The sequence below is a fragment of the Salvelinus namaycush genome, chromosome 14 (assembly GCF_016432855.1).
Source record: "Salvelinus namaycush isolate Seneca chromosome 14, SaNama_1.0, whole genome shotgun sequence".
In the NCBI taxonomy this organism is placed as follows: domain Eukaryota; kingdom Metazoa; phylum Chordata; class Actinopteri; order Salmoniformes; family Salmonidae; genus Salvelinus; species Salvelinus namaycush.
The window spans coordinates 5,824,651-5,968,829 of NC_052320.1; the positions used below are offsets into that span (position 1 = coordinate 5,824,651).

The 144,179-nt window shown below is 44.1% G+C and overlaps 2 protein-coding genes and 1 pseudogene across 4 annotated transcripts in view; 2 read left to right on the top strand and 1 right to left on the bottom strand.

The window, feature by feature from the left end:
• Positions 1-5,036: 5,036 nt before the first annotated feature.
• LOC120059572 (cilia- and flagella-associated protein 100-like) lies at positions 5,037-16,610 on the top strand. The gene is made up of 13 exons (XM_039008705.1): positions 5,037-5,093; positions 5,422-5,608; positions 8,054-8,118; positions 9,117-9,280; positions 9,473-9,553; positions 9,723-9,904; positions 10,008-10,101; positions 13,514-13,562; positions 13,660-13,811; positions 14,244-14,379; positions 14,620-14,822; positions 15,978-16,071; positions 16,497-16,610. The coding sequence occupies exons 1-13, from the start codon at positions 5,037-5,039 to the stop codon at positions 16,608-16,610; spliced, it is 1,578 nt and encodes a 525-aa protein (XP_038864633.1).
• A 6,927-nt stretch (positions 16,611-23,537) lies between these two features.
• Positions 23,538-100,861, bottom strand: LOC120059573 (annotated as a pseudogene).
• A 30,973-nt stretch (positions 100,862-131,834) lies between these two features.
• The window catches only part of LOC120059056 (LHFPL tetraspan subfamily member 4 protein-like), a 12,922-nt gene continuing 577 nt past the window's right edge, over positions 131,835-144,179 (top strand). Inside the window, exons 1-4 of one of the 3 annotated variants that reach the window (XM_039007834.1) lie at positions 131,835-132,920; positions 142,597-142,836; positions 143,605-143,633; positions 143,906-144,179. The exon at positions 143,906-144,179 is cut by the window's right edge and continues 577 nt beyond it. In XM_039007834.1, the coding sequence (XP_038863762.1) occupies positions 132,515-132,920; positions 142,597-142,836; positions 143,605-143,633; positions 143,906-143,965 (735 nt within the window). In that variant the 5' untranslated portion in view covers positions 131,835-132,514 and the 3' untranslated portion in view covers positions 143,966-144,179. The remainder of the gene's footprint in view (positions 132,921-142,596; positions 142,837-143,604; positions 143,634-143,905) is intronic. The other 2 variants (XM_039007835.1, XM_039007836.1) reach the window with 2 other exon arrangements.

Here is a 144,179-nt window from a genome sequence, read left to right on the forward strand (position 1 = left end):
ATCCTATCCCGCTGTTGCAAACACTTTTACCTCAATATTATATGTAGTAAATTGTATATATTTTTTATTGCTTTGTAAACATTTCACTGTAAACTAAGCATTTCACTGTAAACTAAGCATTTCACTGTAAGGTGTACCTGTTGTATTCGGCGCATGTGACAAATAACATTTGATTTGAGACCCAATTATCATTCAATAGGTAGCCAACATCCAATTTATTCATTGTAGACTACCTATGCCAGACAGGTTCACTGCCATCTATCGGATCGGTTGTTGTCGGGTTAGCTCACGTAGCTCTACATCTTGATCAATTGTGACGCTCCAGCCATGTCACGCCGATTGCCAAATCCGTAATCAAAATGTTTACATATATGGCAGGTCGCCGGTGAGATGTGTCATAATCAATACCCTACAGATAGCCTTAGTCTATGAAGACATTTTCTAAATAGTGTATTTAAAAAAAAGTAATTCTTGTTTATATGAGCATAGCTATAACAACAACTTCACAAAGTAAGGTAGGCTATCATTTTAAATAAATGATTTGCATTAGCCTATTTAAAGAAAAACGCCACAATTGAGGCATAGGATGACAGCCGAGCAGTAGAATATTTGCATAATTGGACTCGAACGATTAGAATCCATACTGGCCAATGTAATTGACTTTTCTTCATGGATGCTCAAGAAGAGATGTCTGTGAAGGATACCGCGGGAGCTGAGTCCCCGGACAGCATCGAAGACAGACCCCCAGCAATTTATAGTAAGTGAGAAAGCTGTCTACTGGGTTTGACGCTCAGTGTCACTGCAGTAGGCAATGTGCGCGATGACTGTAGAATACAATATAATCTAAAACCAGGGCAAATGCTGGTGAAGGGATTCTAGGGTGAAGAGAGGTCTAGATGGTGCAGTCCAACTCTCTTACCCCATTAGAACCCAAAATATAACTTTGTTTTACTCCAATGTTTGTAAACAATGCAATTGTAAACAAACAATGTGTACGGTAGGCCTACCTTCAAAACATGGTTAAAACCATCATTTCGATCAAATCAAATCAAATGTATTTATATAGTCCTTCTTACATCAGCTGATATATCAAAGTGCTGTACAGAAACCCAGCCTAAAACCCCAAACAGCAAGCAATGCAGGTGTAGAAGCACAGTGGCTAGGAAAAACTCCCTAGAAAGGCCAAAACCTATGAAGAAACCTAGAGAGGAACCAGGCTATGAGGGGTGGCCAGTCCTCTTCTGGCTGTGCCGGGTGAAGATTATAACAGAACATGGCCAAGATGTTCAAATGTTCATAAATGACCAGCATGGTCAAATAATAATAATCACAGTAGTTGTCGAGGGTGCAACAAGTCAGCACCTCAGGAGTAAATGTCAGTTGGCTTTTCATAGCCGATCATTGAGAGTATCTCTACCGCTCCTGCTGTCTCTAGAGAGTTGAAAACAGCAGGTCTGGGACAGGTAGCACGTCCGGTGAACAGGTCAGGGTTCCATAGCCGCAGGCAGAACAGTTGAAACTGGAGCAGCAGCACGGCCAGGTGGACTGGGGACAGCAAGGAGTCATCATGCCAGGTAGTCCTGAGGCATGGTCGTAGGGCTCAGGTCTTCCGAGAGAGAGAAAGAAAGAAAGAAAGAAAGAAAGAGAGAGAGAAAGAGAGAATTAGAGAAAGCATACTTAAATTCACACAGGACACCGGATAAGACAGGAGAAATACTCCAGATATAACAGACTGACCCTAGCCCCCCGACACATAAACCACTGCAGCATAAATACTGGAGGCTGAGACAGGAGGGGTCAGGAGACACTGTGGCCCCACCCGATGATACCCCCGGGCAGGGCCAAACAGGCATGATATAACCCCACCCACTTTGCCAAAGCACAGCCCCCACACCACTAGAGGGATATCTTCAACCACCAACTTACCATCCTGAAACAAGGCCGAGTATAGCCCACAAAGATCTCCGCCACGGCACAACCCAAGGGGGGGCGCCAACCTAGACAGGAAGACCACGTCAGTGACTCAACCCACTCAAGTGACGCACCCCTCCTAGGGACGGCATGGAAGAGCACCAGTAAGCCAGTGACTCAGCCCCTGTAATAGGGTTTGAGGCAGAGAATCCCAGTGGAGAGAGGGGAACCGGCCAGGCAGAGACAGCAAGGGCGGTTCGTTGCTCCAGAGCCTTTCCGTTCACCTTCACACTCCTGGGCCAGACTACACTCAATCATATGACCTACTGAAGAGATGAGTCTTCAGTAAAGACTTAAAGGTTGAGACCGAGTCTGCGTCTCTCACATGGCGTAGGCAGACCATTCCATAAAAATGGAGCTCTATAGGAGAAAGCCCTGCCTCCAACTGTTTGCTTAGAAATTCTAGGGACAATTAGGAGGCCTGCGTCTTGTGACCGTAGCGTACGTGTAGGTATGTACGGCAGGACCAAATTGTAAAGATAGGTAGGAGCAAGCTCATGTAATGCTTTTTAGGTTAGCAGTAAAACCTTGAAATCAGCCCTTGCCTTAACAGGAAGCCAGTGTAGGGAGGCTAGCACTGGAGTAATATGATCAAATTTTTTGGTTCTAGTCAGGATTCTAGCAGCCGTATATAGCACTAACTGAAGTGATCTCATGGATCTCTATGAACGTGGCTACATTTCTCCAGCACCATCCCTGGGCTTTTTACCCAAACAGTAGAGGGTGGCAGCTTTGTTATTGTTTACATTTCAGTTTGCACAAACAGGTAGGTACAATGGTAAGCTACTTTGTAACACTGAAATTACACTATTCCCTATGCTGCTATTGATCAACCAAAACCTCACTTACAGACACTCACACACACTTGTAGACTCATTACATGCTGCTACTCTTTATTCTTATTCTTATTATGATCTATCCCGATGTCTAGTCACTTTACCCTGCCTTCATGTACATATCTACCTCAAATACCTTATTATTATCTCTCCTGATGCCTAGTCACTTAACCCTGCCTTCATGTACATATCTACCTCAAATACCTTATTATTATCTCTCCTGATGCCTAGTCACTTTACCCTGCCTTCATGTACATATCTACCTCAAATACCTTATTATTATCTCTCCTGATGCCTAGTCACTTTACCCTGCCTTCATGTACATATCTACCTCAAATACCTTATTATTATCTCTCCTGATGCCTAGTCACTTAACCCTGCCTTCATGTACATATCTACCTCAAATACCTTATTATTATCTCTCCTGATGCCTAGTCACTTAACCCTGCCTTCATGTACATATCTACCTCAAATACCTTATTATTATCTATCCCGATGTCTAGTCACTTTACCCTGCCTTCATGTACATATCTACCTCAAATACCTTATTATTATCTATCCTGATGCCTAGTCACTTAACCCTGCCTTCATGTACATATCTACCTCAAATACCTTATTATTATCTCTCCTTATGCCTAGTCACTTAACCCTGCCTTCATGTACATATCTACCTCAAATACCTTATTATTATCTATCCTGATGCCTAGTCACTTAACCCTGCCTTCATGTACATATCTACCTCAAATACCTTATTATTATCTCTCCTGATGCCTAGTCACTTAACCCTGCCTTCATGTACATATCTACCTCAAATACCTTATTATTATCTATCCTGATGCCTAGTCACTTTACCCTGCCTTCATGTACATATCTACCTCAAATACCTTATTATTATCTATCCTGATGCCTAGTCACTTAACCCTGCCTTCATGTACATATCTACCTCAAATACCTTATTATTATCTCTCCTGATGCCTAGTCACTTAACCCTGCCTTCATGTACATATCTACCTCAAATACCTTATTATTATCTATCCTGATGCCTAGTCACTTTACCCTGCCTTCATGTACATATCTACCTCAAATACCTTATTATTATCTATCCTGATGCCTAGTCACTTTACCCTGCCTTCATGTACATATCTACCTCAAATACCTTATTATTATCTCTCCTGATGCCTAGTCACTTTACCCTGCCTTCATGTACATATCTACCTCAAATACCATATTATTATCTATCCTGATGCCTAGTCACTTTACCCTGCCTTCATGTACGTATCTACCTCAAACACCTGGTACCTCTGCACATTGATCTGGTACTGGTACTCCCTGTATGGAGCTCCACATTGATCTGGTACTGGTACTCCCTGTGTATAGCTCCACATTGATCTGGTACTGGTACTCCCTGTATATAGCTCCACATTGATCTGGTACTGGTACTCCCTGTATATAGCTCCACATTGATCTGGTACTGGTACTCCCTGTGTATAGCTCCACATTGATCTGGTACTGGTACCCCCTGTATATAGCTCCACATTGATCTGGTACTGGTACTCCCTGTGTATAGCTCCACATTGATCTGGTACTGGTACTCCCTGTATATAGCTCCACATTGATCTGGTACTGGTACTCCCTGTATATAACTCCACATTGATCTGGTACTGGTACTCCCTGTATATAGCTCCACATTGATCTGGTACTGGTACTCCCTGTATATAGCTCCACATTGATCTGGTACTGGTACTCCCTGTATATAGCTCCACATTGATCTGGTACTGGTACTCCCTGTGTATAGCTCCACATTGATCTGGTACTGTTACTCCCTGTGTATAGCTACACATTGATCTGGTACTGGTACTCCCTGTATATAGCTCCACATTGATCTGGTACTGGTACTCCCTGTGTATAGCTCCACATTGATCTGGTACTGGTACTCCCTGTATATAGCTTCATTTTTTGTGTATTTTATTGAATTCCTCATGTTACTATTTTATTTTAGCAAGAATTTCACGGTAAAGTCTACACCAGTTGTATTCGGCGCATGTGACAAATACAATTATTTTTGTTTCTAACCCCCACTGTAACCCCCATTCTAACCCCCACTATCTACAGAGAAACAGACAGCCTTCAGACTAGCAGGTCCTCTCATCTCCTGCAGTGACACCAAGCCTCCAGTCTCAGGTGACCTGACATCCTGGTGCATTAGTGTCTATAGACAACTAGAGATATATGGAGACGCAGCTCTCTGGTATTTACCTGGCAACAACCAGTGTTCAGTACGGTTGTGTAAAGTATGGAAATGTTTATGTATGTTTATGCAGAGAGACAGAGAGAAGTGAGGACAGCGAGGAGGAATCCCTTCAAACTCCCGGCAGACAACATCTTCCTCCTGAGAAACAAGGAAAATGAACAAAGGAAGCTGGTGAAGAAGCCATGTTGTGTCATCTGTAGTGTTTGAACATTCTCTGTTTGACTCCATCAGGGTTTCATTGCATTCATGATCCTTTTCCACTGTGACTGTGGACCTGACCATAATATTTGATCAAACTCTGATCCTCAGTGCCATCTTTCAACATGCCATCTTGACCATGCTCATTTGTGTGATGAACCATAGGAGCGCCAGCGACAGCAGACGCTGAAGGTCCATGAGAAGTCCACCTATGCTGGGAGGATACAAGCCAAGCAGGCTAACCTGAGGCAGGAGCTGAGACAGGGGCAGAATGAGGTGTACCCCACCTCCTGCAGCAAGGCTGTGTCCACCCTCAGGGATGATCCGGCATGGAGGAAAGCTGCCATCCTGAGTGAGTGCCCATCAGGCCTTTCATGACCACCAGAGCCATTTATTTAGAGAGTTCGACCAACTTTTAGAACAGAGGTCATGTTAGCACCTTTGAGCATTTCCATTCATTCCTCCATTCATTATCAGTATTTGCAATCTTGTACATAGCATTGTTTGAAATTTAGAACATTCTGTGAACTGCTATTGGTCAATATTGCCCATGGGGAGCTAACATGGCTGCCAAGGAATGTAGGAAATATAAATGCATCATAATGCAGAGACCTCAAAGTCCTAACTCTCTAATACATGGCTCTGATGACCAGTATATTATGATGCTTCTCTGGGTCTTTTTACTGTAGTCTCAGGGGGGTGAATCCTAACTTCCACTGAAGACAAATCTTCACTTATTCTCCAATTGACATCAGTGCATAACTAAGTGGAAGCTAGGATTATCCCCAGAGACATTGAGGATAAGTTGATAACTTGACAAGTTACTGAATCTGACTATTGACACATAATGAAATGATGTACGCTCTGTTGTTTTCCAAGACCAAATCAAATCATCAAATCAAATCAAGCTTTATTTATACAGCACATTTCAGAAAGCAACGCAATGTGCTTCACAGGAAAAACAAACAAAAAAACGATGAAAATAAAAACGGAACTATTTACTACACAGCAAACAGCAGAGGATAAAAAACAAAAGAATAACAATAAAAACGGAGAGATTAAAAAGCACCCTAAGGAAAAGCAAACCTAAAAAGATTTGTTTCAAGATCTCTTTTAAATATGTCCATAGTTTTGGCCCCCCTCGGGTTCTCTGGCAGCCTATTCCAGAGGCTGAGGGCATAATAACTAAAGGCTGTCTCTTCATGACTCTTGGTCCAAGGCTTTGGGATAGTTAAAAAGGCCAGTGCCAGAGGACCTGAGGAACCTACTGGGTACATAACTCAAAAGCATATCTGACATGCATTGAGGAGCACAATCGTGGATTAATTTAAAAGCCAAAATTAGAATCTTAAAACTAATTCTAAAACTCACAGGCAGCCAGTGCAGAGATCTTAAAACCGGTGTAATGTGAGCTCTCCGTCTGGTCTTGGTCAGTACCAGTGCTGCAGCATTCTGTATGTTTTGCAGTTGACCAATGGCTGTCTTGAGTAGACCAGACATGAGACCATTACAGTAGTCAAGCCTGCTTGTAATAAAAGCATGGATGAGTCTCTCTGTATCAGCCTGAGAGAGAAACGGACGCACATTTGCAATGTTTCTCAGGTGGTAAAAAACTATTTTGGTCACATTCCTAATGTGTGATTTGAAATTGAGTTCAGAATCTAAAATGACACCTAGGTTTTTTACCTGGTGTTTTATCTTTATTGCCAGTGAAGTAAAATGTGAAGCCAAATTCTCTCTCTGTGCTTTGGCTCCAACAATAAATACCCTGGTCTTGTCTTGATTTAGCTGGAGGAAGTTGTGAGCCATCCAAGTATTTAAATCACTAATACAGTCTAATAATTTATCTGTGGAACTAAAATCCTCTGGGGACACAGAAATGTAAAGTTGTGTATTGTCTGCATAACAATGAAAATCAATGCTGTGCTTTCTGATAACACTGCCAAGGGCTAACATATACAGTATAAACTGAACAGAGCCGGACCCAAAATCGAACCTTGTGGAACGCCACGTGATATATATTTTCTCGGAATTGTGTTCAGCAAGGGTGACAAAAAACTCTTGACTGGTAAAATAGGTCCTAAACCAATTTAGAATTTGAGCAGAGAGGCCAACCCACCTCTCCAGTCTGTCCAGAAGGACATCATGGTCAACAGTGTCGAATGCAGCACTTAAATCCAAGAGTACAAGGACAGAGAGCTGTTTGGCATCTGTGTTGGCTCTAAGATCATTTACCACTTTAACTAAGCCCGTCTGGCATTTCTAATTGCCTTATATATGCCAAGTTGCTCTCTCAGAATATCATAATGGATGTGCAACTTTGACTTTCTCCACTTCCATTCTGCCTTTCTGCAAATTTCTCTTTAATTGATACGTTTCCTCACTCAGGATTACTTAGCTATTGCTGTTTTCCAAGACAAAAAGTGTTTTGTGTTACTGTAGTGATGATGCTCCAGAGAGAACGTGTCCTCTCATATTGGAACTGGTCTCCTAATTCTAATCCTAACCATTTAGAGAAGAGAACAAAGACGGTCCTGTATCCAAAGTCAAAGGGATTTCATATGTATTCCCTCTCCTGTCTTTGCCTCAAAGTATTTGAGTTAGCATTAAAGCATTTGAGTTAGCATAAAAGCATTTGAGTTAGCGTTAAAGTATTTGAGTTAGCGTTAAAGTATTTGAGTTAGCGTTAAAGTATTTGAGTTAGCGTTAAAGTATTTGAGTTAGCGTTAAAGTATTTGAGTTAGCATAAAAGTTTGCTAAAGGACAGGCAGTAATCAATGAGAGTTTGTTCCCTCAGACTCCAATGACAGGGAGAATATTAGTGAGTACATCACTAAGAAGAGAGAGATGTTTCTCATTGAGGTAAGAAATGACATAATGCTTAGTACACCAAACCAGTCACTGTCCAGTTATGAATGATTACTGTCTCACACTCACAAAACCCAAAAGACACATCAATGCACTTACAGAAGTTAACATGGCATTATTGTTTTCACCACTGGAGTATATATTTTCTAATCCTTCAAACCACAAGGCTTCTTAGCTTCAGAGTTAATAACAACAACAAAAGCTGTTTAATACGTAAATCAGTTCAGAGATGAGGTAAGTGGAAAAACAGAAAGGCGCGATTGCTGTTATTGGTAACACAGCGCATGGCTTGGTTCAGCTTCGTGTGCGTCCCCTTTTTGCTTGAAGGCTCCGTTTATATTTGCCCAAAGTTTCCCTGAGCTAAGCTTGTCTGACCTATTACCCAAGCTCTGACAAAACCTGCATTGTTCCTTTAAAAACACACATTTTCGTCACTTAATTCTTTCCACAGCCTCATAAAAAGCAAAATAAGAAAAAAACAAAATAAGAAAAAAGGGTACAATTACATCAGGATGTGCTTGTTGTTGTCCAGTCCTAACCGTTTCAGAGAAAGTAAATCACTACATGAATATAAAAACACTGAGGCAGTAGCTTACTTGAAAGGCATCAATCCCCAGGTCTCGGGCTGCATGTCTAATAGGTCCCATGGCATCACATTTCACCCTCTTAAATCCCAGAGCCGCAGACATTTACATTTCCTGAGATTACTCACTCTCCAGACCGTACAAACCTCCAGTTACTTCCTTCACTGAGGAGTCTGTTTGCCTCAAGGGAGAGACAGCTCTTTAACTTATTACATGTACAGTATTAGCATATCACAGCATGGAGAACACGCAAATTATCTCTTTCCTGTTGTGTCTTTCCATTGCTATACCAACAAAACAATAAACACTCTGCGTCTCCGTTCTTACTTGGACCTGTTCTCTGTTTTGAACGCAGTCTCTCCTCTCCTTCCTTCCTGTGGTCACTGACCTTTAACCCTTTCTCCCCAGTACTCCCTGGCTGTGAAGAGGGAGGTGATTCACAAGCTGGCCGAGGTGGCCACCAAGGAAGAGAACAGGCTGCAGCAGGCGGAGACATTTCTGGACGAGGACACGGCCATGTTTGATGAGTTCCTCGAGGAGAATGACAAGAACTCAGTGGAGGCAATCAAAATGTACCAGACTACAGTCCACTGTCTCTACAAAACAGTTTTCATATTGTGTGATTTCACAGTGTTTGTTTTATGGGTATAATGATTATTACGAATAATAACAATGAGACACTTTTTTGAATGACTGAACCAACAGATGACTGTATTTCCCTCCATGTGCTTCCTTTAAATCATCATTCGTGTTGACTGTTGTAGTGCTGAACACGAGACCAAAGCCAAACTGGAGAAGGTTGCAAAGATCAAGAGGATCTCAGGCAAAATGGTGGCAGTGAAAAGGTAGTATGGCAGAGAGTAAAGGGTCCTATCTTTTACTATGTACTGTGCATGAGTTATGCATAAGTTGGCTTCTGGATGTGTGCCATGGTTTGTGGTGGGTGTAAGCTTTACAAATGTTATTGCGTACATGCAATTGAGCATGATGGCACATGTTCATACGTGTCCACAGTGACATCTCCAAGAACGAGGAGATCCTGAAGGAGTACACCCTGTACAATGGCTTCCTGCTGAAGCTGTCCCCTACAGAGTGGCAGGAGAGACAGCAGGCTCGCAGGGCCATGGTGGACAAGATCAAAGCTGCCATCAAGGAGAGGGAGGCTCAGCTAGCCGAGCCAGCCAAACCCGGCAGACGTATGTCAATTACAGTAGTTGTCACATCATATCACACCAGTCACATTTGACAGACTGTGATTATGGGTCTGGTTCATTAGAGATCTACGTTCTCTCTGTTCAGATAGAGAGAGTATGGCCAGGGACCTGCCTCCTGTATGTGACCCCAGGACTCCCCAGAGACAGAGTATGATGGGAACCAGAGAGAGCATCAAGCCGTGAGTGGAGCCCCAGTACAGGATCATTATTCCAGAGCAGGGCTCGCCAACCTTGTTCCTGGAGAGATACCTCCCTGTTCCCTACAACCCCAGTTGTAACTAACCTAATTCAGCTTGTCAACCAGCTAATTATTAGAATCAGGTGTGCTAGATTAGGGTTGGAGTGAAAACCTACAGAACAGTAGCTCTCCAGAAACAGGGTTGGAGTGAACCTAAAGGATGGTAGCTCTCCAGGAACAGGGTTGGACTGAACCTACTGGGCGGTAGCTCTCCAGGAACAGGGTTGGAGTGAACCTACAGGATGGTAGCTCTCCAGGAACAGGGTTGGACTGAACCTACTGGGCGGTAGCTCTCCAGGAACAGGGTTGGACTGAACCTACTGGGCGGTAGCTCTCCAGGAACAGGGTTGGACTGAACCTACTGGGCGGTAGCTCTCCAGGAACAGGGTTGGACTGAACCTACTGGGCGGTAGCTCTCCAGGAACAGGGTTGGAGAGCCCTGTTCAAGAGTGTTGTTGAGATGAGATGTCTCTGTTGCATCGTTTAACTGTATCCCCGTCACAGGAGGTTGGTGGCACCTTAATTGGGGAGGACGGGCTCGTGGGAATGGCTGGAGCGTAATAGGTCTAATGGTAACAAATACATCAAACACATGGCTTCCATATGTTTGATGCCATTCCATTAACTCTGTTCCAGCCATTATTATGAGCCATCCTCCACTCAGCAGCCTCCACTGATCCCTATGTCCTTATGTTTCTAACCAAGATGGCATAGCAGTCGGACGTGTGTTTTGTCTTGTCCCGTGTAAATATCGTTTTTCCTTGTTTTATTCCATATGTATTTCGTATATATTTTAATATCACTTTCCATCTACGGACTGAATAAATTCTCCTGCAACCCGCCTCACCCAATGTGGTAGGGATCTGCTATTTCTTTATACTTATGAACCGGAACCCCTATCAAAAGCTACAAGCTAGTAGTCAGTTAGCCATTGCTAGGCCCATCTGCTAGGCGCATCTCCCGGCTAGCCGAAGAGGCCCATCAGCCACTGCTTGGGCTACAATACATGGACCCCCGCCGACCCATCACGACTGGACTACCAACGTAATTCCGCCTGAGTTTTTTTTTCAACTGACTCCTCCGAAAGCGACGTCCCCTGTATGCCCACCCGCTAGCCTGCTAGCCGCAGCCCGCTAGCTGTCTAGAGCACATCGGACTGTTCGCTTAAGAGGCCCATCGTACAAATTCTTTGGCCACTATACCTATTTTGCCAATTGGCCTGGTTTACCACACGGAGTCCTATTGATCCGTCTGCCGACGTCACAGCACGAGGGGGCCACAACAGACTTTCTTCCGTCGCGACGTCCCTCAAAGGCCCTTCTGCTAGCCCCGGCCCGCTAGCTGCCTGCAGCCACTCACTGGACTCCTATGATCACTTGGCTACGCATGCCTCTCCCTAACGTCAATATGCCGTGTCCAATGCTGTTTTGTAGTAATTATTGCCTCATTTCACTGCAGAGCCTCTAGCCCTGCTCAATACGCCTTAGTTAACACTGTAGTTCCACCTCCCACACATGCGGTGACATCACCTGGTTTAAATTATATTTCTAGAGACAATATCTCTTTCATCGTCACTCTATGCACAGGTTTATCCCCACTGTATTCACATCCTACCATACCTTTGCCTGTACATTATGCCTTGAATCTATTCTACCGTGCCCAGAAATCTGCTCCTTTCACTCTCTGTTCTGAACGTACTAGACGGCCAGTTCTTTTAGCCTTTAGCCGTACCCTTATCCTACTCCTCCTCTGTTCCTCTGGTGATGTTAAGGTTAATCCAGGCCCTGCAGTGCTTAGCTCCACTCCCATTCCCCAGGCGCTCTCATTTGTTGACTTCTGTAACCGTAACAGCCTTGGTTTCATGCATGTTAACATTAGAAGCCTCCTCCCTAAGTTTGTTTTATTCACTGCCCTAGCACACTGCCAACCCGGATGTCCTAGCCGTGTCTGAATCCTGGTTTAGGAAGACCACCAAAAACCCTGAAATTTCCACCCCTAACTATAACATTTTCCGACAAGATAAAACTGCCAAAGGGGGCGGAGTTGCAATCTACTGCATGGATAGCCTGCAGAGTTCTGTCTTACTATCCAGGTCTGTGCCCAAACAATTTGAGCTTCTACTTTTAAAAATCCACCTCTCCAGAAACAAGTCTCTTACCGTTAACTAACCTTACCTCTTACCGTTAACTAACCTCCAGACAAGCTTCAATGCAACTCTCCTTCCGTGGCCTCCAACTGCTCTTAAATGCAAGCAAAACTAAATGCATGCTCTTCAACCGATCGCTGCCCACACCTACCCCCCCGTCCAGCATCACTACTCTGGATGGTTCGGACTTAGAATATGTGGAAAACTATAAATACCTAGGTGTCTGGTTAGACTGTAAACTCTCCTTCCAGACTCACATTAAGCATCTCCAATCCAAAATTAAATCTAGAATCGGCTTCCTATTTCGCAACAAAGCATCCTTCACTCATGCTGCCAAACATACCCTCGTAAAACTGACTATCCTCGACTTCGGCGATGTCATTTACAAAATAGCCTCCAACACTCTACTCAGCAAATTGGATGCAGTCTATCACAGTGCCATCCGTTTTGTAGCCAAAGCCCCATATACTGCCCACCACTGCGACCTGTATGCTCTCGTTGGCTGGCTCTCGCTTCATATCCGTCGCCAAACCCACTGGCTCCAGGTCATCTATAAGTCGTTGCTAGGTAAAGCCCTGCCTTATCTCAGATCACTGTTCACCATAGCAGCATCCACCCGCAGCACGCACTCCAGCAGGTATATTTCACTGGTCAATTTCAAAGCCAATTCCTCCTTTGGTCGCCTTTCCTTCCAGTTCTCTGCTGCCAATGACTGGAACAAACTGCAAAAATCCCTGAAGCTGGAGACTCATATCTCCCTCACTAGCTTTAAGCACCAGCTGTCAGAGCAGCTCACAGATCACTGCACCTGTACATAGCCAATCTGTAAATAGCCCATCCAACTACCTCATCACCATATTGCTATTTATTTTATTTATTTTGCTACTTGCACACTCATCTTCTGCACATCTATCACCCCAGTGTTTAATTTGCCATACTGTAATAATTTCGCCACTATGGCCTATTTATTGCCCCACCCCCCTTATCCTACCTCATTTGCACACACTGTATATAGACTTTCTCTATTGTATTATTGACTGTATGTTTGTTAATTCCATGTGTAACTCTGTGTTGTTGTTTGTGTCGAACTGCTTTGCTTTATCTTGGCCAGGTCGCAGTTGTAAATGAGAACTTGTTCTCAACTGGCCTACCTGGTTAAATAAAGGTGAAATAAAATATAAATAATAAAATGTTGGTTGTGTTTTAGGAAGGAGGTTACAGTACCGGTGGATGAGAGCAAACTGCCTGAATATGAGGTCAGATACGTTTTATGCTATATCATTCACCTGGTGTCAAAGTAGCCTTAACGTTGACCTAAGTAAAGGTTCACTGTGTGTATGTATTACCCCACAGGAGCCGGAGCTGTTCTTCACTGACCCTCAGCAGCTGTTGGACCTGCTGACAGACCTGGAGAAGCAGAACCTGACTCTGATCCAGAACTCCAGAGAGACAGAGGAGACCATGGAGGAGTTCAAACACACTATGGACAACACCCGCAACAAGATGTTAGAGAGCCCAGCAACTTTATGTCCTCACATCTACATAGTGGTTCTTCCTTTAAAATGTTGGATCTTATGCCACGATCGTTTGTGGTAGATGGTGGCAGATTGTGGTAAATTGCGTCATTCTGGCAACAATGTCTGACACAACGTATAACGTGCCATATCATTCTGCTGCACCCCGCAAGCTGTGCTGCAGTACGCCGCAACTTTTAAAGGAAGAACCATTGTAGTGGCGATAGTGATTGAACTACCTGTATTCAAACTGCCATTACCTCGGAGTAGCATAATCTGTTGGCGTTTATTAAAGACATTGTGCATTCTCCTGTTCATACAAGAACGATCTTCCAAGAACACCTGAAGGAGCATACTGTCAAGAATGCATGAATGCAAATCATTCAAAATTGGTCAAATGTTAAACATTGTGTGTGTATCCAGGGACCAGGAGACAGAGCAGTTGACCCAGCAGATTGACATAATTGCCCATGCCATCCAGAGAGAGAAGGACACTGCTGCTGAGCTGGAGCTCAAATCACGACTCTTCTCCCTTGGGAAATACATGGCAGAGGACCAGGTAAACATGAACTGTTCACAGACAGACAGACAGACAGACAGACAGCACACACAACTGCTTGCATTCATATGTATACACGCATACAGTACACAGAGTGAACCCTACTTGGGCAAAGTCACCATACAGGCCTAATCTAGGGCAAATGAGCTACAGTGGGAGTGTGAAGCAGTGAAGTTGAACTTGATCACCCTCACATGGCTCTTACACTGACTGACTGACTTCCATTATCCCTCTGTACAGGATATGATGCTGGAGGCCCTGGGCAGGAAAGTGGCTGAGGTGTACAGGAGCTATGCAGGGGAGAGTGGGGCCAACCTGACCACGCTGCAGATGCTGACCAACATCGAGGGCCACCTGGGGGAGTTGCTGGAGAAGGTGGAGCTGGTTCCCAAGGACCGCGTGCTCATGGCCGAGAGGGCCAAGGAGAAGGAGAGGAGACTCAGGTGGGTCATCAAGAGTACAGTCAGTTAGCTAACATATCAGTAGTCAGTCAGTCAGTTATCTAACATATCAGTAGTCAGTCAGTCAGTTAGTTAACATATCAGTAGTCAGTCAGTTAGCTGACATATCAGTAGTCAGTCAGTTAGCTAACATATCAGTCGTCAGTCAGTTAGTTAACATATCAGTAGTCAGTCAGTTAGTTAACATATCATTAGTCAGTCAGTCAGTTAGTTAACATATCATTAGTCAGTCAGTCAGTTAGTTAACATATCAGTAGTCAGTCAGTTAGCTAACATATCAGTAGTCAGTCAGTTAGCTAACATATACTACATTACAAAACGTATGTGGACACCTGCTCATCGAACATCTCATTCCAAAATCATGGGCATTAATATGGAACTGGTCCCCCCTTTGCTGCTATTCTGGGAAGGCTTTCCACTAGATGTTGGAACATTGTTGCGGGGACTTGCTTCCATTCAGCCACAAGAACATTAGTGAGGTCGGGCACTGATGTTGGGTGATTGGGCCTGGCTCACAGTCAACGTTCCAATTCATCCCGAAGTTGGTCGATGGTGTTGAGGTCAGGGCTCTGTGCAGGCCAGTCAAGTTCTTCCACACCAATCTCGGCAAAACATTTCTGTATGAACATTGCTTTGTGCACGGGAGCATTGTCATGCTGAAACAGGAAAGGGCTTTCCCCAAACTGTTGCCACAAAGTTGGAAGCACATATTTGTCTAGAATGTCATAGTATGCTGTAGCATTAAGATGTCCCTTCACTGGAACTAAGGGGCCCGAACCATGAAAAACAGCCTCAGACCATTATTCCTCCTCCACCAAACTTTACAGTTGGCACTATGCATTGGGGCAGGCAGCGTTCTCAAACCCAGATTAGTCCGTCGGACTTCCAGATGGTGAAGCGTGATGATTCATCACTCCAGAGAGTGCGTTTCCACTGCTCCAGAGTCATTGATGATCACGACGATCAAAGTTGCTTAGGTCACTAGTTTTGCCCATTCTAACGTTCAATTGAACAGTACCTGAATTCCTCGGTCCCTGTCTGCCTGCTTTAAATAACAATCCACGGCCACTTTATTCACTGTCTGTAGGAATGAATGGGGTGGTGTACCTAATAAACTGTATGTGTCTGTGTTTCCAGGCTAAGGGTGGAGAAGGTTCGTGTGCAGAAGATGCACCAAGAGGAGCGCCTGCGTAAAGCCCTGGAGAGAGCTCAGTCTGACACCAAGAGACCTGTGAATGAAACACACAACAATAAAAAAACACAACACACTCAATGTTGGTGACAGACAACACACTCAATGTTGGTGACAGACAACACACTAAATGTTGGTGACAGACAACACACTAAATGTTGGTGACAGACAACACACTCAATGTTGGTGACAGACAACACACTAAATGTTGGTGACAGACAACACACTCAATGTTGGTGACAGACAACACACTAAATGTTGGTGACAGACAACACACTAAATGTTGGTGACAGACAACACACTAAATGTTGGTCACAGACAACACACTAAATGTTGGTGACAGACAACACACTAAATGTTGGTGACAGACCTTACAAAAGAAAGCATCATACATGACAAGCCTTACCAGACAGATGTCAGTGTATAGACATACACAGACACTAATATGAATTTTGTGATTTCAGACGGGGAAGAAGCTGATGCCTCGCTCACTACCTCCGGTGACTGAGCAGTTAGTGAACAATGATGACGGAGACACTGACATGGAGAAGGAGAAGCAGCTCTACTTCTTCACCTGAACCCCTCCAGCCTAGACCATGGGCCCTGATGGATCTTCAGTAGTTGATGTGTTCTGTATGTTAATAATGTTAAATCCAAATTCAATTGTCGGTATGTGTAGATTATACTTTGGAGAGTTGATACTTTGCCAGTACATTTTCACTGCCACAAGATGGCATCAAGATCCCGAGATCAGGCGTATGTGTAGAGGCTAAGGAAGAAGACATCATGAATGGTCCTGTAAACTGAAAGTACAGACCTCCAGAAATACTGAACACAAATACTACCACACACTTTGGAACGCTGTTTTAAAGTGCTTTAATGTCACCTGATGCGTTCACATAAAGCTGAGTTGGGCCAGGATTCAATCCAAGACATATGTTATGGGCATTACAATCCAAGACATATGTTATGGGTATTACAATCCAAGACATATGTTATGGGCATTACAATCCAAGACATATGTTATGGGCATTACAATCCAAGACATATGTTATGGGCATTACAATCCATGACATATGTTATGGGCATTACAATCCATGACATATGTTATGGGCATTACAATCCAAGACATATGTTATGGGTATTACAATCCATGACATATGTTATGGGTATTACAATCCAAGACATATGTTATGGGTATTACAATCCATGACATATGTTATGGGTATTACAATCCAAGACATATGTTATGGGTATTACAATCCAAGACATATGTTATGGGTATTACAATCCAATACATATGTTATGGGTATTACAATCCATGACATATGTTATGGGTATTACAATCCAAGACATATGTTATGGGTATTACAATCCAAGACATATGTTATGGGTATTACAATCCAAGACATATGTTATGGGTATTACAATCCATGACATATGTTATGGGTATTACAATCCAAGACATATGTTATGGGTATTACAATCCAAGACATATGTTATGGGTATTACAATCCAAGACATATGTTATGGGTATTACAATCCATTACATATGTTATGGGTATTACAATCCAAGACATATGTTATGGGTATTACAATCCATGACATATGTTATGGGTATTACAATCCAAGACATATGTTATGGGTATTACAATCCATGACATATGTTATGGGTATTACAATCCATGACATATGTTATGGGTATTACAATCCAAGACATATGTTATGGGTATTACAATCCATGACATATGTTATGGGTATTACAATCCAAGACATATGTTATGGGTATTACAATCCAAGACATATGTTATGGGTATTACAATCCAATACATATGTTATGGGTATTACAATCCATGACATATGTTATGGGTATTACAATCCAAGACATATGTTATGGGTATTACAATCCAAGACATATGTTATGGGTATTACAATCCAAGACATATGTTATGGGTATTACAATCCAAGACATATGTTATGGGTATTACAATCCAAGACATATGTTATGGGTATTACAATCCATGACATATGTTATGGGTATTACAATCCAAGACATATGTTATGGGTATTACAATCCATGACATATGTTATAGACATTGTGGCTTTTAAAGGCAATTTCCGATTGAGCCGACATATGCAGCGTTGGATCTCTACGAACGTGGGAACATTGCCTTTAAAAACCCACAATGCCTAAAATCCCAAGATCGGTTTGAATCTCAGCCGTAGGTATCTGAAGACCACTGGAATGGGTCTCAAGGCATGCATACTGTGTGAATTTCAACATCTTAACCAGACCGCCAACTCACAGACATGATAGGTTTACAAAAAGGTTTATTTTATGTGCATTAATTTAGCATTTTACATGACTAAGGGCTCTCTTTTGATGGAGCTCCCTCCCATCTTCTGTAGCCTATAAATGTGTAATAATCGCTCAAATTAAATCAAGATTATTGAATCATATCCAATATGATAAACTAAAGTTATTCAAATGAGTTGGCTGTCCTTGGTTGAAATACATGAGTTGGCTGTCCTTGGTTGAAATACATGAGTTGGCTGTCCTTGGGTGAAATACATACCGGAAATGGATAAATGCACGATCCATTTGACACAAATAACAACGGATTACTATAGGTTTACCTTTACATTCATAGAAAAAGTAACCTTCTACTTCCTAGCATACTACTGTAACAAACTCGTCCTTTGATGTTCATATTTACAATGGATGGACATTCAAATCATATCCGTTGCATTATACATCTGCATAGAGAAACAACATAGTATTTACATGAATTGATCTATTCACACGTGTTGTTCTAAACACTAACTCAATCCCATGGCGTAAAACATTTAGCATTCTCTGTTTGAAGGAAATTAAGTTGATCAAAATGAGAATGTTAAGTAACACAAAGTGAAATGCATATTAAGATGTATATATTTTCAGCTGTAGTGGACAGTGACCCAACATCATCATCAAACACCAAGAACAAGGATTGTTTAGTATAAGTCACAGCATGCAAACTCTCCTCTTCACTGCACAAGACGAGGTATGATCAAGAGACGCACGACTAACTGTGGCACACACACATACGTCCCTAGCCACACTGACAAGACGTGGCTTTGCAAAGTGAGGGATTGTAAGGCCACACAACAGTCCACATATTCAGTTAACCAGTATAGCATGAGCCAGGGTCGACCCAACCTCACCTCACTGTACAGGAACCAGGGTCAACCTCACCTCACAGGAACCAGGGTCAACCTCACCTCACAGGAGCCAGGGTCAACCTAACCTTACCACCGTACAGGAGCCAGGGTCAACCCAACCTCACCTCACCGTACAGGAGCCAGGGTCAGCCTCACCTCACCGTACAGGAGCCAGGGTCAACCTAACCTTACCACCGTACAGGAGCCAGGGTCAACCTCACCTCACCGTACAGGAGCCAGGGTCAACCTCACCTCACCATACAGGAGCCAGGGTCAACCCAACCTCACCTCACCGTACAGGAGCCAGGGTCAACCTCACCTCACCGTACAGGAGCCAGGGTCAACCTAACCTTACCACCGTACAGGAGCCAGGGACAACCTAACCTCACCGTACAGGAGCCAGGGTCAACCTAACCTCACCATACAAGAGCCAGGGTCAACCTCACCTCACCGTACAGGAGCCAGGGTCAACCCAACCTCACCATACAGGAGCCAGGGTCAACCTAACCTTACCACCATACAGGAGCCAGGGTCAACCCAACCTCACCTCACTGTACAGGAACCAGGGTCAACCTCACCTCACAGGAACCAGGGTCAACCTCACCTCACAGGAGCCAGGGTCAACCTAACCTTACCACCGTACAGGAGCCAGGGTCAACCCAACCTCACCTCACCGTACAGGAGCCAGGGTCAGCCTCACCTCACCGTACAGGAGCCAGGGTCAACCTAACCTTACCACCGTACAGGAGCCAGGGTCAACCTCACCTCACCGTACAGGAGCCAGGGTCAACCTCACCTCACCATACAGGAGCCAGGGTCAACCCAACCTCACCTCACCGTACAGGAGCCAGGGTCAACCTCACCTCACCGTACAGGAGCCAGGGTCAACCTAACCTTACCACCGTACAGGAGCCAGGGACAACCTAACCTCACCGTACAGGAGCCAGGGTCAACCTAACCTCACCATACAAGAGCCAGGGTCAACCTCACCTCACCGTACAGGAGCCAGGGTCAACCCAACCTCACCATACAGGAGCCAGGGTCAACCTAACCTTACCACCATACAGGAGCCAGGGTCAACCCAACCTCACCTCACTGTACAGGAACCAGGGTCAACCTCACCTCACAGGAACCAGGGTCAACCTCACCTCACAGGAGCCAGGGTCAACCTAACCTTACCACCGTACAGGAGCCAGGGTCAACCCAACCTCACCTCACCGTACAGGAGCCAGGGTCAGCCTCACCTCACCGTACAGGAGCCAGGGTCAACCTAACCTTACCACCGTACAGGAGCCAGGGTCAACCTCACCTCACCGTACAGGAGCCAGGGTCAACCTCACCTCACCATACAGGAGCCAGGGTCAACCCAACCTCACCTCACCGTACAGGAGCCAGGGTCAACCTCACCTCACCGTACAGGAGCCAGGGTCAACCTAACCTTACCACCGTACAGGAGCCAGGGACAACCTAACCTCACCGTACAGGAGCCAGGGTCAACCTAACCTCACCATACAAGAGCCAGGGTCAACCTCACCTCACCGTACAGGAGCCAGGGTCAACCCAACCTCACCATACAGGAGCCAGGGTCAACCTAACCTTACCACCATACAGGAGCCAGGGTCAACCCAACCTCACCATACAGGAGCCAGGGTCAACCTAACCTCACCATACAGGAGCCAGGGTCAACCTCACCTCACCATACAGGAGCCAGGGTCAACCTCACCTCACCATACAGGAGCCAGGGTCAACCTCACCTCACCATACAGGAGCCAGGGTCAACCTCACCTCACCGTACAGGAGCCAGGGTCAACCTCACCTCACCGTACAGGAGCCAGGGTCAACCTCACCTCACCGTACAGGAGCCAGGGTCAACCTCACCTCACCGTACAGGAGCCAGGGTCAAACTCACCTCACCTCACCGTACAGGAGCCAGGGTCAACCTAACCTCACCTCACCATACAGGAGCCAGGGTCAACCTCACCTCACCATACAGGAGCCAGGGTCAACCTCACCTCACCATACAGGAGCCAGGGTCAACCCAACCTCACCTCACCGTACAGGAGCCAGGGTCAACCTCACCTCACCTCACAGGAGCCAGGGTCAACCTAACCTTACCACCGTACAGGAGCCAGGGTCAACCCAACCTCACCTCACCGTACAGGAGCCAGGGTCAGCCTCACCTCACCGTACAGGAGCCAGGGTCAACCTAACCTTACCACCGTACAGGAGCCAGGGTCAACCTCACCTCACCGTACAGGAGCCAGGGTCAACCTCACCTCACCATACAGGAGCCAGGGTCAACCCAACCTCACCTCACCGTACAGGAGCCAGGGTCAACCTCACCTCACCGTACAGGAGCCAGGGTCAACCTAACCTTACCACCGTACAGGAGCCAGGGACAACCTAACCTCACCGTACAGGAGCCAGGGTCAACCTAACCTCACCATACAAGAGCCAGGGTCAACCTCACCTCACCGTACAGGAGCCAGGGTCAACCCAACCTCACCATACAGGAGCCAGGGTCAACCTAACCTTACCACCATACAGGAGCCAGGGTCAACCCAACCTCACCTCACTGTACAGGAACCAGGGTCAACCTCACCTCACAGGAACCAGGGTCAACCTCACCTCACAGGAGCCAGGGTCAACCTAACCTTACCACCGTACAGGAGCCAGGGTCAACCCAACCTCACCTCACCGTACAGGAGCCAGGGTCAGCCTCACCTCACCGTACAGGAGCCAGGGTCAACCTAACCTTACCACCGTACAGGAGCCAGGGTCAACCTCACCTCACCGTACAGGAGCCAGGGTCAACCTCACCTCACCATACAGGAGCCAGGGTCAACCCAACCTCACCTCACCGTACAGGAGCCAGGGTCAACCTCACCTCACCGTACAGGAGCCAGGGTCAACCTAACCTTACCACCGTACAGGAGCCAGGGACAACCTAACCTCACCGTACAGGAGCCAGGGTCAACCTAACCTCACCATACAAGAGCCAGGGTCAACCTCACCTCACCGTACAGGAGCCAGGGTCAACCCAACCTCACCATACAGGAGCCAGGGTCAACCTAACCTTACCACCATACAGGAGCCAGGGTCAACCCAACCTCACCATACAGGAGCCAGGGTCAACCTAACCTCACCATACAGGAGCCAGGGTCAACCTCACCTCACCATACAGGAGCCAGGGTCAACCTCACCTCACCATACAGGAGCCAGGGTCAACCTCACCTCACCATACAGGAGCCAGGGTCAACCTCACCTCACCGTACAGGAGCCAGGGTCAACCTCACCTCACCGTACAGGAGCCAGGGTCAACCTCACCTCACCGTACAGGAGCCAGGGTCAACCTCACCTCACCGTACAGGAGCCAGGGTCAAACTCACCTCACCTCACCGTACAGGAGCCAGGGTCAACCTAACCTCACCTCACCATACAGGAGCCAGGGTCAACCTCACCTCACCATACAGGAGCCAGGGTCAACCTCACCTCACCATACAGGAGCCAGGGTCAACCCAACCTCACCTCACCGTACAGGAGCCAGGGTCAACCTCACCTCACCATACAGGAGCCAGGGTCAACCAAACCTCACCTCCCCGTACAGAAGCCAGGGTCAACCCAACCTTACCTCACCATACAGGAGCGTTATCAGCTCAACACATCTACCAGGAAATCATGTCAGTCTGTAGCATCCTCATACTGTTCCGAGCTCAGAGGAGCATCAATTAGCAGTGGCCGCTAGGTGGTAGAGCTGAGCCACTCTACAGAACAGTCAGTTGAAAACATTCTTGAATTATTGCTGTATCTTAGTGGTTAACTCAGTTTCCATTCCATCTGATACTGTGCAAATAACATTGAAAGTAGGATGTAGTGTTAACTCAACATTGGCAACGTCAAGTGCTGTGGTCAACTCCTACTGGTGTAAAAAATGCTTTGCTGTATACATTTTAGGTTGGTGAACATTTTGAGATGGGCATTCTAGTATCCTGCGAGTTTTTTCTGAGATGCTTTTTAATGATGTCACAAAAAGGAGATTTATTGACAGTGTATAATTGATTGTAATGCTTTGATGTCAGAATCAGAACCATAGAAACTATGATCAGAACTAAGCCTGGAGCTTCAGGTGGCAACAGGGTTGCTAGCCTGATTTCTCCAATGTATTATGACAACAAGAAATCCAGGAAATCTTTCCTCTCTCTTTCTCCTTTCATTTCTGACAAACACAAAAAAAAAAAACATCAACCAAACCGCTGGAGCCCTACTGTCACAGCCCTTAACCTCCCCTCCCTCCCTATCTCTCCTCAACCTCCCCCTACCTCCTCGGTCTCCCTCTCCTTCACTGCAGGAGGGCACTGAGACTGGCATTTCTGTTCCAGCAGGGTGTAATCTGCACCCAGCATCATCCCATGCTGGGCAGGATGGTCTGATAGACAGGGGGGTGAGAATGACTGGCGCTAACGAACATGTGACCTGGGCCCCATGCCAGCCGTGCCAACACTCTCCAGGGCCACATGTTCAGATGCCAAACGTTGCAGATAGAAATGCCTTGAATAGAGCCGACATGATTGCTTGTTTTACATGTCGGAAAGGCATGCTTGTTCTACATAACATATTTCTATCTGAACGTTCCAAAACGCTGCGTCCTGCTGAACCGACCCCTAGTTCATGACACAAGACCCGCTTCAGATCAATCATCAACAAAACAAACCCATAATACAGTTTGCCCAGGATAACCTCTTCATTCACCTCCCCAAAGACAGTCAACTGCACTCAAGTGTTTTGGTGCTTGGTTTTTATAAATCACTCTTTGAGTCATTTAGTTTCAGAAAATCAAATGAAAGGCAACAGAAAACACCCATTGTTGCATTATAACATGACACTCAGAGAGAGGGAGTGGATACAGTAATTGAAGATTTTGTGTGGAGGTGTGGGCTGAAAACAATATGTCAAGTTTGTTTACCAAATCAATCAATCAGCGATGATCATTGATTTAAGTTTGTTTACCAGTTCTCTCCAGTTGATGGCTAAGCTGCTTTGCATATACAGTGCCCTCAGAAATTATTTTTCCACATTTTGTTGTGTTACAAAGTGGGGTTAAAATTGATTTAATTGTAATTTTTTGTCAAAAATCTACACAAAATACTCTGTAATGTCAAAGCGGAAGAAAAAGCGAGCGAGCGGTTTGCTGATGAACAGAGGGCCTCATGATGGCGGTGGGGTTATTGTATGGGCAGGTATAAGCTACGGACAATGAACCCAATTGCATTTTATCAATGGCAATTGGAATACACAGAAATACCGTGACGAGATCCTGAGGCTCATTGTGAGGCCCATTTTTTTAAGGTATCTGTGACCAACTGTATTCTGTGTTACCATAGAAATCCATAGATTAGGGCCTAATTAATTTATTTCAATTGACTGATTTCCTCATTTGAACTGTAACTCAGTAAAATCTTTGAAATTGTTGCATGTTGCGTTTATATTTTTGTTCGGTATATTTTCTACATCAATAACTTTCACAGACTGTAACTCCTCCCTCTGCATATGCATGTGAACGTTCTAAGTGTACAGCATTGTGTTGATACATCATGGCATAGTCAGTTATATTTCTCCCTTCTCTTCAGAAGTGACGGTGCTTGTGGCTATTGCATTGGGTGCTCAATCTACCCACCCCTACGTGTTCAATGGCACAATGTATGAATACATTCATTCTATGTGTAGATATAAACTGTGTTAAGCATGCACAGTTGTAGGGGGAGGCGTCATCGACTTGCAATGAAATGGCAATGGCATAGGGTTTAAAGAGATGAGAGAGATGTCAAGTGTGTGTGTGTGAGCATCAAATATGTGTAGACCCAAAGGGGGGGGGGGGTGCTGTCCCACTACAGTGGGGGTGTCAGATGTGACGGTGGAGGTCGGGCAGGTCTGAGGAGGTGAGGGCGGGCCGGGGCTCGATGCCTCTGGTCTTCATGAACCCCAGCAGCTGCTCAGGGATCTCAGCCAGCACGTCCTTAGCCAGCCGGGCCATGCTCAGGACCTGGTTCCCCGAACGGTCCATGTAGTCCCGGAAAGGAACGAACTGTAGGGGGGTTGGGGGGGACGATGACAGGGACAGGACACACTGTAGTAGAGCACTGGAAGTCTTCCCTAACGTCTGGGAGAATAAACTTCTTGGTTCTTGTGAATAAATACATTACTGTATCAGAACTATTACAGCGTGGGGTTTTACTTGTGTCAAATATAACGTTAGTGCACATAGACTAAATGTTTAACATTTCTCGGTTGTCTGGCCACAACCTACCTGCACAATGTCTCTTTCAGCAAAGTGCCCCCTGAAGGACACTCTGACCTCATCACCATCTAGCTCCTCCATGGCTAGACAGAGAGGGGGGATAATAGAAAAACAAAGATAGGGAACACAAGTCAGTTTGACACGATACATGAGACGTTTTCAGACTAGCACTCCTGGGAACAGCTCAAGTTAAAACGTCTGCAGATACTAGAACGGGACTGTGAAGTGGTGCTAACAGTTATTTAAAACCAGACCACTGTTAAAGGACCGTCGACCCGTTGATACTGCGTGGCTCAGCCGGTGGAGCGTAACGCCAGGGTTGTGTGTTCGACTCCCATGGAGGACCAGTATGAATAAATATAAAAACGTATACACTCACTAAGTTGCTCTGGATAAGAGCGTCTGGATAAGACTAAAATGTAAAATGAATAGAAGGGTAATTCTAAAAGTCTTACAGAACATCTCATTGAGTCTGATACTGAGACAGATCAACCCTGTCATAAAGAAGCATTCATAACCGCACACAACTCCCAGATACACACAGGATCGGACAAATAAACCAGACAAGCCTTGAAGCACACAGACACACATTTTCTCAAAAAGCTACTGGTGAAGAGTTGCTCCAATGTGCTGCTAACAAGCAGTCTGACCGTGTGACCTGAGCAATTCTTGGCTGACTTCAATGCTTTCGATTGCCTAACCAAGGGGAACATTTAGCCAAATCGAGCGCAGATGATGCCTAGGGTTACGCCTCGCTGGGCTGGAACGGAGACTCCCCTCCCTCCCTTCGTTAAGGAGACATTGATCTGAAGAGGGCCAGGATACTTGACTCTGCAACACTGATTTTCTAAAGGAACCCTCAAAGGAGAAAAGCTCCTTATAAGTAATCCAATAACAGCTGACAGGAGAGTTTGCTCCTCTGTTCTACCTCTAGGGGCGCCATGCTCACCGTCAAACTCTGCAGGTCCGACCCCGATGATGATGATGGACATGGGGAGAGCAGCTGCCTGTAGGGAGAGAAAAAACTAATAGTTACAGACAGACAGTAGTAGGCTATGCTTGGTTTGCAGACAGCCGCAACTCAGAACAATGCACTGTCCGCAGATAAGATGAACTGTACTGTACTCACATTGACTACAGCCTCCTTGGTCTGCACCATGTCAGAGATAACTCCGTCTGTGATCATCAACAACACAAAATACTGAGAGCCATCCGTCACATCCTGCGCAGACCTGAGGGGAACACGCACGCACACACTGGAGAGTTCAAACTCAGGGAGGACTGTGTGCCTAAATGGGATTGAGAGTATGTGTGTTAACGTCAATTTATGTCATGGCAAATGTTTACAGCCTCTCAATAGAGACTAAACGAAGGACCGTTTTCCAGTGAGCCTTGACCCTTTGACCTCTGTCATTACCCAGCAGTCACCTCTCATCTCGGAACGAGAGGATCGACCCCCCCCCAAAATAAAAATACAAGAGAAAAATGTCACGTGGTAGTTTTTTCCCAAAACAATTTCATCAAGAGAGCCCAAGAGGCACTGCAAGAAATAAAATGAACAACAGAGAGACTAGATACATTTCAGGTCCAATCTGTTATTATGTTAGACAAGCTCCAAGACACGTGCTTCTACACCTGCATTGCTTGCTGTTTGGGGTTTTAGGCTGGGTTTCTGTACAGCACTTTGAGATATCAGCTGATGTAAGAAGGGCTAAATAATATGATGTGTCACAGGTGTCTGTCTGTAGGCTATCGACAATGTCCTCCCTGGATTTTCCTTCACCTGGTTTAGGCTCTCAAAATACACCCCTAATAAAAAGGTAATTAAAGTGTTCCACTTAACTGAGTGTAGCATGGATCCTTGTCTGAGACCTGGGCTGAATGAGGGCTTTACAGTGCTCTGACAAATCTAAGAGCCAGGTAGCAGTGCTGTAAGGGTCTAGGGATGAGACACAGGGGCTGTGACACAGGGCTGGTTATTACAGCACACAGAAGAAAAAACAAACCCCTTGCCTTTCTTGCACTTTTATATTGAACTTTTATTTAAACAGGGATTCAAAATCTCTTTTACAAGAGAGCCCTGTTACATTACAATAAAAACGGAATAATAAAACATACACACGTGTACAAAACATTATAATTCTGCACACAATTACAAAATAAACATATTTAAGCAATCACATTCAACTACATTGAGGTCCTACTTGTCTTTTCATACTAACTGTGGCTCAGTTGGTACAGCATGGGGCTTGCAATGCCAGGGTTGTGGGTTTGATTCCTACGGGGGACCAGTATTAAAATAAAAAGTATGAACATGTATGCACTCACTACTGTCGCTCTGTATAGGAGCGTCTGCTAAATTACTCAAATGTCAAAAATGTCTTGACTTTGCTGATAGCTGCTTTATTGAGGGGATTATTTATTTTACTGTGGACTCACCTAGCTATCTTAAAGCGTCAATCAGCAGTATAAATAACAACAAGGCATTATCCCTTCACCTGTTTGGTAAACAGCTGATGGATGGGGCTGGAGAAATGTAACCACTGTCAAATTCATAGACATATCTATGGATGGATGCAAGGACTGACCATCCATGACACAGTATAACTCAGGGGACTTCTGAGTAGCGCAGCGGTCTAAGGCGACGCATCAGAGTGCAAGAGGCGTCACTACAGTCCCTGGTTCAAATCCAGGCTGTTTCACATCTGGCCGTGATTGGGAGTCCCATAGAGCGGCGCACAACTGGCCCAGCGTCGTCCAGGTTTGGTCTGGGTAGGCCGTCATTGTAAATAAGAACGTGTTCTTAACTGACTTGTCTCCTTAAATAAAGGTTCAATAAATATAAGTTAGATCTAACCATATGTAACGGATGTGAAATGGCTAGCTAGTTACGCGCTAGTAGCGTTTCAATCAATTACGTCACTTGCTCTGAAACCTAGAAGTAGTGTTGCCCCTTGCTCTGCAAGGGCCGCGGTTTTTGTGGAGCGATGGGTAACGACGCTTCGTGGGCGACTGTTGTTGATGTGTGCAGAGGGTCCCTGGTTCGCGTCGGGGCGAGGGGACGGTCTAAAGTTATACTGTTACACATATATTCTTTGTTTACAAACATTGGAGTAAAACAAGCGTATATTTTGGGTTCTGATTGGGTTGAATAAAGTTCATGAGGCATTTATAAGTTATAATTTTCAAGAATCAATGGGTACAGATCATTAAAGGTCATGAACAATCAAAATCATGTTTTTCATGAAATTGGATGATATTTGAATGAAGGAAACCTAGATCAAAGTATGATGACCAAAGCATGAAAAATGACTGTTGCTTCTACATTGATCAAGTCTGGTTATCTCCCCCATGTCAAACACTTGGATTCATTATTAAGGGGACAAGGTGACATCACCTTACCTCTCATTTTAATACACCAACGGTAACATGATATTCTCTTATCTAATTTAAATAAGTATTGGCTTGTATAAAAAAAAAAATGATATCACTGACGCAAATGTCAATGTTTGAGTTGCTTTGTGTTTCACCAAATTAGCTTGAGATGATTTTACTGCAACACTGTTCACTGCATCCAAGTTGCTTGACATAGGCGTTTCAAAGAGCTGTCAGTCAAAGTGCTCATGAATGTAAGCTCCCCACCCTTTCAGCCTGGCTTTACAAATGTCCTGGTAGTTAGCCATGAGATAAAAAGTATTTTGCAGAATGACTGTTCAGAACCTTTCATTTCTAAGTCCAAAAATGGATTTAGCAACTGCTGATTGCCCCTTTAAGATGAATGCACTAGCTGTAAGTTACTCTGGTAAGTCAGAGCCAAATGACTAAAAGGTTAATTGTAATTAATCTGGTAAATTTACACATCTGCTAGAATGGCCTTCCAATGCCATGTCGTCTTCAATTTCCCATCACATGGTCAGTAACCCGAATGCAATTTTAAAAAAAATAATCTTAGCCAGAGCTCTCTTGAAATGACTGCTTCCACGACTTGAGAAGCACCAAAAACTTCTAAACCAGTTGTTTTGTTTATTCCCCCAAAAAGATCCCATAAAATGACTCCCTGCCTCCCTGTTTCAGAACTACCAGAAACTTCTTAATGACACTTGAGGAATCAAATGCTCTCAGCACACATGAAGACTACTCTGAGCAGAAGCTACAGAATAACATCACTAGTCTGAAAGACACATTCTTGAAACATTTCTCCAGACACCTCCACATTGTACTTTTGGTGCAGCAGTCTGCTAGAGGGAGAGCGAGAGCAGCAGTCTGCTAGTCAGAGAGGGAGAGCAGCAGTCTGCTAGTCAGAGAGGGAGAGCAGCAGTCTGCTAGTCAGAGAGGGAGAGCAGTAGTCTGCTAGTCAGAGAGGGAGAGCAGCAGTCTGCTAGTCAGAGAGGGAGAGCAGCGGTCTGCTAGTCAGAGAGGGAGAGCAGCAGTCTGCTAGTCAGAGAGGGAGAGCAGCAGTCTGCTAGTCAGAGAGGGAGAGCAGCAGTTTGCTAGAGGGAGAGCAGCGGTCTGCTAGTCAGAGAGGGAGAGCAGGGGTCTGCTAGTCAGAGAGGGAGAGCAGGGGTCTGCTAGTCAGAGAGGGAGAGCAGGGGTCTGCTAGTCAGAGAGGGAGAGCAGCAGTCTGCTAGTCAGAGAGGGAGAGCAGGGGTCTGCTAGTCAGAGAGGGAGAGCAGGGGTCTGCTAGTCAGAGAGGGAGAGCAGCAGTCTGCTAGTCAGAGAGGGAGAGCAGCAGTCTGCTAGTCAGAGAGGGAGAGCAGCAGTCTGCTAGAGGGAGAGCGAGAGCAGCAGTCTGCTAGAGAGGGAGAGCAGCAGTCTGCTAGTCAGAGAGGGAGAGCAGGGGTCTGCTAGTCAGAGAGGGAGAGCAGGGGTCTGCTAGTCAGAGAGGGAGAGCAGCAGTCTGCTAGTCAGAGAGGGAGAGCAGCGGTCTGCTAGTCAGAGAGGGAGAGCAGCAGTCTGCTAGAGGGAGAGCGAGAGCAGCAGTCTGCTAGAGAGGGAGAGCAGCAGTCTGCTAGAGAGGGAGAGCAGCAGTCTGCTAGAGAGGGAGAGCAGCAGTCTGCTAGTCAGAGAGGGAGAGCAGCAGTCTGCTAGTCAGAGAGGGAGAGCAGCAGTCTGCTAGAGAGGGAGAGCAGCAGTCTGCTAGTCAGAGAGGGAGAGCAGCAGTCTGCTAGTCAGAGAGGGAGAGCAGGGGTCTGCTAGTCAGAGAGGGAGAGCAGGGGTCTGCTAGTCAGAAAGGGAGAGCAGGGGTCTGCTAGTCAGAGAGGGAGAGCAGGGGTCTGCTAGTCAGAGAGGGAGAGCAGGGGTCTGCTAGTCAGAGAGGGAGAGCAGCAGTCTGCTAGAGAGGGAGAGCAGCAGTCTGCTAGAGAGGGAGAGCAGCAGTCTGCTAGTCAGAGAGGGAGAGCAGCGGTCTGCTAGTCAGAGAGGGAGAGCAGCGGTCTGCTAGTCAGAGAGGGAGAGCAGCGGTCTGCTAGTCAGAGAGGGAGAGCAGCGGTCTGCTAGTCAGAGAGGGAGAGCAGCGGTCTGCTAGTCAGAGAGGGAGAGCAGCAGTCTGCTAGTCAGAGAGGGAGAGCAGCAGTCTGCTACTCAGAGAGGGAGAGCAGCAGTCTGCTAGTCAGAGAGGGAGAGCAGGGGTCTGCTAGTCAGAGAGGGAGAGCAGGGGTCTGCTAGTCAGAGAGGGAGAGCAGCAGTCTGCTAGTCAGAGAGGGAGAGCAGCAGTCTGCTAGTCAGAGAGGGAGAGCAGCAGTCTGCTAGAGGGAGAGCAGCAGTCTGCTAGAGGGAGAGCGAGAGCAGCAGTCTGCTAGAGAGGGAGAGCAGGGGTCTGCTAGTCAGAGAGGGAGAGCAGCAGTCTGCTAGTCAGAGAGGGAGAGCAGCAGTCTGCTAGAGGGAGAGCGAGAGCAGCAGTCTGCTAGAGGGAGAGGGAGAGCAGCAGTCTGCTAGTCAGAGAGGGAGAGCAGCGGTCTGCTAGTCAGAGAGGGAGAGCAGCAGTCTGCTAGTCAGAGAGGGAGAGCAGCAGTCTGCTAGTCAGAGAGGGAGAGCAGCAGTCTGCTAGTCAGAGAGGGAGAGCAGCAGTCTGCTAGTCAGAGAGGGAGAGCAGCAGTCTGCTAGAGGGAGAGCAGCAGTCTGCTAGAGGGAGAGCAGCAGTCTGCTAGAGGGAGAGCAGCAGTCTGCTAGAGGGAGAGCAGCAGTCTGCTAGTCAGAGAGGGAGAGCAGCAGTCTGCTAGTCAGAGAGGGAGAGCAGCAGTCTGCTAGTCAGAGAGGGAGAGCAGCAGTCTGCTAGTCAGAGAGGGAGAGCAGCGGTCTGCTAGTCAGAGAGGGAGAGCAGCGGTCTGCTAGTCAGAGAGGGAGAACAGCGGTCTGCTAGTCAGAGAGGGAGAGCAGCGGTCTGCTCGTCAGAGAGGGAGAACAACAGTCTGCTAGAGGGAGAGCAGCAGTCTGCTAGTCAGAGAGGGAGAACAGCGGTCTGCTAGTCAGAGGGAGAGCAGCAGTCTGCTAGTCAGAGAGAGAGCAGCAGCAGTCTGCTAGTCAGAGAGGGAGAGCAGGGGTCTGCTAGTCAGAGAGGGAGAGCAGGGGTCTGCTAGTCAGAGAGGGAGAGCAGGGGTCTGCTAGTCAGAGAGGGAGAGCAGGGGTCTGCTAGTCAGAGAGGGAGAGCAGGGGTCTGCTAGTCAGAGAGGGAGAGCAGCAGTCTGCTAGAGGGAGAGCAGCAGTCTGCTAGAGAGGGAGAGCAGCAGTCTGCTAGTCAGAGAGGGAGAGCAGCAGTCTGCTAGTTAGAGAGGGAGAGCAGCAGTCTGCTCGTTAGAGAGGGAGAGCAGCAGTCTGCTCGTCAGAGAGGGAGAGCAGCAGTCTGCTCGTCAGAGAGGGAGAGCAGCAGTCTGCTAGTCAGAGAGGGAGAGCAGGGGTCTGCTAGTCAGAGAGGGAGAGCAGGGGTCTGCTAGTCAGAGAGGGAGAGCAGGGGTCTGCTAGTCAGAGAGGGAGAGCAGGGGTCTGCTAGTCAGAGAGGGAGAGCAGCAGTCTGCTAGAGGGAGAGCAGCAGTCTGCTAGAGAGGGAGAGCAGCAGTCTGCTAGTCAGAGAGGGAGAGCAGCAGTCTGCTAGTCAGAGAGGGAGAGCAGCGGTCTGCTAGTCAGAGAGGGAGAGCAGCGGTCTGCTAGTCAGAGAGGGAGAGCAGCAGTCTGCTAGTCAGAGAGGGAGAGCAGCAGTCTGCTAGTCAGAGAGGGAGAGCAGCAGTCTGCTAGTCAGAGAGGGAGAGCAGCAGTCTGCTAGTCAGAGAGGGAGAGCAGGGGTCTGCTAGTCAGAGAGGGAGAGCAGGGGTCTGCTAGTCAGAGAGGGAGAGCAGCAGTCTGCTAGTCAGAGAGGGAGAGCAGCAGTCTGCTAGAGGGAGAGCGAGAGCAGCAGTCTGCTAGAGAGGGAGAGCAGGGGTCTGCTAGTCAGAGAGGGAGAGCAGCAGTCTGCTAGTCAGAGAGGGAGAGCAGCAGTCTGCTAGAGGGAGAGGGAGAGCAGCAGTCTGCTAGAGGGAGAGCGAGAGCAGCAGTCTGCTAGAGGGAGAGCGAGAGCAGCAGTCTGCTAGAGGGAGAGCGAGAGCAGCAGTCTGCTAGTCAGAGAGGGAGAGCAGCAGTCTGCTAGTCAGAGAGGGAGAGCAGCAGTCTGCTAGTCAGAGAGGGAGAGCAGCAGTCTGCTAGTCAGAGAGGGAGAGCAGCAGTCTGCTAGTCAGAGAGGGAGAGCAGCAGTCTGCTAGTCAGAGAGGGAGAGCAGCAGTCTGCTAGTCAGAGAGGGAGAGCAGGGGTCTGCTAGTCAGAGAGGGAGAGCAGGGGTCTGCTAGTCAGAGAGGGAGAGCAGCAGTCTGCTAGTCAGAGAGGGAGAGCAGCAGTCTGCTAGAGGGAGAGCAGCAGTCTGCTAGAGGGAGAGCGAGAGCAGCAGTCTGCTAGAGAGGGAGAGCAGGGGTCTGCTAGTCAGAGAGGGAGAGCAGCAGTCTGCTAGTCAGAGAGGGAGAGCAGCAGTCTGCTAGAGGGAGAGCGAGAGCAGCAGTCTGCTAGAGGGAGAGCGAGAGCAGCAGTCTGCTAGTCAGAGAGGGAGAGCAGCAGTCTGCTAGTCAGAGAGGGAAAGCAGCAGTCTGCTAGTCAGAGAGGGAGAGCAGCAGTCTGCTAGTCAGAGAGGGAGAGCAGCAGTCTGCTAGTCAGAGAGGGAGAGCAGCAGTCTGCTAGTCAGAGAGGGAGAGCAGCAGTCTGCTAGAGGGAGAGCAGCAGTCTGCTAGTCAGAGAGGGAGAGCAGCAGTCTGCTAGTCAGAGAGGGAGAGCAGCAGTCTGCTAGTCAGAGAGGGAGAGCAGCAGTCTGCTAGTCAGAGAGGGAGAGCAGCAGTCTGCTAGTCAGAGAGGGAGAGCAGCGGTCTGCTAGTCAGAGAGGGAGAGCAGCGGTCTGCTCGTCAGAGAGGGAGAGCAGCGGTCTGCTAGTCAGAGAGGGAGAGCAGCGGTCTGCTCGTCAGAGAGGGAGAACAACAGTCTGCTAGAGGGAGAGCAGCAGTCTGCTAGTCAGAGAGGGAGAACAGCAGTCTGCTAGTCAGAGGGAGAGCAGCAGTCTGCTAGTCAGAGGGAGAGCAGCAGCAGTCTGCTCGTCAGAGAGGGAGAGCAGCAGTCTGCTCGTCAGAGAGGGAGAGCAGCAGTCTGCTCGTCAGAGAGGGAGAGCAGCAGTCTGCTAGTCAGAGAGGGAGAGCAGCAGCAGTCTGCTAGTCAGAGAGGGAGAGCAGCAGCAGTCTGCTAGTCAGAGAGGGAGAGCAGCAGTCTGCTAGAGGGAGAGCAGCAGTCTTGCGAGAGAGGGGAAAACATCAGGCTGCTAGGGAGAGCGGCAGTCTGCTAGTCAGAGAGGGAGAGCATTGTTGACTAGGGGTGAAAGAGTCTGGCACAGAACACAGCTTCTAGTACATGTGTAGTCTTGCAACTCCAGGGGATGTGTGTTTCTACTCTAGCATGTATGAATGTGCTGCTATGTGAACCATTAGGCAGCAGTGTTGCACCTTGCATTTATATCTAATGTATTCTGTATTGTCTCCTGAGATCATAATCAACATATATAGTGGGTCAGAGATCACCAGAGGTCTAGCCCATTGTAATCTCCTTACCGTGCCACCTGGTTGATGACTGGAGAGAAGTTGGTGGGTCCGTAGAGTTGGACCGTCCTGAGGCTCTGGAAGTACGCCTCCAGCACTCCCTCTATCCCCACACAGTTAGGGTTTTCATTGTCACCACTCTGCAAGGGACAGGAAGAGATGCATGTCACCATGTCAGCCTTCACATACTTCAAGACATTCAGTTATCAATAACGCTATGGTAAATTGTTTCACCGGTGATCCAAACCTCAACCATCAACCCACTTTTTACACATCCACTCCTTTCAAAGACAAGGCTCAGGAAAAGTAAGATCTAAATGTGCATTGTGGTAATAACAATAAAAAGTCAAGTGCCTGCCACAAAAAAAATGTGTAAATAATAAATAAGGTTCTATTTATAATTAATACTGGACGTTAATATTCCACTAGCCACTGGAGAGCGACCAGCCCTGTTCACGGAGCTCCTCTGCTTGTTGTTGTTGTTATTGTTGTTGTTTGGGAAGTAATTCTGCAGGTCAGAGCGAGACAGAAAGCTGTTGGCTTGACAACAGCAGCCAGCGGAACAGAGCCTGTGATTGGAGAGGCTCCTCAGGAGGAAGTGAGAGGATGCTGGGAGTCCCCCGCAGGGCTGGGAGATGAGCCGGCTGCTGAGCGCGAGTGGCCAGCTGTCACCAAGGCGATGAGGCTCGGCCCCTGCGCCACACCCTGTCCTCACTCAGGTCCTCTCTCAGCGAGCTGAGCGCTCTCACAGCTGCATTGAGACAATGTCTGGGCACGCTTACTGCTGGTTGTGGAAGATATCTGATCCTACAGACAGACACCCTCAGGGGTGACCTTGAGACGTTCACTTACAGTATATACACCGAACAAAAATATAAATGAAACATACAACAATTTCAAAGATTTTACTGGGTTAATGTTCATATCAGGAAATCAGTCAATTGAAATAAATAAATTAGGGCCTAATCTTAAACGTTTACCTAAAATAAATGATTTCTCAGATAATTCAGTTTCAGAAGAAAAAGACATTGTGACAATGTACACTGAACAAAAATATAAACGCCACATGGTAACAGATACCCTCATAATGGGCCTTAGGATCTCGTCATGGTATTTTTGTGCATTCAAATTGCCATCGATAAGATGCAATTGTGTTTGTTGTCCATAGCTTATGCCTGCCCATACCATAACCCCACCGCCACCATGGGGCACTCTGTTCACAATGTTAACATCAGCAAACCGCTCACCGGTTGGACGTACTGCCAAATGCTCTAAAATTACATTGGAGGGGGTCTCCCGAGTGGCACAGTGGTCTAAGGCACTGCATCGCTGTGCTAGCTGTGCCACTAGAGATTCTGGGTCCAGGTTCTGTCACAGCCGACCGCGACCGGGAGACCCATGGGGCGGCGCACATTTGGCCCAGCGTCGTCCGGGTTAGGAGAGGGTTTGGCCGGCAGGGATGTCCTTGTCCCATCGCACACTAGTGACTCCTGTGGCGGGCCGGGCACAGTGCACGCTGACACGGTTGCCAGGTGTACGGTGTTTCCCCCGACACATTGGTGTGGCTGGCTTCCGGGTTCGATGGGCATTGTGTCAAGAAGCAGTACAGCTTGGTTGGGTTGTGTTTCGGAGGACGCATGGCTCTCGACCTTCGCCTCTCCCGAGTCCGTATGGGAGTTGCAGCAATGAGACAAGACTGTAACTACCAATTGGATACCACGAAATTGGGTAGAAAAAGAGGTAAACATTATATATTTTTTATAAATAAAATGAAATTGGAGGCAATTTATGATAGAGAAATGAACATTCAATTGCCAATTGCACGCCAATTGCCAATTGCACGCTGCCTCAAAGCATGAGACATCTGTGGCTTTGTGTTGTGTGACGCACTTTAGAGTGGCCGTTTATTGTCCACAGCACAAGTTGCACCTGTGTAATGATCATGCCGTTTAATCAGGTTCTTGATATTCCACACCTGTCAGGTGGATGGATTATCATGGCAAAGGAGAAACACTCACTAACAGGGATGTAAACAAATGTGTGCACAAATCTCGAGAGAAATAAGCTTTTTGTACGTATAGAACATTTCTGGGATGTTTTATTTCGGCTCATGAAACATGGGACCAACACTTTACATGTGGCGTTTAGATTTTTGTTCAGTGTACATTGTCACTATGTCCTTTTCTTCTGAATCTGAATTATCTTAGAAATCATTTATTTTATGTAAACGTTTAAGTGGAGAGAAAGTATTTGAAGCCAAACAATGGAAATGCACAAAGTAACTTTTATTTGTCAGTCTCTCTCTATTTGTTTTTTCTCCATTCTTTTTTCTCTCCATATTCTTCACTGTGCGCTGCAATGGCCAAAAACCTCTCTGCGCCCTGCCAGACACATTCCAGCACCTTCCCAGCCCGTGATTGAACCCAGCTGAGGCTCTTAGGCCAAACAAGGGCATGATTGGCAGCACAATCAGCCCCATCCCTTTAAAACGCCACTCTTATCCTGAAACCGAGTAGCCAATTTGATTGAATATGGCCCTGAGACAGTGTTCTCTCTGCCATTTCCTCCTTCCCTGCCTCCTTTTCCTGCCTCCTTTTCCTGCCTCTCCCACACATGAAACATAGATTATAGTACACACTCACACATACACACTAACACACATTCACACCTACACACACTAACAACTACACACATTAACACACTCACACACACTGACTCACCCCCCCCACACACACACCGAGAGACACTAAAACACAAACACCTACCTACTACTATAGGTGTATTGAAGTTGCTAATAGGAGAAGTACAGTATGAGAATCTGATACATGATACTAGAGGTGTTTTACTCTAATATGATACATGATACTAGAGGTGTTTTACTCTAATATGATTCATGATACTAGAGGTGTTTTACTCTAATCTGATACATGATACTAGAGGTGTTTTACTCTAATCTGATACATGATACATGATACTAGAGGTGTTTTACTCTAATCTGATACATGATACTAGAGGTGTTTTACTCTAATATACATGATACTAGAGGTGGTTTACTCTAATCTGATACATGATACTAGAGGTGTTTTACTCTAATCTGAGACATGATACTAGAGGTGTTTTACTCTAATCTGATACATGATACTAGAGGTGTTTTACTCTAATATGATACATGATACTAGAGGTGTTTTACTCTAATCTGATACATGATACTAGAGGTGTTTTACTCTAATCTGATACATGATACTAGAGGTGTTTTACTCTAATCTGAGACATGATACTAGAGGTGTTTTACTCTAATCTGATACATGATACTAGAGGTGTTTTACTCTAATCTGATTCATGATACTAGAGGTGTTTTACTCTAATATGATACATGATACTAGAGGTGTTTTACTCTAATCTGATACATGATACTAGAGGTGTTTTACTCTAATCTGATTCATGATACTAGAGGTGTTTTACTCTAATCTGATACATGATACTAGAGGTGTTTTACTCTAATATGATACATGATACTAGAGGTGTTTTACTCTAATCTGATACATGATACTAGAGGTGTTTTACTCTAATCTGATACATGATACTAGAGGTGTTTTACTCTAATCTGATACATGATACTAGAGGTGTTTTACTCTAATATGATACATGATACTAGAGGTGTTTTACTCTAATCTGATACATGATACTAGAGGTGTTTTACTCTAATATGATACATGATACTAGAGGTGTTTTACTCTAATCTGATACATGATACTAGAGGTGTTTTACTCTAATCTGATACATGATACTAGAGGTGTTTTACTCTAATCTGATACATGATACTAGAGGTGTTTTACTCTAATCTGATTCATGATACTAGAGGTGTTTTACTCTAATCTGATACATGATACTAGAGGTGGTTTACTCTAATCTGATACATGATACTAGAGGTGTTTTACTGTAATTTGATACATGATACTAGAGGTGTTTTACTCTAATATGATACATGATACTAGAGGTGTTTTACTCTAATCTGATACATGATACTAGAGGTGTTTTACTCTAATCTGATACATGATACTAGAGGTGTTTTACTCTAATCTGATACATGATACTAGAGGTGTTTTACTCTAATCTGATACATGATACTAGAGGTGTTTTACTCTAATCTGATACATGATACATGATACTAGAGGTGTTTTACTCTAATCTGATACATGATACTAGAGGTGTTTTACTCTAATCTGATACATGATACTAGAGGTGTTTTACTCTAATATGATTCATGATACTAGAGGTGTTTTACTCTAATATGATATCAAATCAAATTTTATTTGTCACATACACATACATGGTTAGCAGATGTTAATGCGAGTGTAGTGAAATGCTTGTGCTTCTATTTCCGACCATACAGTAATATCTAACAAGTAATCTAACCTAACAATTTCACAACAACTACCTTATACACACACACAAGTGTAAAGGAATGAATAAGAATATGTACATAAAAATATATGAATGAGCGATGGCCGAACGGCAAGATGCAGTAGATGGTATAGAGTACATGGCATCATATGAGATGAGTAATGTAGGGTATGTAAACATTATATAAAGTGGCATTGTTTAAAGTGGCTAGTGATATATTTATTACATCAATTTTTTCATTATTAAAGTGGCTAGAGATGAGTCAGTATGTTGGCAGCAGCCACTCAATGTTAGTGATGGCTGTTTAACAGTCTGATGGCCTTGAGATTGAAAAACAGCTTCTGTCTCTCGGTCCCCGCTCTGATGCACCTGTACTGACCTTCTGGATGATAGCGGGGTGAACAGGCAGTGGCTCGGGTGGTTGTTGTCCTTGATGATCTTTTTGGCCTTCCTGTGACATCGGGTGGTGTAGGTGTCCTGGAGGGCAGGTAGTTTGCCCCCGGAGATGCGTTGTGCAGACCTTACTACCCTCTGGAGAGCCTTACGGTTGTGGGCGGAGCAGTTGCCGTACCAGGCGGTGATACAGCCCGACAGGATGCTCTCGATTGTGCATCTGTAAAGGTCTGTGAGTGTTTTTGGTGACAAGCCAAATTTCTTCAGCCTCCGGACGTTGAAGAGGAGCTGCTACGCCTTCTTCACCACACTGTCTGTGGGGGTGGACCATTTCAGTTTGCCTGTGATGTGTACGCCGAGGAACTTAACTTTCAACCTTCTCCACTACTGTCCCGTCGATGTGGATAGGGGGGTGCTCCCTCTGCTGTTTCCTGAAGTCCACGATCATCTCCTTTGTTTTGTTGATATTGAGGGAGAGGTTATTTTCCTGACACAACACTCCCAGGGCCCTCACCTCCTCCCTGTAGGCCGTCTCGTCGTTGTTGGTAATCAAGCCTACCACTGTAGTGTCGTCTGCAAACTTGATGATTGAGTTGGAGGCATGCATGGCCACGCAGTCATGGATGAACAGGGTGTACAGGAGAGGGCTGAGAACGCACCCTTGTGGGGCCCCAGTGTTGAGGATCAGCAGGGTGGAGATGTTGTTACCTACCCTCACCACCTGAAGTCCAGGGTCTCGAGCTTAATGACGAGTTTGGAGGGTACTATGGCGTTAAATGCTGAGCTGTAGTCGATGAACAGCATTCTTACATAGGTATTACTCTTGTTCAGATGGGTTAGGGCAGTGTGCAGTGTGATCGCGATTGCGTCGTCTGTGGACCTATTGGGGCAGTAAGCAAATTGGAGTGGGTCTAGGGTGTTAGGTAGGGTGGAGGTGATATGGTCCTTGACTAGACTCTCAAAGCACTTCATGATGACGGAAGTGAGTGCTACGGGCCGATAGTCATTTAGCTCAGCTACCTTCGCTTTCTTGGGAACAGGAACAATGGTGGCCCTCTTGAAGCATGTGGGAACAGCAGACTGGGATAAGGATTGATTGAATATGTCCGTAAACACACCAGCCAGCTGGTCTGCGCATGCTATGAGGACACGGCTGGGGATGCCGTCTGGGCTGGCAGCCTTGCGAGGGTTAACACATTTAAATGTTTTACTCACGTTGGCTGGAGTGAAGGAGAGCCCGCAGGTTTTGGTAGCGCGCCGTGTCAGTGGTACTGTATTGTCCTCAAAGCGAGCAAAGAAGTGGTTTAGTTTGTCTGGGAGCAAGACATTGTGGTCCGCGACGGAGCTGGTTTTCCTTTTGTAGTCCATGATTGACTGTAGACCCTGCCACATACCTCTCGTGTCTGAGCCGTTGAATTGCGACTCTACTTTGTCTCTATACTGACGCTGAGCTTATTTGATTGCCTTGCGGAGGGAATAGCTACACTGTTTGTATTCGGTCATGTTTCCAGTCCCCTTGCCCTGATTAAAAGCAGTGGTTTGTGCTTTCAGTTCTGCGCAAATGCTGCCATATATGATACTAGAATCTGATACATGATACTAGAGGTGGTTTACTCTAATCTGATACATGATACTAGAGGTGTTTTACTCTAATCTGATACATGATACTAGAGGTGTTTTACTCTAATATGATACATGATACTAGAGGTGTTTTACTCTAATCTGATACATGATACTAGAGGTGTTTTACTCTAATCTGATACATGATACTAGAGGTGTTTTACTCTAATATGATACATGATACTAGAGGTGTTTTACTCTAATATGATACATGATACTAGAGGTGTTTTACTCTAATATGATACATGATACTAGAGGTGTTTTACTCTAATCTGATACATGATACTAGAGGTGTTTTACTCTAATATGATACATGATACTAGAGGTGTTTTACTCTAATCTGATACATGATACTAGAGGTGTTTTACTCTAATCTGATACATGATACTAGAGGTGTTTTACTCTAATATGATACATGATACTAGAGGTGTTTTACTCTAATCTGATACATGATACTAGAGGTGTTTTACTCTAATATGATACATGATACTAGAGGTGTTTTACTCTAATATGATACATGATACTAGAGGTGTTTTACTCTAATCTGATACATGATACTAGAGGTGTTTTACTCTAATCTGATACATGATACTAGAGGTGTTTTACTCTAATCTGATACATGATACTAGAGGTGTTTTACTCTAATATGATACATGATACTAGAGGTGTTTTACTCTAATCTGATTCATGATACTAGAGGTGTTTTACTCTAATATGATACATGATACTAGAGGTGTTTTACTCTAATCTGATACATGATACTAGAGGTGTTTTACTCTAATCTGATACATGATACTAGAGGTGTTTTACTCTAATCTGATACATGATACTAGAGGTGGTTTACTCTAATCTGATACATGATACTAGAGGTGTTTTACTCTAATCTGATACATGATACTAGAGGTGTTTTACTGTAATGTGATACATGATGTGTACGCCCTTCTGGGTTTGGGACTGACAGTGTGTCTAATCATAGCAGTGTGTGTGTGTCTAACCAGAGGGAAGGCGTGGGAAATCTTTCCATCGGGAGGTAGCTTGGCTCCGAAGCCGTAGGCAGGAAAGAGCTTGTCACTGTCATAGTCCTGGATGATGTCCCCTACAGCCTTCAGGGCCATGGCATACGCATTCATCTGGTACGGGTTCATGTAGTGGAGGGAGGTGGGCTGAGACGGGTCACCTGTCACACAGCATAAATTCCAATTAATCAAAATTATTTTATAAAGCCATTTTTTACCACCAGCAATTGTCATAGTGCTTTACAGATACCCAGCTAAAACCCCAAAGAGCAAGCAGTACAAAGCCACAATGGCTAGGTAAAACAGACACACACATAGCTCCAACTGAAATGAAGCTAGATCCATGTCTGATCCCTGCTGATGCATGTAGTGACCTACAGTAAACCCCTGTTATTTAATATGTGCATAAATGACCTAAATACACAGTATACACAAACTTATGTGGAGACCACTTAAAGTTAGTAGATCCTGCTATTTCAGCCACACCCGTTACTGACGGCATATACATTCGAGCACACAGCCATGCAATCTCCATTGACAAACATTGGCAGTAGAATGGCCTTACTGAAGAGCTCAGTGACTTTCAACATGGCACCATCATAGGATGCCAACTTCCCAACAAGTTAGTTCATCAAATTTCTGCCCTGCTAGAACTGCCCCAGTCAACTGTAAGTGCTGTTATTGTGAAGTGGAAACATCTTGGAGCAAAGTGGTAGGCCACTTCAAGCTCACAGAACGGGACCGCCGAGTGCTGAAGTGCGTAAAAATCGTCTGTCCTATGTTGCAACGCTCACTACCGAGTTCCAAACTGCCTCTGGAAGCTAAGAACTGTCATTGTAGCAGTGGAAATGCATTCTCTGGAGTGATGAATCACTCTTTACCATCTGGCAGTGCGACGGACATTACCTGCCCCAATGCATAGTGTAAAGTTTGGTGGAGAAGAAATAAAGGTCTGGGGCTGTTTTTCATGGTTCAGGCCCCTTAGTTCCAGTGAAGGGAAATCTTAACGCTACAGCATACTATGACATTCTAGACGAATATGTGTTTCCAACTTTGTGGCAACAGTTTGGGGAAGGCCCTATCCTGTTTCAGCATGACAATGCCCCGTGCACAAAGCGAGGTCCATACAAAAATGGTTTGTCGAGATTGGTGTGAAAGAACTTGACTGACCTGCACAGAGCCCTGACTTCAACTCCATCAAACACCTTTGGGATGAATATGAACGCCGACTGCAAGCCAGCCCTAATCGTCCAACATCAGTGCCCGACCTCACTAATGCTCATGTGGCTGAATGGAAGCAAGTCCATGCAGAAATGTTCCAACATCTAGTGGAAAGCCTTCACAGAAGAGTGGAGGCTGTTATAGCAGCAAAGGTGGGACCAATTCCATATTAATGCCCATGATTTTGGGATGAGATGTTTGACAAGCAGGTGTCCACATGCTTTTGGTCATGTAGTGTAATTAGTATGCATTTGCATTTGAAATTCATGTACTGTGTGTGTAAATGTTTTATATGGCCAATGACTGCCCTGAGCTCCACTTACCATTAGAAGCAGTGAAGTCGATGGCTACTGTGAAGTTGAGTTGTGTCCTGTTGGGAAAGAAGGGGTTGAAAAACATTAAAAAGATCAACTTGATCCAAATTAGAATACTGCCCTCCGAGGACCAAACCTCTTCAACCAGGACGTTGATCAATAGTTTATTGAGTAGTTGTTATATTACTCTTGCTATGGCCCTAATTGACTAACTGGTTAGATGAAGCAATGTAAGTCCAAGGCCTGTAATCACAGGGGTTCCCAAGCTGTTTATCCACACAGGCATAGGCTTAATTGACCCTGGGCTAATTAACATTCCACTCACCCGCCTCGGATGAAATCCACAAATGTATATTCCGACTCCACTTTGAAGGACAGCAGTGTTACCTAGTGATGGGGGCAGGGGGGGGGTAGTATGTTGACAATAGTGACCCATATAAATCAATACAACGATGAAGCTGAGAGGCAGAGTAGGGGAAGGTACTTACTGTGCCAGAGTTCATGTATTTCTTTTTCTTGCCCTTCTTTTTTGGATTTAGAACCTGGTTTATGAAAAATAAAAGCATGGATAAGAAAACAATTACAGTAAGTAGTTATTTCAAAAGCAATATGAACTTAAAATGCTTGTGGTAGATATTTTCATAATGTGTACATGGATGTACACATCTATTCAAGGTACAACATAACATAAACAAAACTGAAAGGATATTCATGACAATAGTAACCACATATGCATATACTGGTGTACAGCGCATTCGAAAAGTAAACAGACCACTCGCCTTTTTCCCAAAAATGTTTACGTTACAGCCTTATTCTAAAATGTATTAAAAAGTATTTGTCCCTCAATCTACACAAAATACCTCATAATGACAAAGCAAAAACAGGTTATGAATTTTTACTAATTTATTTTTTAGATATTCCAATAAAATATAAAATTTCCATATGTATTCAGACCCTTTACTCAGTACTTTATTTATGCACCTTTGGCAGCGATTACAGCCTCAAGTCTTCTTGGGTATGACGCAACAAGCTCCACTGAGGAACTCTGGAGCTCCGTTAAAGTGACCATCGGATTATTTGGTACATTTTTTGGTACCCTTCGCCAGATCTGTGCCTCAACACAATCCTGTCTCGGAGCTCTACAGACAATTCCTTCAACCTCATGCCTTGGATTTTGCTCTGACATGCACTGTCAACTGTGGGACCTTATATATACAGGAGTGTGCCTTTCCAAATCTTGTCCAATCAATTGAACTTACAATAGGTGGACTCCAATCAAGTTGTAGAAACATCAGGGATGATCAATGGAAACATGATGCACCTGAGCACAATTTCGAGTCTTATAGCAAAGGGTCTGAATACTTATGTAAATAAGTTATTTCTGTTTTATAGTTAATACATTTGCCAAACATTCAAAAAGCCTGTTTTCGATTTGTCATTATGGGGTATTGTGTGTCGATTGATGAGGAAATTGTTTTATTTAATCAATTTTAGAAAAAGTCTAATGTAACACAATGTGGGAAAAGTCAAGGGGTCTGAATACTTTCCGAATGCACTGTATGCTACTGAAAACGAACAAACATCTGTGGCTCACCTCATAGACATTAAACTGGTTTTGTCCACGCGAGAAATCTCTGTAACTTGTGGTGAACTCACCAATGAAATCATGGCTGCAGGGAAGAATAACTGACGGCATGAGACACAATCACAAAGCATTAGACATTCATGTGTAAATCAAAAAGCGCACAAAAAAATACCTTCCATCTCTGTCCCAGTCATACACATCCACCTTCACTGTTCTAGGAGGGGAAACAGAAAAAAAACTATTGAAAATACCCTAAAATTAAAGCTGAGTCTGCACTTTAACCTCATAGTCATTGTATCGTTTCAAATCCAAAGTGCTGGAGTACACAGACAAAACAACAAAATGTGTCACTGTCCCAATACTTTGAGAGCTCACAGTATTTCATTTGATCAACATGACCTTTGACACAACCACCATAGACCTATTCCTTCTAAAGAAAAAGGTGACATGCTGATACATGTTCATGAGAGGTCCTGTCTGTCCTGTCAACACAACACTGACTCACAGAGACTCCATCAGCATCGTTGACAGTGAATGGTGTGCTAACGTGGTGTGAATACTCTGAGTCAATCCCAATAACACCAGTGCTGGCCCCTAGGAAACCAGGGCCGACTGCTGGCATTATTCTGATCGCCCCAGTGACTGACAGTAGAAGACATCATTCTGCTGCTCGTACTGTAGAGGTTCCCCATTGGTTCCCCCAGACAGTGTCCCAATGTTTCAACGCTTTTGATATCATACAACATACCTGACCTGACGAAGGCCCTTGCGTATCGAAACGCTGTCAATAAAAGGTAACTGGGAGCATATTCAGTGTGCAGGCCTGTCTGTCTGTTCTAGTATACTTCATCAACCCAGCACCTAAGTTTTTAGTGGACGTGTGTATGACCACAATCCTTTCACACAACATAGTCATAGATAGTCACACCCCCAGCCTGAAGGACAATCATTGGTCATGCAACCCAAAGCATACTGTCCCTCTGTCGTCTCCACTCTAACCTGTCATAGTCCCCATTACAGAGGGCCCTCACTGGGATGGTGAAGGGCTGCCACACAGGATTCAGTGTGTTCTTAACCACCTCCGTCTTATGACAGATAGTGAACCTGGAACAGAGTTGTAGAGAAAGTTACAGAGAGGAACTCACAATGTATTTAGGTGATATCACTAGCAATCACTAGAGACAATCCCAAGATGAGGACATATGATACCCAGAGCTAGAACCGAACCCACAGACCTACATTGCATACTGTGGTAAAGCATAGGAAAGATGAAGATGTAGATGAAACTAGACGTTACTAGGAAACTAGGACATTTCCTCGGAAGCTACACTCACGTTCCATCCTCGTTACTTCTGTAGAAGACCAGGAAGGGGTCAGACTTCCCAAAAAAGTCTTTCTTGTCCAGCTTGTTGGCACACAGCTGCATGGTAGCAATGTCCTGGAGAAGAACATCAACAGAGAACCTTTGCATAGCATCTCACCGTAGCACACCATAAACAGCCAACTGGGCACATACTGTACTTGTTGAATCAATGTTGTTTCCACGTCATTTCAATGAAATTACATTGAACCAACGTGGAATATCAAATAAAATACAATTTGATTTGTCACATGCGCCGAAGACATCAGGTGTGCATCAGGTGACATCAGACACCTTACTGTGAAATGCTTACTTACAAGACGTTAACCAACAATGCAGTTAAGAAAATATCTACTAAATAAACTAAAGTAAAAAATAGTCTATATTAAAATAACAATGTGGCTACAGTTGAAGTTGGAAGTTTACATACACTTAGGTTGGAGTCATTAAAACTTGTTTTTCAACCACTCCACAAATTTCTTGTTAACAAACTATAGTTTTGGCAAGTCGGTTAGGACATCTACTTTGTACATGACACAAGTCATTTTTACAACAATTGTTTACAGACAGATTATTTCACTTAATCACAATTCCAGTGGGTCAGAAGTTTACATACACTGTATATACAGTTGAAGTCGGAAGTTTACATACACCTTAGCCAAATACATTTAAACTCAGTTTTTCACAATTCCTGACATTTAATCCTAGTAAAAATCCCCTGTCTTAGGTAAGTCAGGATCACCAATTTATTTTAAGAATGTGAAATGTCAGAATAATAGTAGAGAGAATGATTTATTTCAGCTTTTATTTCTTTCATCACATTCCCAGTGGGTCAGAAGTTTACATACACTCAATTAGTATTTGGTAGCATTGCCTTTAAATTGTTTAACTTGGGTCAAATGTTACAGGTAGCCTTCCACAAGTTTCCCACAATAAGTTGGGTGAATGTTGGCCCATTCCTCCTGACAGAGCTGGTGTACCTGAGTCAGGTTTGTAGGCCTCCTTGCTCGCACACTCTTTTTCAGTTCTGCCCACAAATGTTCTATAGGATTGAGGTCAGGGCTTTGTGATGGCCACTACAATACCTTGACATTGTTGTCCTTAAGCCATGTTGCCACAACTTTAGAAGTATGCTTGGGGTCATTGTCCATTTGGAAGACCCATTCACGACCAAGCTTTAACTTCCTGACTGATGTCTTGAGATGTTGCTTCAATATATCCACATAATTTTCCTGCCTCATGATGCCACCTATTTTGTGAAGTGCACCAGTCCCTCCTGCAACAAAGCACCCCCACAACATGATGCTGTTACCCCCATGCTTCACGGTTGGGATGGTGTTCTTCGGCATGCAAGCCTACCCCTTTTTCCTTCAATCATGACAATGGTCATTATGGCCAAACAGTTATATTTTTGTTTCATCAGACCAAAGGACATTTCTCCAAAAAGTACGATCTTTGTCCCCATGTGCATTTGCAAACCGTAGTTTGGCTTTTTTATGGCGGTTTTGGAGCAGTGGCTTCTTCCTTGCTGAGCAGCCTTTCAGGTTATGTTGATATAGGACTTGTTTTATTGTGGATATAGATACTTTTGTACCTGTTTCCTCCAGCATCTTCACGAGGTCCTTTGCTGTTGTTCTGGAATTGATTTGCACTTTTCACATTAAAGTACGTTCATCTCTAGGAGACAGAGACTTCTCCTTCCTGAGCTGTATGACGGCTGCATGGTCCCATGGTGTTTATACTTACGTACTATTGTTTGTAAAGATTAATGTGGTACCTTCAGGCGTTTGGAAATTGCTCCCAAGGATGAACCAGACTTGTGGAGGTCTTGGCTGATTTCTTTTGATTTTCCCATGATGTCAAGCAAAGAGGCACTGCGTTTGAAGATTGGATGTATTTCAATGCCTCAGGAACACCTCCAATTGACTCAAATTATGTAAATTAGCCTATTTGAAGCTTTTAAAGCCATAACATCATTTTCTGGAATTTTCCAAGCTGTTTAAAGGCACAGTCAACTTAGTGTATGTACACTTCTGACCCACTGGAATTGTGATACAGTGAATGATAAGTGAAATAATCTGTCTGTAAACAATTGTTGGAAAATTACTTGTCATGCACAAAGTAGATGGCCTAACCTTGACAAAACTATAGTTTGTTAACAAGACATTTGTGGAGTGGTTGAAAAACGAGTTTTAATGACTCCAACCAAAGTGTATGTAAACTTCCGACTTCAACTGTACATTGAATTGACGTCTCTGCCCGTTGGGATATTACTCATGGGTCAAGTATAACCCTAAAGAATAGTCTTCTGGACAACAGCTCTAAAGTACAACAAATGTTCTGATCTTCAACATTTAAAGCTAGTCGGACAGCATAATAACCACAGGAAACACGTTTAGCTTTAATTGGGACTCCGATCCAACCTCCACTTTAAGTGGAAATGAAAAAGCAACACCATACACTCTTAGAAAAAAGTATTAATTTGGGGTTCTATATAGAACCTTTTGGTTCTTTGGGTGAGATTAAAGAACTCTTTACTAAAACAGGTTTTATACAGTATATACTGTATACATACCCAGTGAAGACAAAGAACCTTGAGAGTTCAATCCCTACATTCTTAGATTTTTTTCTTTCTATCTAGAACCTTAAAGGGTTTTTGGCTGTCCCCATAGGAGAACCCTTTGAAGAACCCTTTCTGGCTGCAGGTACAACCCTTTTGGGTTCCATGTAGAATCATTTTTACAGAGGGATCCACATGGAAACAAAAAGGGTTCTACCTGGAACCAAAAAGGGTTCTCCTATAGGGACAGCCAAAGCACTCTTTGGAACCCTTTTTTCTAAGAGTGTACCCCAGAGTGTAATGGGGATTTTAGAAATCAACAGCAAACAAAAGCTAACCCAGTCACATCAAACTCAAATGACAGCTAACGTTCCCTTTTAATTTGTTGATATTCATATCCATATTAATGATGCTGCTGCATGATTTCGCCTGGTCATAAAAATGGCTAGCTGATGTCCGACACCATTAGCGGTCTATGGCAGGGTGTCACGCCCTGACAACGAACGTGACACAGGAGGAAGATCAAATTCATATTTTTCAACATTGTTGCCAAGGTCTGAGTGGAAAACAGCAAGGTTCATAAAAACCTGTGCTGTTGCAAATTAATAAATGCTAGAAGCAGGGAAAAATAACGGTGGTTGAACCAACTTGCAAGTAGCCTACCAATAAGCACATTCTTTTTCAAGCTATTAAAGTGGAACTGACAGCGTTTTATCTACTTTGCAGATATGAAACAAACAGACAATCAGAATATCAGTAAAAAATATCACATTCCCAGTTTACGCTTCAAAACCAACTTTATAAGAGGTTAAAAATGTTATATTTGACAAAAAATGCATTGAATTTAACTTCAATTGCGCTGCTTTTGCGTGTTCGAGGGAAAGGCTACTATAATGTTGCAGTCTGATTTCAGTTTTTAAAGCTTGACAATGAATAACCAAATGACTAAATCTGCAACAAAACGCCATGCAAAGCAGAAAAATGTACCCCCTTTTCTCCCCAATTTTCGTGGTATCCAATCGCTAGTAATTACTATCTTGTCTCATCGCTACAACTCCCGTACGGGCTCGGGAGAGACGAAGGTCGAAAGTCATGCGTCCTCCGAAGCACAACCCAACCAAGCCGCACTGCTTCTTAACACAGCGCGCCTCCAACCCGGAAGCCAGCCGCACCAATGTGTCGGAGGAAACACCATGCACCCGCCCCCCTTGGTTAGCGCGCACTGCGCCCGGCCCGCCACAGGAGTCGCTGGAGCGCGATGAGACAAGGATATCCCTACCGGCCAAACCCTCCCTAACCCGGACGACGCTAGGCCAATTGTGCGTCGCCCCACAGACCCCCCGGTCGCGGCCGGCTGCGACAGAGCCTGGGCGCGAACCCAGAGACTCTGGTGGCACAGCTAGCGCTGCGATGCAGTGCCCTAGACCACTGCGCCACCCGGGAGGCCCAACTACAATATATTTTGAGTGCACCATACAGCAATGCTGAATTCAACGGCACCGGTGACCCCTACAAATCAGCCGGCTAGACAATCTGGACCCTCTCTATCTAAAATTATCTGCCGAAATTGTTGCAACCCCTATTACTAGCCTGTTCAACCTCTCTTACGTATCGTCTGAGATTCCCAAAGATTGGAAAGCTGCCGCAGTCATCCCCCTCTTCAAACGGGGAGACACTCTAGACCCAAGCTGTTACAGACCTATATCTATCCTACCCTGTCTCTCTAAGGTCTTCGAAAGCCAAGTTAACAAACAGATTACCGACCATTTCGAATCCCATCGTACCTTCTCCACTATGCAATCTGGTTTCAGAGCTGGTCATGGGTGCACCTCAGCCACGCTCAAGGTTCTAAACGATATCATAACCGCCATCGATAAGAGACATTACTGTGCAGCCGTATTCATCGACCTGGCCAAGGCTTTCGACTATGTCAACTATGTCAAAACAAATGTAAACATGTTTTACGTTTAAATGTTACAACAACCTACAGCTATGTTTGTTAGTTACTAAATACTTTTTGATTAGGGTCGCAGCATATTATGCACATCTGCAAGCATAGCAGCAAAGGCTGGACAAATATTATTAATATTTTCTTTTGTTTTAATATGTTAAAATGCTATATAAACCATCCTATGTACATCAGCGGACTTTATAAAAGGGCCATATTTTTTCAAATAAAACAATTACCAGTTTGGGTCACAGTTGCTCCTTTAAAATGTTTTAAATAGTCTATGTCTGGCCTGCAAATTCATTGTGTTATTTCAATATGGTCTGTGCGTTGAATGAGTTTGACACCCCTTGGCTTGTGTATTTGGCATGGGCGGGCAGGCAAGTTCCCATTCAGTTGTTAAAAAGGGGGGGGGGGAGGGGGGACAAGCATACATTGCAGAAGGACAAGCAGCCTACTATTCCCTTTTGTTTCAGTGCAATTTGGACGGCAAACTAGCTTAAAAAGTTTGAGAGGGTTTATCTAATGTTCCCTCATTAGATTTTAGCTCATCTTGCTCTGGCTGGCATTAGTTGTTGATCTTGTTGATGTGCATAGGCAACTGAGAGAGAACCTACCTTTTCATGGTTGTTTGATCAATAGGAATGTGAAGTTCCCAAATGTAAGTGGACTCCTGTGGTATTTACAGAAATCCATTCGGGTGTTGTGGCTTTTGGTGAATGTGTTGTAATGATCTAAAGTCACGCTGTGGCTACTGTAAACACACAGTCCAGTTCAAAGTGAATGATGAGAACTTGTTCTCAACTAGCCTACCTGGTTAAATAAAGGTAAAATAAATTGTAAAAATGAAGAAATGATGGCAGGCCCGTGTGTGCACATAGGCCTATTGTAGCTCTGATTGGCTGTAGCGCACTGGCCCGTGTCTTGGACAAGACATAAGTTTTTATTAGGTTTTATTTGTGGCAGTGTCTATTAATTGTCCAAACGCACAGCAGCTTTACCACTCTAAATTGCTATAGAATTTTCACAAATACCTTTGTTATTCCCAAACATTATATGAATTTATGAAAATGTGAAAATGACCACATCTAAGTGCTCACTTGTGAGAAAATGTCTACAAAAAAAGGGTGATATTCATCCTGGGGGTGTTTATGAACAGATTTGAATAAGATTTCATGTTGCTAAAATGCTGTCATTTCCACTTTAAGGTCAGCAAAGTTTATTATTTTATTCAAATATACGAAGCCAAAATCATGATAAACTATAGGCTAGATAAATAAAGTTTAAACATTATTAGAATAACTTAGATAGCTAAACAGAAAAGGCTACTTTAATTTGCCACTTTACAAGCTAGCCAGCTAACTCTTTCAAATATATATTTTTTTATTATGTGATATGGCAAATAGAGTTACAGACCCAGCCTGACATTGCAAATTAGCTAACTTTTCCTTTTATTTCAATATTTCACTGTGGAGTCAAGTGAGGGGACTAGCCTATGTTTCATGAAGCCATTTGAAGACTGTTTCTGACTGAGAGGTTTGTATATATGACATAATAAATTACGTATAATAAGTCTGATCCAATAACCTAGTTAATCATTACATGACTTTTAACACACTATCCATAGTAACTATCAGAGGATCTCTTTCGGCTGCTGCTGACAACGACTACATGTAAGTTGTTCTTCTAAACATAATAATTAAATGTCTGCATAGCATTTTGTCTTCATTTTGGCAGATTAACTCATGCTATCTATCGCTTCTTTTTTCTTATTATCTGGAACCAGTCAAGCAGGTAGTCCAACAGCTTAGCAGTTGGACCTGTAGCAGGAGTTGGACCTATGGCCAAAAGGTGGCAAGTTCGAATCCAGGTCTGTGTGAGGTCTGCTGTCAGGAGGGGTTGAGAGCAGAAGACACACTTTTGTTGTTCACTGTAACTAATGGACAGTAGATTGTATTGTAAAGAAGTCAGCCAGTGTTGATGTGGGTTATCATTCAAACAAGGAGATGCCTCCCTGGCCACCAGTTCATTTTTCTAAATTACTGTATGTTTGCATAATATAATAATAAATTCTAAAAACGATGCTGGTATTATTTTGTTCAATATTTAATTGTTTATTCAATTATATTCTTAGCTCAAAGTATTACTATTTAATAGTAGTAGCCACAATTCATAAATGGCACCATGCAGGGTTCTATATGGAACCATTCAAGTTCAGTCAAGAACAACCCCTAGGTATAAAAGGGATCTATATAGAATCTTTAGGGGTTCCATATATGAAACAAGCGATGGAACCCTTATTTGTTTCTATAAACAACCTTTTCTTCTAAGAGTGTACAGAAGTAATCACATTGCATGGGGACTATTTATTTAGCTTGAGGCTCATCAATATGTATGGCTGTTTATGGTCTGTCGGTGGTGGTGCATCCGTTGATCGGTACACTGCTCTGTTTTGGGGAGTAGGACAGGTCCCTGGGGAGATGCAACAGTACTGAAGCATGACGTGTGGAGCCACTGTAATGAGCAGAGGCAGAGGGGCCTGACAGCAAGAGAGGGCATCGTGGGAAATCCCTTAGCAGCCAGTTTCTCAGTGACAGAGTAGTGAGCTCCGCCCACGCTCCTCTACATTTCTAAGAAGTCTGTCTCTGTCTCTCTTTGCAAATTTTGAAATGATATGACTAAACTCAACAAAAACAAGAAGAAACTGTATTATGAAGCCAAGGTCAAACTTAGGCAGGAAATACCAACAATGAGCAGTGAGTCGATTATTGTTATCGATCGATAATGACAAACCTCCTGGCATTGACAACTTAGATGGAAATCTACTGAGGATGGTAGCTGACTATGGCCACTCCTATCTGTCATATCTTTAGTCTAAGTCTAAAGGAATATGTAAGTCCTCAGGCCTGGAGGGAAGCCAAAGTCATTCCGCAACCCAAGAATGGTAAAGCAGCCTTTACTGGTTCTAACAGCCGACCTATCAACTTGCTGCTAGCTCTTAGGAAACTGTTGGAAAAAATTGTGTTTGACCAAATACAATGCTATTTCTCTGTAAACAAATGAACAGACTTTCAGCATGCTTATAGAGAAGGGCACTCAACATGTACTGCATTGACACAAATGACTGATGATTGGTTAAAATAAATGTATACTAAGAAGATTGTGGGAGCTGTACTGTTAGATTTCAGTGCAGCCCTTGATATTATTGACCATAACTTACTGTTGATAAAACTTAAGTGTTATGGCTTTCAACTTCAGCCGTGAATCCACGATATGGCAATTATCTAATAGAACATTTTTCTTTAATGGAAATTTCTCTAATGTTAAACATTTAAAGTCTGATGTACCGCAGGGCAGCTCTCTAGGCCCTCTACTCTTTTATATTTTTTACCAATGACCTGCCACTGGCATTAAACAAAGCCTGTGTGTCCATGTATGCTGATGAGTCAACACTATACAGTTCAGCAACCACAGATAATGAAGTCACTAAAACTCGTAAGAAGGAGTTGGAGCCAGTTTTGGAATGGGTGGCCAGTAATAAGCTGGTCCTGAAAATCTCAAAAACGAAGAGATTTGTATTTGGTACAAATCATTCCCTAAGTCCTAGACCTCAGCTGAATCTGTGAATGGTGTGACTCTTGAGCAAATTGAGGAGACTAAATTACTTGGTGTTACCTTAGATTGTAAACTGTCACGGTCAAAATATATTGATTCAATGGTTGTAAAGATGGGGAGAGTGCTGTCCGTGATAAAGAGATGCTCTGCTTTTTTCACACCACACTCCACAAAGCAAGTCTTGCAGGCTATAATTGTATCTTATCTTGATTATTGTCCAGTGATATGGTCAGGTGCTGCAAAAAAAGACCTAGTTAAGATGCAGCTGGCCCAGAACAGAGCGGCACGTCTTGCTCTTCATTGTAATCAGAGGGCTAATATCAATACTGTGTATGCCAGTCTCTCTTGGCTAAGAGTTGAGGAAAGACTGACTGCATCACTTCTTGTTTTTATAAGCAACAATGTATAGGAAATTCCATAGCCAAATTACACACAGCACTGAAACACACATTTACCCCACCAGACATGACAGCAGGGTTCCCCCCCCCCCCCAAAGTCCCCAGGTCCAGAACAAATTCAAGGAAACGTACAGTATTATACAGAGCCATGATTGCATGGAACTCCCTTCCATCTCATACTGCTCAAGTCAACAGCAAACCTGGTTTCAAAAAACAAAAAAGCGATGCCTCATGGCACACTGCCTCTTCTCCATGTGACCTACTTGTGTGTATGTACTGACATGTACAGTACCAGTCAAAAGTTTGGACACACTTACTCATTCAAGGGTTTTTCTTTATTTTCTACATTGTAGAAAATAGCAAAGCTGTTTTCAAGGCAAAGGGTGGCTACTTTGAAGAATCTCAAATATAAAATATGGTTGGATTTGTTTAACACTTTTTTGGTTACTACATTATTCCATATGTGTTATTTCATAGTTTTGATGTCCACTATTATTCTGCAATGTAGAAAATAGTAAAAATAAAGAAAAACCCTTGAATGAGTAGGTATGTCCAAACTTTTGACTGGTACTGTATGTGTAACTGATGACACACATACGCACACATTAATGTTTTTAAATGTATGTGAATTCATTGTGAAGTATTTTGTCTGTAACGTATTTTTCATTAGGTGTCGGACGCCGCTAAGATTAGCTTTCGCCATTGGTGTCAGCTAATGGGTATACTAATAAAAATCTAAAACTTGTCACCAAATGGATGAGATGCTCAGAGTTGGAATGAAGGAATCTTATTAATACTGGAGGGTTTAGACAGGGGAGTTGGGGATAGTTGCGCATGTGTGTGTGTGTGTGTGTGTGTGTGTGTGTGTGTGTGTGTGTGTCGAGGGGAGCACTACAAAGGGAAATGTTCAAATGACGAAGTGAAACCTTTAACAGAAGAGGGAACAGCAAATTTTGAAAATATAGAAAATATAAATAGATGGGATAAAAAAAAGATATAAAAAAAAAAGAGGATGCCACCCTCCTGAAAGTCAACTACAGTATGTGAATGGCAAAGAGATACAGAAGAAGAAGTATCTTAGACATTATGGATCCAGATAATGCTTCTTGAGGTGGGGTTTACTGGCACACTTCTCCACAACAATGGTTGAAACATTGGCTGACTCGTGTCCTCCGGCTCAGAGGGGAATAGGTGACATGACAGATACTGACCCTACAGTTACTGAGCTCCTCCGCCGTGAAGATAATGGCCCCTAACTTCTTCCCAGGAATCCCGCTGTGAAAGAGAGAGAGGGAGAGAGAGACAGAAAGATGTTTTAATACGAATGACATTACCATACATAGGTCACAGGCCCGCTCTTTGTCTGAATACTGAGGCAACATTCATTAACAATGTAACCAGGGTTGGGTAGGTTACTTTATAAATCTAATACTTTACAGTTACTAGTTACCTGTCCAAAATTGTAATCAGTAATGTAACTTTTGTATTGCCCAAACTCAGTAACATAATCGGATAACTTGCAGTTATTTTTAGATTACTTCCCCCTAAGAGGCATTAGAAGACAAACATTTATATTACCATTTGAACAACATCTATTGCAGGTAAATCAATGTTAGAGTTTACATAGCCGGCCATAAATGGATGTTTCATTTTATTTTATGGGTTGGTTATGGTAGGCTATGGTAGGCTTATTCTAACCCATTGCTTTCTGCTACAGATAATAATATGATTAGGCTATATCTTTACATAAAATAAAATATAAGTCTGGCAGATTTTCACTCATTCCAATGCATTTAATAACCCTCGATCTTCAAGAATAGGACTTGGAAAAATGGAAATATACACTGAACAAAAATATAAATGCAACATGCAATAATGCAAGATTTTATTGAGGTACAGTTCATATAAGGAAATTAGTCAATTTAAATAAACTCATTAGGCCCTAATCTATGGATTTCACATGACTGGGAATACTGATATGCATCTGTTGGTCACAGATACAGTAACTTTAAAAAAAGGTAGGGGCGTGGATCCGAAAACCAGTCAGTATCTGGTGTGATCACCATTTGTCTCATGCAGCGTGACATCCCCTTTGCAAAGAGCTGATCAGGCTGTTGATTGTGGCCTGTGGAACGTTGTCCCACTCCTCTTCAATGGAAGTGCGAAGTTGCTGGATATTGGCGAGAACTGGAACACGCTGAGGGGTGGCTGTGTCGGGTGTAGATTATAACAGTGGAAAAAGGTGTTCAAACGTTTATAGATGACCAGCAGGGTCAAATAATAATAATCACAGTGGTTGTAGGAGGGTAAAAGGTCAGCACCTCAGGAGTAAATGTCAGTTGGCTTTTCATAGTCGAGCATTCAGAGTTCGAGACAGCAGGTGCGGTAGAGAGAGAGAGTTGAAAACAGCAGGTCTGGGACAAGGTAGCACGTTTCTGGGATATTTTATTTCAGGTCATGAAACATCAAACATGGGACTAACACTTTACATGGAGTTTATATTTTTGTTCAGCATAGATTAGACAAATTGTTTTACCTGAGCATAACCCAAAAACGAAAGACTTATTAGCCTACGCTGTTTTTTTGATTACATTTTGTGGTCACGGAGCATTGATTGAGCTCATAGGTTGAGTTGGAAAATAAATGCTGCTCTCATGGAATGGCATGGTTTGAGCACTATACTGTGCTATTTGCATGTGAAAATGAATGCCATTTGCTGCATTTGCTATAGGCCTATTGTTTAAGTTTGTATTGGTGACAGTTTAATATCTCAATAATTTGCAGCTGTTTTAAGTCTATCAAAAGTGCCGATGGATGATCTTTTTTATCAGTATGAATTAGATTGAGCAATAAAAGCCCGACTCGTGGTCTTCTTAAACGAAACTGTTTGTTGACAGTATGGAGCATGAATACCACAGAGGAGTTTAGAAGGAACTCCTTCAGACTTTAATTCCATAGGCTGGGATGAAAAGTCTGACTGCATTCAACCCATACTGCATAGCACATTCACACAGCTGTATTTTCTTTTTTGTTCTGCTTTAATGCAGTTGCCATCACATCAAGGTTAATGCTTTGTTTTTTACTTCCATTCAACTTAGTGGATTCACAAAGTGAATGAGAGCGAGGATAATGAAAGCCAGAGCAGACGAGAGGAGAGAGGTGTAAGAATGGGATGAAGCGTGAACGAGTGTGAGAGAAGATAAGCGAGAGGCTTATGCGACAGTTAGGGGCTTGCAAGGTCAACCCTGCAAGCTGGTCAATTACTGTGCAGTGGAGGTGGACTGCTGAGTAAACCTGAGTCACTCTGGGCTAGCTGCATCTCACTCCACAGCTCTCCACTCCACAGCTCTCCACTCCTCTCCTCCAGTCATTAGTAGGGACCTCTGACTTTCTCATCAAATGGATTTTGAGAAGGATAAGAGGAATTAAGGACATGCTATTGAGACTCTCCCCTGGTGCAGCTCATCCTCTCACCACATCGCTGTCCAATCAAACCATGTACAATCTCAGAGAGTCCTCACTGAGTTAAAGAGGTGACACAGTGCAATACTATTCCAGTGTGCAATTCTGACCGAGAATGGACACCCCTCATTATAATTACAAACCTCTGTTTTAACTATGAGGTGTTATACAGTGCCTTCAGGAAGTATTCACACCTCTTTTGAATTTTTCCAAATATTGTGTTACAGCCTGAACTTCAAATGTATCAAATTGAAATTTTGTGTCACTGATCTACACACAATACCCCAAAATGTCAAAGTGGAATTTTGTTAGCATATTTTTTTTAAATGAATAAAAAATGTAAAGCTGAAATATCTTGAGTCAATAAGTATTCAACCCCTTTATTATGGTAAGCCTAAATAAGTTCAACAGTAGCAATGTGCTTGACAAATCGCATAATAAGTTGCATGGACTCATTCCGTGTTCAACAATAGTTGTTAACATGATTTTAGAACGACTACCCCATCTTTGTACCCCACAGATGAAATTATCTGTAAGGTCCCTCAATCGAGTAGTGAATTTCAAGCACAGATTCAAAATATTCAAAAACATGCATCCTGTTTGCAACAAGGCACTTAAAGGAATAATGCAAGAAATGTGGCAAAGAAATTAACTTTTTGTCCTGAATACAAAGTGTTATGTTTGGAGCAAATCCAAAACACTGAGTACCACTCTTCATATTTTCAAGCATGGTGGTGGCTGCATCATGTATGGGTATGCTTGTCATCGGCAAGGATGAGTGAGTTTTTTAGGATAAAATTAAACGGAATATCGCTATAAACATAGCAGCAGCGGTGTGTGGGTATTATCAGTGGGGAAGTCAAGCCAGAAAAAAAAGCCATATTACAACCTATGTGATAATTGCATTGTTTGCTCTATAACCTGTTAGTTCATATGCCATGCGACCGTGATATATAGGCCTAAAGCAGAGAGCAACCTCTGTCCAGTGAAGTCCACAAAGCATATTGCATGTAACACACAGTTACATGACCTACAGCATGGTCAAGCAAGTTAATGTTTTCACATTTTTGGGACTAATTATCAACTATGATTTAGAACCAGGGAGAGTTACCACAAGTCACAAAGACAACAGGCACTGCCTCCACCATTTCAACACCATCAAATCACCTCTGCTTAGTCTAATTCACTGACAACTAAAAGACACCAAAAACAATTTAGTCCAACCAACGTAAGCTAAATATGATTTGGCTGTCCATGGTTCTGATTTCTCTGTGTCTGTCTTTGTGTGTCTTTGTGTGTCTTTGTGTGTGTGTGTGTGTGTGTGTGTGTGTGTGTGTGTGTGTGTGTGTGTGTGTGTGTGTGCGTTCGTGCAAGTACTATAGAAAACATATTGACTCACCCTACTTGTAGGGAAACGGCAATGCCATCCTCCTCTCCTTCATGTTGACGAAACGATCTATGTTTTTGTTGTAATAGGCTACCTGGCTAAAATAATCACAGTTCAGCTCAACGCAGATTAGCTATTATTTTATACTTTTTTTAATCAAGGGAGGCCAAATGCTCGCTGGCTTCCCTTGCATTCAATAAGATGGGCGGCAACAATGTCATACTCTTTTTGACCAGACAGCATCAGATAGTCTCTGTATGTGTAACCCATCTAGGCCTGAGAGGCGCTGTTTCGCTCTCTCTGATGCTTTCTCTGGTGAGCTACATGCAACCTCTTGCGAATTGCAGGAAAATTATAAAACACAGAGAGAGTAATGAAATTATGTATTTTTCATTTTTTGGAACATATTTTGGGTAAGCCTGGCTTCCCTAGGCATCCACACCACTGAGGCACAAGCAAAATCTTATAGGAAGCCTGGTTCAGTCTGCTTTCCAAAAGACACTGGGAGACAAAATGTACCTTTCAGCAGAACAATAACCTAAAAACACAAGGCCAAATCTATACTGGAGTTGCTTACCAAGATGATATTGAATGTTCCTGAGTGGCCTAGTTACAGTTTGACTTAAATCGGCTTGAAAATCTATGGCAAGACTTGAAAATGGCTGTCTAGCAATGATCAACAATCAACATGACAGAGTTTGAAGAATTTAAAAAAGAATAATGGGAAAATACTGTATAATCCAGGTGTGCAAAAAATATATTTCTGTATTTAATTTTCTATGTATTTGTAAACATTTATTGTGTGTAGATGGGTGAGCAAAAACATCTATTTAATCCATTTAGACTGTAACAAAACAAAATGTAGAATAAGTCAAGAGGTATACATAATTTCTGAAGGCACTGTATAACACATGGTGAGTAATGGCAGTAAATTGTGGAAGAAATAGAACAGTTAGTGGAAAACAGAACGTTCTGTCTCCACCATCCTGATGGTGTCTGGATATGGAGAGGAAATAACAAATGACCGTAAGTTTCCTTGGTAACGGAAGTCATAGCAGCAGCAGCAGAAAACAGGACACATCGTCTAACTATGTCATAGCAGACAACAGAACCCCGGGGCAGAAATCCTGTTAGCTAACGGCCCACCACGTCTCAATGTGATTAGACCTGGGAGAGAATGTCCTTCAGAAACAATCTCCTCCCTGTCACTCCCATCCCCAGTCTGAAGGCAAATGGAATGACAAGAGTAGCAACAGGTAGGCAACCTATTATTATGGAAGACCAGAGAGGACATATGAATAAATACAAATGCATCGCTATGTCGAGATCACGACTTACAGTATTTCTCATGATCACTACATAACAATAGTTGTTTGGTCAAAAGTACAATCCATTCATTTGTTCAGATGCACGATAACCACATCATCAAGGAGCCATGTGATCGCAATGCCCTCGTGGGGCATTTAAGCCCTGAACGATGCCTGACAGGCAGTTCTGTCTCCCAGGCGGTGTGCCGCCCCAAAGAACACAGCCAATCGCATGCAAGGAAAAACGCAGCTAACTTGGCTAGTCTTATGAGCTAGCAAGCTACACTATACAAAATTAGTGGATTCGGCTATTTCAGTCACACCCATTGCTGACAGGTGTATACAATTGAGCACACAGCCATGCAATCTTCATTGACAAACATTGGCAGTAGAATGACTTCACTGAAGAGCTCAGTGACTTTCAACGTGGCATCGTCATAGGATGCCACCTTTCCAACAAGTCACTTCGTCAAATTTCTGTCCTACAAGAACTTCCCCGGTCAACTGTTAGTGCTGTTATTATGAAGTGGAAACGTCTAGGAGCAACAACGGCTCAGCCGCAAAGTGGTAAGCCACACAAGCTCTCAGAACGGGACCGCCGAATGCTGAAGCGCGTAGAGAGTAATAATTGTCTGTCGGTTGCAATACTCACTACCGAGTTACAAACTGCCTCTGGAAGCAACGTCAGCACAAGAACTGTTAACCGGGAGCTTCATGAAATGGGTTTTCATGGCCAAGCAGCCACAAACAAGCCTAAGATCACCATGCGCAATGCCAAGCATCGGCTGGAGTGGTGTAAAGCTCGCCGCCATTGGACTATGGAGAAGTGGAAGCACATTCTCAGGAGTGATGAATCACGCTTCGCCATCTGGCAGTACGACGGACGAATCTGGGTTTAGCGGATGCCAGGAGAACGCTACCTGCCCGAATGCATAGTGCCAACTGTAAAGTTCGGTGGAGGAGGCTGGGGCTGTTTTCATGGGCTAAGCCCCTTAGTTCCAGTGAAGGGAAATCGTCATGGTACAGCATGACGTTCTAGACGATTATAGGCTTCCAACATTGTGGCAACAGTTTGGGGAAGGCCCTATCCTGTTTCAGCATGACAATGCCCCTGTGCACAAAGCGAAGTCCATTCAGAAATGGTTTGTTGAGATCAATGTGGAAGAACTTGACTGGCCTGCACAGAGCCCTGACATCAACCCCATCGAACACCTTTGGGATCAATTGGAACGCCGACTGCGAGCCAGGCCTAATCACCCAACATCAGTGCCCAACCTCACTAATGCTCTTGTGGCAGAATGGAAGCAAGTCCCCACAGCATTGTTCCAACATCAAGCGGAAAGCCTTCCCAGAAGAGTGGAGGCTGTTATACCAGCAAAGGGGGAAACAACTCCATATTAATGCCCATAATTTTGGAATGAGATGTTCAATGAGCAGTTGTCCACATACTTTTAGTCATGTAGTGTAGCTTGCTATATATGCTGGTTGTTAACTAGCATAACAGATACAGTACCAGTCAAAAGTTTGGACACACATACTAAATCAAGGGTTTTTCTTTATTTTTTACTATTTTATACATTGTAGAATAATAGTGAAGACATTAAAAACTATGAAATAACACATGGAATCATGTAGTAAACAAAAAAGTGTTAAATCAAAATATATTTTATATTCTTCAAAGTAGCCACACTTTGCCTTGATGACAGCTATGCACTCTTGGCATTCTCTTAACCAGCTTCACCTGGAATGCTTTTCCAACAGGCTTGAAGGAGTTCCCACATATGCTTAGCACTTGTTGGCTGCTTTTCCTTCACTCTGCGGTCCAACTCATCCCAAACCATCTCAATTGGTTTGATTGTGGATAGCCATTGCACAGCCTGGAGGTGTGTTTTGGGTCATTGTCCTGTTGAAAAACAAATGATGTCCCACTAAGCGCAAACCAGATGGGATGGCGTATCGATGCAGAATACTGTGGTAGCCATGCTCATTTAGTGTGCCATGAATTCTAAATAAATCACAGACACTGCCAACAGCAAAGCACCCCCACACCATCACACCTCCTCCTCCATGCTTCACAGTGCGAACCACACATGCAGAGATAATCCGTTCACCTACTCTGCGTCTCACCAAGACACGGTGGTTGGAACCAAACATCTCAAATTAGGACTCATCAGACCAAAGGACAGATTTCCACCAGTCTAATGTCCATTGCTCTTGTTTCTTGGCACAAGCAAGTCTCTTCTTCTTATTGGTGTCCTTTAGTAGTGGTTTCTTTGCAGCAATTCGACATTGAAGGCCTGATTCACGCAGTCTCCTCTGAACAGTTGATGTTGAGATGTGTCTGTTACTTTAACTCTGTAAAGCATTTATGTGGGCTGCAATCTGAGGTGCAGTTAACTCAAATAAAGAAAAACCCTGGAATGAGTAGGTGTGTCCAAACTTTTGACTGGTACTGTATGTGTATAATTATAAGGGATACTTCATGTTTTGTGGATAATATTTAAATCTACAGAGGCTCCATTCCTGACAGGCCAATCAGATTCAATAGCAGCCTCAGAGGTTGAAAAATCAGGATACTGCCTTGTATGCTGTTTCATGGGTAAGGCTCCTTATAGGCAGATTAACAAGCCTCAAGTGCCTTAATGGCAGACGCCATAACTACATATGAGGACACAGGTCTGGACATCAGTGATAAAAAATAAAAATAAAATACACAAGGTGCAATTTCGAAACATACACTGAACAAAAATACAAACGCAAGTGTTTGTCAAGTGTTAGTCCCATGTTTCATGAGCTGAAATATAAGATCCCAGAAAACGTCCATATTCACAAAAAGCTTTTTTCTTTGAAATTGTGTACACAAATTTATTTACATCCTTGTTAGTGAGCATTTCTCCTTTGCCAAGATAACCCATCCACCTGACAAGTGTTGCATATCAAGAAGCTGATTAAACAGCATGATCATTACACAGGTGGACCTTGTGCTGGGGACAATAAAAGGCCACTCTAAAATGTGTAATTTTGTCACATAACACGGATGTCTCAAGTTTTGAGGGAGCGTTCAATTGGCATGCTGACTGCAGCAATGTCCACCAGAGCTGTTGCTAGAGAATTTAATGTTCATTTCTCTACCTCAAGCTCTACCCCCACGTGCATGGCGTTGTATGGGCGAGCGGTTTGCTGATATCAACGTTGTGAACAGAGTGCCCCATTGTGGCGTTGGGGTTATGGTCTGGGCAGGCATAATCTACAGACAACGAACACAATTGCATTTTATCCAGTGGTGTAAAGTACTTAAGTAAAAATACTTTAAAGTACTACTTAAGTAGTTATTTGGTGTATATGTACATTTTTTTGTACAACTTTTACTTTTACTTTTACTCCACTACATTCCTAAAGAAAATAATGTACTTTTTACTCCATACATTTTCCCTGACACCCAAAAGTACTAAGCAGGACAGAAAAATTGTCCAATTCACACACTTATCAAGAGAACATCCCTGGTCATCCCTACTGACTCTGATCTGGAGGACTCAGTAAAGATACATGCTTTGTTTGTAAATGTAATCTGAGTATTGGAGTGTGCCCCTGGCTATCCTTAAATTAAAAAATAAATTAAAAAGAGTTGTACTTTTACTTTTGATACTTGAGTATATTTTAAACCAAATACTTTTACTCAAGTAGTATTTTACTGTGTGATTTTCACTTTTACTCGAGTCATTTTCTATTAAGGCATCTTTACATTTACTCAAGTATGACACTAGGTACTTTTTACACCACTGATTTTATTGATGGCAGATTAAATGCGCAGAGATACCATGATGAGTATAGTTGTACATCAGTAGTTTTCCTCTTGTCACTCACTGACAGTCACTCAATTAGCCCATATCAGTAAAAACATTTTAGATTGGTAAATTAGTCTAGTTAATCTAGCCAGCTATCTAAACTTGTTGCAATCTTGGCTGAATTACCGACCGGACACGCAGGGCATGTGTCCAGGAGCCCTGACCTCCAGGGGGCCCCCATTGATTTTGTTAGTCACTCAGATATTAGTTACTCAGATATTATATTAACATGGCAAGGAAAATGTGTACAATTGCATTAAATTAGCTTTAAAACTGCAAAAAAAAGTATACCCACCCCATGGCAAAACATGTAGAATAGCAGCAAATTAGCTGTTAACTTCTCTGGGATAGGTAGTATTTTCACGTCCGGATGAAAAGCGTGAAAAGCGTGTCCAAAGTAAACTGCCTGCTACTCAGGCCCAGAAGCTAAGATATGCATATTATTAGTAGATTTGGATAGAAAACACTCTGAAGTTTTTTAAACTGTTTGAATCATGTCTGTGAGTATAACATAACTTATTTGTCAGGCGAAACCCCGAGGACAAACAATTCAGAATAGATTTTTTTTGAGGTCACTCTTTTCAATGTGTTTTCATTGGGAATCCAGATTTCTAAGGGACCTTCTTGCAGTTCCTATCGCTTCCACTGGATGTCAACAGTCTTTAGAAATTGGTTGAGGTTTTTCCTTTGACAAATGAAGAGGTAGCACTGTTCAGAATGAGGCTCGAGGGAAGTGTACTCTTTGTCAGAGGCGCATGACCTGAAAGCTAGATACACTTTGTTTTCTTCCGGTATTGAACACAGATCATCCTGTCTTCAATTTTATTGATTATTTACGTTACAAAGTACCTAAAGTTGTATTACAAAAGTAGTTTGAAATGTTTGGACAAAGCTTACAGGTAACTTTTGTAGTCATTTTGCGTGAGTTGGAACCGGTGTTTTTCTGGATCAAACGCGCCAAATAAATGGACATTTTGGATATATATCGACGGAATTAATCGAACAAAAGGACCATTTATGATGTTTATGAGACATATTAGAGTGCCAACAGAAGAAGCTCATCAAAGGTAAGGCATGAATTATATCTTTATTTCTGCGTTTTATGTCGCGCCTGGAGGATTGAAATAGGATTGTCTGTGTTTGTTTACTGGGGTGCTGTCCTCAGATAATAGCATCGTTTGCTTTCGCCGAAAAGCCTTTTTGAAATCTGACACGTTGGCTGGATTCACAACAAGTGTAGCTTTAATTTGATGTCTTGCATGTGTGATTTCATGAAAGTTAAATTTTTATAGTAATTTAATTGAATTTGGCGCTCTGCATTGTCACTGGATTTTGGCCAGGTGGGACGCTGTCCCACATATCCCAGAGAGGTTTTAAACTGCAACCCCCAAAAAGTTATGTAAAGCAAACTCATGTTTTTATGATAATGCTCTTGTAGTGTAAGAGCTGTTTGAAAAGGCTGCCTGAAATTTCAACCTGTTTGGTGGGATGGAGTTTTGGCCTGCCTTGTGACATCACCAGGCAGTAAATTAGTCAATAGACCAATAAGAAAAAGAGTTCCAAACCTCTCTTCCAATAACAGCTAGTTTTCAGACCACTCCCAGACAGTCTTAGCAACATTTAAATTATTTGATATTGAGATAAAAACAGCTGCATTGGACCTTAATTACAATACTTTTTCTGCTAACAGATCCCTCTGCACAATTAAAATTATAGTTTTTAATTTCCAATGCTGAGTTAATGTGAGTAAATCTGTAGTGGCTAATTGTATAGCTAATAGGCTATGTGTTTATAGATCGACTGAGGTGAATGAAGCTACAGCAACCAATGTGATAATGTCTGGGGTCAGTTTTGCTTGTTTTTGCTGTTCTCCAAATACAATTTTAGAGCTTTTTAATAGTATAGAAATGCCCGTAAATGAGCTTGAACTTTCTTAAAACTTCACTGACTGCTTTGTCAGCCTGCAAGGAGCTTTTCCTATAAAACAATCCTGATTTATCAGCCTCTGAGGCTGCTATTGAATCTGATCCAGGTCTGAGGCTAAAACTGAACCTTATCACCCTGTCAGGAATGGAGCTCACCCACTCTGTAAATGTAAATATTATCCATAAAACAAAGTGTCCCATACAATTATATACTGTATTTATCAGTTATCCAAGATAACAAACAACATAGCCAACAAGCTAGCTAGCTAACAAGACTACCTAGCTAACTCATTCGCTCACAAGACCAGACAAGTTAGCTGCGTTGTGGCTTGCATGTCATTGGCTGTGGTCTTGGGGGTGGCACACAGCCTGGGAGACAGAGCTGCCTGTCAGGCATCGTTTAGGGCTTAAATGCCCCACGAGGGCTTAGCACTCCCAAGAGCTCTTAGCTCTCCCAAGAGCTCTTAGCTCAAGGTAAACGACATTTAACTTGCTTACATTCTAATTTATTAACGGATAATGAGCTCCAAACACAAATGAATGAAATAATTATGTCAGCATGAAATGTACCATCCCTTAGTGTAACAATCAATAAGAACGTGGGAGCCGATCCATGGTGGGCTCTGCCGCCTCAGCCATACTATCAATCTACCATCAATACGTACACTCCTATTTATAGAGTTTATCTTGTGATCTCGACAAAACATATTTTGTTATGTCGTGATCATGAGGTAAAAAGTTGTGATCGACATAACAAGGGAATTCTTTTCTTTATTCATATGTCCTCTCTGGACTTCTGTATACTCATACTGATCCCATAGATTTCTATTTCTGAGCTGTTTCTATTGCAACGTGTTGTCTATACTGTCCTACGCAGATCAAAGTCCAAAACATGTATTTGTATTAACAATACACTTCTAATTATGGCAAAACAAAACCTTATGTATTTTGAATTGCATTCCAGAAGAAGTAGAGAACGACAGATGGGGACGCATTACAAGGTAGCCATTAAAAGATGAAAGAACACCTTGTTCATTATGCATGTATTTGCCTGCCTTGTTCCATCTTTGCAGCTGGCCTTACCCAAAGGAGTCTAATACAAACTTTAGGATGTGTGAGCCCGTCTAGAGTCAACAGTCCTCAATATTTCAGGACCATGGCCCAGATTCAGACGGTGTGATGAAGCGGAATACTGGAACAACTTTATGAGACCGCTCTTTTCTCTGCCAACTGAATCAGAGATGGTCCCTGCATTCTGTGGCTGACAAGGAGACAGTGGGATGTCTGACGCACTTAGGGAGAACAGAGTTCCCTAACTTCCAAGTACGTGACACAATTAACAACTGAGGAATGATTTATGAGAAAAGTCAATCCAACTTTACCTGGCACTATTGTACGGTCTGCATTTATAGACTGGACTTACGGTCCTGAAAAGTCTGCCACATAAATGTTGAAAATGAAATCCACAAAAATGTTCAAAGTAATTAGACAAAGACGAGCTGTAGTTAAAGTACGCCACAAAGATCTGCTGTAGACATAATAACTTGGCTGGCATGACTCAGCATGTTTGTGCATGAGACAGACAGGCGGTGTCCTCTTAGTAACAAGTGGTGTCTCTTATCATCCAATACCTCCTATCCCCTCCACACGTCCAATACCCCCTCCACACGTCCAATACCTCCTCCACACGTCCAATACCCGCTATCCCCTCCACACGTCCAATACCCCCTCCAAACGTCCAATACCTCCTCCACACGTCCAATACCCGCTATCCCCTCCACACGTCCAATACCCCCTCCACACGTCCAATACCTCCTCCACACGTCCAACACCTCCTCCACACGTCCAATACCTCCTCCACACGTCCAATACCTCCTCCACACGTCCAATACCCGCTATCCCCTCCACACGTCCAATACCCCCTCCACACGTCCAATACCCCCTCCACACGTCCAATACCCCCTCCACACGTCCAATACCTCCTCCACACGTCCAATACCTCCTCCACACGTCCAATACCCGCTATCCCCTCCACACGTCCAATACCTCCTCCACACGTCCAATACCCCCTCCACACGTCCAATACCTCCTCCACACGTCCAATACCCCCTCCACACGTCCAATACCCCCTCCACACGTCCAATACCCCCTCCACACGTCCAATACCCCCTCCACACGTCCAATACCTCCTCCACACGTCCAATACCCGCTATCCCCTCCACACGTCCAATACCCCCTCCACACGTCCAATACCCCCTCCACACGTCCAATACCTCCTCCACACGTCCAATACCTCCTCCACACGTCCAATACCCGCTATCCCCTCCACACGTCCAATACCCCCTCCACACGTCCAATACCTCCTCCACACGTCCAATACCCCCTCCACACGTCCAATACCTCCTCCACACGTCCAATACCTCCTCCACACGTCCAATACCTCCTCCACACGTCCAATACCCGCTATCCCCTCCACACGTCCAATACCCCCTCCACACGTCCAATACCCGCTATCCCCTCCACACGTCCAATACCTCCTCCACACGTCCAATACCCGCTATCCCCTCCACACGTCCAATACCCCCTCCACACGTCCAATACCCCCTCCACACGTCCAATACCTCCTCCACACGTCCAATACCTCCTCCACACGTCCAATACCTCCTCCACACGTCCAATACCTCCTCCACACGTCCAATACCTCCTCCACACGTCCAATACCCGCTATCCCCTCCACACGTCCAATACCCCCTCCACACGTCCAATACCCCCTCCACACGTCCAATACCTCCTCCACACGTCCAATACCCGCTATCCCCTCCACACGTCCAATACCCCCTCCACACGTCCAATACCTCCTCCACACGTCCAATACCCCCTCCACACGTCCAATACCCCCTCCACACGTCCAATACCTCCTCCACACGTCCAATACCTCCTCCACACGTCCAATACCCGCTATCCCCTCCACACGTCCAATACCCCCTCCACACGTCCAATACCTCCTCCACACGTCCAATACCTCCTCCACACGTCCAATACCCGCTATCCCCTCCACACGTCCAATACCCCCTCCACACGTCCAATACCTCCTCCACACGTCCAATACCCCCTCCACACGTCCAATACCCCCTCCACACGTCCAATACCCCCTCCACACGTCCAATACCCCCTCCACACGTCCAATACCCCCTCCACACGTCCAATACCTCCTCCACACGTCCAATACCCGCTATCCCCTCCACACGTCCAATACCTCCTCCACACGTCCAATACCTCCTCCACACGTCCAATACCCGCTATCCCCTCCACACGTCCAATACCCCCTCCACACGTCCAATACCCGCTATCCCCTCCACACGTCCAATACCCCCTCCACACGTCCAATACCCCCTCCACACGTCCAATACCCCCTCCACACGTCCAATACCCGCTATCCCCTCCACACTTCCAATATCCCCTCCACAGTCCAATATCCCCTATACGCTTCCACAATCCGTGATTATCTGTAATCATGGCAGCATCCACATTCATGTAAGTGTTCAGAAACATATTCTATTCTTATTTACAATAACAGTGACTCCAAAATGACACAAAACAATATTTACCATTAATTTCTATTGGGCACAAAATAATCTGAAACACAATCAAAACAAACTGCAAATGCAACCAACAAGTTTGTAGTGTCACACGCTTGATGTGGTCATTGCATGCTAGGAATATGGGACCAAATACTAAACTTTTGACTACATTAATACAAATAAGTGAATTTGTCAAAATAGTTATGACACCATCACATGGGGTGACTAGATACATAAAGTGCTAAACGGTAAAACAGATATGTAGGAAAATACCCTCAAATAAAAACGGTGACATTCTGTACTGATTCCTCATATGAAACATTTTAATAATCTCAATCCCAAATGCTGAAGTTGAGGCAAATTATAAATTTTTGTTTCACTGTCCAAATGAATACATAGGGTAGTGTTATTCTTGGTGCAAAGTAAAGTGTAAAATATATAAATAATAATCCACAGCGATACCTCAAATCACAGTGGTCAGGTCTGCACCTACATGATTAGGATATTATTATTTAGCTATAAATGGACTGCATCATATCCACTAATCTAATGCGTCTGCATTGGCATGCAATTATCTCCAAAATTGTGTGTGCGAGAGCGAGTGATCATGTCGATGCAAACTCACAGCAGGTGTGAAGCATGGGGTATGCTGCTCTCCACACCACTTTTTACAAATAAAAATACGACCAGTTTGCATTGACCTGTAAAGCACTTATCTTCTAAAATGGTAAAATGAGGTGTATTTGTCCAATCATCCTTTTAGGGAAGCTAACAGTCACCCTCGGTTACCATAGAAACCAACAGGTAAGTGGTAGAGAAGTGCTTCTTCCTCCACAGCATGCTACCCCGTTCTAAAAACAGTGACCTACAAAAGTACGCCCACTGCCGCGCAGAGGCCATGGCCAGGCTCTTCGGCTCTCCTCCTCTCACTGAGGGGAGTGTATGGCATAAAGGCAACACTGGGAGGATGTGTGTTTGAGGCTGTTTTAACAGACATGTAAAACACATACAGGAGTGTGTGTCTCTCTCTCTCACACACACAGATGGCTGTATGGGAATCCCTTATTTAAGACATACAGACATGGTTTTTGGACACATGAAGTTTCACATGTTTTTTGTTCACTACTTTCAGCTACATCTGGTCTCCCATCCAGGGACCAACCAGGACCAACCCTGCTTAGCTTCAGAGGTAAACCAGCAGTGGGTTGCAGGGTGCTATATTGCTGGAAAGGAAACTTCATGCAAAAAGTATATTACAAAACCATATTCATTCCACAGAGGGCCTAGTGGCTTCAATTAAGACCTAGACAACCAGTTGAGGAGAGTTCCTTACTAATTGGTGACCTAAATTCATCAATCAAGTACAAGGTAACAATCACATGTGGAAGTTTCACATTTAAAAGGTTTTTCACATGTGAAATTGCAATTCCATTTCCACATTTGCAGTTCTTACTTATGTGAACCCGCAAATTTGACTTTCACATGTGAACTTGCAAAAGGATGTGTTATCATGTGAACTCTAAATTTAATCAGTGGTGTGTATTCATTGTGCCAAAGGAAGCCAGGGTTCACCAAATATTTTACCAATAATAATGATCAAATAGTTTCTTTCATCTATCTCTGTGTTTTCATAATTTTCCATCAATTCGCAAGTGGCTGAATCTCACCGGAGAAATAATCAGAGCTGTCTCAGTACGTGTTGCCCACGCATCAGAGCTGTCTCAGTACGTGTTGCCCACGCATCAGAGCTGTCTCAGTAGGTGTTGCCCACGCATCAGAGCTGTCTCAGTAGGTGTTGCCCACGCATCAGAGCTGTCTCAGTAGGTGTTGCCCACGCATCAGAGCTGTCTCAGTAGGTGTTGCCCACGCATCAGAGCTGTCTCAGTAGGTGTTGCCCACGCATCAGAGCTGTCTCAGTACGTGTTGCCCACGCATCAGAGCTGTCTCAGTACGTGTTGCCCACGCATCAGAGCTGTCTCAGTACGTGTTGCCCACGCATCAGAGCTGTCTCAGTACGTGTTGCCCACGCATCAGAGCTGTCTCAGTACGTGTTGCCCACGCATCAGAGCTGTCTCAGTACGTGTTGCCCACGCATCAGAGCTGTCTCAGTACGTGTTGCCCACGCATCAGAGCTGTCTCAGTACGTGTTGCCCACGCATCAGAGCTGTCTCAGTAGGTGTTGCCCACGCATCAGAGCTGTCTCAGTAGGTGTTGCCCACGCATCAGAGCTGTCTCAGTAGGTGTTGCCCACGCATCAGAGCTGTCTCAGTAGGTGTTGCCCACGCATCAGAGCTGTCTCAGTAGGTGTTGCCCACGCATCAGAGCTGTCTCAGTAGGTGTTGCCCACGCATCAGAGCTGTCTCAGTAGGTGTTGCCCACGCATCAGAGCTGTCTCAGTAGGTGTTGCCCACGCATCAGAGCTGTCTCAGTAGGTGTTGCCCACGCATCAGAGCTGTCTCAGTAGGTGTTGCCCACGCATCAGAGCTGTCTCAGTAGGTGTTGCCCACGCATCAGAGCTGTCTCAGTAGGTGTTGCCCACGCATCAGAGCTGTCTCAGTAGGTGTTGCCCACGCATCAGAGCTGTCTCAGTAGGTGTTGCCCACGCATCAGAGCTGTCTCAGTAGGTGTTGCCCACGCATCAGAGCTGTCTCAGTACGTGTTGCCCACGCATCAGAGCTGTCTCAGTACGTGTTGCCCACGCATCAGAGCTGTCTCAGTACGTGTTGCCCACGCATCAGAGCTGTCTCAGTACGTGTTGCCCACCCCACGCATCAGAGCTGTCTCAGTACGTGTTGCCCACGCATCAGAGCTGTCTCAGTACGTGTTGCCCACGCATCAGAGCTGTCTCAGTACGTGTTGCCCACGCATCAGAGCTGTCTCAGTACGTGTTGCCCACGCATCAGAGCTGTCTCAGTACGTGTTGCCCACGTATCAGAGCTGTCTCAGTACGTGTTGCCCACGCATCAGAGCTGTCTCAGTACGTGTTGCCCACGTATCAGAGCTGTCTCAGTACGTGTTGCCCACGTATCAGAGCTGTCTCAGTACTTGTTGCCCATGTACTGGAACATGTCTGGACCAAAAGAGTATGGCATGTTGCATTTGACTGATTGATGCCAGCAAGCATTGGCCTCCCATGATAAACAAAATTATAAAATAATTAGCCAATCAGCGTTGAGCTCAGCTCAACTGTGGCTTGTCCTGTTGCAACAAAATGCCTCAAGGAAGGCCAGTTTGGATTTTGGCTTCACACCAATCAATAGCTTGCTAAATCTGACTTTTCCTAAGACATGGACGGAGATGGGGATTTGGACTTGTGGTTTTGACTTAATTCTCTGGTACAGGCCAAGGATTATGATGGTGATTTGTTCTAGCCATAAATGTATATATTGTGCCTCTGGCCTGAGATGACTGAAGTTCAATATGTAGCCTAGTACTGTATGACAGAGCCATGGACTGTTTTGCCAAAATGAAAGAGAGGAGGATGGCATTGGCATTCAACTAGTCTACAAGTAGCGCAAGTCAACATTTCTTATTTTACTTGCAATATTTGCTTTGTGGACTTCACCGGACAGATGTTGCTCTCAGTTTTCTTCTATGAAACAAATGCATGTGTAGTTCAATTTACTCTGCCACTGTGTGACTGTTGTCTTTTTGTTGTCATGGCCTTATTGTACAGTCGTGGGCAAAAGTTTTGAGAATGACACAAATATTAATTTCCACAAAGTTTGCTGCTTCAGTGTCTTTAGATATTTTTGTCAAATGTTACTATGGAATACTGAAGTATAATTACAAGCATTTCATAAGTGTCAAAGGCTTTTATGACAATTACATGAAGTTGATGCAAAGAGTCAATATTTGCAGTGTTGACCCTTCTTTTTCAAGACCTCTGCAATCCGCACTGGCATGCTGTCAATTAACTTCTGGGCCACATCCTGACTGATGGCAGCCCATTCTTGCATAATCAATGCTTGGAGTTTGTCAGAATTTGTGGGGTTTTGTTTGTCCACCCGCCTCTTGAGGATTGACCACAAGTTCTCAATGGGATTAAGGTCTGGGGAGTTTCCTGGCCATGTACCCCAAAAAATCTATGTTTTGCTCCCCGAGCCACTTAGCTATCACTTTTGCCTTATGGCAAGGTGCTCCATCATGCTGGAAAAGGCATTGTTCGTCACCAAACTGTTCCTGGATGGTTGGGAGAAGTTGCTCTCGGAGGATGTGTTGGTACCATTCTTTATTCATGGCTGTGTTCTTAGGCAAAATTGTGAGTGAGCCCACTCCCTTGGCTGAGAAGCAACCCCACACGAATGGTCTCAGGATGCTCACCTTCTCTTCTCCGGACAAGTTTTTTTCCGGATGCCCCAAACAATCGGAAAAGGGATTCAGAGAAAATACCCCAGTCCTCAGCAGTCCAATCCCTGTACCTTTTGCAGAATATCAGTCTGTCCCTGATGTTTTTCCTGGAGAGAAGTGGTTTCTTTACTGCCCTTCTTGACACCAGGCCATCCTCCAAAAGTCTTCGCCTCTCTGTGCATGCAGATGCACTCACACCTGCCTGCTGCCATTCCTGAGCAAGCTCTGTACTGGTGGTGCCCCGATCCCGCAGCTGAATCAACTTTAGGAGACGGTCCTGGCGCTTTCTGGACTTTCTTGGGCGCCCTGAAGCCTTCTTCACAACAATTGAACCGCTCTCCTTGAAGTTCTTGATGATCCGATAAATGGTTGATTTAGGTGAAATCTTACTGGCAGCAATATCCTTGCCTGTGAAGCCCTTTTTGTGAAAAGCAATGATGACAGCACGTGTTTCCTTGCAGGTAACCATGGTTGACAAAGGAAGAACAATGATTTCAAGCACCAGCCTCCTTTTGAAGCTTCCAGTCTGTTATTCAAACTCAATCAGCATGACAGAGTGATCTCCAGCCTTGTCCTCGTCAACACTCACACCTGTGTTAACGAGAGAATCACTGACATGATGTCAGCTGGTCCTTTTGTGGCAGGGCTGAAATGCAGTGGAAATGTTTTTTGGGGATTCAGTTCATTTGCATGGCAAAGAGGGACTTTGCAATTCATCTGATCACTCTTCATAACATTCTGGAGTATATGTAAATTGCCATCATACAAACTGGGGCAGCAGACTTTGTGAAAATTAATATTTGTGTCATTCTCAAAACTTTTGGCCACGACTGTTCATCACGGTGGTGTATGAACTAACAGGTTATAGAGCAAACAACACAATTATCACAACATAGGTTGTAATATGGCTTTTTTTTACTGGCTTGGCTGGTCTTCCTCAGTGATTTCATCCACGCACCGCTACTGAATTGAACATATGTGAAAAAATTGTTTCACGTGCTAAATTTAAACTCAACATGTGAAAACAGTGGTTTGTTCTTTTTGTAAGGGATGATCAGCTTGAAACAAATACATAGAGAATTGGGTGAAGATGGCCAGAGGGACCTTTCATTGTGATGGAGTAAAGTCAATAACTGGCCTCTGTTTTTAAGAGGTCTGTTCCTGATGAAGAAAACATGATTGGTATTTACACATGTTGTGTATGCGTCTCTCCAAATGCCTCCAAAAATACAGAACCTCTACATGACTACACAGACAGAGAGCTGAGAAACGCTCAGTCTGAAAGACATTTGCAGTGAACAACTCAGCTTCTAATCTGCAATTACCATTTTTCCATCTGATTAACTCATAAAATAAATGCACTCTGCACAAACGGCACCTTATTGTTGATTGCTGAAAGCATTAGAAAATGCCAAATTACCCTATCAAGAAGTTGATTACAAGATGATTTGATGTTGAGCACGAGGGGAACTTCGGGAATCGATGCTTCTGTCTCTTAGTGATGCTATAGGCTCGGATGATTAGCATATTAAAATCGCAACGCTGTTTCATTTACAGTTAATCTACATCGCTGTGCTCCATTTCCAATCCACAAACAGATAGTCCTCCTCAAGTGCGAGGTCCTTTTACCATTCACATGACTCATCACATACAGCCAGCCAGAGAGGTACCATTGCTCTAGATTGAGAGTCCCCTATGGGTCAGACTCATTCCAGAGTTGTCCCTTCATTAGGCCTGTAATGGTGTGATGGATAATGGGAGAGAGAGGGGGAGAGAGAGGGTTTGACTTACGATAAGCTGTTCTCCAGCCGCCCGCCAGTGGATCCAATGATCTCCCCCAGAGTGCAGAAGGTCTGACCCAGGAAGTCCTGGTGGAGAGAGCCTGGGGTCAGTCTTATGACCCGTCTGATCAGGGTTGGGGTCAAATCCATTTCAATTCATGAAGTAAACCAAATTCCAATTCCAAATTTTCCTAATTGAAAAGCATTGAAGAGAATTGGAATTTGAGGTAGAATTTCAGTGTTCTTCCTGAGTGGAAATGGAATTGACCCCAACCCTGTTTCTAACAGCAAGGCAGTTCACAGTACTACAGTACGTGCAGTGCTTTCAGATGGTGGTGAGTAAGGTGTAATACAGCTAGGACATCCCACATGCCAGATTGAAACCTAAAGTTATTCAAAGTGGCTGAAGACATTGGGAGCCACTGTGACAATGAAAACTATGCATTTTATCAAATCTGGACATACGGTACGTTATCAAAAAGGCTAAAAGAACAAGTTCACTTATTTTTTTTAAAACCAAATCTATATTTTTTTATGTAAATGCCATCTTATAGAAGTGTCCAGACACTTTTTCTCGATTTCACTTAGTTGTGAGAAACATACCAGAAATAGACTTCCTCAGGCTCATTCTGCAGTATCGGGGCAATGATACAATATTAGCACATGCTCCAAAAACATTAAAATACGTCCTTTTATACTCTCAGTATAGTGAGCTCTCCAGGAACAGGGTTGGAGTGAAAACCTACAGGACGGTAGCTCTTCCGGAACAGCGTAGGAGTGAAAACCTACTGGACGGTAGCTCTCCAGGAACTACATTATTCTGTTTCAAAAAACAACTAGTCTACTGTAGCTCTGGCTTTGAAGTCTCCTCTCAAAGTGCTTTACCTGAGATTTTTATATAGTGGGAATGGCTGAATGAGACTATGGTTGACATGACTGCTTGGTTTTGAACCAACGTTTGTCCTTGATTGGAACAGAAAACCCCCCCCACAGACATCACATTGGACAAGCGAAAACAGGAGTGCAAAAAAAACACATCTCACATCATGAATGGGTGTCGTGAAATACAAATCAGTAGACGTTGACATGCCATAATGACATTACATGAATTAATAAATGTCTACATTAATTACATTAATAAATGTCTTTACTAGGTGCGTCGATACTAACCTTCTGCGCTCCCGTATTTTGTTGAGCACAAAGGGAATAGAACACAGTCAGAGGTCAAATCTAGAATACAATATTGCATTCATCCAAAGACAACAAGCTTCCTTCTGATAATTATCCTTCCTCTGTACTGTCAGTATTGGGATAAAATTGCATAATTAACAACATAACATTAACAACATGATGCATTATATACTGATGAGAGACACTTACAAATTTGGAAATATTTGAACTTCTGGAGTCCACATTGTATCTGCAAGAAACCAAACATAGTTATATAGGTATAAATCACTCCAAATGACCAACTATATCAGTGTGAATAGCCAGTTCAGGTATTAGATAAGTTTCCTCTTTGCGAACTAAATGAGCAAATCTAATTATCTCTAAATGAACCTTGAATTTAACAGGGATGTTTCTGCAGGAGGGGAACAGAGTAGAAGGGTTGAGAATATACTCCCTGTTTGCTAACATTAGAACATCCACTGACTCTACCGCTGACAGACTGTCTCTGAATCCTATTCACCCTGGATATGAAGCCAATCCTCTACCTCGGGCCTCAGGGCTGTGATGCTTGCTTAACTCTTCCCTTGGTCAAACTCAATAGCTCATTGGTTCATAACATTTATTTTGTCCCATCATTTGGGAGTTCTGTCTGTCTGTAGGGTGCCTGTTATGTTGGAGTAGACTGATTGATTATTTGCAGTTTGTTAAAAATGAATATTGACCTTGCTAACACCTGAACCACACTGATTGTGTCTAAGAGCTTTGTCACAGTGCAAAACCATTGCAATTGATTCTTGATTGATTTTCCAGAGCTTAAATAATAGCACCTGAAACAGTCGGAACAAGGGCTCTACACAGTAATAGCTTGATAACAACCATTTAAAGGGCATAATTCAATCTTTAACAGTAGTTATGTAAAACGTTATTTTCTCCCCACATCCCTATGATACAAATGTCTAACATGTAGCCACAAATAGTTATTAAAATAAAATACTTTTCGCAGTTCAACACTAGAATTTTGCAGTTGTATATTACCTGACTTTGAAGAGCAGATAGAACAGTCCATAATGAATAACAGACTGCTCAACAAAACCTACTGTATATCACTGACTACATTAAAAAGGTATAATGATCTTTCTCTAGTATTGATCTGGAATAAGAGGTGGGGTGGCTGACCAGAATAACCAAGTGGACGTAGCGACAGCACTTAATCACGGTGATAAATGAAAAGGCTTGTTCTTCAGAAATGATTCACACCCCTTGACTTTTCCCACATTTTGTTGTGTTACAGCCTGAATTTAAAATGGATTTAACATAGATTTTGTGTGTCACTGGCCTACACACAATACCCATAATGTCAAAGTGGAATTATGTTTTTCTAAATATTTACAAATGAATTACAAATGAAAAGCTGAAATGTCTTTAGTTAATATGTATTCAACCCTTTGTTATGGTAAGCCTAAATAAGTTCAGGAGTAAAAAAGTTACATAATAAGTTGCATGTGTTTAACATGATTTTAGAATGACTACCTCATCTCTGTACCCCACACATACAATTATCTGTCAGGTCCCTCAGTCGAGCAGTGCATTTCAAACACAGATTTACCCACAAAGGCCAGGAGGTTTTCCAATGCCTCGCAAAGGGCATCTATTGGTAGATGGGTAAAAATGTCAAAAGCACATATTGAATATCCCTTTGAACATGTTGAAGTTATTAATTACACTTTGGATGGTGTACCAATACACCCAGTTTCTAAAAAGATACAGGAGTCCTTTCTATCTCAGTTGCCGGAGAGGAAGGAAACCACTCAGGGATTTCACCATGAGGCCAATAGTGACTTTCAAAAAGTTGGTGGTGGCCCCCTCACTCTTCCGAGAGAGAAGGCCTGCTCTGTGACCCGAAAGACTAACAAGGGAGCAAAGACATTTTTTGAAACTACTTGTAAATTGGTCCTATGTATAAAACTAAAAAAGTTTATTTAGGCTTTTAGCCTAGCAGTAGGTATTTCCCAGTTGGAGACAGATAGGTTGGTCACTTACACGTCAAAGCGGAGGTTCTGCTTCTCTTCGAAGAAGAAGTCCAGGAAAAACTTCCGCACAAAGTTTGGATTCAGTGTGTTGTCAATAACCTCTGTTCTGCCAAACTAAAACAGTAGTCAGGAAAAGGAAACACAGGTTACAGAGTGATACTTAATCTAACAGAACCTCTATGGAAACATCAACTCCATAATTGATATCAGTATGACCCATATGATAATCAATGACACAATGTCACTCTAAATCTAAGTATAAGAAAGTTTAACATCACTAGCAATATTATCCACATACATCAACCGTAACATTGGGATCAACTCAAAAACAATGATCAGCAAATCCTGAGTACTCTAAATGAAATAAACAGCACAGAGCCACAGCCATTACCAATACAGCCTGTGATCTACTCTACACCCTCAGTGAGTTAGAATCACCACTGGGTTTAAACCAATGGAGTGTTGTGTTCTAATGGCTGGCTCCTCAGACAGAAACATGGGAGTGTTGTGTTCTAATGGCTGGCTCCTCAGCCAGAACAGAAACAAGGGAGTGTTGTGTTCTAATGGCTGGCTCCTCAGACAGAAACAAGGGAGTGTTGTGTTCTAATGGCTGGCTCCTCAGCCAGAACAGAAACAAGGGAGTGTTGTGTTCTAATGGCTGGCTCCTCAGACAGAAACAAGGGAGTGTTGTGTTCTAATGGCTGGCTCCTCAGCCAGAACAGAAACAAGGGAGTGTTGTGTTCTAATGGCTGGCTCCTCAGCCAGAACAGAAACAAGGGAGTGTTGTGTTCTAATGGCTGGCTCCTCAGACAGAAACAAGGGAGTGTTGTGTTCTAATGGCTGGCTCCTCAGACAGAACAGAACCAACAGAGTGAGAGTGTCTGAGTGATTCTGTCACAGCCGGCCGGCCCCAGGGCTGGAGCTCCATTTGTATCTACCAGACACTAATCCCCATTGGGCAGAGGGCCTGGCTGGTATGGTCCAACAGCACACAGTAATGAGCTATTGATCCCTGCACTGCTTCAATACCCGGCTCATGACCTTAACGCCCAGCGCACATAATCCCAGCTATCAACTCTGTCCCTCCCAATCCATTATCCGGCCTGGGAGGGGAGTTTATTGGAACCCTACCTACCTGGCATCCATCGACTAAGGAACCATCCGTCGTCACCTGAGACACTTCCACCTGTTCTATTTTGGGGCATCGTTCTCTGAGATACGATTGGTTAATGGGTAGTGGAGCGTTCTGGGGAATGTTTGTGTATAAAACGGAAAGTGATTGAAATTGCTGTGAAGTGACTGAAACTAAGAGGGCACAGCACTATAGTGTGTCAATGCTACAGTTAGCTAGAAACAAATAGATTTACTTTTAACATTTTACTTTTAGTTTACACCAACACTTAAGTGCGTATCGTTTATCAACCCTTGTCTCAGTGTATGTGGTGGTGCTCAGAAATAGAGAGATGGGGAGTGAGGGAATATGATTTGGCTTGTGAGTCTTCACTCAATGAATAGTACACATACGCATGTCTGTAGTTGGGGATTGAAAGTTAACTGTGCTGATTATATAAAATATAGCACCAGTCAAAAGTTGGGACACACTTACTCATTCAAGGGTTTCTTACTATTTTCTACATTATAGAATAATAGTGAAGACATCAAAACTATGAAATAACATATATGGAATCATGTAGTAACCCCCTCAAAAATTGTTAAACAAATCAAAATATATTATAGAATCTTCAAAGTAGCCACCCTTTGCCTTGATGACAGCTTTGCACACTCTTGGCATTCTCTCAACCAGCTTCACTTGGAATGCTTTTCCAACAGTCTTGAAGGAGTTCCCACATACACTGAGCACTTGTTAGCTGCTTTTCCTTCACTCTGCGGTCCAACTCATCCCAAATCATTTCAATTGGGTTGAGGTCGGGTGATTGTGAAAGCCAGGGCATCTGATGTAGCACTCCATCACTCTTCTTCTTGGTCAAATAGCCCTTACACAGCCTGGAGGTGTGTTTTGTCATTGTCCTGTTGAAAAACAAATGACAGTTCCACTAAGCGCAAACCAGATTGGATGGCGTATAGCTGCAGAATGCTGTGGTAGCCATGCTGGTTAAGTGAGCCTTGAATTCTAAATAAGTCACCTGAAAAGCACTCGCACACCATCACACCTCCTCCTCCATGCTTCACTGTGGGAACCACACATGCGGAGATCATCCGTTCAGCTACTCTGCGTCTCACAAAGACACGGAACCAAAAATCTCAAATTTGGGCCAAAGGACAGATTTCCAGCGGTCTAATGTGTCCATTGCTCGTGTTTCTTGGCCCAAGCAAGTCTCTTCTTATTGGTGTCCTTTAGTAGTGGTTTCTTTGCAGCAATTCGACCTTGAAGGCCTGATACCCTCAGTCTCCTCTGAACAGTTGATGTTGAGATGTGTCGGTTACTTGAACTCTGAAGCATTTATTTGGGCTGCAATTTCTGAGGCTGGTAACTCTAATGAACTTATCCTCTGCAGCAGAGGTAACTCTGGGTATTCCTTTCCTGTGGCGGTCCTCACGAGATCCAGTTTCATCATAGCGCTTGATGGTTTTTGCAACTGCACTTGAAGAAACTTTCAAAGCCCAAATAGGGCTTTCTTCTGTATACCACCCCTACTTTATCCCAACACAACTGACTGGCTCAAACGCATTAAGAAGGAAAGAAATTTCACAAATTAACACAACCGTTAATTGAAACGCATTCCATGTGACTACCTCATGAAGCTGGTTGAGAGAATGCCAAGAGTCTGCAAAGCTGTCATTAAGGCAAAGGGTGGCTGCTTTGAAGAATCTCAATTTAAAACATATTTTGATTTGTTTAACACTTTTTGTTACTACATGATTCCATATGTGTTATTTCAGAGATGTCTTCACTATTTTTCTACAATGTGGAAAATAAAAATAAAGAGAAACCCTTGAATGAGTAGGTCTGTCCAAACTTTTTACTGGTACTGTATTTTATTTGGCACATACACCAGATAGCTGCTGTGTAATGTGTTGTTTTACAGGGTCAGCCATAGGACAGTGCCCCTGGAGCAAATTAGGGTTAAGTGTCTTGCTCAAGAGCACATGGATTTTTCACCTTGTCGGCTCGGGTATTCGAGCCAGCGGTTACTGGCCCAACACTGATCGCTAGGCTACCTACCACCCTATAATTATGCCCTCTCTTTGATTAGCCCTGTCGCAATGAACAAGCTGGTGGAAGACGTCTTGCTGTAAGGGGATCGACTCAGACAAAGCCCTTAATGACATTCTTTAGTCAAGCAGTGTTGACTTATTAAATATATAAACAAACAAAAACCGTCAGCACCGTGGCAGAGATTAAATTGGATCTGCGCTTTAGGATAAAGGTTCTCTCAAGAGAAATGCAAGAAGAGGAAATTCAAGAGAGGTAGAGGGAGCGATAGAGATCGAGAGAGATAAAGATAGAGGGGAAGAAAGAGAGAGAGAGAGAGAAAAAAAAAAGACAGAAAGATAGAGATACAGATTGAGAGAGAAAGAGAGAAAGGAGTGATATAGATTGAGAGAGAAAGAGAGAAAGGAGAGTGATATAGATTGAGAGAGAAAGAGAGAGAGCACTTTGAGAATGAGCTGGCTTGCTGCTGCTGCTGCTGCTGATGATATTCCCAGCTAGACATTCCTCGGCATTGTGCAGTGCTCAAGGCTTAGGCGGTGGTGGCTGGCATAGCAACAGTTTTGCTATGTAGAGGGACTATCGGCAAAGTCGACAGAGAAGGGCCGATGGCCGACAGAGAAGGGCCGATGGCCGACAGAGAAGGGCCGATGGCCGACAGAGAAGGGCCGATGGCCGACAGAGAAGGGCCGATGGCCGACAGAGAAGGGCCGATAGCCGACAGAGAAGGGCCGATAGCCGACAGAGAAGGGCCGATAGCCGACAGAGAAGGGCCGATAGCCGACAGACTAGAAAAGGACAATATCGGCTAGGCCGAGAGAGAGAGCGAAAGAGAGAGATCCCCCATCAGCTATGGTGTAGGTGTGAATATTTAATGAATCCCTCTAGAGCTGTAGACCTCTGGGGAAACTTTGGCTCATCTTGTTCACTATCTTACTACCTGAACCTATCTTATCCTGTCTTGTTCCCTCTCAATTGAGTTGAATTGTAAAAATAACAGCACATATTGTTGGGTACATTTCCTGCTTTTACATCCTGCTATCATTAACGTGAATGAGGATGACCATTCTATTTCTATGCCAGCACATGCAGTCAGCAATGGAGGAGAAGAGAGAATGTGCGTTTTCATTTGTCATTTGGCTGGGCAACAACCGTCATCCAAAATTCCATGACCGTCACAGCCCCCTAATTTCAGTGATGGTGGATAAGCTCCAAAAACCAAGAAGAAGATGGAACAACATGAGTCTCAGTCTGGAAGGTTTCGTTTCCCCTAATCGTATGAATAAGTACCTTTAACAGAACAGCGAGTCAAGACGCAAATGAAAAAAGGCTGAAAATAGAACTTCCTTTTCAACTCACCTCCCTCCACTCTTTGGTGCCGATACCCTGCACATACAGCACAACCACTGCAGAGAGACAAAGAGAGAAGACAGAAGGCCATAGAACTGGAGAACATGGGGCCAGTTGCATTTGTAGAGCATTGCATTTGTAGAGTGTTTTTCATTTACAGACATAAAATCACAAAGCTCTCTACATTGTAGAGCAACCATTAAAATAAAAATGCTTTAAAAAGGTCAAAACATTGAAACTAATAGAGAACTAATTTGGTAGCATAGTATATGACAGTCATTCAATTCTCCCTAAAAACATTTCTCTATTAAGCATTTCAGAAAAAAAAACACTTGTTGTTTCAGTTCAGGTTGGTCAACCGTTGCCACAGCCATGTAAACACAGCGGTTGAATGTTGGGCATCAGCGGTAATGCACTTCACTCTGGCTTCGCGCAGGCAATTAAAAATATGTTCTCTCTTCTAAAGACCAATTAGGAACGTTGCGAAAACTGCATCGGGGCAAGTGTCTGGGCACCTTGGCAACGTTACTGCATTGGCAGTTGCTGCTCATGGCAGATCTAAAATAGTAACACAAGAATGGAGCTATATACAGGGAGTACCAGTACCAGATCAATGTGGAGCTATATACAGGGAGTACCAGTACCAGATCAATGTGGAGTTATATACAGGGAGTACCAGTACCAGATCAATGTGGAGCTACATACAGGGAGTACCAGTAGCAGATCAATGTGGTGCTATATACATGGAGTACCAGTACCAGATCAATGTGGAGCTACATACAGGGAGTACCAGTACCAGATCAATGTGGAGCTATACACAGGGAGTACCAGTACCAGATCAATGTGGAGCTCCATACAGGGAATACCAGTACCAGATCAATGTGGAGCTATATACAGGGAGTACCAGTACCAGATCAATGTGGAGCTCCATACAGGGAATACCAGTACCAGATCAATGTGGAGCTATATACAGGGAGTACCAGTACCAGATCAATGTGGAGCTACATACAGGGAGTACCAGTACCAGATCAATGTGGAGCTATATACAGGGAGTACCAGTACCAGATCAATGTGGAGTTATATACAGGAAGTACCAGTACCAGATCAATGTGGAGCTACATACAGGGAGTACCAGTACCAGATCAATGTGGAGCTATATACAGGGAGTACCAGTACCAGATCAATGTGGAGTTATATACAGGAAGTACCAGTACCAGATCAATGTGGAGTTATATACAGGAAGTACCAGTACCAGATCAATGTGGAGTTATATACAGGAAGTACCAGTACCAGATCAATGTGGAGCTATATACAGGGAGTACCAGATCAATGTGGAGCTATATACAGGGAGTACCAGATCAATGTGGAGCTATATACAGGGTGTACCAGTACCAGATCAATGTGGAGCTACATACAGGGAGTACCAGTACCAGATCAATGTGGAGCTATACACAGGGAGTACCAGTACCAGATCAATGTGGAGCTACATACAGGGAGTACCAGTACCAGATCAATGTGGAGCTACATACAGGGTGTACCAGTACCAGATCAATGTGCAGAGGTACAAGGCATTTGAGGTAGATACGCACATGAAGGCAGGGTAAAGTGACTAGGCATCAGAATAGATAATAAGGTGTGTGAGTAGATACAATTGAAGTCGGAAGTTTACATACACTTAGGTTGGAGTCATTAAAACTCTTTTCAACCACTCCACAAATGTCTTGTTAACAAACTATAGTGTTGGCAAGTCGGTTAGGACTTCTACTTTGTGCATGACATAAGTAATTTTTCCAACAATTGTTTACAAACAGATTATTTCACTTATAATTCATTGTATCACAATTCCAGTGGGTCAAAAGTTTACATACACAAAATTGAATGTGCCTTTAAACAGCTTGGAAAATTCCAGAAAATGATGTCATGGCTCTAGAAGCTTCTGATAGGCTAATTGACATAATTTGAGTCAATTGGAGGTGTACCTGTGGATGTATTTCAAGGCCTACCTTCAAACTCAGTGCCTCTTTGCTTGACATCATGGAAAATCAAAAGAAATCAGCCAAGACCTCAGATTTTTTTTTTTGTAGACCTCCACAAGTCTGGTTCATCTTTGGGAGCAATTTCCAAATGCCTGAAGGTACCACGTTCATCTGTACAAACAATAGTACGCAAGTATAAACACCATGGGACCACGCAGCCGTCATACCGCTCAGGAAGGAGAAGTGTTCTGTCTCCTAGAGATGAACATACTTGTGCGAAAAGTGCAAATCAATTCCAGAACAACAGCAAAGGACCTTGTGAAGATGCTGGAGGAAACGGGTACAAAAGTATCTATATCCACAATAAAACTAGTCCTATAACCGACATAACCTGAAAGGCCCCTCAGCAAGGAAGAAGCCACTGCTCCAAAACCGCCATAAAAAAGCCAGACTGCGGTTTGCAACTGCACATGGGGACAAAGATCGTACTTTTTGGAGAAATGTCCTCTGGTCTGATGAAACAAAAATAGAACTGTTTGGCCATAATGACCATCGTTATGTTTGGAGGAAAAAGGGGGAGGCTTGCAAGCCAAAGAACATCATCCCAACCGTGAAGCACGGGGGTGGCAGCATCATGTTGTGTGGGTGCTTTGCTGCAGGAGGGACTGGTGCACTTCACAAAATAGATGGCATCCTGAGGCAGGACAATTACGTGGATATATTGAAGCAACATCTCAAGACATCAGTCAGGTTAAAGCTTGGTCGCAAATGGGTCTTCCAAATGGACAATGACCCCAAGCATACTTCCAAAGTTGTGGCAAAATGGCTTAAGGACAACAATGTGAAGGTATTGGAGTGGCCATCACAAAGCCCTGACCTCATCCTATAGACAATTTGTGGGCAGAACTGAAAAAGCGTGTGCGAGCAAGGAGGCCTACAAACCTGAATCAGTTACACCAGCTCTGTCAGGAGGAATGGGCCAAAATGCACCTAACTTGTTGTTGGAAGCTTGTGGAAGGCTATCTGAAATGTTTGACCCAAGTTAAACAATTTAAAGGCAATGCTACCAAATACTAATTGAGTGTAAGTAAACTTCTGAACCACTGGGAATGTGATGAAAGAAATAAAATCTGAAATAAATCACTCTACTATTATTCTGACATTTCACATTCTTAAAATAAAGTGGTGATCCAGCTGACCTAAGACAGGGAAATATTTTTACTAGGATTACATTTCAGGAATTGTGAAAAACTGAGTTTAAATGTATTTGGCTAAGGTGTATGTAAACTTCCGACTTCAACTGTATGTACATGAAGGCAGGGTAAAATAACTAGACATCAGGCTAGATAATAATAAGAGTAAAATAAAAGAACGGAGTAGCAGCAGCATATGATGAGTGTAAAAGTGTGTGTGTCATGTCGGTGTGTGTGTGTGTGTATGTAGTAAATGTGAATGTTTGTGGGTTTTGTTTGTATGGGACTGTCAGTGTGTGTGTGTATGTAGTAAATGTGAATGTTTGTGGGTTTTGTTTGTATGGGACTGTCAGTGTGTGTGTGTGTATGTGTGTATGTGTGTATGTATGTGTGTATGTATGTATGTATGTATGTATGTATGTATGTATGTATGTATGTATGTATGTATGTATGTATGTATGTATGTATGTATGTGTGTGAGTATATGGTGTCTATAAAGTCTAGTGAGTGTGCGTAGGGTCAGTGCAAGATAGTTGGTACAGATGGTTTGGGTCCCATAATTGACTATTTAACGGTCTGGCTATTTAGCAGTCTTATGGCTTGGGGGTCGAAGCTGTCTCAGAGCCTGTTGGTCTGAGAGCCTATGCGCCGGTACGGTTTGTCAGACCGTGGCAGAGTGAACAGTCTATGGCTTGGGTGGCTGGAGTCTTTGGCGATTTTTTTGAGCCTTCCTTTAACACCGCCTGATATAGAGGTCCTGGATGGCAGGGAGCTCTGCCCCAGTGATGTACTGTGCCGTCCGCACCACCCTCTGTAGCGCTTTGTGGCCGAGGGCGGTGCATTTGCCATACCAAGGGATGATCCAGCCAGTCAAGATGCAAAGAATAATTTGTCTACCCAAGTTGCCGCTGTGTTTGTAAGCATGTCAGAGGACAGTAAGATTGAGACAGACTTAGTCAAGGCAGAGCTATGAGAGCTCACAGTAGTGCCCTGTAGTCTAATTCTAAAAGCTAACAGGGTCTGCTGGAGCCATAGTTTGCTCCTAGCAGTGCAGCCCATTAAAATATATAACTCTGGTCAGTCAACAAAGTAAACAGCTATCGTGGGTGCCTTGCAGAAACAGCCTTTGAACAACAGTATGGAACGAATCATTCAAAGGAGATAATAAGTGCTTTCTTGACCTGTGGTATACCGTAGGATTCCTCCAGGATGAGACAAACTAGTACTCCTTTAGATTAACCTACATTTGAGGAAAGATGAGAAACCCACAGCATAAGTAGGCTTGGACGATATATCGTTTATACCGTATAATTTCAAAATGTGGTTAACTTGCCAGCTAAGTGGCTAGATGTTAACGTGAAGCTTCTTGGTTACAGCAGAGACATTCAAACCCCCTCCTGGATCAAGATCCCTGTTGACTAAATTGTTTTGTGCTTCCACAAAATAGAAATAGTGCCCCCTTGTGTGCACATTCGGTAATACCGTATCCGCCGGTAGGTACAGAAACAGTATGAACATCTGGATATCGCCCAACCCTTAACCTAACTCCCAGCAGCAGATTGATTGTTTGGTTTATGGAAGGTAACTGTGAGAGGACAGCCCATCTGGTGGGATACAGCAGAGCCAAATCCAAAGGAGCTGCATGCCAACTTTTCTCCTTTGGCTTCAGGATCAGGTAACCAGGTGAACAGAACTTCAATTCAATCAGCCTTACTATGGAATCCATTATGCTGAGTGTTGAGGTAGCCAATAAAAATTAAAAAAGTTCACAATTCTATCTATTGTACAACAGAGCTTATTGTCGTGCATAAAATAGGTTGGCAAAGTAATACAAAAATACATGCAGACTTCCTATTAGATCTGAAAAGACACCCATCACAAGTCTAGCTTGATTAGGCTGACAGTGCATTATAGCATCCTGTCTAAAATGCATGCAAAAGGGCAAAATACCAGACAATATTCTTCACACTGTTAATTTATCAGAGAATCAAGTTGAAGTAAGTAGAGGGTACGTTTGTGGTCTATGATGAATGATCTTACATAGTCACCTGGATGTTTATTACACTGTTGATTGCCATAGGCTGGGTTTTAGATTTGCTTTGCAAAAATAATCACACTGGATCAGGCCTAAAACCTCCTTGCTTGTGGGCATTGCATAAAAGCTGCTTGCTATGAGGAACACAGGAAGATGGAATGAGGAACCAAAGAGAGGAGGAATATGTTTGCTTGGCATACAGAGGGAGAAATTATTCACCCACAAACACATCAAGCCGGTCACGGATTGAGGGCTACGCTGCAGGTTTCAGGACTCAACTGGCAGAAATCCCCCCTAAATCTCTCTCACAGCAATTTAGGAGAGGGAGGATAGGGTTTAGATCCCGGCTAATCTATTGGGGGGGGGGGGGGGGGGGGGGGGGGGGCTGACCCTGAATGAATCATAAGTCTGGAACACCCTAAACCCTAGCAGGGATCTGGTTTAACAAGGTCACATAGAAACACCACCAGTCTGCACACATAGGGACAATGGCAGCTATGAGTGACACTTCTGAGTCCTTATAGTTGACACATCGCAACCTTGAAACAGAGGAGACACACACTAGGGCTGACCCCATTTAGTTGACTGGTCCATTGTTTGTTCGATAGGCTGTTGGTCGACTGAGATTTCTTTAGTCGGGCAGTAGCATGAAATAAAAATCACGGTGTACAAGACCTGTCTGATGTGGTTCCTGTCTGAGTGGACTGATTCATTGTGGAGGCCTGTCTGAGTGGACTGATCCACTGTGGAGGCCTGTCTGAGTGGATTGATCCATTGTGGATTGATCCATTGTGGAGGCTGTGGGTATGGCATAGCCCATCAGTCTAAGACATTTGCTACTGAAATTGTATATGGTTATATTACGTAAACAATAAACATTAATAAAAATTATATAATTTTATAACAAATGCGCAACTGAGAAGATACATACAGGTCAATATCCAGGTTAAGGCATTGTGTTGGAAATGGACTGGGAGTATAAACGGATATCTTGGTCTACAGTCAATGGACTGGGAGTATAGACGGATATCTTGGTCTACAGTCAATGGACTGGGAGTATAGACGGATATCTTGGTCTACAGTCAATGGACTGGGAGTATAGACGGATATCTTGGTCTACAGTCAATGGACTGGGAGTATAGACGGATATCTTGGTCTACAGTCAATGGACTGGGAGTATAGACGGATATCTTGGTCTACAGTCAATGGACTGGGAGTATAGACGGATATCTTGGTCTACAGTCAATGGACTGGGAGTATAGACGGATATCTTGGTCTACAGTCAATGGACTGGGAGTATAGACGGATATCTTGGTCTACAGTCAATGGACAGTCAGTTCTTTAAAACCTCAGTTAGATAACATTTGTTGTAAAGGACCAGTAAAATAACCAGTAGCCCAACTTCTTTTAAATCATAAACCACATTGCTGATGGCAGTAATGTTATGTGTCACCTGTAAGGTAGTTCTAAGTGTAGTATGCATATATACGGCTGCCAATGAGAGGGTGGCTTAGGTGGCTTGAAAGGGTACATTTTAGCTGTGTCATGATTCTAAAAGAGAGGAGAAATTCTTACCTAAAAGAGCCATGGTAAACAATGATTAATGATAGTTAGTGTGGGTGAAATTGCAGCTTTTATATTCATCTGCTGGGAAGACCTATACAACTCCTATTCAAATATGACCTTTTTGAAAAGCTCCTTGAGTGGCTTAATAAGATTTAATAAATGAACGTACAAAATTACGATCTTAATTACACCCACGGCAGGGACTGGCGTTTCCAAGCCTCAATCAGGGAGTATAACTTAATGGATGGAATAATAGGTTTGTGGTAGGTATTGGACCTGCTTAAATTACTTTTCGGGGAATGATCTCAGCAGGGAAACAGTCCTTGGGTAACTTCCTTTCTAAAATGGACTGAGAAGGTTATGCACATTGGAGGAAATAGGTTTATCACACTGCCTACATTTGTCTCTTATCCAGAGCGACTTACAGTACAAAATACAGTAACGTGCCTTGCTCAAGGGCACATTGACAGATTAGTTAACTAATCGGGGATTCGAACCAACGACCGTTCGGTTATTGCCCAATGCTCTTAACCGCTTACTACTTCATATTCAGGAGTCTGGTGGTTCTGCATCGGTGTGGGAGTTCAACTACTTGAGTCATACAGCTCAGCTATTGTAAGCTATGGAAAGCAATTGTCTCATTCTGGACAATTTACTATTATGCAAAATGAGACTGATGTCACGTTTAACTATTTTGGAGAGAGATTAAAGCACTATAATTTTTTACATTTAGTAGACACTCTTATCTAGAGCGACTTACAGTAATGAGTGCTTACATTTTTGTACTAGTCCCCCATTGGAATCGAAACCACAACTCTAGAGTTGCAAGCAACATGCTCTACCAACAGCCACACAGGGACCTCCAAAATGCAAAGAAGTGCAGTATACAGAACAGTGTACGCTCTAAAACAAAGGACATATCTCATACATCACATTATGTATATCGCATGCCAATCAAAGAGATTATGCTCGGAACTCAAATTTTCTTTTCAGGATCCAATTCTAAGAAGCAATCACAATACGGAATGGATTTCAGTGAGAGGAATTTGTGAGAGCAGTTTTCATCTCCTCAAGGGTAGTCCATGCTTGGGTTAAAGATCACACATGCCTAGAATATATTTAGGTTAGCCTGGATCATACAGATATAAGGAGTGACTATGAGTCAATGGGAAACGTCCTCTCCACCAAACCCCTAGTTAAGTTAATCAACCTCCATACAAATTCATGTGCATCTTGGTGGAATTCATTACAACACTTTGACAGCACTGTCCATGACGGACAAAAGGCCATGGCCAATAACATACTGTACTCTGAATAACTGAAACAGTTTCTGGTTTCTAAAATAGACTCATGAACACTAGGGCTGTCCCCGACGAAGAAAAAAAATGTTGGTCAACCGAAAGTCGTCTGTTCTTTCGACCAATCGATTGGTCAACATTTTTAAATGTGTATTTTTTTCCCATAAGGTGTGTTTTTTTTTTAAACACACCCTATGTGTTATAATAAAATCAACTATGAACTTGTCTGATGCTTAAAGCACACCGTTTGATGAAATAAGACGCAAATGACTCAAGAGGAAGCCAGAGATTAAGATTATCAGAAGAGAAAAACCTTAACCTGACCCGACCATCCTCCTCTCGCTCCTGCTGGCTTTAGCAGATTCTACCGTTACTCTCCTGAAGTTACCGGTAATGGGCGAGGATTTGGCAACCTTTCTCGTGTGGAATGCCAATTTACAGGGCTTTCAGAAAGTATTCTGACCCCTTGACTTTTTCCACATTTTGCTACGTTACAGCCTTATTCTAAAAAATATATTTTTTAATCCTCATCAATCTACACACAATACCCCTAATGACAAAACAAAAAACAGGTTTATTAAATGCATTAAAAATAAAAACTGAAATATCACATTTACATAAGTATTCAGACCCTTTACTTAGTACTTTGTTGAAGCACCTTTGGTAGCGATTACAACCTCAAGTCTTCTTGGGTATGACGCTACAAGCTTGGCACACCTGTATTTGGGAAGTTTCTCCCCTTCTTCTTTACAGATCCTCTCAAGCTCTGTCAGGTTGGATGGGGTGCATTGCTGCACAGCTTTCATCAGGTCTATCCAGAGATGTTCAATTGGGTTCAAGTCTGGGGTTTGGCTGGGCCACTCAAGGACATTCAGAGATTTGTCCCGAAGCCACTCCTGTGTTGTCATGGCTGTGTGCTTAAGGTCGTTGCTCTGTTGGAAGGTGAACCTTCGTCCGAGTTCCTGGGCGCTCTGGAGCAGGTTTTCATCAAGGATCCCTGTACTTTGCTCCATTCATCTTTCCCTCAAACCTGACTAGTCTCCCAGTCCCTGCCGATGAAAAACATCTGCACAGGCCTCCCGAGTGTCGCAGCAGTCTAAAGCACTGCATCGCAATGCTAGAGGATACACTACAGACCCAGGTTCGATCCCAGGCTGTGTCGCAGCTGGCCGTGACCGGGAGACCCATGAGGCGGCGCATCGTCCAGGTTAGGGTTTGGCCGGCCAGGATGTCCTTGTACCATCGCGCTCTAGCGACTCCTTGTGGTGTCTGCGTACACGCACGCTGACTTCGGTCGCCAATTATATGGTGTTTCGTCCGACACAATTGGTGTGGGTGGCTTCGGGGTTAAGTGAGCAGTGTGTCAAGAAGCAGTGCGGCTTGGCAGGGTCGTGTTTCGGAGGATGCATGGATCTCGACCTCTGCCTCTCCTAAGTCCGTACAGGAGTTGCAGTGTTAGGACAAGACTAACTACCAATTGGAAATTGGGGAGAAAAAGGGGTAGAAAGTACCAACAAAAATAAAATGCAAATATTTGTACCTGTAATAAAACTATGGTAGATGGCATCAAGAGAGTAGTGGCTGCTGCATTCTGGTAAATGGTGTCAACATAGTTAAGAACTGTCAGTTACCCTTCCCCAGATCTGTGCCTCAGCATAATCCTATTTCGGAGCTCTACAGACAATTCCTTCGACCTCATGGCTTTTGCTCTGACATGCACTGTCAACTGTGGGACCTTATATAGACAGGTGTCTGCCTTTCCAAATCATGTCCAATCAATTGAATTTACCACAGGTGGACTCCAATCAAGTTGTAGAAACATCTCAAGGATGATCAATGGAAACAAGATGCAGCTGAGCTCAATTTCGAGTCTCATAGCAAAGGGTCTGAATAATTAAGTAAGTAATTAAGTAATAAGATATGTATTTTTTTTTTTTTATATACACTGCTCAAAAAAATAAAGGGAACACTTAAACAACACAATGTAACTCCATGTCAATCACACTTCTGTGAAATCAAACTGTCCACTTAGGAAGCAACACTGATTGACAATAAATTTCACATGCTGTTGTGCAAATGGAATAGACAAAAGGTGGAAATTATAGGCAATTAGCAAGACACCCCCAAAAAAGGAGTGATTCTGCAGGTGGTGACCACAGACCACTTCTCAGTTCCTATGCTTCCTGGCTGATGTTTTGGTCACTTTTGAATGCTGGCGGTGCTCTCACTCTAGTGGTAGCATGAGACGGAGTCTACAACCCACACAAGTGGCTCAGGTAGTGCAGTTCATCCAGGATGGCACATCAATGCGGGCTGTGGCAAAAAGGTTTGCTGTGTCTGTCAGCGTAGTGTCCAGAGCATGGAGGCGCTACCAGGAGATAGGCCAGTACATCAGGAGACGTGGAGGAGGCCGTAGGAGGGGAACAACCCAGCAGCAGGACCGCTACCTCCGCCTTTGTGCAAGGAGGTGCACTGCCAGAGCCCTGCAAAATGACCTCCAGCAGGCCACAAATGTGCATGTGTCAGCATATGGTCTCACAAGGGGTATGAGGATCTCATCTCGGTACCTAATGGCAGTCAGGCTACCTCTGGCGAGCACATGGAGGGCTGTGCGGCCCCACAAAGAAATGCCACCCCACACCATGACTGACCCATCGCCAAACCGGTCATGCTGGAGGATGTTGCAGGCAGCAGAACGTTCTCCACGGCGTCTCCAGACTCTGTCACGTCTGTCACATGTGCTCATGTGCTCAGTGTGAACCTGCTTTCATCTGTGAAGAGCACAGGGCGCCAGTGGCGAATTTGGTGTTCTCTGGCAAATGCCAAACGTCCTGCACGGTGTTGGGCTGTAAGCACAACCCCCACCTGTGGACGTCGGGCCCTCATACCACCCTCATGGAGTCTGTTTCTGACCGTTTGAGCAGACACATGCACATTTGTGGCCTGCTGGAGGTCATTTTGCAGGGCGCTGGCAGTGCACCTCCTTGCACAAAGGCGGAGGTAGCGGTCCTGCTGCTGGGTTGTTCCCCTCCTACGGCCTCCTCCACGTCTCCTGATGTACTGGCCTATCTCCTGGTAGCGCCTCCATGCTCTGGACACTACGCTGACAGACACAGCAAACCTTTTTGCCACAGCCCGCATTGATGTGCCATCCTGGATGAACTGCACTACCTGAGCCACTTGTGTGGGTTGTAGACTCCGTCTCATGCTACCACTAGAGTGAGAGCACCGCCAGCATTCAAAAGTGACCAAAACATCAGCCAGGAAGCATAGGAACTGAGAAGTGGTCTGTGGTCACCACCTGCAGAATCACTCCTTTTTTGGGGGTGTCTTGCTAATTGCCTATAATTTCCACCTTTTGTCTATTCCATTTGCACAACAGCATGTGAAATTTATTGTCAATCAGTGTTGCTTCCTAAGTGGACAGTTTGATTTCACAGAAGTGTGATTGACTTGGAGTTACATTGTGTTGTTTAAGTGTTCCCTTTATTTTTTTGAGCAGTGTACATTTGCAAAAATTTCCCAAAACTTTGTTTTGCTTTGTCATTATGGGGTGTTGCGTATTGATTGATGATTATTTTTTATTTATTTAATCCATTTTAGAACAAGGCTGCAACGTAACAAAATGTCAAGGGGTCTGAATACTTTCCGAATGCACTGTAGATATGCTACTGCTCGACTAAAAGAACACTTGATCGATCAACAGCCTGTCGACCAAACAATCGACCAGTCGAATAATTGGGGTCAGCCCTAATGAACATAACATTTAAATAGCATAGAACACACACACACACACACACAACATAAAGCACTTAGACACACATGGGTAATTGCACAGGTACATAGACAAAGCATAAGGTAATTCAATCATGGACACACACGCAGGCAACAATCTAATTAACTTCTCATAGCAAAGAGAGCCCCGGCAAAGAATTGGTACAAGAACAAAGTTATTATGTCTGATCCATCTATTACTATGAGTTCAGAGCATATTCTTCTATTTACACAAAACATGCACACAAACACACATGCACAAACACACATGCACACAAACACAAAGCAAGTGTAATCTATGTGATTGGTTAGTTGATAGCACAAACTAGAAGAGGAAAAACATCCATATCACATTTCACATTCTCAACTAGTTGGAGATTAGGCAGTGCACCTGCACCAGCGGCCTAAATCAAGTAAGGACCACTAAACTCATAATCAAAGACCCCAATCTCTGAGTACCTTGGCGGGGCTGTTCCTGTTGCTAATGTGCACCTTCATCAGAGCCCCATGGTGTCTCTGTTGCTGTGGGATTGCTGTGGTGACATCCAGCCCCCTGAGCCCTGTCCTGTCAGCTCAACGCTGTCACTCTGTTCTGACCCCAACCTGTAGTAGCGTTCACCAAGCAACACTAGAGCAGGAATCATTTCTGCATTGTATCAAGCATTTGAAGAACGGAACAAGATATAGGCCAAGTAGAGGGTTATTTCATTCCTGAGTTCCAAAGTGACCTGTACAGTTTATAAGTCGAGTCCCACCGCAAAGAGCAATCCAACACTCAAAACAAAGTGAAATGAGAGGCCATGAACAGGAGTAAAAACAAATGTCTAAACATGAAATAGATCACAGCCATGTAATTATAGAGTTGGGCCAACTTGTAGAATTTTTAATATTATTCTAATTTTAGACATTTAGTTACATAGCATTGTTTAATTAACTATCCCCCATGCAATGTTAGTGGAGCTAACATGGCGGCCATAGACTGTTGTAGTGTCATGTAAATCCATCATAATGCAGAAACACCAATGTCCTACCCATAATAATTGTAATTCAATGGGATCGCTATGGTCCCAACTCTCTAAATACATGGCTCTTGATCAGATCAGAAACTCTTCAGTCAAACAGATAACACTGCAACTGTGGTTGTGTTTCTGAGACCAAATCTTTGAGTCAAGCAGAAACTAGTGAAAAACTAAGATGTAGAGAGCAGATAAGATAATGTCACGACTTCCGCCGAAGTCGGTCCCTCTCCTTGTTCGGCCGGTGTTCGGCGGTCGACGTCACAGACCGTGGACCACTGATCCATTCGTTTTGTCTTGTCTTCCTTCACACCTGGTTCCAATCCCATCATTTACATGTTGTGTATTTATTTAACCCTCTGTTTCCCCTCATGTCCTTGTCGGAGATTGTATGTTTGTGTATTATGTGTTGGTGCGCGACGGGTTTTGTACCCACTTTTTATTATTTTGGTTTTGGAGTTTTGTGAAGCACTGATTAAACAACTCTGTTTACACCAAGTTCGATTCTCCTGCGCCTGACTTCCCTGCCACCAACACGCACCCGTTACAGGTAACCTATCTGACTTTGAAGACCAACAGATAGGAGTAAATGCTGAGTAAAAGAGATGTTAAAACTGACTATGAACCTGTGACGTGTAATCTCTGTAATTTTTCCAATGTCATCATATTTCAAATCTCAGAAATGACAAATGTTTGTATCCATTCGAATAGCAAAAGACACTCCTCAGTCTTCAATCAGCTGTTTTTAAAAATGGTTATGAAAGTTTTATTTTCATGACAGTCTTCATCCATAACTGTTGGTTACACAGTAACTGTACAAGCCCTATTTCTGTGTATCTAGATAAAACAAACGGCTTTATAAAAGAATGTGCTTAATGGAATGTTCATAACATCCAGTCCCGGAATTTTTCTGAAAGAAATGACAGAACTCTGAACAAAACCAATCAATTTACTGGAGTATATTCTGGAAAGATGGGACATATGCATGCATGGAATCCCACACATTCTTATCATTGACTGAAAAAGATGAAGGAGATGGACACATACCAGGATCAGACTTGGAGAATGTGTCCACGTGCAGAAGATCCCTATGGAAATAACATACAGGGGAAAGAAAGGGGGGGGAGAACTATTTTAAATCAGACTTTTCTTTTCTCAACATCAATTCAATGTCACTGCAGCAGTGCAGCACCCACTTGAATATTTTTCTATGAAGTCTTTGTTTGCTTGTTAGTACATAATTTCTCATGGAAAACACCTTGACATTAAACACTTGTTATTTTCCCTCATCAAAACAAAATGTATTACATACAGGTAACTGCCAAAAGAATGGAAAAACCAACAAAGTGTCTTAATAGGACATTGGACCACCACGTGCTGCCAGAACAGCATCAATGCACCTTGGCATCGTAGATTCTCCAAGTGTCTGGAACTCTATTGGAGGACACCATTCTCCCACGAGAAATTCCATCATTTGGTGTTTTGTAACATTGTCACATTGTCACATCCAACTCTTTCCTCCGCTGATGAGAACAGTCTCCTGGGATCATTTCTATATTGTCAGTATTTGAGTGACTGCCATTGGGTTCATGGTTCATATTATATCAAAGGGGAAACAACTATTCCCCATGAAAGAAATGGCAAAGACACTGGGTCTCTGTCGAGCTCTGGACCAGTGAGCTAAGGTACATTTGTCCCACAGCTGGCATGTTTTCCAAAGGTCTTCCTTTTAGGTTGGCAGTTTGCCAGGTGCAAAAAACACAAAGGAAATGGGTTGTTGAGAGGCAGACAAATTAAATCAATGCTGTGCCTGATTGTGTATTCTCCTAGCAATGTTCTATTAGATATGATAAGAGGAGACGTTGCAGATGTGTCTCACAGAGAACGATCCTCTTGTTTCTAAGCATTGAGGAAATCCAAAATTAAGGCTTAGTAATCTCCTAGGAGGCACCAGCAGCCGATCCATTCATTATTCAGGGTCAGGGAGGATTATTGTTTGGTGGCTGGGGTTGTGACCATGGATTTCTGACCATCAGATTTTTTTTTTTAGGACAGACAACACAAAGGCCACTCAGCCAATAGTGTATAATTTCACAGCATGAGGAAATGTTCTTAATTCGCTCTTCAACAGAGACACTGACAGCCACCACAATCCCAGATCCACATTCTCAATTTTGATCAACAAATGTGAGACTTGAAATACAACCGCAGTATGACATTCTCTGTCTGTATCAGATATGAGGACTGTAACCTGGCCAGTAGGATGAGTTGCTACAGGTTAGTGACAGGGGTCTCAGGGACCATTGAACAGACTGAAGGGACAATACTGCTAACAGTCTACATCCCTTTTTCATGTAGGATATAGACTTACTTGACAGTTCATGAACACACATCACTGCTCAAGGTGTTAGAGGCCCCTTGTAAACTCAAGTTAGTTTGTCAGATGCCTTGTGAAACCTCTATATGTGCTGTTGGTTTTGTATAGTAGTACCGTAGGTTACGCAACATCAACATTTATCTGTCTCAGTGTGAGAGGTCTCAGTGTGAGAGGTCTCAGTGTGATTCGCCACTGACCTTTCCGGGAAATAACATGTCTGAAAACAAACACGTACTGCTGTGGAAAACACCGGAATGGGCTGAGACCTAGAGAGCTGAACATTTGTCACATTTTGTCTACCAAAAACAGTTAGTCCATTTTGTTTCCTGAGCTATAACATACTGTACTGACCTGTATAGATCATATTGGACCTGCCGTTGTATGAATTTATTTCTAAATCGATTGCCATGTTAAATAACCCACTGATTTCAGATTATATACAGTGCCAGGGCATTTATGCACACTGCAAACTGATGTGATTAAACATTTGACTGTGAAAAGGATGCCAAGGGGGCAACAAGAGGCAAATGTGCTATTGCGGGCCGCGTGCAGAGGTACGTAGAGGAGCTTGCTTATTATTGAAGTACTGTATTTAGTGAAGGACATAATGGCAGAAATGTTCATGAAGACAATTAGGTGCAAAATGTGGGTATATACACTCCACACATGTAGAGTAGCCAAGCTCTATTGTGTTTAGGCTATACCTGCTTGAGGTGATTAATCAATGGCCACACCACAACATGATCCAGTCTTGGTGCCTGGCACCTCTATCACTGACTACACAGGGCTGATGTACAGTCAGTCACATCTTGGCACACCTTCGAAGGTGTATCAGGAAAGAGGATAATAAGTATGCAAGAGGTGAAACAATAGTTATCATATTTCTACTGGATGCTTGAGATTCTAAAAATGTTAGAATGTTGACTAAATTAAGAGATATCTAACTTGGTATGCAAACTTAAGTAACTTGTTAACACAGAAAATGTGCTCTAAATAATGATAATCAAATAATGATAATCAAATATTAGCACACATCTCATCTGCATGTTGTGAAATAATTTCAATACAAGACCTTTCACTTTATAGAAGACATCGTCCTGTAATTTTACATTTCATCATACATTCATGACCTTACCTGCATGACACGGTAACTTCTATTTTAGTAGCAGGAACGATGTTGTTCAGCGGATCGAAATCCCCTATTGATGCCATCATCGCGACTCTGAAGTTTCTCTTTAAATTTGCACGTGTCAAGCTATTCTGGTGAAATATCTCAAGAATATTATCGACCACTAAAAACTTAAATCAGACCACAAGTTAGCGGTAGAGACATATCTGTCTTCATTGAGTTTTGGAAAGAAACGCGTCGTAGATTAAAATACATTGCATTGGAGAGAAAAGCAATTTATCCTTTACGCCACGGTGTAGCTTAGAGGAAGACTGAAGCGCGTGCCTCTCCGTACGGATGGATTCCCTTCAATTTATATTCTTCCAGTGCTTTCGACAGGTGGTGTTAGAAGCACGGTATGCACTTTTGCTGAAGGTATTTCTTTGGAAAATATTGTATTATTTGTTTCTTTCGCCGATATCATTTCAAGCTTGAATGCGTTTGTTTATTTGATATATTTATTGTTTCACACATTTTAATATTATTGCATTGATTGACACGAACAGACAGTCGTCATTGTATCCTGTATAATTAAGCAACAAAGGCATATTCAAATTTTGGTTATTTTTGTCCTGGAAACATAACTAAAATAAGTCTAATTCTGAAACACATTTGTTCATCTGAGAATTTATTATTTAGTAGCTTGAATTATTTATAATTTCCCTCCACCAAAACAGGCCACCTAGTCTGTGTTTATACAGGCAGCCCGGTTCTGATCTCTTTCCCACTAATTGGTCTTTTGACCAATCACATCAGATCTTTTCACATGAGCTCCTTTACAGAGCTGATCTGGTTGGTCAAAAGACCAACTAGTGAGAGAGAAAAAAATCTGAATTAGGCTGCCTGTGTAAATGTAGCCCCAGTAATGCAGACTGTGCGTTTTCCCAGTGGGTTGTTTGTATAGGGTTAGTGTTCACTCACGGCCATATCTCCATGATACAGTGCGTGCTTACCGAAGACAGACAGAAGACACACGAAAGACAGAGGTGACTAACTACCTGTGCTAATTAGCTATCTAGCATGCTCCAAACACCTGTTAAAACAGTCTACAGTAAATGTTTATTTTGCATTTGTGAAATTATTTTGATGTGATATGAAAGTATGTTTCTAGAACCATATCACAATTGAGAATCGATTCGCGTTTAGATGGAGTATTTGGCTGTTTTGATTCCCAGAGCCAGTCTACCTCTGAAAATAACATCCCACTGGGCGAATCAATGTTGTTTCCACGTCATTTCAACAAATTTTAGTTGAACCAACGTGGAATAGACGTTGAATTGACGTCTGTGCCCAATGGGATATAAAGTCATTGGACCTTGAGGATTAACAGAAGGCTTGCCTACATTCCTTAAGAGTACATTCTTGGGCTAAGGCAACCTAGTCTCAGAGGTAGTTAGAGTTATGGATCAGTGGAATTCACTATAATCATGTTTGCCTTTTTTCTGCTCACACCAAATCCTTGATAAACAAATACATAAACATGTCTCAGTAAGATGGGTTTAATTGAATCCAGCCACTTTTTTGACAGTAGGTTGTTTTTATAATCGGGTAAGATTGCCTCAGGGACAGCAAACGTTAGAATGTAAACCCACCCTACTTGACTTGGGTTGCATTATTCTAAGTAAACTGACACTGGGAGGGGATGGAGCTTGAACTGAGAGAGGATGACTGGCAGAGAGAAGGCCCAGTTGTGTGTGTTCTGTTCTTACCAAATCCTTTGCCCCAAGGGAACTCAAAGGGAAGGTTTGAGGGTGAAGATAAAGGGAAGGTTTGAGGGTGAAGATAAAGGGAAGGTTTGAGGGTGAAGATAAAGGGAAGGTTTGAGGGTGAAGATAAAGGGAAGGTTTGAGGATGAAAATAAAGGGAAGGTTTGAGGATGAAAATAAAGGGAAGGTTTGAGGGTGAAGATAAAGGGAAGGTTTGAGGGTGAAGATAAAGGGAAGGTTTGAGGGTGAAAATAAAGGGAAGGTTTGAGGATGAAAATAAAGGGAAGGTTTGAGGGTGAAGATAAAGGGAAGGTTTGAGGGTGAAAATAAAGGGTAAGTTTGAGGATGAAGGTAAAGTTTTTTTAACCTTTTATTTAACTAGGCAAGTCAGTTAAGAACAAATGATTATTTTCAATGACAGCCTATGAACAGTGGGTTAACTGCCTTGTTCAGGGGCAGAACAACATATTTTTACCTTGGCAGTTCAGGGATTTGACCTTGCAAACTTTTGGTTATTAGTCCAATGCTCTAACCACTAGGCTACCTGCCGCCCCAGCTAAAGTGGGTTTTGAGGATGAAGGTAAAGGGAAGGTTTGAGGATGAAAATATATGGTAAGTCTCAGGATAATGTTTTTAAACTAGGAAAGTCAGTTAAGAACAAATTCTTATTTACAATGACTGCTTACTGGGGAACAGTGGGTTAACTGCCTTGTTCAGGGGCAGAACGACAGATTTCTATCTGTGTCAGCTCGGGGATTCAACCCAGCAACTCTTTTGGTTACCGGCCCAAAGCTCTAACCACTAGGCTACCTGCCACCCCAAAGATAAGGATAAAGGGAAGGTTTGAGGATGAAAATAAGGTTTTCCAGAAGCACTGGCTGCAGGAGGGGGACAAAACGAATCACATCCATCATTAGAGATGATGCGTTTCCCTGTATGAGTTATTTATTTTTGAAGTAGCCGAGTGTTCAAACAAGGAACACGAAAACAATTTAGTTCTCACTTAATCAATTACAGAGAGATGTAGTGAGCAGTGTTGTTGAGATGATTCACTGCTACAAGCAATCAGACAGACATAATCAATTAGACCTCACTAAAATAGGAAAATAAGAGACTGAAGATAAACCTCTGACCACCCGGACCCATTTAATGGCATACACAAACAAGAGGACATATTGTTGTATTGAATAGAATAATAATACACTCCCTCATCCTTAGTCCACTTCAGCTCTAATTGACAGTGAATGTGATGGTATCTTTGCTCCGGTCGCTGACGTGAGCAAATGAAGACGGATAGATGTTATTTATACCTGCTGGCTGTGTGCATTTTTCTGGAGGCACACTCAATTTGGCAGCTGATCATGCAAAAATTGAAATTCTTCACGCCAAAAAAATTAACTGAGGGAGAGACCGAAAGAGAGAGAGAGAGAATGACAGATTAGGGTAGGGTAGTAGAAGAGGGAGAGGACATTTTCCACTTTTCTCTTTTTTGGGAGCCTCTATATCTTGCAGGGTGACAGAATGATAAACTCTGCTTTGGCCTCACTGGCTACATCTGTCTGCTGGGAGATTTAATTGTCCTCCGGGTGGATTCCTGTTTAGTTTTCCTCTCACAGACCAGGGGCTAGCAAGGGAAGAGAACCCAGGAGTTGAAAGTTATTGTCAGTACACCTGCAAACAAAGGACTGGTGGGGTTCTTATACCCCTGAGATGCCAGTGCACCAGCTACTTCTTAGCCCTGACAGAGGAGGTAAACAATGTTCCACAGTGGCCTAATTCCCCATCAACACTGCAGGGAGAAAGACTATCCCTGGTCCTTATTGTCCTCATCATCCTGTGCACTCTTGCAATGCAACCGTGTCCATAACAGAAGTCTTGCTGGAGTCAAATTATATCATACTGGCTACATGGGCAGTTGTCAGCTCAGAGAATAGCCTGGAGCGCTCATCAGTTAAAGTCACTATTCATCACGTTATATCATATATCTGTTCCCAAACACCAACCCACAGATGTTTTAGGGCTTCAATCCAGCTAAATGTCTAGTACCGATTATGCCAGTTTGGATGCTCAAAATAGGGCACTCCACTACAATCTCCACAGGGTAGATACTGAAGTACACACACACACACACACCCACCCACACCTCCCCCCCCCCCCCCCCCCCCCACACACACACCCCCACACAACAAGGTAAGGTGCAATCAGGCATGAAGTATATAATGAGCAGGACTGAGAGTGGGGCTTGTGAGTCAGAATTAATGAAGCAATGTACAAATGCAAAGTTCTGTTGGCTGCACTGGGTTCTGTTGGCTGCACTGGGTTCTGTTGGCTGCACTGGGTTTTGTTGGCTGCACTGGGTTTTGTTGGCTGCACTGGGTTCTGTTGGCTACACTGGGTCCTGTTGCCTGCACTGGGTTCTATTGGCTGCACTGAGTTCTATTGGTGGGCGGGGGCCTTTCTGGCTTACTCTAGTTATTCATAAGACAGTGCCACCCCACTAGGCAAAAACTGGTTGCATCATAGTTTCCACATCATTTCAACAACAAATATTACGCTTTTCACCCATCTGCTAACCGAAATCCAATGACGCAGTGACATTTGTTGGTTGAATTCACGTTAGTTGACATCTCAACCAAATGTAAACCTAAATTAGACGTTGAAATTACATCTGTGCCCAGAGGGACAGGCACTCCCACACAGAACCTAGATTCCATAATCCTCTAAGAGCCGTCTCAACCCCCCACCCCCATCACTGACAACATTGTGTGCGTTTAGCAAAGCAAAACTAGCGCCGATTCCTAAATCAAGTGTCAATCCCACACACACCCACATTTTCAAGTATTCTATGCTGAAAAAAGTTAGCAATTTATTGCATTATAGAATGATTTGATGCCATTCACAGCATGATACTGGAGTGGGAAACCTTTGATGGTATATCTATCTACAGTGCATTCAGAAAGTATTCAGACCTCTTACCTTTATCCACATTTTGTTACAGCCTTATTCTGAAATGGATTACATTTGAAAAAATCCTCATCAATCTACACACAATACCACATAATGACAAAGTGAAAAGAGGTTTTTAGACATGTTTACAAATGTATTAAAAACAGAAATACCTTATTTACATAAGTATTCAGACCATTTGCTATGAAACTCGAAATTGAGCTCAGGTGTTTCCATTCATCATCCTTGAGATGTTTCTGCAACTTGTTTGAAGTCCACCTGTGGTAAATTCAATTGATTGGACATGATTTGGAAAGGCACACACCAGTCTATATAAGGTCCCACAGTTGACAGTGCACGTCAGAGCAAAAACCAAGCCATGAGGTTGAAGGAATTGTCCGTAGAACTCTGAGACAGGATTGTGTCGGGGCACAGATCTGGGGAAGTGTACCAAAAAATGGCTGCAACATTGAACGTCCCAAAGAACACGATGACCTCCATCATTCTTAAATGGAAGAAGTTTGGAACCACCAAGACTCTTCCTACAGCTGGCCGCCCGGCCAAACTGAGCAATTGGGGGAGAAGGGCCTTGGTCAGGGAGGTGTCCAAGAGCCCGATGATCACTCTGACAGAGCTCCAGAGTTCCTCTGTGGAGATGGGAGAACCTTACAGAAGGACAACCATCTCTGGAGCACTCCACCAATCAAGCATTTATGGTAGTGGCCAGACGGAAGCCACTTCTCAGTGAAAGGCACGTGACAGCCCGCTTGGAATTTGCCAAAAGGCACCTAAAGAACTCCCAGACCAAGAAAAACAAGATTCTCTGGTCAGATGAAACCAAGATTGAACTCTTTGGCCCGAATGCCAAGCGTCACGTCTGGAGGAAACATGGCACCATCCCTACGGTGAAGCATGGTGGTGCCAGCATCATTCTGTACGAATGCTTTTCAGCGGCAGGGACTGGGAGACTAGTCAGGATTGAAGGAAAGAGGAACGGAACAAAGTACAGAAATATTTTGATAACCTGCTCCGGAGTGCTCAGGACCTCAGACTGGGGTCCTACAACAGGACAACGACCTTAACCACACAGCCAAGACAATGCAGGAGTGGCTTTGGGACAAGTCTCTGAATTTCCTTGAGTTGGTCCAGCCAGAGCCCAGACATGAACCTGATCAAACATCACTGGGGAGGCCTGAAAATAGCTGTGCAGCGATGCTCCCCATCCAACCTGACAGAGCTTGAGAGGATCTGCAGAGAAGAATGGGAGAAATTCTCCCAATACAGGTGTGCCAAGCTTGCAGCATCATACCCAAGAAGACTCAAGGCTGTAATCACTGCCAAAGGTGCTTCAACAAAGTACTGAGTAAAGGTTTTTATTCATTTTACAAAATGTTTCTAAAAACCTGTTTTTGCTTTGTCATTATGGGGTATTGAGTGCAGATTTATGATTTTAAAAAATTGTAATCCAATTTAGAATAAGGCTATAATGTAACAAAATGCTCCCTTTGCTGTTTCCTGAAGTCCACAATCGTCTTCTTTGATTTGTTGAGTGAGAGGTTAAATTCCTGACACCACACTCCGAGATGAAGTGATGGGGTAATAAACTGCTCCTCCTCCCTTAAGGTGCCTAATCAAAAGCTCTCCACCTGTATCAGCTATAGCACTCCCATGACTGCCTCACCTCTACCCAGCACATTCCAAAGCCATCTGGCTCCTACAGATAACCATTCACTTCTGATGTAAAAACCAGTCTCTATCACTCCTCATACTATAGTATTACTCCTGATGTATCATGTCACTAGTATAACAATGTTCCAAGTTTAACCCAGAATCTAACAGAGGGTACTATGATGTTGACTGCTGAGCTGTAGTCAATGAGCAGCATTCTTACATAGGTAATCCTCTTGTCCAGATGGGATAGGGAAGTGTGATGGCGATTGCATCGTCTGTGGATCTATTGGGGCGGTAAGCAAATTGAAGTGGGTCTAGGGTGACAGGTAAGGTGGAGGTGATATGATCCTTGACTAGTCTCTCAAAGCACTTGGCAATAGTCATTTAGTTCAGTTATCTTTGCATTCGTGGGTACAGGATCAATTGTGGCCATATTGAAGCATGTGGGTGTTACGCACGCCTCTATAAAGAGGGAACGCAACTCCCTGCTGCAACTCAACTCTCCGTGAAGCGAAAGAGGTATGGACCGTAGGTGCGAGAAAGGACGACAAAGGCAGAATTTACCGTTACTAGGATTTATTTCCTACACGGTAATATGGGGAAAAGGGGCTGGACGGAACCAAAGGAAAGAAAGTAAATATCAAAGCTCCCCCTCTCCTATCTAACCTGCCTACCCACTTAACTTACCTAACTTAGCACCACCTGGTGCCCTAACCAAAATACAGGGGGTGGTCCGCCCAGGTCTTACCTAGTGTGCCTAGACATTGAATATACTACGGGTATATGTATGCCCTCGGGCCTCTTGCCTAAGCACTCCCTAAGTGCCTTCCCCTTCCCCCCTGGGAACAAATGAAACAGAATAATTATTAACAATTTCACAAACACTTTACAACAAAACTGAGTAAACTAACTCAGGCCACTAAAGAAGCTTTGACAAAGCAACAAACACAGAACTCTTTCTAATGATTTCTCCAAAATATTCAATCTCCCTCTAACCTTTTCTCCAAAATATTCAATCTCCCTCTAACCTCCAATCATTTCTCTTCTCTCCTGAACAGAACACTGGCTTTATATCTTCAGGTGGCAATGGTGATTAGAGTCAGCTGCTTCTTGACGAGGGGGCGGGGTCAGCTCCAATCATCAATTAGCCTGGGGTCGACCAATCAGCTGGTTGGGGAGGCTTCCAGGAAGCCATCTCCTGAAACACACACACTCAAATACAACACAGAAACTGGGGAACGTAACACGCCCACCACAAAAATTGCAAACATAGTTTGTAATAACAAAACCCAACACTTCCCCAGTTAGTAAACCCGTGATAGAGCGTCAGCAACCACATTCGCCGAGCCCTTCACATAAGCTATCTGTACATTATATCTTTGTACAATCAGAGCCCACCGCATAAGGCGGCGGTTCTGATTGTACATTTGCTTCAAGAACACTAAAGGATTATGGTCCGTAAAGACCATTACAGGCAAGGCACTGGATCCCACATATACTTCAAAGAACTGTAAGGCTAGCAATAAAGCTAGCGTCTCTTGTTCAATTGTGGAGTACCTTGACTGACACGAGTTGAACTTACGGGAGAAGAAACTGACGGGCCGATCCACTCCGTCTTCATCTTCCTGTAAGAGAACCGCACCCACCCCCACTATACTAGCATCAACCTCCAACTTAAAAGGTTTGTCAAAGTTGGGGGCGGCAAGCACTGGGGCACTACAAAGTAGCGCTTTAGCGGACTCAAAAGCATGGTTACAGTCCTTGGACCACCTAAATGGTACCTTGGGACTAAGCAGAGATGAAAGGGGAGCTACTACCGTCGAGAAATTCTTACAGAATGTACGATAGTACCCTACCATCCCTAGGAATCTGCGCAACTGGCGTCGAGTCGTGGGAGCAGGAAAAGCAACAATTGCCTCCACCTTGCCAGATACTGGGCGCACTTGACCTCGTCCCACTTGTTTCCCTAAGTAAGTCACCGTAGCCTTCCCAAACTCACACTTGGCCAAATTGAGGGTTAAAGAAGCATTCTCCAACCGCTGAAACACACTTTTCAAAGTGGAGAGATGATCAGACCAAGTAGACGAATGTATCACCACATCATCAAGGTATGCAGTACAATTTGGCACATCTGCAAACACAATGTTAACTAGACGCTGAAAAGTAGCAGGTGCATTACACATGCCAAAGGGCATCACAGTGTATTGTACAAAGTTATCAGGCGTAACAAAAGCCGATATGTCAGAAGCTCTAGAGGTCAGAGGCACCTGCCAATAACCTTTTAACAAATCTAACTTACTAACGTAAGCAGCAGAGCCAATTCTATCAATGCAGTCATCTAATCGAGGTAGAGGAAAAGAATCAGACTTTGTAACTGCATTTACTCGACGATAGTCCGTGCATAAACGGGACGTACCGTCAGGCTTAGGAACAAGAATACATGGGGAACTCCAGGAGCTGTTACTGGGTTTTGCCATGTCATTCTGTAATAAATAAGCTACCTCACTTTTCATTACCTCCCTTTTCTTTGCATTAACCCGGTACGGATGCTGACGTATAGGAGCAGCGTTCCCTACATCAACGTCATGTTCCAAGATGGACGTGCGACTCGGAACGTCCTGAAACACACTGAGAAAACTGTTTATCAATAGGATAAGGTCCTTAGTTTGATCGTTATCCAAATGTTCCATTTGAGAGGGTAACTTCTTCAGCATCTCTGAATTACATAGGCGTTCACACTGCTGTAACGTATGGCGTAACTCCAACCCATCCTCCTTATCATCCTCTAGGTCCCAGCCAGGCTTCAGCGCCACCGCAGCCACACTGGAGACGGCGGGCTGGACCGGCTTACTTGAGGAGCTGTCTGGAGAGTCACGTACATAATATGCTTTTAGCATGTTAACATGACACACACGGGAAGAACGCCTTCGATCTGGAGTCTTTATCACATAATTGGTGTCACTGAGTTTCTTTTCCACCAGATATGGTCCAGAAAAACGTGCTGACAGAGATGAGCCAGGAATTGGCAACAAAACTAAAACTTGATCCCCTGGTGCAAAAGAACGGCCAACAGCCTTTTTGTCATAATGCACCTTCATGCGTTTTTGCGAAGAGGAAAGAGACTTTTGGGCTAACGCACATGCGGCGTGCAGTCTCTCCCGCATCTTACTGACATAATCCAACACATTTTTAGGGGTGCTACTGGGTGTAGGAGATAAGATATGCTCCTTCAACACTTTTAGCGGACCCCTTGGGGTATGTCCAAACACAAGGTCAGCAGGGCTGAACCCTAAGGACTCTTGTATCGTTTCCCTAATAGCAAATAGGACAAAGGGCACCCCCTCATCCCAATCGGTACTGGTATCCATACAATACTTGCGTAGCATTGCCTTCAGCGTCTGATGCCAGCGTTCGAGAGCCCCTTGACTCTCTGGATGATACGGACTTGAGATCTGATGGGAAATACACAATGTCTTTAACACATTTGAAAACAGCTTTGACATGAAGTTGGATCCCTGATCAGTTTGGATTACTTTAGGGAGTCCAAACGTACAGAAGAACTTCACTAGTGCCTTCACCACAGTCTTAGCCGTAATAGTACGGAGAGGAATAGCCTCTGGGTATCGAGTAGCACTGCACATTATTGTTAGTAAGAACTGGTTACCTGACCTGGTTTTCGGCAATGGACCTACACAATCAATTATCACTCTTTCAAACGGTTCCCCCACCACAGGAATCGGGCAGAGCGGTGCTCGAGGAACTGTTTGATTCGCTTTCCCAGTGAGTTGACATACGTGACATGTTTTACAAAATTGGACCACATCAGACTTCAAACCTGGCCAGAAAAAATGACGAAGGACCCGGTTATAAGTCTTTGTGATCCCCAAATGTCCAGACCACGCCTGGTCATGGGCGAGTGACAGCACCTGCTGTCGGAACGGTGTAGGAACAACCACTTGACACACTTCACTCCAGTCATTAACGGTGTCATGAGCTGCCCATTTACGCATTAAAACTCCTGCTTCCATAAAGTAGGCAGTCTCTCTAGTTTTAGCTTCTTCAATGGAAATTACCGAAGCAAAACACTTACGAAGACTGGTGTCTCCTTTTTGACATTCAATCACCTTCTCAGGGGTGACAGACAAAAGAATGTCATGTAATTGGGGCGCGATTTCGCAGTCCCCTGCCTTAGTTTTTACTCCTGTAAAAACTGTCGGACTTGCAGAAGGAATACTCGATGCATTGTCTTCTACTTCAATATTCTCAAAAATGGAACTAGCCAAATCCACCACATCTCCAAGCTTGCGAGATTGTGCCCTCGTTAAGACACAAGCAGGAAAAACATGTGGAAATGCTTGAACCAATTTCTCATCTGCAATTCTGATTTCTGGGTTGTCTACTACCTCTAACACAGGAGTAACGTTACCACCAGCAATATCATTCCCTAGTAACAATGTGACTCCTTTTACTGGCAGTGTAGACACTACACCAACACGGAAACGTCCTGATACCAAGTCTGACACTAAGTGGACCCAGTGTAATGGTACAGGTACTGTTTTTGTCTCTATCCCCTGTAATATGACATGCGAGCCACAATTTGTTTCAGGAGACCAGGGTAAAGCATCAGTAATGATTACTGACTGTGCCGCCCCGGTGTCTCGTAAGATTTTAATGGGCTTTTGATCAGCTTGTTCTCCAGTTAAGGAAACACAACCGGCAGAGATAAACGGAGCATAGACAGGATCCGGTTTCTCAAATGCCGAATCAATACCTCGGACCAACGGACGAGCCAAAGACTTGACTAAACCCAAACTTTTCCTTTTTGGGGACGGTGACTGGGACTGTTTCGGGTTATATTTCTAAACTGGGCAGTCCGCAATCACGTGACCCTTTTGGTGACAGTAAAAACATTCACGGATTTCATGAAAAGACTTGTCAGAGGAAAAGCGACCTGAACGAGGCATTGACGACATAATCAGTCTACCTTCAAAACGAGGTGCACCAAAGACAGTCTTGTGTGTCAAAGCATACTCATCTGCCAACACTGCTGCCTGGGCCAATGTCACCACTTTCTGTTCATTTTTCAATGAACTACAATTCTATCAGGGAGGTTGCTTTTAAAATCCTCCAACAGCATCAACTCCCGAATATTAGCAAAGGTGTTAGCTTTGCTGGCTGAACACCATCGATTAAACAGAGACTCTTTGTCCCTAGCAAACTCAACAAAAGTACGGTGAGAGGGTTTCTTGTGGTTCCTGAAGCGCTGTCTATAAGCTTCAGGCACCAACTCATAAGCCCGCAACACGGTAGTTTTAACTGTTTCGTAGTGTAAACTGTCTTTCAGGGAGAGAGCAGCTACTACTTCCTGGGCTTTCCCAGACAATTTACATTGTAACAGGAGCGGCCAAACCTCGAGTGGCCAATGTAGCGCAGCGGCCACACGCTCAAACGCAGAGAAATAGGAATCAACTTCCGACTCTCGGAATGGAGGGACTAAAGCTATATTTTTACTCACATCGAAGTGGGCTTGATGATGAGCAGCTTGTGGAGTCGCACTGGAGCCAGCATCTAGCTCCAGTTGTCGGATCCTCACCTCCTTGTCGGCTTCTATTTTCCTAATTTCAAGATCAAAATGCATCTGTCTCTCCTTGTCTTGTTGCTCCATTTTTAACCGGGCCAGCCTCACCTTCAGCCTAGCGGTCCCGTCTGAACGACCTGAAGCAGAAGATAAAGGATCATATCGAGGCAATGCAAAGGGGGTACGAGCAACCCCTTCCTCCACCCTGTCCTCCGACTTGACATCGGAAGGTCTACCCGTCTCCTCTCCTTGCAATGAGAGAATTCTTTCTCTTACTAATCCCTCCCTGACTAGCACCAAAAGCTCAGCCTTCAGGGCTTTCTCAGGGATAATGAATCCATAATGGTCAGCTATAGCTAAAAGGTCTACTTTCCGAAACCTCAACAAACAATCAATAGAGGGCGCTTCAATGAACTTGGAGATGGCTGAGGCAGCCATCTTGTACACAACAATCTACTGAACACACAAACTAAACAAGTCATCCAAACTCACAACCTACCATCACACCTCAATCACTAACCACAGAGAGCTCAGTGCAGCAGGGTCCGGTGGGTTTAATGGAATCCCGGATGAGCCCCCATTATGTTACGCACGCCTCTATAAAGAGGGAACGCAACTCCCTGCTGCAACTCAACTCTCCGTGAAGCGAAAGAGGTATGGACCGTAGGTGCGAGAAAGGACGACAAAGGCAGAATTTACCGTTACTAGGATTTATTTCCTACACGGTAATATGGGGAAAAGGGGCTGGACGGAACCAAAGGAAAGAAAGTAAATATCAAAGCTCCCCCTCTCCTATCTAACCTGCCTACCCACTTAACTTACCTAACTTAGCACCACCTGGTGCCCTAACCAAAATACAGGGGGTGGTCCGCCCAGGTCTTACCTAGTGTGCCTAGACATTGAATATACTACGGGTATATGTATGCCCTCGGGCCTCTTGCCTAAGCACTCCCTAAGTGCCTTCCCCTTCCCCCCTGGGAACAAATGAAACAGAATAATTATTAACAATTTCACAAACACTTTACAACAAAACTGAGTAAACTAACTCAGGCCACTAAAGAAGCTTTGACAAAGCAACAAACACAGAACTCTTTCTAATGATTTCTCCAAAATATTCAATCTCCCTCTAACCTTTTCTCCAAAATATTCAATCTCCCTCTAACCTCCAATCATTTCTCTTCTCTCCTGAACAGAACACTGGCTTTATATCTTCAGGTGGCAATGGTGATTAGAGTCAGCTGCTTCTTGACGAGGGGGCGGGGTCAGCTCCAATCATCAATTAGCCTGGGGTCGACCAATCAGCTGGTTGGGGAGGCTTCCAGGAAGCCATCTCCTGAAACACACACACTCAAATACAACACAGAAACTGGGGAACGTAACAGTGGGGACAACAGACTGGGATAAGGAAAGATTGAATATATCCGTAAACACACACACCAGCCACATATACATGCTCTGAAGATGCAGCTAGGGATGCCATCTGGGCCGGCAGCCTTGCGAGGGTTAACATGTTTCAATGTCTTACTCACCTCGGCCACGGAGAAGGAGAGCCCACAGTCCTTGGTATTATCCTCAAAGCGGTTAAAGAAGGTGTTTAGTTTGTCTTGGAGCAAGATGTCAGTGTCCGTGAAGTGACTGGTTTTCCTTTTGTAGTCCGTGATTGTCTGTAAATCCTGCCACATGCATCTCGTGTCTGAGCCGTTGAATTGTGACTCCACTTTGTCTCTATACTCACATTTTGCTTGTTTGTATTCGGCCATATTCCTAGTCGCCTTTCCATGGTTAAATGCGGTGGTTCATGCTTTCAGTTTTGCGCGAATGCCGCCATCTATCCACGGTTTCTGGTTAGGGTAGGTTTTAATAGTCACAGTGGGTGCAACATCTCTTATACACTTCCTGATAAACTCACTCAGCGAATCAGCGTATATGTCGATATTATTCTCTGAGGCCACCCGGAACATGTCCCAATACGTGTGATCAAAACAATCTTGAAGTGTGGATTCTGATTGGTCAGACCAGCGTTGAATAGTCCTTAGAATGGGTGCTACCTGTGAGTTTCTGCCTATAGGAAGGGAGGAGCAAAATGGAGTCATGGTCAGATTTGCCGAAAGGAGGGCGGGGGAGGTAATAGTGGTCCAGAGTTTTTCCAGTGTGAGTGCTACAGAAGATATACTGATATAATTTAGGTAGCCTTGTTCTCAAATTAGCTTTGTTAAAGTCCCCAGCTACATTAAATGCAACCTCAGGATATATGGTTTCCAGTTTGCATAAAGTCCAGTGAAGTTCCTTGAGGGCCGTTGTGGTATCGCTTTGAGGGGGGATATACACGGCTGTGACAATATGGGAAGAGAATTCTCTTAGAATATAATACGGTTGGCATTTGATTGTGAGGACTTCTAGGTCAGGTGAACAAACAGACTTGAGTTCCTGTATGTTGTTACAATTACAACATGAGTCATTAATCATGAAACATACACCCCCGCCCTTCTTCCCGGAGAGATGTGTATTCCTGTCGGTGCGACGCACTGTAACGGCAGTCTAGCTCTTCCTCCTCCTCGGACGAGGAGAGGAGAGAAGGATCGGAGGATCAATGTGCAGCGTGGTAATTTTCCATGAATTTAATAAACACAAAGACAAGATACTGACAAACTAATACAAAACAACAAACGACCGTGAAGCTACAAACGAAAGTGCAATACACAAGCTACTAACGTTAGACATAGACACGATACAAAATAACAAACGAACTAACCGTCACAGTCCTGTGTGGCACAAACACTGACACAGGAAACAACCACCCACAATCCCCAACACAAAACAAGCCACCTATATATGATTCTCAATCAGGGACAACGATTGACAGCTGTCTCTGATTGAGAACCATATTAGGCTGAACACAGAAACAGACAAACTAGACACACAACATAGAATTCCCACCCAGCTCACGTCCTGACCAACACTAAACAAGCAAAACGCATAAGAACTCTGGTCAGGACGTTACAGTACCCCCCCCCCCCCCCCCCTGAGGTGCGGACTCCGAACGCACCCCTAAAACTCAAGGGGAGGGTCTGGGTGGGCATCTGTCCGCGGTGGCGGCTCCGGCGGTGGACGAGGACACCACTCCACCACTGTCTTTGTCCCCCTCCTTAGCGTCCTTTGAGTGGCGACCCTCGCCCACGACCTTGGCCTAAGAATCCTCCCCAAGGCCCCCACATGATTTAGGAGGTAGCTCAGGACAGAGAGGTAGCTCAGGACAGAGAGGTAGCTCAGGACAGAGAGGTAGCTCAGGACAGAGAGGTAGCTCAGGACAGAGAGGTAGCTCAGGACAGAGGGGCAACTCCGGACAGAGAGGCAGCTCAGGACGAATGGCAGCTCCGGACTGAATGGCAGCTCCGGACTGAATGGCAGCTCCGGACTGAATGGCAGCTCCGGACTGAATGGCAGCTCCGGACTGAGTGGCAGCTCCGGACTGAGTGGCAGCTCCGGACTGAGTGGCAGCTCCAGACTGAGTGGCAGCTCCGGACTGAGTGGCAGCTCATGACTGTAGGGCAGCTCATGACTGGAGGGCAGCTCATGACTGGAGGGCAGCTCATGACTGGAGGGCAGCTCATGACTGGAGGGCAGCTCATGACTGGAGGGCAGCTCATGACTGAAAGGCAGCTCATGACTGAAGGCCAGCTCTGGCGGCTCCTGACTGGCTGGCGGCTCTGGCGGATCCTGGCTGGCAGGCTCTGGCGGATCCTGGCTGGCTGGCTCTGGCGGATCCTGGCTGGCTGGCTCTGGCGGATCCTGGCTGGCTGGCTCTGGCGGATCCTGGCTGGCTGGCGGCTCTGGCTGCTCATGGCTGGCTGGCGGCTCTGGCTGCTCATGGCTGGCTGGCGGCTCTGGCTGCTCATGGCTGGCTGGCGGCTCTGGCAGCTCCTGACTGACGGACGGCTCTGGCGGCTCCTGACTGACGGACGGCTCTAATGGCTCGGGACAGACAGGCGGCTCTAATGGCTCGTGGCAGACGGATGGCTCAGATGGCGCTGGGCAGACGGATGGCTCAGATGGCGCTGGGCAGACGGATGGCTCAGACGGCGCTGGGCAGACGGATGGCTCAGACGGCGCTGGGCAGACGGATGGATCAGACGGCGCTGGGCAGACGGATGGCTCAGACGGCGCTGGGCAGACGGCGCTGGGCAGACGGATGGCTCAGACGGCGCTGGGCAGACAGATGGCTCAGACGGCGCTGGGCAGACAGATGGCTCAGACGGCGCTGGGCAGACGAGCAGTGCAGGCGGCGTTGAGCAGACGTGCAGTGCAGGCGGCGTTGGGCAGACGGCCGACTCTGACCTGCTGAGGTGCACAGTAGGCCTGGTGCGTGGTGCCGGAACTAGTGGTACCGGACTGGAGACACGCACCTCAAGGCTAGTGCGGGGAGCAGGAACAGGGCACACTGGTTTCTCAAAGCGCACTATAGGCCTGGTGCGTGGTGCCGGAACTGGTGGTACCGGACTGAGGGCACGCACCTCAAGGCTAGTGCGGGGAGAAGGAACAGTGCGTACAGGGCTCTGGAGACGTACAGGAGGCTTGGTGCGTGGTGCCGGAACTGGTGGTACCGGGCTGGAGACACGCACCACAGGGAGAGTGCGTGGAGGAGGAACAGGGCTCTGGAGACGCACTGGAAGCCTGGTGCGTGGTGTAGGCACTGGTGGTACTGGGCTGGGGCGGGAAGGTGGCGCCGGATATACCGGACCGTGCAGGCGTACTGGCTCCCTTGAGCACTGAGCCTGCCCAACCTTACCTGGTTGCATGCTCCCCGTAGCCCGTCCAGTGCGGGGAGGTGGAATAACCCGCACTGGGCTGTGTTGGCGAACCGTAGACACCATGCGTAAGGCTGGTGCCATGTACACCGGCCCGAGGAGACGTACTGGAGGCCAGATATGTTGAGCCGGCTTCATGGCACTTGGCTCAATGCTCACTCTAGCCCGCCCAGTGCGGGGAGGTGGAATAACCCGCACCGGGCTATGCACCCGTACAGGAGACACCGTGCGCTCTTCCGCATAACATGGTGTCTGCCCGTACTCCCGCTCTCCACGGTAAGCATGGGAAGTGGGCGCAGGTTTCCTACCTGCCCTCGCCACACTACCCTTTAGCCCCCCCCCCCCCCCCCCCCCCAAGAAATTTTTTGGGTTTCTTCACGGGCTTCCAGCCACGCTTCCGTGCTGCCTCCTCATACCACCGCTCCTGGGCTTTAGCTGCCTCCATCTCTTCCCGAGAGCGGCGATATTCTCCAATGTGAGCCCAGTGTCCTTTACCCTCCAGAATTTCCTCCCATGTCCAGGATTCCTGTGTAGTGGGCCGCTGCTGCTCGTACTCACGCTGCTTGGTCCGAGTTAGGTGGGTGGTTCTGTAACGGCAGTCTAGCTCTTCCTCCTCCTCGGACGAGGAGAGGAGAGAAGGATCGGAGGACCAATGTGCAGCGTGGTAATTTTCCATGAATTTAATAAACACAAAGACAAGATACTGACAAACTAATACAAAACAACAAACGACCGTGAAGCTACAAACGAAAGTGCAATACACAAGCTACTAACGTTAGACATAGACACGATACAAAATAACAAACGAACTAACCGTCACAGTCCTGTGTGGCACAAACACTGACACAGGAAACAACCACCCACAATCCCCAACACAAAACAAGCCACCTATATATGATTCTCAATCAGGGACAACGATTGACAGCTGTCTCTGATTGAGAACCATATTAGGCTGAACACAGAAACAGACGAACTAGACACACAACATAGAATTCCCACCCAGCTCACGTCCTGACCAACACTAAACAAGCAAAACACATAAGAACTCTGGTCAGGACGTTACACGCACCAAGATTCCAGGTGGCTTTACCGACTCCGACAGCATATCCCGAGAGAGCCATGTTTCTGTGAATCAGAGTATGTTACAATCCCTGATGTCTCTCTGGAAAGCAACCCTTGCCCTAATTTCGTCAACGTTGTTATCTAGGGACTGGACATTAGCGAGTAATATACTCAGAAGCAGTGGGTGGTGTGCGAGCCTCCAAAGCCTGACCAGAAGACCGCTCCGTCTACCTCTTCACCGGCGGCGTTGTTTTGGGTCTGCCTCTGGGATCAGTTCAAATGCCCTGGGTGGTGCGAATAAAGGATCCGCTTCGGGAAAGTCGTATTCTTGGATGTAGTGCTGGTAAATTGACGTCGCTCTGATATCCAATGGTTCTTCCCGGCTGTATGTAGTAACACTTAAGATTTTCTAGGCTAACAATGTAAGAAATAATACATAAAAAAACGAAATACGTCTCTGATAGTGTGCTTACATCTTCAGATTCTGTATCACCAGCATCAACATCCTCGCAGACAACACCTGGGCTCATATCCACAAAGCCTCTCAGAGTAGGATTACTGATCTAGGATCTGTCCATATAATCTTATTCATTATGTTTTAAAAGACTAAACTGATTCTAGATCAGAACTCCTACTCTGTTATGCCTTGTGGATACGTGCCCTGGACTGGCAAAGTCAAACACAGGGATAACAAAGAATTACCATGGCTCCTAGGGCAAACTTTAAAAATTCACTGTGATTTTGAGGAAAGTTGGCAGTGTATGATGCAGGCGTATAACTTGCAGTGGAAGAGACAGGCCAATTTTACCCCCTCAATAATATACCATGATGAATTTGTGGGATTAGAAATTATTTTCCAACCGTAGCTACTGGCTTCATGTGGCTTTAAACTACACAGGTCTATTAAATTCCTCATTTTATGATTTGATCCACCCGCTGCCAATTATGCTTTTGGTTTGGCCCGGTCCTCAGAGGCCGTGGTTTGTGAAGGGGAAAAAAGTTGTGCAGGGCTTGTAAGGAGAACGGAGCAATAGCTTCTGTCTTTCTCTCCTCTCTCTTCATAATAAACCCTTCATTCTGTGAGCTAACTTGTAACAAATAAAGAAGTAGTCACATTTAACATGGTCAATTCATCAACGAATAAGAATTATATAGAAATGTATGTTTTTCAAAGTGAGGATATGCGCATCTCGGTAACACTTTACTTGACACCCTGTTATGACATATTATGACACAGTCATAACATCTGACATTCTTGTCATAACCTGTCATAATATGGTCATAACACTGTCATGACCCTTATGTTTACACCTGTTGTGACATATATTGTGTTATTTTATAGCTGTTTATGACACCTACATAAGTGTCAAAACCCACAAGAAGTTTCCTTTCGTTTGAAAGTTTGTTTCTTAAATCTTTTGCTGTTGTAATGAATGATTTACACGTTTTTTTTCATCATATTTCAAATAACTTAAGGAAAATAGACTTTATGACACTGTCAAGAAGCATTATGACCATCATAACCATCACGTACATACAGTACCCTTATGTCAGTCATCAGGCAAAAAGAGGGTGTCTTGTCCTGCTCCTGAAGTCTGCCCCTCATTCATCGTAGTGATCAGAAACAGAACATTGGGGTAGGTGCATGACTGACATCAATGTGTGCGCAATTACAATGATAATTTAATATGGTCAATAAACAAAATGTTTTATAACATAAACATACTGTTGACAGAGGTTACGGTGTAATGGAATGTTTTGCCTTGTGTGGTAGGTTTTGGGGGTTTTGACACCCTTATGTAGGTGTCATAACCAGCCATAAAATAACACAATATATGTCACTACAGGTCTAAATATATGTCATGATAGTGTTACGACCATATTATGACAGGTTGTCATATTATGACATGGTTATGACCGTGGGGTGTCAAGTAAAGTGTTACCTGCATCTCGCCGTGTGAGTGGTATCTCTCAAAACGAGTGATAACGGTAACGGTTATACCGGGCTCAATTTTGTGAGTTCAAAGACAACTTTGGTAGTATATAAACTTTGCACCAACTGATTTCAGGCAGGCCAAGGAATTAGAGAAAGGCTGTTTCTCTGAATCTCAGGCAGTAGGGGGGGGGGGGGGGGGGGGGGGGGTACTCATGTTTATGCAATCTAATAATCATCCCCTAAGACTACTTCCAGAATCACCTTTATATTTTATTTCAATTTAGAAAATCGACAAAATAAATTGTCCCAGTCTTCATATATAGGCAGGTATGTGACGTTGCACAACAGTAAGATGCTTTATTTCTCCTTCATCATTTATTTTGTCTTGATTTCAATATAGAAGGGAAACCAAATGTATTCTTATACCATATAGGAGTATTTTTGTGGGGAGGTTTGGGGGCATATGATTTTCCCCCATGGTAAAAGGGGCCCCGGACAGAAAAGATTTGGGAAGCATTGGTCTAGCAAATGATTAGCAAAACCCCATGCTTCCAGCCTATTTATTTATATACACTATTCTGCAAGAATCAGTTAGGCTACCGGTAATAATGTATATTGCTAAATAACACACCAGACTGATAATATTGAACTAATGTTGTTAGGCTCATTTTTGGAGGGGAAAGTTCTATTTTAATGGTGTCCCTGTTATTGTATTCATTTTCTAGTAGAAATGTCACAAAGAGCTGATCTCAGTACAACAACAAAAAGTAATGCAACGTTCAATTAAACAGAAACAGTTCTGAAGGACCAGTTTAAAACCGGGGAGGGGTTGTGGGTTCAAAATGCACCACTGCCCTTCAAACAACCCAACCCCTGTCACTCGTTGCTTCAAACCACACCCACCAAACGTAGGCTACCTCAAAGTCTGTTCAAGAATGTTGAAAAATGTTTTGGGGGGAAAAGTGTCACTCAGTACAAGTCATTATGAAATGTAGCAAACGTTCAATCGAACTGAATGCACCCCAGAACTGACTTTCTCATAGTCGTGCTACAAAAAAAATTGGCAAGCGTGGTTACTTTCTGAACTGATACAGTTAGACCAACAGTTGAAAGTAATATGGAAATAATTGGTATTTCAGTTGTTGGGAAAAATTGACCAAATACATCAGGACAGTTTGGGATGTATTATCCCTTAGAAATTCACCACAAACAACCATTTCACAGCTATTTTTTTATCTCCCAGGGAGGCATGGACCACCCCTAGAAGGGTGTTGGCCCAGAACCCCAATATGAAACACAATGTTACGCCCTTTGTATGAAACATTATTAGGATGGAAACAAACACTGCCCGACGCAATATTTTCATGGCTGGTTTCCTGGTTTCAGAGCTAAAGGTCAGAAGAGATATGAGGAAATAGGTTACTGCTCCATCAAACAGTAGCGCAAATCAAACATACTTTTTACTGCAAAAATGTTTAATTGAACTTGTTACACTACATAATGTTAGAGTTAGGGTTAATAGATACCGTTGAAGTCGGTCGTTTACATACACTTTAGCCAAATACATTTAAACTCAGTTTTTCACAATTCCTGACATTTAATCCTAGTAAAAATTCCCTGTCTTAGGTCAGTTAGGATCACCACTTTATTTTAAGAATGTCAAATGTCAGAATAATAGTAGAGAGAATGATTTATTTCAGCTTTTATTTCCTTCATCACATTCCCAGTGTGTCAGAAGTTTACATACACTTAATTAGTATTTGGTAGCATTGTCTTTAAATTGTTTAACTTGAGTCAAACGTTTCGGGGAGCCTTCCACAAACTTCCCACTAAGTTGGGTGAATTTTGGCCCATTCCTCCTGACAGAGCTGGTGTAACTGAGTCAGGTTTGTAGGCCTCCTTGCTCGCACACGTTTTTTTCAGTTCTGCCCACAAATGTTCTATAGGATGAGGTCAGGGCTTTGTGATGGCCACTCCAATATCTTGACATTGCTGTCCTTAAGCCATTTTACCACAACTTTGGAAGTATGCTTGGGGTCATTGTCCATTTGGAAGACCCATTTGCGACCAAGCTTTAACTTCCTGACTGATGTCTTGAGATGTTGCTTCAATATCCACATCATTTTCCTACCTCATGATGCCATCTATTTTGTGATGTGCACCAGTCCCTCCTGCAGCAAAGCACCCCCACAACATGATGCTGCCACCCCTGTGCTTCATGGTTGAGATGGTGTTCTTCGGCTTGCAAGCCTCCCCCTTTTTCCTCCAAACATAACGATGGTCATTATGGCCAAACAGTTCTATTTTTGTTTCATCAGATGAGAGGACATTTCTCCAAAAAGTACAATCTTTGTCCCCATGTGCAGTTGCAAACCGTAGTCTGGCTTTTTTATGGCGGTTTTGGAGCAGTGGCTTCTTCCTTGCTGAGCAGCCTTTCAGGTTATGTCGATATAGGACTCGTTTTACTGTGGATATAGATACTTCTGTAACTGTTTCCACCAGCATCTTCACAAGGTCCTTTGCTGTTGTTCTGGGATTGATTTGCACATTTCGCACCAAAGTACGTTCATCTCTAGGAGACAGAATGCGTCACCTTCCTGAGCGGTATGACGGCTGCGTGGTCCCATGGTGTTTATACTTGCGTACTATTGTTTGTACAGATGAACGTGGTACCTTCAGGCGTTTGGAAATTGCTCCCAAAGATGAACCAGACTTGTGGAGGTCTAAATTTTTTGGGGGGAGGTCTTGGCTAATTTTTTTTGTTTTTCCATGATGTCAAGCAAGGAGGCACTGAGTTCAAAGGTAGGCCTTGAAATACATCCACAGGTACACCTCCAATTGACTATCAGACGCTTCTAAAGCCATGACATAATTTTCTGGAATTTTCCAAGCTGTTTACATACACTAAGTTGATTGCCTTTAAACTCCTGACCCACTGGAATTGTGATACAGTGAATAATAAGTGAAATAATCTGTCTAAACAATTGTTGGAACACTGACTTGTCATGCACAAAGTAGATGTTCTAACCAACTTGCCAAAACTATAGTTAAGAAATTTGTGGAGTGGTTGAAAAACAAGTTTTAATGACTCCAACCGAAATGTATGTAAACTTCCGACTTCAACTGTAGGTGAAATGTTACTGAGAGTTTGTAGAGCAACTACAGATGGAATAACCAAATAGTGTTGCCCACTTTTTTTCCCCATCAAAGAGTTGAGTCTAAAAGACACCTAAACAATTGTAGTCTCTGGTCACAGTCTTAACAAAACCGAGTTAGTGGTGTAGGTTACGTGGAGCGAACACAGGGGAACCCAAGAGCGGACTCAGATGCAGAAGCAGGGATGAATGAACCAACATGTTTATTGTACACAGAGATATGGAGTGCAGAACCGGGGTAGCTCAGATGAGTTGCAGAAAAACCTGAAGTGTAGAGTGAGGTTGTAGTTGACTGAGTTGAACAGGGTAAACAGGTCCTGAGAGGAATCCAAGGTGATGGTGAGAAGTCCAGAGCAAGGTGGTTGGTGGTGAGATGTGGTACAAGAGACAGAGACAGAGCGGTACTGCAGCGAGAGGACAAAACGGTGTAAGGCAGGGAAACAAGCACAGCAGGGTAACAGGATCCTGTGGACTGACAAAAGGCTAGGATAGCAACTGACTGAGCAGAGATTACGATCTGGCAGAGTGGAGGTGGCAGGAATGAGTATATGTAGAGGTCTTGATTTATGGGACGATTTGCAGCTGGTAGGGATCTGCTCTGACTCCAGCACACCTGTCTCCAATCACACAGAGTGTATACAGGGGAGAACTGCAGGTTAGGACGACACCGGATGGACACCAGAGGGCGTAGTGGGAGCAGATGTGACAGTACCCCCCCCCCCCCCCCCCCCTCTCTCTACAGACGCCACCTGGCACACGACCCGGCTTGTCTGGGTGTGAGGTGTAAAAATCCTGTAAGAGGGAGGGATCCAGAATGTGACGGGGCACCCAGCTACGCTCCTCTGGCCCATATCCTTCCCAGTCCACTAGATGCTGCCACCCACGGCCCCGACGGCGCACATCCAAAAGTCGCCGGGCCGTATAGGCAGGATGGTCGTCGATAAGACGAGGGGGTGGAGGAGCAGCTGCAGGAGGGGACAAGGGACTGGAGCAGACTGGTTTGATTAATGATACATGGAACGTGGGGTGAATTTTGAGAGTCAGGGAGTTTTAGATGAACAGTAGAGGGATTTATGACATGATCAATCTCAAAGGGGCCAATGAGTCGGGTTGCTAGTTTTTTCGAAACAACTTTCAGAGGCAAGTCCTTCGAAGAAAGCCATCGTCTTTGGCCTGGAGTGTAGACTGGAGCTGCAGCACGATGACTGTTAGCCTTGGATTGGGTCCTGGCGGAGGCACGAAGAAGGGCAGCCCGGGCCCTCCTCCAGGTGTGACAACAACGACAGGGAACAAGGGAGGTTGGTAACCCAGAGCACACTCAAAGGGAGACATACCTGACGAGGCGTTGATGAGGGTGTTGTGGGCATATTCCACCCAGGATAGCTGGGCACTCCAGGTGGAAGGGTTAACTGAATTTCCAACTCCTGGTTGGCCCGCTCGGTCTGACCGTTGGTCTGGGGGTGATATCCAGACGAAAGGCTGACCTTAATACCCAGAGCTGTGGAGAAGGCGCTCCATACCTGGGATGTGAACTGGGGTCCTCTGTCAGAAACAATGTCACTGGGGATTCCATGCAGCCGCAAAACATGGGATACCAGAAGGTCCGCAGTCTCCCTGGAGGACGGAAGCTTGGAGAGGGGAATGAAGTGAGCCGCTTTAGAAAATCGGTCAATAATAGTGAGGATGACTGAGTTACCATTTGATGGGGGAAGCCCAGTGACGAAAGCTATGTGTGACCAGGGGCGACTAGGTATGAGAAGAGGATGAAGCCGACCAGATGTAGGTTTGGTGGAGGTTTAATTCCGGGCACAGACTGAGCAAGCTGATATGAATTCCCGAGTGTCTCTCTCCATGGTGGGCTACCAAAATTGCTGACGCAGGAAGGCGACTGTCCGGTTCATGCCAGGGTGACAGGTGAGGTGAGTAGAATGGGCCCATTGAAGAACATCAGAACGAACTGAATCTGGCACAAACAGAGCCTTACAAGGGCCGTTTCTAGGATCAGGCTGGTTCAGCTGAGCCTGACGAACACAAGACTCAATCTCCCAGGAGACAGCAGCAACGATGCAGGAGGATGGCATAATGGTCTCAGGCTCTGAACTTTTGTCTGCGGTGAACTGACGAGAGAGGGCATCAGGCTTGGTATTCTTAGATTGGAGGCGATAAGTGAGTGTGAAGTTGAATCTTCCAAAAAACAATTCCCACCTGGCCTGCCGAGAGTTGATACGTTTGGCGGTCTGGATGTAGGCTAGATTTTTATGATCCGTCCACACAATGAAGGTAAGTACTGAACCCTCTAACCAGTAACGCCACTCCTCAAGAGCCAGCTTAACAGCCAAGAGTTCCCGGTTGCCTACGTCAACTGAAAACTAGCTGTTATTGGCTGAGAGGTTTGGTAGTCTTTTTATTGGCAGAGAGGTTTGGAACTCTTTTTATTATTGGTCTATTAACTAATGTACTGCCTGTTGATGTCACCAGGCAGGCCAAAACTCCATCCCACCAAAACAGGCTGAAATTTAGCTGGTCTTTTCAAACAGCTCTTACACTAAAAGGGCATTATCATCGTTTCACAATATTTCACAATATTAATCCAACCTCATAGTGTGTAAATAAATATAAATACTGCACTGGGCCTTTCAAGTACTACTTAACCCCTAAAGTCGATTGATGCACTTGTGCGTCAATCTATGTTACATAACAAAAAAATCCCCATCAAAATCCGTCAGTTTAAACTAAAGATATCTGTCTATATGCATTGGATGCGTCTCAACCCACCATATCCGTCAGTTTAAACTAGAGATATCTGTCTATATGCATTGGATGCGTCTCAACCCACCATATCCGTCAGTTTAAGCTAGAGATATCTGTCTATATGCATTGGATGCGTCTCAACCCACCATATCCGTCAGTTTAAACTAGAGATATCTGTCTATATGCATTGGATGCGTCTCAACCCACCATATCCGTCAGTTTAAGCTAGAGATATCTGTCTATATGCATTGGATGCGTCTCAATCCAGCACATCCGCCAGGGTCGCACCTCGGCATCTGCGGTGAAAGGTGGCAGAGCTAGAGCGGTGTTTGTCAGACCATAAGACATCTCGAAATTCGGTCTTCTCACAAAAACAGTTTGACTGTTACGACCCCCACAAGTGTCGGGCCTCGTCTGAAAGTAACCTGTACAGGTAAAAAACAAAAAATGGAAGTATAAAGGTAGTTTTGTGCCTACCGAAAAAAAGGGGTTAAATACTGTATGTGTACATTTTTTAAAATAGCTCCTAGATTTAGGACAGAAACTAAAAAACTTATGATCCATTTTTTTACTTTCCATTTTGCCATTTATGAATGTGTTATTCAATGCATTTCTATGGACTTAGTATTAAAGGCCAAAATCAATATTTTATCAAATAATGTCTAAGACTAATGTCTAAGAAGGAATTAAGTAGTTCTTTTGAGGTGTCTGTACTTTTCTTTACTATTTTACTTTTACTTCACTACATTCCTAAAGAAAATATGTACTTTTTACACCATACATTTTCCCTGACACCCAAAAGTACTTGTTACATTTTGAATGCTTAGCAGGACAGGAAAATGGCCCATTTCACACACTTATCAAAAGAACATGTGGTCTTCCCTACTGATCTGGTGACTGGAGTACCACTTAAAGTGGTACTCCAGTCTCCTTTACACCTCATTTAACACCTGATTTACTTAACAAAACGGACATCTCAATAGGTGGTCCAGGTATGTTATGACATAGCACAAGAAGAAGGGGCCTTTACTCTTTTGTTCTCTGTTGCTCCTCAAGCAAGAGGGGAGAACGATGACATCACAAATTCCCATCAAACCAACTCCTTGAAGTGTGCAGTTGTGTCTAAAAAAAGAATATGTACTTTACTCTGTTTATACTTGGGATGTCGCTTTCCAACATTAAAAGTAAAAACAACGCTGGAGGATGTCTTTAACACAAAGGCATTGTTTGTAATTGATGTCTTAGTGTTAGTGTGCCCATGGCTATCCCGTCAATAAATACAAAAACAAGGAAATCATGCTTTCTGGTGTACTTACGGATTTATAGCATTTACTTTTGATACTTAAGTATATTTTAACATTTCATATTAATTTTGATACCTAAGTATATTTAAAACCAGATACTTTGAGACTTACTTTTACTCAAGTATGACAATTTGGCACTTATTCTACCACTGCCGAGTTGCTGATTTGGTTCTTTGTGCTGAGATTAGACAAATTGTTTCCAGACATGGCCTGAAATAGATGTAATGAAATACTGCCCTCTGGTTTTACTAAACAGAAGTGCCCCTTTTTTGTATCTCTAGCAGACACAATATTCTTGCAGTTCCTTCTCCATCCAGCAGGTGGAAGCATATGATAAGACTAGTGTGAATTCACACAGAGGGAACCGTGGTTTCAGATGTAGCTAGTTTTAGAACGAAAATATGTTAAATTAGTCCATAGAGTAGCCACAGACCAGATAAACATAAAGCCACTCAAAAGGGTCAAGCATAACTGTGCACATACATATTAACACATATTAACACTAACATATAAATATTAACACTAACATATAAATATTAACACTAACATATACATATTAACACTAACACATACATATTAACACTAACACATACATATTAACACATATTAACACTAACATATACATATTAACACATACATATACATATTAACACTAACATATAAATATTAACACATATTAACACTAACATATAAATATTAACACTAACATATACATATTATTTAACACTAACATACATATTAACACATATTAACACTAACATATAAATATTAACACATATTACCACTAACATATACATATTATTTAACACTAACATACATATTAACACTAACATACATATTAACACATATTAACACTAACACATACATATTAACACATATTAACACTAACATATACATATTATTTAACACTAACATACATATTAACACATATTAACACTAACATATAAATATTAACACATATTAACACTAACATATAAATATTAACACTAACATAGACATATTATTTAACACTAACATACATATTAACACATATTAACACTAACATATAAATATTAACACATATTACCACTAACATATACATATTAACAGTAACATATACATATTATTTAACACTAACATATAAATATTAACACTAACATATACATATTATTTAACACTAACATACATATTAACACATATTAACACTAACATATACATATTAACACATATTAACACTAACATATACATATTATTTAACACTAACATACATATTAACACTAACATATTAACACATACATATTAACACATATTAACACTAACACATACATATTAACACATATTAACACTAACATATACATATTATTTAACACTAACATACATATTAACACTAACATATTAACACATACATATTAACACATATTAACACTAACATATAAATATTAACACTAACATATACATATTATTTAACACTAACACATATTAACACATATTAACACATATTAACACTAACATATACATATTATTTAACACTAACACATACATATTAACACTAACACATACATATTAACACATATTAACACTAACATATACATATTATTTAACACTAACACATATTAACACATATTAACACATACATATTAACACATATTAACACTAACATATACATATTAACACATATTAACACTAACACATACATATTAACACATATTAACACTAACATATACATATTATTTAACACTAACACATATTAACACATATTAACACATACATATTAACACATATTAACACTAACATATACATATTAACACATATTAACACTAACACATACATATTAACACATATTAACACTAACATATACATATTATTTAACACTAACACATATTAACACATATTAACACATACATATTAACACATATTAACACTAACATATACATATTATTTAACACTAACACTAGACAGAAACCTGAGCACAACATACAGATATACACTCTGTGGCATAGAAACACAAGTGGGTGTTGCAGTTGCATCTCTCGGTGCATGCTGAGCACAGAAATAGTAACAGCCTCTGTGAAGGCTGAATGTATCCCACCACTATGTGTCTGAATGCTGAATGCACCCCACCACTGTATGTGTCTGTGAAGGCTGAAGGCGTCCCACCACTGTATGTGTCTGTGAAGGCTGAAGGCGTCCCACCACTGTATGTGTCTGTGAAGGCTGAAGCCATCCCACCACTGTATGTGTCTGTGAAGGCTGAAGGCGTCTCACCACTGTATGTGTCTGTGAAGGCTGAAGGCTTCCCACCACTGTATGTGTCTGTGAAGGCTGAAGCCATCCCACCACTGTATGTGTCTGTGAAGGCTGAAGGCGTCCCACCACTGTATGTGTCTGTGAAGGCGTCCCACCACTGTATGTGTCTGTGAAGGCTGAAGCTATCCCACCACTGTATGTGTCTGTGAAGGCTGAAGGCGTCCCACCACTGTATGTGTCTGTGAAGGCTGAAGGCGTCCCACCACTGTATGTGTCTGTGAAGGCTAAAGCCATCCCACCACTGTATGTGTCTGTGAATGCTGAATGCATCCCACCACTGTATGTGTCTGTGAAGGCTGAAGGCATCCCACCACTGTATGTGTCTGTGAAGGCTGAAGGCATCCCACCACTGTATGTATCTGTGAAGGCTGAAGGTATCCCACTACTGTAGGCTGAAGGCATCCCACCACTGAATGTGTCTGTGAAGGCTGGAGGCTGAAGGCACCCCACCACTGTATGTATCTGTGAAAGCTGAAGGCACCCCACCACTGTATGTATATGTGAAGGCTGAAGGCACCCCACCACTGTATGTATCTGTGAAGGCTGAAGGCACCCCGCCACTGAATGTGTCTGTGAAGGCTGAAGGTATCCCACTACTGTATGTGTCTGTGAAAGCTGAAGGCTGAAAGCTGAAGGCATCCCACCACTGTATGTATCTGTGAAGGCTGAAGGCTGAAAGCTGAAGGCATCCCACCACTGTATGTATCTGTGAAGGCTGAAAGCTGAAGGTATCCCACCACTGAATGTGTCTGTGAAGGCTGAAGGCATCCCACCACTGTGTGATGTCAACTGCTGCACTGCATGCCTCTCTCAAACTGGCTGTGCTGCATCACGCTGGAAACTCCCCTGCTATTCCCCAGTGTGTTTGTGTGTGTGTGTGTCAAATCAAATCAAAGTTTAGTGTGTGTGTGAGAGAGAGAGAATGAGAGAGTGTCTGTGTGCATGTGTATGTATAGCCTCTCTCTCTCTCTCTCTGTGTGTGTGTGTGTATGTCAGACAACATGGTGGGGGTGCAGTGGAGCTCCATTGGCCTGTCCTGTTTGTTTGTTAAACCATGTGGATAAAACGTGTGTGCAGTCTCAGGTGGAAGCCTCTGACCGATTTTAGACGTTCTAGGCTTTTCCTAATGCACTGATCATTCTGATCCTCCTGTGATTCTCTTATCAACATATATGAAGCATGCCTCCATTCGTAAAACAATATGTAGGCCTACTGAGGCATGACCTCTTGTCCTAGATATTCATGGAAATGGCAGTGCCAGATGAATTTTCCTTAATAGCTTTGAGAGGAGAAACCAGCCCAACAACAACTGCTCCCAGGGCACCGATGATGTGGATCTCGATTAAGGCAGCCCCCCCCACCCCCACCTCTCTGATTCAGTGGTTGGGCTAAATTACACATTTCAGTTGAATGCATTCAGTTGTACAACTGACTAGGTTATCCCCCTTTCCCATCTCCCTAACAATACTTAACAAGATTCAAACAACATATTAAATCCAACCACTTCCCATTCTACTTGCTGATGGACACTTGACAATGGATCGTCTTGATTACCATCATTAGAAAAATACATATTTTGCCTTCTGTAGTCCGGCCTATGTCTAATCAAAAATGGTCAACCTAAACCTGAAATAAAATACAATTACGCTTCTTTCCACATACAAACAACCGTTACAATTATATTAAATTAATAAGTAGGAGTGGGGAATGTTTTCATGCAAATCCATATATTGTGCACGCGCCGTCATCAACAGTGCTCAGCATCTTCTGAGAGCTGCGCGAGGGAGAGAGGAGGAAGAGGGGGAGAGACGGGGAGAAGGCGCAAGACAAACAGGGGAAATCACAATAATGGAGTGGCGGCGGAAGAGGTTGGTTTCACGAGCTCGGACTCTTCATATTTGACATTTTCATTTTCTGTAAATTGGATCTACATTCTGTCTTAACGGGCTGTGCGCCGATATCTCCAGTAGCCTAGCTCACCTAGCTCAAGAAGCCCTCCACGGCTGCAGCAAATGCTACACGCAAACGGGGGATCCACCACTGGCACTAGGCAACGGTTTATCAATTCTGGTGGGCTTGAGTTAGAATACTAAAGGACATATTTTGAAGGTAGCATTGGTTGAGTAGATTACAAAACCATTGACCGTTTTACTGTGAAATATTGTATTTTGGACTCCACTTGTTTTTTTCCCAAAAAGGCATTATAAATGATTAATTAACAGTGTATCTATTCGTGTCTCTTTTCAACAATGTGTAACCATGTAGGTTCGCAGGTTGAATGTACAATGTTTTGGTAAATTAAAATAAAGGCTAGTTAATAATAATAACAACCACAATAATAATAATAAATCAACGTCTTTGAAATGGATTTCTTCTGAATAGCTACATTGCTACCAAATTACAAGCACACCTTTGGCAACTCGTGGAAACAACCAGAGACGAGCAAAAACTGTGAGTGAGTCACTGAAATAAACTTAAGAAACCTATAGTGGAAAACATGTTGCCTTCACAAGAAGCCGCCAAGATTTACCATGACAACTACATGCGGAACTCCCGTGCCATCGGAGTACTCTGGGCGATATTCACCATATGCTTTGCCATCATCAACGTGGTTGTCTTCATTCAGCCCTACTGGATCGGGGACAGCGTGAGCACGCCGCAGGTGGGTTACTTCGGTTTGTTTCACCAGTGCGTTGGGAGTGGACCGCCCAACCGAGAGCTCGACTGCACGGGCAGCTTTATTGAGTTCAGCTCCATCCCCTCCGGTGCCTTCAAAGCGGCCTCGTTCTTTGTACTGCTGTCCATGATTCTGATTCTGGGCTGCATCGCCTGTATGGCGCTCTTCTTCTTCTGCAACACCGCCAGCGTCTACAAGACCTGTGCCTGGATGCAGCTCCTATGTGGTATGTATAAAACCAGTTACACAATCTTGTTCCAGCGCATTTAATCACAGACATTCATGCAGGCACTGATTTAATTTAAGGAAATATCATTGCCTGATGATAAACTGCCCCTGCACTTGGATATTTATGACATTTTCGTTGCGTTCTAAAGAGGATTATCGGTATCTGCAGATAAGATGTAGGCTATGTTTGATTCATTCATCAATTCAATCAGTTAGATGGTGTTGTAGTGCCAAATCTCCAGGTGATTGTGGGGGATTTGGGTTGATGAGATTACAATGTGTTAATGTGTTTTAAAATTATATTTGGGGATATGATTTTCACTGGTATGTCCAGTCCAGATGACTGCAAACACATGGATCTGCAACACTGGTTACATGTTACATGCAAACAACCTTGTCAAAACATGCTGCTTGTACTGTTACTATTGCTAAGGATGTTGGGTTGGATCTAGAGGCAGGTTAGATTCACCTCGCCACAAAAAAATGTTTTTACTTCACATTTCTACACAGATTCCAGGCTCAGCTGGCTTACTGGCAGTGGAAGTTGTCTCATCGTGTAGAATCCGTCTGTGGTACCATTGTCTCTCAGTCATGAGTCATGGAGCTGTGGGAGGAAGACAGATATCCTATAGGCTGCCACAATCACCCACATTGAGCTCATGAGATTGCAGATGAAGCATTCATTTGCTCAACAAATCAATCTCAAAAACAGGCAACACACAACAAAAGGCCTCCTTGTGTTGGGGTGGATGTATTCCTTCAACTAGAACCTAACCACACAGAGAGCTGCCCTTCTGATAAATAGAAGGAAAAAAACAAAATGAGTTCTCATTTTCCGGGATATGAAAATTGGGCGTGTCTATTTGGAACTAAATTCACTCACTCCCACTCAGATCTATACGTCTAGGAGCTTCCAGGGCAGGTGTAACTTGAGCAATGTGATATACACCAACGTGTGGGAGTAAGATTACCACAACAGTCAGCAAACGGAGAGAAGAAAAATATCAGCAGTTTATTCACTTTCTACTGTTGTTATCTTTATCTGCCCACTCTCCTTTCTAATCCGCAGAGTCAGTTTCACAGGTTGGAGGAACGATCAATCAGCAAGAAACAGAGTTTCCATGACATACTCTTTCCTCTTAGGATGCCGGAACACTGTATGCACTCTTATGAAATGAGACAAAAAAAACATGCATGAAGATATCAATGCTGGTATTCACAAAGCAAGTGCACACACCTGGGTCTATTTATCTGACCATCTCTGTGTTTGCGATTGAGTCCCTTTCCCAGTTGCTGATGGATCAACTCCATTTCGGTACAGGCCTTGTGATGAGGCTGCCTTGTGTACAGGTGAGAGGCCTGATGGTGTTGGCTATGAGAGGTGTTGGCTATGAGAGGCCTGATACTGTTTGCTATGGGAGGCCTGATACTGTTTGCTATGGGAGGCCTGATACTGTTTGCTATGGGAGGCCTGATACTGTTTGCTATGGGAGGCCTGATACTGTTTGCTATGGGAGGCCTGCTACTGTTTGCTATGGGAGGCCTGATGGTGTTGGCTTTGGGAGGCCTGATACAGTTGGCTATGGGAGGCCTGATACAGTTGGCTATGAGAGGCTTGATAGTGTTTGCTATGAGAGGCCTGACAGTGTTGGCTTTGGGAGGCCTGGCAGTGTTGGCTTTGGGAGGCCTGGCAGTGTTGGCTTTGGGAGGCCTGATGGTGTTGGCTATGGGAGGCCTGATGGTGTTGGCTATGGGAGGTGTGATAGTGTTGGCTATGGGAGGCCTGATGGTGTTGGCTATGAGAGCCCTCATAGTGTTGGCTATGGGATGCCTGATGGTGTTGGCTATGAGAGCCCTCATAGTGTTGGCTATGAGAGGCCTGATCATGTTGGCTATGGGCCTAATGCTCTCTCACTACTGAGGAGATGCTAGTTTAATAAGCTGCTGTATCCTGAGCCGTGGCAGTGTGTGGTGCCAACAGCGGGCTGGAGCTGGGCAGAGGACTAAGAGGACCACCTGCTCCTCCCAGTGTCCATGGGGACTACCATCATACCCCATGATTCTCCTCCCAGTGTCCATGGGGACTACCATCATACCCCATGATTCTCCTCCCAGTGTCCATGGGGACTACCATCATACCCCATGATTCTCCTCCCAGTGTCCATGGGGACTACCGTCATACCCCATGATTCTCCTCCCAGTGTCCATGGGGACTACCGTCATACCCCATGATTCTCCTCCCAGTGTCCATGGGGACTACCGTCATACCCCATGATTCTCCTCCCAGTGTCCATGGGGACTACCGTCATACCCCATGATTCTCCTCCCAGTGTCCATGGGGACTACCGCCATACCCCATGATTCTCCTCCCAGTGTCCATGGGGACTACCATCATACCCCATGATTCTCCTCCCAGTGTCCATGGGGACTACCGCCATACCCCATGATTCTCCTCCCAGTGTCCATGGGGACTACCGCCATACCCCATGATTCTCCTCCCAGTGTCCATGGGGACTACCGTCATACCCCATGATTCTCCTCCCAGTGTCCATGGGGACTACCATCATACCCCATGATTCTCCTCCCAGTGTCCATGGGGACTACCATCATACCCCATGATTCTCCTCCCAGTGTCCATGGGGACTACCATCATACCCCATGATTCTCCTCCCAGTGTCCATGGGGACTACCATCATACCCCATGATTCTCCTTCCAGTGTCCATGGGGACTACCATCATACCCCATGATTCTCCTCCCAGTGTCCATGGGGACTACCGTCATACCCCATGATTCTCCTCCCAGTGTCCATGGGGACTACCGTCATACCCCATGATTCTCCTCCCAGTGTCCATGGGGACTACCATCATACCCCATGATTCTCCTCCCAGTGTCCATGGGGACTACCATCATACCCCATGATTCTCCTCTTTAGTGAGGAGAGGTCAATGTTGTACTGTTTATACAAAATCATAAACTGTACTGTTCTCCCATTCTCCCTTTGCAGCTACATCATGGACAGAGAAGTTAGATGACAAGACAGAACATAATGACGCAGCTTTTCTTTCTCTCTTTCTCAGTGAGTTGATATGACATGATCTCTGCACTGTTTGTCCTGCTCCACTCTCTCGCTCTCCTAGCAGTGCTTCTAGAACAGCAGAGCCGGCGACCGCTCCCTTAAGTCTTTTCACTGGTGCCCTGCAACTGTGTTAGACGGCAGCAGGAGAAATCACACATTCCATTCCAAACACATCGAGAGAGGGATGGAGAGCATACTGACAGAAATAGAAACAGACAAAGTCATAGGACCATGAAAGTGTAGTAAAACATTTGTGTAGTAGAAATAACATTTCTACTACAGTACATAATTACAAAAGAATAGCCTGATTTCTATGGGCCGGTGGTTTCTAACTCTATTCCCCATCTCCCACATGTCCTCCATCAACTCATCTCTCCACTGATTTCCTGACCCTGTTTCTCTAAAAAATGAAACTCTGCTCGGTGTACTACTAGCTATTCATGTAGCAGCATACCATATGCCCGTTCAGTTACCTCAGGGTTTTACTACTGTTTCTGGCACTGAACAAGGTCCTGAAACTGACATCTAAGGCCATGATACACTGGCAATTCATTGAGGTAATATTTATGAGCAATGTTGCTGGCAACGGAGTGGGGTGAGACACTGTAGCAATGATGAGCAATGAGCACATGGACATGAATAATAGATTTCATATGAAGAAGCACATATCAATTCCCCTATTTATTTACTAATCTAGTATAGCTTGTTGTTGCCAGTTGACTGACACATCTGTACTGAAATTTATCAGCTAACAAACAAGCAACAAAGAGGTGTTGCCGCTGCCCTGGGCATCCACTCAACCTACTGCCAGTCAAGTCAATGGCAACGCAGACATAAAGATAACTAGATTTAGAAAACGTTTTACACAAATCTAATCTAGGAAGTATAAATGGTATTCATCAAGCTAGCCAGCTAGTTAAATATACAAAAACAATCTAAAACTAAATGTAAAATCTACATGGCTAGCTATCTAGCGAATTAGCCTGTTTGTCCCATTGACTTAGCATAGGTTGCGGCTAGCATGCTAATAGATTAACATGCGCACCACCACGGATATTTTCGGCAGTAAATAACATTTTACTGCAGTGGGCTAAATCAGGATCACACAGAGTGATTATTGTTAGACGTATACAAGGGATAAGGTGGGAGTAAAGCACACTGTGTGCTAGCTTAGCCGTCTAGTCCTGAGGAGTTCTCTGGGACACAACAGACGGCAGGCACAACTAACTAGCAAGTTAGCACACGGAGTCGCTAACTAGCGTTCATATATAGGAACCAATGGGGTGCTCGAGGGGTCGTTCATGCAGGAACCAATGGGATTCTCGAGGAGGGATTGTTCGTGAAGGAACCAATGGGATGCTTTAGGGGGGTGTGTTCCTGAAGATGCAGGAATACCCACATGCAGGAACGCCACGAATTGTGGGCTGCAGTTGCACACTATTGACCATTGCTGGCAACATTGCTCAGCAATATTGCCTCTCAAAGTTGCCAATATATCATGGCCTTCAGAGAGAGAAGAGAAAAGGAAGCAGCAGTTTCTACAGGACGTGTATTTTATTGATCACACAAGGCCTGATAATAGACAGGGGATTATCAAACTTTAAGGCGAAGATGGCAGAGCTGTGAAAATAGTTTCATGTTTGGGTTGAACTCTAATCAGATAGAAAACAAGTCCAAGTCGACACAATGGAGAATGGAACAGAATGAAACTAAATGTGGATCAGCTTTCACATACCCTGGATGAGAGGAGAAGCTCTGAACCAACATAGCTTGCTGTACAATGGGATTCCCTTCACCCGTGGACCCTTTCTTCACAGACAAGAGCTGTAGGCTCCCAAGGGGTGTGTGTTTGAGAATGGCGCTGTGCCACTGCGTTAGCAACATGGCCCACGTGTATCTCCCGTTCCGCCTGTTCCTCTCTCTCCCGCTCTCTCTCTCTTTCTCTCCCCATCTATCTCTCTTTTTCTTATCCTCTCTCTCTCGCTCTCTCTCTTTCTCTCCCCATCTATCTCTCTTTTTCTTATCCTCTCTCTTGCTGTCTTTCAATTTCAATTTAAGGGCTCTATTAGCATGGGAAACATATGTTTACATTGGCAAAGCAAGTGAAGTAGATAATAAACAAAGTGAAATAAAGAATAAAACAATTAAAAGTAAGCATTACACTCACAGAAGTTCCAAAAGAATAAAGACATTTCAAATGTCATATGTGCTAATAGTTAAAGTGCAAAAGGGAAAATAAATACTGGTTGCTCTTTTCTTGTGGCAACAGGTCACCAGTCTTGCTGCTGTGAAGGTATTTCACCCAATAAGTATAGGAGTTTCTCAAAATGTGATTTGTTTTCTAATTCTTTGTGGGTCTGTGTAATCTGAGGAAATGTGTGTTTCTAATATGGTCATACATTTGGCAGGAGGTTTGGAAGTGCAGCTCAGTTTCCACCGCATTTTGTGGGCAGTGTGCACATAGCCCGTCTTCTCTTGAGAGCCAAGTCTGCCTACGGCGGTCTGTTTGTGTTTGTGAACAGAGCCACAGCACCAGCTTGCTTAGGGGACTCTTCTCCAGGTTAATCTCTCTTTAGCTGATGGTTTTGTTATGGAAGGTTTGCTCTGTATAAGTGCATGCAGGTGAAAGTGTTTTCCATAAGGTTGCAAAGGGAGGTGTTGTAAGAGTGGGTTTACATAGAAATAAAGAGGAGAGTTTATGCCGGGGGATAACATTTAAATTTGAGTCATTTAGCAGACACTCTTATCCAGAGCATTTTACAATGCATTTAGAAATGATTCATACCCCTCTACACACAATACCCCATAATGACAAAGTGAAAACATGTTTTTAGAAATACAGAAATATCTCATATCTCACCCCTGAGTCAATACCTGTTAGAATCACCTTTGGCAGTGATTACAGTTGTTAATCTTTCTGGGTAAGTCTCTAAGAGCTTTGCACATCTGGATTGTTCAATACTTGCACATTATTCTTAAACAAATTATACAAGCCATTTTAAAGTCTTGCCATTTGATTTTCAAGTTGATTTAAGTCCAAACTAGCTCATTTACTTAACATTCAAATCACTCAACATTTCCCAGGGAGGCTGGGAAGACCACGTAGGCCGGGGAGACCAGCGGGCCATGGAGGCCAGAGTGGCCGGGGGGGCTGGGGAGGCCAGGGAGCCAGGCTTGGGAGCCAGAGACCCTTGTAACACACCAAGCCCTTGTAACACACCAAGCCCTAGAAACACACCAAGCACTAGTAACACACCAAGCCCTAGCAACACACCAAGCCCCCAAAACACACCATGTCCTAGTAACACACCAAGCCCCCAAAACACACCATGTCCTAGTAACACACCAGCCCTATAAACACACCATGTCCTAGTAACACACCAAGCCCTAGTAACACACCAAGCCCTAGTAACACACCAAGCCCCCAAAACACACCATGTACTAGAAACACATGAAGCCCTAGTAACACACCAGCCCTAGAAACACACCAAGCCCTAGAAACACACCAAGCCCTAGAAACACACCAAGCCCTAGAAACACACCATGTCCTAGAAACACACCATGTCCTAGAAACACATGAAGCCCTAGTAACACACCAGCGCTAGAAACACACCAAGCACTAGAAACACACCAAGCCCTAGAAACACACCAAGCCCTAGAAACACACCAAGCCCTAGAAACACACCAAGCGCTAGAAACACACCAAGCGCTAGAAACACACCAAGCGCTAGAAACACACCAAGCGCTAGAAACACACCAAGCCCTAGAAACACACCAAGCCCTAGAAACACACCAAGTCCTAGTAACACACCAAGTCCTAGTAACACGCCAAGCCCTAGAAACACACCAAGCCCTAGAAACACACCAAGCCCTAGTAACACACCAAGCCCTGGCAACACACCAAGCCCTAGCAACACACCAAGCCCTAGAAACACACCAAGCCCTAGTAACACACCAAGCCCTAGTAACACACCAAGCCCTGGCAACACACCAAGCCCTAGCAACACACCAAGCCCTAGAAACACACCAAGCCCTAGTAACACACCAAGCCCTGGCAACACACCAAGCCCTAACAACACACCAAGCCCTGGAAACACACCAAGCCCTAGTAACACAACAGCATCAGAAAAAGGGTATCGTTTCACCTCAATGGCATCCTCTCTAGAGGCAACAAATGACTGTTATCCAAACATGTTGGGAAAAGAAGAGCCCTTGAGGATGCACACCGGGAGAGGGGAGGGGGTGTAAATTAGAATATCTATTATAGTCAAAATTTAGGACAGGCTTGTCTACATTTAGCAAAGTTATTATTGGAGAGTTTCAGTCGTGTGTCTTTTCATCTCACTGTCTGTTTGTCTTTCTGTGCATTTGTCTGCGGTTGCATAATGCCATCTTTATCAACCAGAATTTTCCATTGATGGATGAGCTGTTTGGTAATTTTATTTAACCAGGCAAGTCAGTTAAGAACAAATTCTTATTCACAATGACGGCCTACCTCGGTCAAACCCAGACGACACTGGGCCAATTGTGCGCCACCCTATGGGACTCCCAATCACAGCCAGATTTGATGCAGCCTGGATTCAAACCAAACCTCTTGCACTGAGATGCAGTGTCTTAGACCACTGCGCCACTCGGGAGCTAATGACGGGAGGCTGTGTGTTTGGTAATGATGGGAGGCCATGTGTTTGGTAATGACGGGAGGCCGTGTGTTTGGTAATGACGGGAGGCCGTGTGTTTGGTAATGACGGGAGGCTGTGTGTTTGGTAATGACGGGAGGCTGTGTGTTTGGTAATGACGGAAGGCCCAGTGTTTGGCTCTGCTCAGCAGTATTGTGCATATGGGAGGCTGTGTGTTTGGTAATGATGGGAGGCCATGTGTTTGGTAATGACGGGAGGCCGTGTGTTTGGTAATGACGGGAGGCCGTGTGTTTGGTAATGACGGGAGGCCGTGTGTTTGGTAATGATGGGAGGCCGTGTGTTTGGTAATGACGGGAGGTCCAGTGTTTGGCTCTGCTCAGCAGTATTGTGCATATGGGAGGCTGTCTTACAGGCTCACTACTATGACATCAGCAGAGAGATTGGAGTGAGCTCAGCAGTGGAAGCAGCAGCAAGGCAGGGGCGGGCGATTCAGGGACTGAGGGATAGGAGAATGAGAGAGAGGTGGGGACTCAGAGAGACACAGAGGCCCAGAGCTGAAAGATAAGAAGCAGTAGTAACATCAGCAGAAAATATTCTGTTCCTCCCCTACCAACTCCCTGAGAGCCAGGAACAGGGATCTTACTTACTCTCTCACTCAAGGAATAGTGACTCAGGACTTCATAAAGTCAAGGCTTATGTCTTATTTTCTGACGACTCATCCTGAATCCGCTGCTCTATCGATAGGTGCATACATTCAGTCTAAATCTGTTTTCTTAGAAGTCATTTGCGTGACATCAAAATTACGGGCGTTGTACAACACAAATTAATCAGCGATTGGATTGTCTCTAACAAATCTAACCAATCAGAGTTTTGAATCTGATAACGTCATCGGTTTCTGGGACCAATCAGAATGGTCAGAATGTGTTCGGATTCTGGAAGTCGTCAGGGAAGGAGGCAAATCCAGAATCATGGTGGAGAAGAAATGTTAGTGGGCTTGGCATTTGGCTGGAGCGATGTGGATGGTCATGTCTCCACCATGTCTCCACCATGTCTCCACCGTTTCCACCTCCACCATGTCTCCACCATGTCTCCACCATGTCTCCACCATGTCCCCACCATGTCCCCACCATGTCTCCACCATGTTTCCATCATGTCTCCACCATGTCTCCACCATGTCCCCACCGTCTCCACCATGTCTCCACCTCCACCATGTCTCCACCATGTCTCCACCGTCTCCACCATGTCTCCACCTCCACCATGTCTCTACCATGTCTCTACCATGTCTCCACCGTCTCCACCTCCACCATGTCTCCACCATGTTTCCATCATGTCTCCACCATGTCTCCACCATGTCCCCACCGTCTCCACCATGTCTCCACCTCCACCATGTCTCCACCATGTCTCCACCGTCTCCACCATGTCTCCACCTCCACCATGTCTCTACCATGTCTCTACCATGTCTCCACCGTCTCCACCTCCACCATGTCTCCACCATGTCTCCACCATGTCCCCACTATGTCCCCACCATGTCCCCACCATGTCTCCACCATGTTTCCATCATGTCTCCACCATGTCTCCACCATGTCCCCACCGTATCCACCATGTCTCCACCTCCACCATGTCTCCACCATGTCTCCACCGTCTCCACCATGTCTCCACCTCCACCATGTCTCCACCATGTCTCCACCGTCTCCACCTCCACCATGTCTCCACCATCTCCACCATGTCTCCACCATGTCTCTACTATGTCTCCACCATGTCTGTTATAAAACATTTATTGCAATTACAGTTGCATTTTGTTATCCAACACCCATTGCCTACACTGTATTTGTACTTGCTGTGACTGGCCTTTTGATTTCAATTATAGAATAAAGTTTAACTTACCTTCATTTGAATCATGCATCTTTGTTTTTCATAGACTACAGCTTCCAACGTACTCTCTCTCTTCTGTCTCCCCCAGCTGTATGCCTGGTGTTGGGCTGTATAATCTTTCCGAACGGCTGGGATGCAGAGGTGGTGCGGGACCTGTGTGGGGAGGAGACGGGGAAGTATACGCTGGGTAACTGCTCTGTCCGCTGGGCTTACATCCTGGCTATTATGGGCATCCTGGACGCCCTGATCCTGTCCTTCCTGGCCTTCGTTTTGGGGAACAGACAGAACGACATGTTCCTGAAGGAACTCAAGGCTGACAACAATAAAGGTAAGGGATGGTTTAGACCAAGTCTATATGTGAAATGGCTCTCTTTTCTCTATACATTGGTTTCTGGTCAAAAGCAGTGCACTCAGGAATATGGTGTCATTTCAGACGCACACAAGCAATCACCAAAACCCATCTATAATTAATCAACAATAGATGGACGGTGATTTCCAAAGTCAGATGTGTTTTCCTCTATATAGACAAGAGATAGATTGCACAATCGGCCCTCGTAGTTGGCATATTTTCGTAATGATAAAATAGGATCTGGTATTGTAATTCAGTTAGTGTAGCCTATTGCACTCACCATGGAACTGCATGAAAGAGGTTAGGAATGTCCACCAAAGTCTGTTCTCACTGTTTGCACAGGATTGCATCAGACTGGATCGCTGTCCATATTGACTGATCAGAACAGGGAGATTTTCATTCAGGGGACTTTTGAAGAGACTGACGTCAGAACATTGTTAGAAGTCTTCTAACTCATTCTTACAGAAATGTAATAGACCCCTCATGATGTTGTCAACTGTCAGATCAGAGGATTACATCGTTTGGTTGGAAAATAGGATTTCTTTGTACCATACTCTCTATAGTGGTTTCCATGGTTACTCACCAGATTCCAGTGGGATATAGCCTACTCTGCCGTGTCTCTCTCACCGCTCATCTGATTAACCTTGCACTAACTCACCGATAGATATTATACCATGTGTAATATTTTTGAGTTCTGTACAATTAATTACACCCTGCATACAATAATATTTTACTTTGTTCTTCCAGATTTCGCTGTGTCCAGGGTAAGTGACTTTGTAAGTGAACAGTTAACAGTGTCATGACTTTGTGCACCGTGGTCTGTGGTTGTTGTGCAGGGCTGTTTTGTAGTGTTGTTGAGGCATCCTTGGCAGTGTTTGTCTCTATGGATAAGTGTTTTAGCCCCGTTACTCCCATCTTGTACAATATGTTTGTCAGAATAAGCTACAAGCACTGTCTCGTTGTTTATTGTAAAAGGTTTATATATAATGTGTATTATTTCAATATCCTTACATGATGTACTGCTGGGATACTTTTTTCTTGCCTTTAGATTGAGGTCCGGGACAGAAGACGCGACCCAAGGTATGTTGCAGTCCAGAGGTTCCACTGAGGAGCTCCTTGCCTTGGATGACCCCCCTCTGAGCGGATCCTTGCCTTGGGTGAGCCCCCTCTGAGCGGATCCTTGCCTTGGATGACCCCCCTCTGAGCGGATCTTTGCCTTGGATGACCCCCCTCTGAGCGGATCCTTGCCTTGGATGACCCCCCTCTGAGCGGATCCTTGCCTTGGATGATCCCCCTCTGAGCGGATCCTTGCCTTGGATGAC

Bases quoted from the DNA above. Each gene is read 5' to 3' on its own strand.
- LOC120059572 (XM_039008705.1), top strand. From the start codon at position 5,037: ATGGAGACGCAGCTCTCTGGTATTTACCTGGCAACAACCAGTGTTCAG. The intron at 5,094-5,421 runs GTAAAGTATGGA...GATGAACCATAG, and splicing joins CCAGTGTTCAGTACGGTTGT to GAGCGCCAGCGACAGCAGAC. The intron at 13,812-14,243 runs GTTAGAGAGCCC...GTGTGTATCCAG, and splicing joins GACAACACCCGCAACAAGAT to GGACCAGGAGACAGAGCAGT.